The sequence below is a fragment of the Benincasa hispida genome, chromosome 8 (assembly GCF_009727055.1).
Source record: "Benincasa hispida cultivar B227 chromosome 8, ASM972705v1, whole genome shotgun sequence".
Taxonomy (NCBI): Eukaryota; Viridiplantae; Streptophyta; class Magnoliopsida; order Cucurbitales; family Cucurbitaceae; genus Benincasa; species Benincasa hispida.
Genome location: NC_052356.1, coordinates 26,242,441 through 26,366,040, shown reverse-complemented (window position 1 = coordinate 26,366,040; position 123,600 = coordinate 26,242,441). Strand labels below are relative to the sequence as shown.

At 34.6% G+C, this 123,600-nt stretch overlaps 4 protein-coding genes and 1 long non-coding RNA gene across 15 annotated transcripts in view; 3 read left to right on the top strand and 2 right to left on the bottom strand.

Moving 5' to 3' along the window:
* Positions 1–2,602: 2,602 nt before the first annotated feature.
* Positions 2,603–12,003, top strand: LOC120083994 (zinc finger BED domain-containing protein RICESLEEPER 2-like). Its single transcript, XM_039039899.1, has 5 exons — positions 2,603–2,768; positions 6,502–6,641; positions 8,222–9,916; positions 10,916–11,198; positions 11,624–12,003. Exons 1-5 carry the CDS (start codon positions 2,603–2,605, stop codon positions 12,001–12,003), a joined length of 2,664 nt encoding a protein of 887 aa, XP_038895827.1.
* Positions 12,004–19,683: 7,680 nt separating this feature from the next.
* LOC120083109 (mitochondrial pyruvate carrier 4) lies at positions 19,684–32,384 on the top strand. 2 transcript variants are annotated; one of them, XM_039038667.1, is made up of 5 exons: positions 19,684–19,885; positions 22,364–22,462; positions 22,698–22,750; positions 31,075–31,148; positions 32,106–32,370. In XM_039038667.1, the coding sequence occupies exons 1-5, from the start codon at positions 19,831–19,833 to the stop codon at positions 32,149–32,151; spliced, it is 327 nt and encodes a 108-aa protein (XP_038894595.1). In that variant the 5' UTR covers positions 19,684–19,830; the 3' UTR covers positions 32,152–32,370. The 2 variants fall into 2 exon arrangements, with proteins under 2 accessions (XP_038894595.1, XP_038894594.1); XM_039038666.1 differs by lacking the exon at positions 19,684–19,885 and adding an exon at positions 19,988–20,231 and having other exon boundaries at positions 32,106–32,384.
* A 3,174-nt stretch (positions 32,385–35,558) lies between these two features.
* Positions 35,559–56,264, bottom strand: LOC120083076. Its single transcript, XM_039038610.1, has 3 exons — positions 55,814–56,264; positions 43,703–43,864; positions 35,559–36,070 (listed from the first exon to the last, which is right to left on the bottom strand). The coding sequence occupies exons 1-3, from the start codon at positions 56,156–56,158 to the stop codon at positions 35,936–35,938; spliced, it is 642 nt and encodes a 213-aa protein (XP_038894538.1). The 5' UTR covers positions 56,159–56,264; the 3' UTR covers positions 35,559–35,935.
* A 54,329-nt stretch (positions 56,265–110,593) lies between these two features.
* On the bottom strand, positions 110,594–122,860 carry LOC120083078 (sialyltransferase-like protein 2). 7 transcript variants are annotated; one of them, XR_005483367.1, is made up of 14 exons: positions 120,604–121,183; positions 120,440–120,513; positions 120,039–120,128; positions 119,812–119,889; positions 119,513–119,613; positions 118,923–119,115; positions 117,578–117,668; positions 117,422–117,486; positions 116,222–116,376; positions 116,055–116,136; positions 115,123–115,232; positions 114,150–114,562; positions 114,014–114,072; positions 110,594–111,149 (listed from the first exon to the last, which is right to left on the bottom strand). XR_005483367.1 is itself a non-coding variant. In XM_039038616.1 (13 exons), exons 2-13 carry the CDS (start codon positions 120,689–120,691, stop codon positions 114,367–114,369), a joined length of 1,323 nt encoding a protein of 440 aa, XP_038894544.1. In that variant the 5' UTR covers positions 120,692–120,811; positions 122,506–122,860; the 3' UTR covers positions 113,823–114,366. The 7 variants fall into 7 exon arrangements, 4 of the variants coding, with proteins under 4 accessions (XP_038894544.1, XP_038894543.1, XP_038894542.1 ...); XR_005483365.1 differs by having other exon boundaries at positions 110,597–111,149; positions 114,014–114,562; XR_005483366.1 differs by lacking the exon at positions 110,594–111,149 and having other exon boundaries at positions 113,823–114,072.
* Positions 121,295–123,600, top strand: part of LOC120083079 — a 9,248-nt gene continuing 6,942 nt past the window's right edge. For all 4 annotated transcript variants that reach the window (XR_005483369.1, XR_005483371.1, XR_005483370.1 and 1 more), the window contains exon 1: positions 121,295–122,085. This is a non-coding gene — a long non-coding RNA (uncharacterized LOC120083079). The remainder of the gene's footprint in view (positions 122,086–123,600) is intronic.

Sequence of the window (123,600 nt, the reverse complement as noted above, 5' to 3'; positions counted from 1 at the left end):
CATTACCATAAGGCTTTGCGGTGATGTGTGTTTGCAAACATCTGCTCGAGAAGGATTGCCGCATAGAACCGGCGCAACTTGGTGGGTGCATCTGGGTGAAAGGCATAATTAATCATGATGGGACAAAAAGCTAATGACGGTCAAATCTAAATTAAGTTGACAAACCACTAACGATAACAAGTATACTTAGCTTTTCAGTGACAAATATTCGGCGCATCAGTCAGAGAATTAAAGCCATCTCATCTGTGCAATCATAAGAGAGAAGCCGCTTTTCACCCCGAAGCTCTATAAATACCAAAGGCATCCTTCAAAAAAGGGGTTCAGAAAGTTCAAATACTGAGATAATTATCTCCATAGTTAGAATAGCCTTGTTCTTAGATTTTCTTTTATTTTAAGGCGGAAGCGAGAGAAGGAGGTTGTGCCGATAGATCGTTCCGGTAAACTTGGGAAAGTGCCAGAAGCTTCAAGATCAGAGAGAGGGCCAATTCCTGTGAAAGCAAGAATATCTTTTGAACCGAATAGAGTCGCCAGTGTAAAAGTCTTGGGCAGCAAGGGATTTCTACTAGGCTCTCTACCTTTATCTTCCATTGTTATTTTGTACTCAAACTCATTTATAGAAATGGAATTTACTTCTCTATATTTGTTCACTCTCTATTTAATATGCATGAGTAGCTAAATTTGTTGAATGGGTTGAGAAGCACTTAGCTAGCATAACTGGGGATCTTCATTCTATGCGATTATCTTGTATTATGTATGCTTCATTCGTCCATTAGAGATACTCGGGAGGGTAGTCTAAGGATAGAATCTAGGCTTGGAAAAGTCAGGTTAGAATCTAGGCTCGGGAGAGTCAGATTAGAATGCATAATAAAGAGATATGAGCTTAAGAATAAGCACTGTTTGCTATCAACGCATCGCAGGCATCTTAGCGATAGGATATGATTGTGTGCTGGCACCTTGTCTTTGTATGCATTTTGCATCATCGCATAGGAAAAGAGTAGAGACTTAGGAATAAGCTCTATGGACACTTTTGCATTCAACACATGCGTCCTAGACTTAAGAGCACCGCATTTTCATTGGAAAATGATTTGCTATGCATGAGTGTAGCATGATCGCATAGTCTGACGCATTCCCAGGTAACGCTAGCTAAAGACCTTCTCAACCCGTTCATCCGCATACTCAGTGCATGTATCGCATAATCAAACTTTTCTCAAATCTACCGCATTTATTTATTTCATTACCACAACCAACAACACCAAACAACTATTTGAGTTAACGGTTACCGCAAAGTCTTCGTGAAAAATTATCATCGCATACTATTTTCCCAAGTCCTTGAGTTCGACCCTGGACTTACCAGAAAACTCAATGGGGTTTATACTTGGATTCCACTGAGAAAACATGTTGCTCAACGCAATTCCATCACTGCATTTCATTCCATATTTTCACCTCATAAAATAACGCATCAAGTTTTTGGCACCGTTGTCGGGGACTTTGGCAAATCTATGTGCTAACAGTAATTTTTCTTTTTTTTTCAGACTCTCAATCTCTGGCGAGTTACGACCTGGAGATCGAGAGGACGTTTAGACGGAGACTAGGAAACAGCCACCAACCACAACAGTCAGATAAAGAAGATATGGCAAAGCAGCCTGAAAACGGAGCACCAAACGAAAACAACGTCATGGTGAATCCAATCCAACTAGCAAACGGTCGTAATAGACCCATTAGAGACTATGTATCGCCAAACCTCTATGATTTCTCTCTAGGAATCATGAGGCCTGTCCTCGATGGAAGTTGATTCAAAATGAAACTGGTGATGCTACAGATGATCTAGACTGCAGGACAATTCGGAGGACGGCGTCGCGAGGACTTGCACGCCCACCTCCGAAGTTTTATAGAAATCTACAACACTTTTGTGTTCCTGAATATCTCTACTGAAGAAGTCCGACTAACTCTGTTTCCATTTTCTTTGTGTGATCAGGCAAGAAAATGGGCATATTCTCTCGAACAAGGAGAGATAACTTCGTGGGAACAAGTGGTAGAAAAGTTTATGAAGAAGTATTTCCCACCAACCGAAAATGCCAGGAGAAGGAAACTAATAACAAATTTTGAACAAGAAAATGACGAATGCCAGAAAAGTTTCATCTGTGGAGATGCTCATTCGATGGCAGAATGCCCAGAAAATCTGCAGTCAATCTGCTTCATAAAGAATAATCCCTATTCTGATACATACAACCCCTAGTGGAGAAACCATCCAAATTTTGCATGGAAAAATCAACAACAAAACTTCTAACCAGTGGCACAAGGAGAAGGGCCACCCGTATTTTTCTCGTAAACAAGTGGTCTAACGCATAACCAAGCTAGCAGCTCGCAAACACCACAATCTTCGTCCTTAAAGAGCTTGTTGAAGCAGTACATTGAGAAGAACGAATCAGTGCTGCAGAATCAAGCAACATCCATTCAAAATCTCGAAATTTAGCTTGGACAAATTGTGGGCGAGCTGAAAAATAGACCGCAAGGAGCATTGCCAAGCTCAACTGAGCTTCCTCGCAACGGTGAGGCTACCAGGAAGGAACAATGCTTAGCAATCTCCTTGCTAAGTGACAAAATGACTGCGAAAGTAAGGGAGGAACCCATCATGACCAACTTGAATGCGGTGACAATCGAGGACCCGTTGACATATAATGCGGAGAAGCCCGAGGAGATGAACCCTGAAGAAGGGTCCACCCCTGAGCCTTTAAAACATGAAGCAGAAGAAGTCCAGCTACCACAAGGCTCACAAAGATTGAAAGAAAAACAAAATGATGAAGACAAGATCGCAACAGCGGCAACAACGCAAAATGTCATGATCCCACCAAAAATGTCTATAGTGGCCAAGCACTATGCAATCTTGGGGCGAGTATAAACATAATGTCGCTATCAATCTTCAAACGATTGAATATTGGCACACTCACACCCACAAAGGAAACTCTCCTGCTCGCAGACAGATCTCGAATACACCCTAAAGGAGAGTTGAAAAATGTCGTAATCTCAATTGACAAATTCATCTTGCCGGTAGACTTCCTCATTTTGGATTATAAAGCGAACGAATATGCGCCCATCATATTGGGATGACCATTCCTTTCGACTGGTTGCGCTCAAACTGATGTGCCCAAGGGGCAGATTGTGATGAACATTAACGAGAAAAAGCTCCGGATTAAAGCAGTCAAAATTCCAGAGGACAAAGGAAAAGAAGAAAAAGCCGCAGTGGACGTAAAAATCCCAGCTTAGAATAAGCGGTCCCTGAGTTGATATATGACTCAACTTCATTAGGGACGCAACCCTTTTGAATATCCTTTTTCCTTCATCATTACTTCATGAACTTTCATCATCTTGTTATTATCTATTATCGCATATCTACTTCTTTATACAAAAAAAAAAACGATCGTGCTGAACGATTGCGGTAAAAGAGTTTATTTTGTTTAATATTATTTGACCCTCTTTCTGTTTTTCTTGCAACGATCGAGGCAAACGATTGCAGAGGCGCTACGCAAAGAAGCAACTACTCTATTTCGTCACCGCAATCCAAAAGAAGAAGATCGCCGCAAAGCAGGATGCGTCAACAAACAATACGGACGACACGTAAATTTGGGGGTTGTATTCTTCCTTGACTTTATTCCAAATTCTACACTATCGCATCGCATTTTAATTTTGAAAGTTTTATCACCGCATCCTCTTTGATTACTGCAATCATTTAACATTGATAAATTTAGTAAGTCACTGCATACTTTCTCTTTGCCAATTATGATTTCAATGATGAAACACATGCTTCTATTCTTTTTCATATACACTAGAGTCAATTTACTCTTAGAAAAGTTACCTCATGAAATATTTCTAGAAGTTAGTGGTCTGCTAGCTTTCTTTCAAACTGACCCTTTACCAAACTTCCTACGAACATCGCATGACTTCCTTCAATCTTTTGGCAATGAGGACATTGTCGCATTTTAAATTTGGGGGTCAAGTATTTTATTTTCGACCTTGCTATTTTTAGTTCTAAAAAAAATTGAGAATAATAACTCCACTGTCAACGTAATAGGGAAACCCATGTTGATAAGAGTTAAGTTATGAAAGACACTTACCCGTAGTTGGATGTTCGCATGACACACATGGGAGCAAGCCAAAACGAAAGTAAATTGCCAAGATCAACACATGAATAAATGATTGCAACTCCGCTGCCAAGTAGACGTGAGTTTAGTCTTAGAAAGAGCGCCTTGCTCGTAGTTGAATGTCCGCATGACACACGTGAGGGCAAGCCAAAACAAAGGTGAGGCACTTGGATCAGCGCAAGGTCAGAAAAAATAAATAAATAAAATAATAACAGTGTCAAAAATATACAAGGATAAAAATCCTTTTATACCCCAGTGAAAAAGCTTTTTTGAAATAAATCATGCAATGTCCTAAAATCTAGTAAAGTCCTTGTAAAGGTTAAGCTTGCAGTCCCTAGGTCTTAGAAATATTTTAAGAGGAGACTTGAATAAGAATTGAGGAAATTTTGGTGTATAGGATTTTCATGAAGTATCCTTGAGAAATCAAGGAAAAGAGATTTGCGGTCGACTTTCTAAAGGAAATCTTTAGCTTATGCATGAGGACAAGCATTGTTTAAATTTGGGGGTATGATAACGGGCAGAAATGCACGTTATTACAGTGCTAAGTTATTAAACAATGAAAGTTTGCATTGATAAAATATGTTAGATCGCGTCCAAAAATCATTAAGTTCATATCATTGTGGTCGCATGCGTTCATCGCATAAGAACAGTTAACTTTGGTATTTTTATGCAGAATATGCGTTAACGCATGACGGAAAGTGCGATCATCAAAAATCAACGGTCGAGCGTAGCATTACCGCAAGGCTTTGCGGTGATGTGTGTTTGCAAACATCTGCTCAAGGAGGATTGCCGCATAGAGCCGGCGCAACTTGGTGGGCGCATCTGGGTGAAAAGCATAATTAATCACGATGCTGTCTCTTATACACATCTAGATGTGTATAAGAGACAGTGCTCAAGGAGGATTGCCGCATAGAGCCGGCGCAACTTGGTGGGCGCATCTGGGTGAAAGGCATAATTAATCACGATGGGACAGAAAGCTGATGACGGTCGAATCCGAATTAAGTTGACAAGCCACTAACGATGACAAGTACACTTAGCTTTTCGGTGACAAATATTCGGCGCATCAGTCAGAGAACTAAAGCCATCCCATCTGTGCAATCATAAGAGAGAAGCCGCTTTTCACCTCCAAGCTCTATAAATACCGAAGGCATTCTTCAGAAAAGGGGTTTAGAAAGCTCGGATACTTAGATAATTTTCTCCATAGTTAGAATAGCCTTGTTCTTAGATTTTCTTTTATTTTAAGGCGGAAGCGAGAGAAGGAGGTTGTACCGATAGATCGTTCCAGTGAACTTGGGAAAGTGCCGAAAGCTTCAAGATTAGAGAGAGGGCCAGCTCCTACGAAAGTAGGAATATCTTTTGAACCGAATAGAGTCACCAGTGTAAAAGCCTTAGGCAGCAAGGGATTGCTACCAAGCTCTCTACCTTTATCATCCATTGTTATTTTGTACTCAAACTCATTTATAGAATTGGAATTTATTTCTCTATATCTGTTCACTCTCTATTTAATATGCATGAGTAGCTAAATCTGTTGAATGGGTTGAGAAGCAGGCTAGCATAACTGGGAATCTTCATTCTATGCAATTATCTTGTATTATGTATGCTTCATTCGTCCATTAGAGATACTCGGGAGGGTAGTCTAAGAACAGAATCTAGGCTTGGAAAAGTCAGGTTAGAATCTAGGCTCGGGAGAGTCAGATTAAAATGCATAATAAAGAAATAGGAGCTTAGGAATAAGCACTGTTTGCTATCAACGCATCGCATGCATCCTAGCGATAAGATATGATTGTGTGCTATCACCTTGTCTTTGTGTGCATTTTACATCATCGCATAGGAAAAGAGTAGAGACTTAGGAATAAGCTCTATGGACACTTTTGCATTCAACACATGCGTCCTAGACTTAGGAGCAACACATTTGCATTGGAAAATTATTTGTTGTGCATGAGTGTAGCATGATCGCATAATCTGACACGTTCCCAGGTAACGCTAGCTAAAGACCTTCTCACCCGTTCATCCGCATACTCAGTGCATCTATCGCATAATCAAAATTTTCTCAAACCCGTCGCATTTATTTATTTCATTACCACAACCAACAACACCAAACAACTATTTAAGTTACCGGTTACCGCAAAGTCTTCGTGAAAAATTATCACCGCATACTATTTTCTCAAGTCCTTGAGTTCAACCCTGGACTTACCAGGAAACTCAGTAGGGTTATACTTGGATTCTACTGAGAAAACTTATTGCTCAACGCATTTTATTCCATATTTTCACCTCATAAAATAACACATCAAGTTTTTGGCGTCATTGTCGGGGACTTCGGCAAATCAGTGTGTTAACGGTAATTTTTCTGATTTCTTTGCAGACTCCCAATCTCTGGCGTATTATGACCCAGAGATTGAGAGGACGTTCAGACAGAGACTAAGAAACTGCAGCCAACCACAACAGTCAGATAAAGAAGATATGGCGGAGCAGCCTAGAAACAGAGAACCAAACGAAAACAACGTCATGGCGAATCCAATCCTACTGGCAAACGATCGTAATAGGCCCTTTAGGGACTATGCATCCCCAAACCTCTACGATTTCTCTCCAGGAATCATAAGGCGTGCCCTCGATGGAAATCGATTCGAAATGAAACCGGTGATGCAGCAGATGATCCAGACTGCAGGACAATTCAGAGGATGGCATGGCGAGGACCTGCACGCCCACCTCCGAGTTTTATAGAAATTCTGCAGCACTTTTGTGTTCCCGAATATCTCTACTGAAGAAGTTCGACTAACTCTGTTTTCCATTTTCTTTGTGTGATCAGGCAAGAAAATGGGCATATTCTCTCGAACCGGAGAGATAACTTCGTGGGAACAAGTGGTGGAAAAGTTTATGAAGAAGTATTTCCCACGAACCAAAAATGCCAGGAGAAGGAAATTAATACAAAATTTAAACAAGAAAATGACTAGGGGTGGACAAAAAAACTGCTCAAACCGAACCAAACTGATTTATAAGCAAAACCGATTTTTTCAGTTTGGTGTGGTTCATTAGGCTAGTGAAACTGAATTTAAAGGTTTGGTTCAGTTCAAAGCTTGAAAACCGATTTCTAAACCGAACCAACCGTTTATATAAATATATATATATAATATTAATATTTATTTAATAATAAATAAATAACCTAATTTAAACTCACTTTACCTTCTTCACTTCAGCACTGTCGAGACTCGAGCGCCGCCCTCCACCTTCAGCATTTCACTTCGCATTTCCATTTCGCAACTAGGGTTTCTGCCACGTCGTCGTTCAGTTCTTCATCGTCGCCGTTCTTCTTTCATCAGCACTGCATGGGCACTGTCTGGGCATTCTTCCTCTTTGTCAGTACTGTCTGGGCGTTCTTCCTCTTTCATTTCACTTTACCTTCTTCAGCACTGTCTGGGTGTTCTTCCTCTTCGTCGACGACTCGACCATGACCAGACCGTCTGGGCGTCTGGTTCTTCTTCGTCTGGCCGTCTTCCATTTGGGCGTCTAATGTTCTTCTTCGTCGATGTTCGAAATTCACTTCTTCTTTCATAGAACCAGTCACTAGAGTTTACTTCTACCACCGTTCTTCTTCATCGAACAAAGGTAAATAACTAAAATAAAATTATTGAAATGTAGATGGTTTTATTTGTTGAAATTTTGAAATTTTAGATAAATAATTTGTTGTTGTTGTGTTTGAATTTTTAGTTTAAGTAAAATGTAAATGATTTTGTTTGATGGTAATAAGTTCTCTCTATTTTCTCCTTTATATGTACCATCTGTCTATCACAATGAGCTTGACACAAGAGCAATGATTCCAATGATGATGTTGTTGTGATGCCATCACTACCACCACCACAAAAAAACGAAAGTGAGGAAACAGTTGCAAAGCATACAAGTGGACGAAAGAGGAAAAAATCATCTATGATATGGGATCACTTTACTAAATGTTCTGAATATAGTGATGATGTCCGCATGCTAAATGTAACTATTGTGGTATGGTGTATGCATGTCATCCTAGAAGGAATGGAAATTCAACTATGAGAATGCATATTGAACACTACTGTAAAAAAAATCCTTATCAGATTAACAAGTCTAAGTTAGATGTAACACAAACTAAGTTGGTTTTTAAGAACAAAGAGGGATTTGGAGATAATTCACAATCATATTCATCCCTTAGTTACAAGATGTTTACTATTGAGAGTGCTCATAGACTACTTGCTGAGATGATTATTATAGATGAGTTGCCATTTAAATTCGTGGATAACCAAGGGTTTAGGAGGTTTGTGGATGGGACTTTGACGTTAGTAGAACCTAATTTTGTTCTTCCTTCTCGAAAAACAATTGCTAAGGATATTTTAGGAATTTATGATATTACAAAAGAGATGTTGAAGGGCATTTTTGTGAAAAAAGGATATAGAGTGTCACTTACAACTGACACATGGCCATCAATCCAAAATATGAACTATTTGGTTTTGACTGCACACTTTATTGATAAAGATTGGAAATTACATAAGAGAATTCTTAATTTCACCCAAATTGAGAATCATAGAGGGGAGACGATAGGAAAAGAGGTTGAGAAATGTCTAAAACAGTGGGGTATTGAAAATGTTATGACATTGACAGTTGATAATGCTTCGTCAAATGATACTGTCATTGCTTATTTGAAAAAACGTTTTAAGCATGGGTTGGTGTTAGATGGTGAGTTCTTGCATGTTAGATGTTGTGCACATATATTGAACTTAATTGTATGCGATAGCCTAAAATATATTAATGATTCATTGGATCGAATTCGAGATGCTGTGAGGTTTGTTAGATATTCTCCTACTAGACTTGTCACATTTAAGAAGTGTATCACAGAGGAGAATATAGATAGTAAAAGTATGTTGTGTCTTGATGTTCCAACTAGATGGAATTCTACCTATTTGATGCTTAAAGCCGCCGTAAAATTTGAAAAGGCATTTGAGAGGTTAGAAGACTACGACACAGTCTACATGAATGAGGAAGAAAAACCAACCACTAGGGATTGGGAAATGGTGAGAATATTTACCAAATTCTTGTCAGTGTTCTATGAAGTAACTGTTAGGCTTTCAGAGTCTTTGTATGTTACTTCCAATACAATCTTCCATGAGATTAGTATTTTTCAGAATTGCATCAAAAAATATTCAAGTGCAACTATCCCTAATGATGTGCTTTTGCAAGAAATGGCAATGAAAATGCAAGAAAAGTTTGATAAGTATTGGGAAAAAAGAGATAGAACAAATTTATTCTTGTATATTGCCTTCGTTCTGGACCCTCATTATAAGATGAAATTTCTTTTGAATTGCCTAAATCAATTATTTGATGTTTATGTGGCAAAAGGCTTAAGAAGTAAGATAGAGGGTGTTTTGAGAGCATTGTTCAATGAATACAATTTGTCATTATCAGTTGCTAATAAGGGTCAATCTTCATGTACCATTAAAAGTTCTCTATTTAGAACTTTAAGTGCAAGTGCTTCAGAGATTTTCCGTTTTGATTTTGAAGATTTAGATGAAGATGATTCGCAAAGTGTGGATTCAGAAGTTTATATTTACTTACTGGAGCCTCGTGTTAAACGTGAAGATGACTTTGATATCTTAGATTGGTGGAAGGGGAATTCTTCTAGATATAAGATTCTTAGCAAAATTGCACGAGATCTTTTAGCAGTTCCGGTATCCACAGTTGCTTCTGAGTCCGCATTCAGCACTAGTGGGAAAGTAATTGATCCTTTTCGTACCTCATTATCTCCAACCACTGTTGAGGCACTTATATGTGCACAAAATTGGTTACGTTCTTAACAAATTAGCACTGGTTTACGACAATACTTGGAGGAAATTGAAGATGAAGAGGAAGGTTCGTATATTCTAAACATATATATATATATATATTAACATATTTATTCATATATTTATTATAGTAACTACTAACAAGTTTATGATTTGTTTCTTAGTTTTCATAACGGGATGGAATGGAGCGGCAAAAAACAAGGACAAGGAGAATCATGATTGACAAGCGAATAAATTTGTTTGTATTGATTGAACTTTTGGAATTCAGCACTAGTGTTTTAGCTTGTTATTTGCTTTTATGTGACTTGTGTATTGTGTACTTCTACTTTGGAGAACTTTTTAGTTTTTAACTTTTTATTGTAGTCATTTGGATTGAAATATTTTTATGAGTTATTGTGGATTGATTTGATATGTTTTTATGAGTTATTGTGGATTGATATGTTTTTATGAGTTATTGTGGATTGATATGTTTTTATGAGTTATTGTGTATGTGGATTGATATTTAAGAAATTTGTGCTATGTGTACTTTGGAGAACTTTTAGTTTTTAACTTTTTTATTGTAGTCATTTCGATTGTGCTAGAGATTTGTGCTATGTGGCATGCTCTTATTGTGGATTACTGGATTGATATTTAAATTATGTTTAGAGTATAAAAAAAAGAGAGTGGAACTTGGAAGGAAAAAGGAAAATAAAAGGAAGAAGAAAAAAAGGCAAAAAAAAAAAACAAAAGGTTTTTAAAAAAGGCAAAAAAAAAGTTTTAAAAAATGCAAAAAAAGGCAAAAAAAAAGTTTTAAAAAAAGGGTCAAACCAATTCTTGAAACCGAACCGAACCGAATTGAACTGGTTCGATTCGATTCGAACCGCACAAACGGTGCGGTTCGGTTTCATGTATATACAAAAGTGGTTCGGTTCGATTTGGTCATCAAACCGAATCGAACCGAATCGATTCCACCCCTAAAAATGACGAATCGCTCAGCGATACTTGGGCGAGGTTCAAGCGGCTACCAGACTGCCTGCAGATGGAGATCTTTACCAAGGACTAAACCCTGCTTCACAAACCGCTGCCAATGCAGCAGCAGCTGGTGGCCTGCTTGACAAAACATATGAGGAGGCCAAAAGTATACTTTATCGCATTTCCAAAAATCATGAGGATTGGCAAGAAAGTGATCAAAGATTAAGAATTAAAGACAATGACTCAAATGACGGGGCCATCGCATCCTTTCAGAATCAAATGGCTGCGATGATGAGTTTGATACAAGGTATCGCAATTAACAGCACGGGAGCTTAGAAAGGGCAGGTCAATGTAATTGCTCAAACAACCACAAGTTGTTTCATCTGTGGAGATGCTCATTCGATGGCAGAATGCCCAGAAAATCTGCAGTCAATCTGCTTCATAAAGAATAATCCCTATTCCGATACATACAACCCCGGTAGAGAAACCACCCAAATTTTGCATGAAAAAATCAACAACAAAACTTCCAACCAGTGGCGCAAGGAGAAGGGCCACCCGGATTTTTCCCGCAAACAAATGGTCCAACGCATAACCAAGCTAGCAGCTCGTAAACACCGCAATCTTCGTCCTTAGAGAGCTTGTTGAAGCAATACATTGAGAAGAACGAATCAGTGCTGTAGAATCAAGCAACATCCATTCGAAATCTTCAAATTCAACTAGGACAAATTGCAGGCGAGCTAAAAAATCGACCACAAGAAGCGTTGTCGAGCTCAACTGAGCTTCCTCGCAATGCTGGAGCTATCGGGAACGAACAATGCTTAGCAGTCTCCTTGCTAAGCGAAAAAATGACTGTGGAAGTAAGGGAGGAACCCATCACGACCAACTTGAATGCGGTGACAACCGAGGACCCATTGACTTACAATGTAGAGAAGCCCGAGGAGATGAACCCTGAAGTTGCGTCTACCCCTGATCCTTTAAAACACGAGGCAGAAGAAGTCCAGCTACCATCAGGCCCGCAAGGATTAAAAGAAAAACAAAATGATGAAGATAAGATCGCAATAGCGGCAGCAACGAAAAATGTCATGATCCCACCAAAAATGTGCGACTCATGAATCTTCACGATACCATGTTCAATTGGAGGAGTCTACAGTGGCCAAGCACTATGCGATCTTGTGGCGAGTATAAACATAATGTCGCTATCAATCTTCAAACGATTGAATATTGCTACACTCATGCCCACAAAGGAAACTCTCCTGCTCGCGGACAAATCTCAAATACACCCTGAAGGAGAGTTGAAAAATTCTGCAATCTCAATTGATAAATTCATCTTGCCGGTAGACTTCTTCATTTTGGATTATAAAGCGGACGAAGATACGCCCATCATATTGGGACGACCATTCCTTTCGACCAGTCGCGCTCAAACTGATGTACGCAAGGAGAGATTGTGATGAACATTAATGGGGAAAAGCTCCGGATTAAAGCAGTCAAAATTCTAGAGGACAAAGGAAAAGAAGAAAAAGTCGCAGTGGATGTAAAAAGCCCAGCTTGGAATAAGCGGTCCCTGAGTTGATATATGACTCAACCTCATCAGGGACACGACCCTTTTGAATATCCTTTTTCCTGCATCATTACTTCATGAACTTTCATCATTTTATTATTATCTATTATCGCATATCTACTTCTTTATACAAAAAAAAAAGCATTGGATAGACGGATTAAAACACTTTGATCGAATCGAGAAGGAGAGTTTTTGGACTCGAGATTCCAGGACTATTTGATAGAACATGGAATCGTTTCCCAACTCTCAGCGCCGGGTACACCTCAGCAGAATGGTGTAGTAGAGAAGAGAAATAGAACCTTGTTGAACATGGTTCGTTCGATGATGAGTTATGCTTCCTTACCGGACTCATTTTGGAATTTCGGAGTGGAGACTACGGTATACATACTCAATTGTCTTCCCTTCAAGAGTGTTGCGAGAACATCTTTGGAGTTGTGGAACGGGCGTAAAGCTAGTTTACGTCACTTCTGCATTTGGGGTTGCCCTGCACACGTGCTTGAGGCTAATCCCAAGAAGTTAAAACCACGGTCGAGGTTATGCCTCTTTATAGGGAACCCCAAAGGTACACGAGGGGGTTATTTTTATGATCCATCGAAAAATAGGGTGTTTGTTTCAACAAATGCTACTTTCCTAGAGGAGGATCATATAAGGGAGAACAATCCATAAAGTAAAGTCATGTTGCTGTCTCTTATACACATCTAGATGTGTATAAGAGACAGGAGGATCCATTGTCTTATCAGAAGGTAATGGAGGATGTTGACCAGGATGAATGGTCAAAGACATAGATCTTGAGATGGAGTCGATGTACTTCAACTCAGTATGGGATCTTATAGATCAGCCTGATGGGGTAAGACCTATAGGTTGTAAATGGATCTACAAGCACAAACGGGGTGCTGATGGGAAGGTACAGACCTTCAAGGCTCGACTTGTGGCAAAGGGTTATACCCAGGTAGAGGAGTCAACTATGAAGAGACTTTCTCGCTTATTGCCATGTTAAAGTTGATCCACATCCTCCTGTCCATTGCAGCTTATTATAATTATTAGATCTGGAAAATGGACGTCAAGATAGCCTTTCTGAATGGAAATCTTGAGGAGACCATTTATATGGTGCAACCCGAGGGATTCATAGCCCAAGGTCAAGAGCAAAAGGTTTGCAAGCTGAATTGGTCCATTTACGGGTTGAAACAGGCGTCTCGATCTTGGAACATACGGTTTGATACTGCGATCAAGTCGTATGGTTTTTACCAAAACGTTGATGAACCTTGTGTCCACAAGAAGATCATCAACGCTTCAATAGTCTTCTTAATGTTGTATGTGGACGATATACTACTTATTGGGAATGATGTAGGTTTACTGACTGCAGTTAAGAACTGGTTAGCGACCCAAATCCAAATGAAAGATTTGGGAGAGGCTCAGTTTTTTCTAAGTCTACAGATCTTTCGGGATCGTAAGAACAAAATGCTAACACTGTCTCAGGCATCGTACATTGACAAGATGTTGCTCAAGTACTCGATGCAGGACTCCAAGAGGGGCCTACTGTCGTTCAGGCATGGAGACACTTTGTCTAAGGACATGTGTCCTAAGACACCTCAGAAGGTTGAGGAGGTGAGACGAGTCCCATATGCGTCTGTCATTGGTAGTTTGATGATGTACACGAGTCTTTGTACTCGTTCAGACATCTGCTATGTTGTGGGCATAGTCAGTAGGTATCAATCTAACCCAGGCCAGGGTCACTGGACCACAGTGAAAAACATCCTCAAGTATCTTCGGAGGATGAGGGACTACATGCTCGTGTATGGATCTAGGGATTTGATCCTTACTGGATACACGGATTCTGACTTTCACACTGATAAGAACTCTCGCAAGTCCACATTAGGGTCAGTCTTTACTCTTAATGGATGAGCTATAGTGTGGCGGAGCACTAAGCAGGGGTGCAATACCGACTCCAATATGGAGGTGGAGTACATGTAGCTAGCGAAGCTGTTAAGAATGTCGTCTGGCTCAAGAAGTTCTTGACAGAACTGAAAGTTATTCCAGATATGTCTAGGCTCATTATCCTCTATTGTGATAATAGTGGGGTAGTGACAAACTCCAAAGAACCTAAAAGTCACAGGCGCGACAAACACATAGAGTGGAAGTATCATCTGATCCGCGAGATAGTGCATCGAGGGGATGTGATCGTCACGAAGATTGGTTCGGAGCACAATGTTGTTGAACTATTTATGGAAGCTCTCATGATTATAGTGTTTGAGAGTCACCTACAGAGCATGGGTCTACAAGATTGCCTACGGCTATACTAGAGAAAGTGGAAGATTTTCTTGTACTGGTCTTTTATGCCCTAGTTGATTATTTTGTACTAGTTTTATGTACACCCCACTTCGCTTTAGGACAAGTGGGAGATTGTTGGGTTTGATGCCCTAAAGTCTCATGTCTCGTAGTTTGTAAACAGTTTGTACGAACGCTTGTGTTGTATAATATATGATATTTACTTCACATTTTATTTGCTTTACTACAAACCAATAAACATAAAATCTCTGGTTATCTGTATGTAACTTAAGCATGTATGTGGTGATATACAAGTGGATCATGTCTTGAGTGATAACTAAAATGGTCTGTAGTATATGGATATAGGAGGGAAACCTTATCCTGGTAACGCTACAGATACGGTCCGCTTTGTGGAATGTTCACAAGAGTTGTGACTTGTCACAGATGGTCTGATCCTGATCATTCGTATAGGGACATGCAAGCGGGAGCGTCCTATACAAAGAGTTTGTATAAGACCTGACCATGAAGTGTTAACATCTCATTATATAACACCGTTCATGATAGAGACTTCACTTCACTAGGATGACCATAGGTAACATGACCTCAATCCTGAGTGAGTTGGGAACTCCTACCATTGAGGGTGGTCCTTTGATTTGTATGGTGCGAGTGGCCAGGTCGCCGATTCAAACCTACCATTTTGAGGATTCGTCTGATTTGGGAATTGAGAACTTAGCTACACAAGATGAAATTCACTCCTTCCCCAAAGCAGGGGCAAGTAGATAGATAGCTCCCTTAAGGCCGATTCCAAGGCTTGAACAATGTGGCGCCACACACCTTCTCTTGGCCTGAGAGGTGTTCACACATAGTTGAACTATATTGTATTGTTCATTAGAGAAATCAGTGGTACTTAAGAAATGAGATTAACTACAAGGGCAAAATGGTAAATTGGCCCAACTGTACTTATGAGCATATGTGAAAGGTCATCGTACTCATGATTGGTTATATCCGATGGACACAGAAATATATCTGTGGTAAGAAGAGTTCAGCTATTGGTCTTTAGTGGAATGTCTGGCAATTAACGGATGGTGGATCTCGTGGCTAAAGAGTTTAGTCAACTATTCACGTACCATTGGAGCTTCGAGCCACAGGTTCATAAGGTCCACTAGGTAGCTTGGATAAAGTCGAGAATCAGTGTTTGGATCAGTTTGAAATGTTCAAATTGACAAGAGGGAGTTCGATTATATATGATATAATTGAACTAGTTAATTATATATGATATAATTGGATAAATGTATGAGATACATTATTTTTGGAGGAAATTAGATATAAATATGATTTATATCAAATGGAGGAGAAATTACTATAGTAGATATGTGATATCAAACTATAGGGTAAGAATATAATATGATTATATTCATTTATTATTAAATTGGTTAATTATGAGATAATTGGCCAAAATATTCTCCTCAATTGTGCATTAATGGGAGAAGTCGTATTCGGTTATGGTAACCGAAAAATAAAATGAAATTTTGTTTCATTTGGCAAAATGTTAGTAAAAATTCACAATCAACGTGAAAAAGCATCGGTCGCCTAGCTGAGAGCCTATATGATAGAGTCTCATCGTCTAAACGATCGCACACCTGTGTCTAAATGATCGCACACGTTTCTCTAAACGATCGCTTAGCTTTCTTAAACAATCGCCTAGCATGCCGCATTTTCTAAACAATCATTTACCTATTACTAGACAATCGCTTAGTAAAACCTACACGATCATGTAGCTTTGTCTAAACGATAAGCACTATGTTATACGATAGCTTTCTCTCCCACTTGTTTATCGTGTACACAATCAGCTTTTCCTCCGACCTCTACCAAATTCACCAAAGACTTGGATTCTTACTCCGAGAATACCAAGGGTTCCAACTGGTGGTGTCGTCCCCACTTCTTACTTGTTTGTGCTTGTTCGTGTTGCTATCATTCGTGTAGACGATCATGCTGCGTAGCCGACTATTTTGCTGGACGATAGAGTTCATAGAGGTTCTTCTGCTGCGTTGAGTTCGAGTTTGAGGAGAGTCTTCAACTGGTATGTGAACTCAATCCTTTGTATTTTATTTATCAAAGCATGTCGTTAATTAGTGTTAAATTGCATAACTATCTGTTAGAATGTATGTGTTGTATTTTGGTCACAATAAAATCGGAAAGATCCGAACGCGCTCATGGATGCTCTTCGTTAAGTGTTCCTTCACAAATTGCCCTTAGTATGGTCACATAACAACTTTAAAAATTACTATGTAATTGTTATACCGTGTATCAATTCTCAATAGAAATACAGTGTAAATGTAATCTTCTATTATGAGACCCTATATCAATTTTCAATAGAAATACAATACAATGGGAATCGTTCTGAGATTTCAACCTAACGGATTTAGGAGATAAAAGTGTCAGGTTTTTCTCCCATTTGAAATTTGAATGAGCATTTTCATATCAAATTTTATTTGATTTAACCACTTTTCAAAAAATATTCCGAATTAATCCATCTTTAACTTGTTTATCACCATTTTGATTTTAATTTATAATATATCTTTAGATTTGGTGGGAAATCAAATCCACTAATATTAATAACCAAGATAAAAATACAGTGTAAGTGGAGAGGTTGATTAACAACCGAGATAAAAATACAGTGTAATTGGTCCAGCGTAAATTAACATATTATAACCTAATAGATTTGCCAAAACTTAAAATGAGCACCATTTTGAATTTTTTGCTCCTTTTGAAATTTGAATTTATATTTTATTATCAAACTAGATTTTGATAACTACTTCTCAAATTGATTCAAAATAAACCAATATCTTCCTTATTTTCTCTCCCAAATTTAAATTTGAATTTATCTTTTATTATCAAATTTGATTTTATCTTACTAATCAACAATTATTTTAAATATTTGTCACCACATTTAATTGTATTTTAAGGTGTGTTTGGAAAACATTTTCAAGTATTTAATTTAAAAATAAATCATTTTGGAAGAAATTTGAGTGTTTGGCAATTACTTAAAAAGTTTTTTTAAGTGTATTTTGATCAATTTTTATCAAAAGTGTTTAAATAAAAATGAATTTTTTTTAAACACTTTTTCTCATATCAATCCAAAAAGACATTATTCTATACATATTGTTATCAAATTAATTATAAATTATTTCAAATTTCCAAAATTTTCACGTTTATCTCATGATATATTATTATTATTATTTTAGTGTGTGTCTATATATGTAAAAACTTTTTTTATTGACTTAAATTCTATTAAAATTTATTAGATTTTAAAAGGAAATCTAGAATTTAAAATTCTATTTAAATTTATTCTGACGCATGGGTTTCAAAAAAAAAAAAAAAAGAAATTAATTGTTTAATTCTCTTATATATATATATTTATATATACTTTATTCCTTTTCTATCTCAAATTCAAAATTTACAAATTCCAAACTTTTATTGATTAAAAAATTTCAAATCCAAAAATTTAGAAAATTTATAAAAAAATTGAAAAGAATTACATGAAACTGAATCAAATCAAAAGAAGGTTACAACGTGATAAGAAAATGTATAAGCAAATCGAAAAATAAAATAAATCTAATTAACAAAAGATATATTTGAATATATATTGGTAGAGAAAAATCAGGAAGATATTAAATTCTGTTATAATTCAAAATCACAAAAATGATGACTTATAACTTCACATTACAATTACGTTGTATGTGTCAATGTGTATTATAACCTATAATTTTATATTACAATTACAATATATGTTGGTAAAAATCTCATAACTATGCATTACAATTATATTATTTGTGTAAATATAAATTAGTTAAATCTCTTTTTTTTAACTAGGCATATGTATTTTTTTTTAAGAAAAAATAAAACTGAATCTAATAATATATAGATCAAAATATTGGTTGTTTTCAATTTCTTACAATAATATATACAATACCTGTCTCTTATACACATCTAGATGTGTATAAGAGACAGGATTTTTATCAAATTAATTTGATCTTTATTATATTATTATTATTCAACAATCTAAATAAAATAAAATAACAAAAACCCATAAATCTCATCTCTTTTTTTTTCTCTCTTTTAGTTAGTCGTTGTCCCTTTCATCAAATCTTTCTCTTCTCCTCAATTTCATGTCTATCATCGTTGGTTCATCAATCCTCCCTTGAATTTCATCATCTCGGTTAGTTTCTAACGACCATTCCCATCAGGTTACTGTTGGTCTCTCGCAAGCATGTTTCTTACTTTTGTTTATGCTTTGAACATCGTTTTCAATAATAACATTCTGGGATTGATGTCAAACATAATCTTGAATCTAATAGGGTTTCTAAGCTTGTCTTCTCTTTGTTTAGTCAAGTTGGCCAAAGGTTGCAATTTCTTCAAATATTCCCTTGACAACAACTTACACCTCTCCTCTCACCTTGGAGGAAGTCCATCGTTGTCGATATTCATAAGCTTTTGACAACCATTATCGCCTGGTCGTAGGCTTCCCTTGCATGCACGCATCCTATTGACAGCTAGAAGCATGAAGAATCATATGAGGTGATTTTTAATACATGTTTCTAGAATGTTTAGATACAATGTATTTGTGGTATTCGAATTGTTTTTGAAGCATTGCTTTGAATTCTTGTTTACACTTAATTTAGTTGTTTTTAGGGTAGTTTGTCATTTACTAATTATTATTTTTTATTATTTAAATTAGTTTTGCTATTTTTATGATTTTAAAACATTTTTGTTATTTTTTCAAATGAAACATTAAATTTTGCCTCAACCCTACCAACATTTAAAGTTGATCGGTCAAACACTTTCAGGTTAGGAGCCAAACATCCTTTAACAAGTTTAGAAATATTCTTAACCAAGGCATTCTCATTCTTTCATTAATTTAGCATATATTAAAACAAAAAGAAAGGTAAAAAAGTCAATAGATGAATATCAAAACCCCGCCCAGCCGTTGACCAACTGGGCCGCCTCGAGAATCCAGTTCTATAAAACGACTATTCTTTTGATTGAACAGATTCAGACGTAAATTCAAGCTGGTGGCAAGGGCCTTTGAGCACGAGGATAAAGCAGAAGAGCATTTATGGCGGCTTCGAAGCTCCAAGCATTGTGGAACCACCCTGCTGGCCCTAAAACCAGTTAGTTTGCTCGACCTTTCACAATCGATGTTGTAATTGTTGTTCTTTTCGGATCAAATTGGAGTATGGTATCTCCTTTTTCCTCATAGTCTTAGATTTTCCTCATACCATCTCATTTTCTAAAAAGAATTTGGGTCGCCATAGATCCATTTTCAATATGATTGATTGATTAAATTAATCTGGAAGTGTAACGCTGCGATGTTAATTTTATTATGTATTCTTTGGTCGGATAGCCGATGTTCATTTATTTTCAGGTGGTTTGAAATGCTGATGAAGCCCAGAGAATTTAATAGAATTATTAGTGCCAAATCCGAAACGAGTTTCTGGCAACTATTAGTCAGTCAAGGTGAAATTATTACGTGGATGTAACTGGATTCCCTATTAGTCCTATTACCTTTGTATTTAGAATCCATAGCATAGCCCAAATGTTTCTCGTGAATGATCTCGAGGAGAGGAAAATGTTACCTTTGATTAGATATGAACGTATTACCTTTGCGCAGATTTAAAGCATAATGACATCTCAGGGAGAGGCAAATATTTAAATCAAGAGATATGAAAGTCTCAAAAAATCGTTTTGTGGATGAGGATGTGTTTTATAGGGAATTGTGGTTTTGCTTTAAGAAGCACGGATATAGATATGAGACACATATACAACATGGACACAACAACATGCCATTTTCTTTCAAATCTAGGCATGGACATGACAGTGACACATTTATTAAAATATATATGTTTGAAAAATATGTATCATTTTTATACAAGAAGGAAATTCAAAATCAATGAACTTATACATGTGTATACTTAAAAATTTAGTTGGATGTATTTTACTTTAAAAAATCATTATTTTTGTCATATATGTGTTTACTTAATATACTTAGCAAGTGTTCAATGCATGTCTAATAAATGTTGAACTTACTTTGACTTTGTATAACTAGTATCTAACACATCTATTGCACTAACTAACAAGTGTGTGTTGTACGTCCAACAAGTTTTGGAGCAAAACTAAAGTGTCTGTGTTTCTTAGCTTCTACTTCTTGATGAGGATAAAGTTACTAAGTGCTCTTGGTTGTAGCAATGATAAATGAAACTCATCGTAATGCCCACTGGCCATCATTCTTCATGTTCTTTACCTGTAGGCATCAATGCATCATCACGAAGGCTGTAATTCTCAAGTTAGGAAATTGCTTTCAAGAAATTTACTCAAAAATTTACCCGTGAGAGTGGAACTTGCTTGTAATATTGTTGTGCCTCATCCTTTACCTTCATATTTTTCTACTTGGTCATTTTTTGTAAGAGATTTTCATTGAGAATGGTGAAAGAATACAAGGGGATACAAAAGGCAAGCCCATAAATAGGGTCATCAGCTAAGGACTCCAATCCAAAAGATAATACCAAACTGATAATTACAAGAAGTCTAATTAACGAATGCCCATAAAGATGCATTAAATCTCACAACCTCCCACACCTCTTCCAAAGTCTCCCTCCACTCCTTTAAAAATGCTAATTTCCTCCCGAGCCACACTCCCCAAAAGATAGCAAAAAAAAAAAAAAAGGAAAAGGAAAAAAAGGCCTACCATAGGAGTCCCTTTATCCCAAAGAGGAAAGATCATCAGTATCTCCAAAGATCATAGAACGATAGCGGACAATCCCTAGTACGTACCACAACTTCAAACACACTGAAGCGTGGACTCCAAAGGGAGTAACAAGCAACCCCACAAAATATAATCAAGATCTTCCTTCTATTTTGTGATTTTCAATGAAGTAGTATTAAAATGTTTCAAGTGGTTACCTAATCTGAAGTTTGAATCATGAATTTTTATTTATAATATGGATCAAAAGAAACTTTATTCTTCTCATCGCAGTATAATGACATCCTTTGTACTTTTTTCAGTTGATAACATTGTTTCTTACTCATAAATAAATAACAAAAGTTAAGACTTCTTCCTTGTTTCGATTGATGTCTCATGGTATGTTTCCTTATTGGGAGATTTACCTACTGGATTTGATAATAGGATGTGGTTCAATACCTACATTAATCTAAAAAGGTTATTGTGACATACCTAGAAATTTTATTGCATGATCTCTAGTAGGAATGCGTGGTATTAGAATGAAATTAACTTCTGTGGCCATGTAGTGATGCTCCCGTCGCTAAAAGTTCATTTTTAATTACAATATATTTTACTAATCTCAATCGGAAGGCTTTCTTTTGTAATATCTCTTTTGAGAAGGGTTGCTTCTTTTCGCAGCCCCAGTCCTTTTGCTTTTTTGTTCTTTGTTAATAATATTATCTATTATTAAAAAGAAAAACCAATCATCTTTTGTGGTCTTGTAATATTATTGTTGCTGTAGCTCCTCTGGAATTTTTATATGTAATAATTTAGATCTTCTTATCGATATGCAATTTTTTCAGTCTATTCTTTAAACTAAATATGCCATCTGTACACGATTGCTACGAGCTAAATCATGTTTGTAACACAGTTCACTTCTGGGCACCAACCTTTAAGTGGGGTATCAGTATAGCCAATATTGCTGACTTCTCTAAGCCACCAGAAAAAATTTCTTATCCTCAGCAAATAGGTATGTGCGTTCTCTGTGGCATTGGATATTCAAAGGGATAAAAAAGGTCATTCAAACCATGCAAAGTTCGTACCTCCTTAGTTTTTCTATCACCTATATCTTTTCTCACATGCACTCGTATTGCAATTTTGAAGGAACATTAATAATTTAACATATTTTCCTTTCTGTTGTAGTTTGATTTTGAGTTAGAAGAATTCCTTTATTGACTTTGGTTCTTCATATCATATGCATCCAGCTGTTACCGCCACTGGAGTTATCTGGTCACGTTACAGTACTGTGATCACACCGGTAAGTTGAAGAAATGATTTGATGAATGAACGCATAAATGTATAGTGATAATAATATGACCATATGAATGACCCATATTTTGTTTAATATAGTTATTACAGAGATTGTTAGGCTCTCAACTCATGTTGGTTCAATATTTTTTAATTTATTATTAATAATAATAATAATAATTATTATTATTATTATTATTATTATTATTATTATTATTTTCTTTTTAAGGATTAGAAACTATGATTTTATCATTGTGAATGATATTTGAACTTCCAAGGAATTCAAATTATTAAAAGGATCCCAATTGGAAGAAATGAGGAGGGGGTAGAGTCACAACTCCAGATAAAGAACTCCTTGGGGAAGAATCCGAAACGATACCATCCTCGGTGTAAGCTAAATGTTCTTAGAAGTGGCTTTCATACCATTGAGACATATGACCTTGTCTTTGTCTTTTAACAAGGAGCCACATAAGAAAGGGTGCGATCCTTGCTGCTCTAAGTAGAGGAGGGATAGGTTCATGTGGAAACATTGAAGAATTTTCCACCATACATGGTGAATGAAAGGATAGCTAGAAAAAAGTGGCCATCACTTTCACATCTGTAATTCAAAGGACACTCTTCGTAATTAGTTACCAGTTGAGGTGGATATTTTTGAGGTTTACTTTGGGATAAGGTTTGGTTGGTTTTCTATTGATTGTTGGTGTGAACATGTGGCTGTAATAGTATTTATCACTAATTTTTATGTCATATTTTAGGAAAAATATATAGTACCTTTGAGGATTCATGTGGAACTCTGAATCAACCCTTTTATGGATGATAAAGCGTTGCTTCAAATGGAAGATGGGAGGATTTTTAGGGATATTGGACACTGGAAAATATTGGCTCTTTTCATATGAAAGTTGAAAGATGGGCAGTAGAGAAACATAGTAGATCTACATCATTATGGGGGCTGGGCTAAGTTGAAAGTTGAAGTTAGAGGAAATTTTTGTGGTTTCGTTCTAACTTCAATTGAAATTACGAAGGGACTTTTCGGAAGTGTTTTCATTCAAACTAAGGTCTATGATGTGCCTTCACTTCAGCCCTTATCTTCCAACTTCTCTGATCTTTGATTAAACAATGTTTGATTAATGATCATGAACATTCTCTCTCAATTGTCAATGGGCATATATTCAAAGTTTTATTGTTATTGTTCAGAATTTGGTTGAACAATTGTGAGAAGAATAAGGATGTTTGGTTAAACAATTTTGAGAAGGATAAGGTGGCTTCCGTGGCCCAAGAAGAAAGTCCTCCATGTGTTTGGAGATTAAGAATTCATTCAATAAAGCTTATCCTTTTGTCTACAATCGTAAAAGGGTGTTGCCAACTTAAGGATTTCAGTTTCTGAGGGCTTGCAAACTCCACATTCTGCTTTACTTCAAGAAACATGCATGGGTCCTTTGAGTTCTTTCCAAAGAAAAAAGGAGTCTTCAACACTTATGGAAAATCCAAAAAAAGATTATAATCTTTGTACTTCAAATCTGTTAGTTTTAGGGAAAGATACTTCTCTTTTTTGTCTCCTATCTTATCCTTTGGTGTCATTAATTTGACTAAAGAAATTGGAACAAATTCTAGCGTGACTGGAGTAGAGGATTCAATTTTAGAGTCTATTATTAGTATGACTAGTGTTTTAAAATGCCCAAGGCGCACTAAGGCGCAATGGTCCTCTAGAGCCTAAGTGCAAGGCGCACAAAAAGGTGCTGGCTTTTTTTCGTGAGGCGCACTATATATAAAAAAATATAAATATATATATATATATATATACTACATACATGTTTATTTACACAAAGAAGAAGGAGAAGAAGAGAGTCTAGATTTTTTTTTTCCTTTTTTTTTTTTTTTTTAAGAAATCGTGAATGAAGAAGAGGAGAGAAGTTCTGATTTTTTTTCTTTTGAAGAAACCACCATGAATGAAGGATCAAAGAAGAAGGAGGAGAAGAGAAGAAAAGTTCTGCTTTTTTTTTTTAAGAAATTGTGAATGGAGGAGGCAGAAGAAGAAGAAGATTTGGTGAAGAAAGAAGAAGAGGATGAGGAAGAAGAAGAAGAAAAGACTTACTGAATTCTTGGAGATGGAACCATGAAGGAGAAGCAACAAGCAAGCCGTCCAATAAGATTTGATTTTTTGTGTAGCCGTCATTCATACATAGGTAGTATAATGATGTCAATTAGGTTTAAAAAAATTATATATATATATTATATTAAAATGCTATTTAAGTTATATTAAAAAAAAAAAAAAAGTCATAGGCATGCACCCGGCCGCGCCTTTTAAAACACTGAGTATGAGTAGTTTGAAATTGGAGTATCCAATTAATCAAAATGTTATTGAGAATGTAAATCATAAAGAAGATGTGTATCTAGAGGATGTGGGCGGATTTTGTGAACAACTTATTCCTTGTTATGTGCAATATTTCAAACAACATTGGTATCTCTCACGTAGATGATAAATAGGGGACTGGAAAGGATAATTCTCCTTCTAACCTATCTTTGGGCACTATTCTGATCTTAGGAAATCCTCTCCCTCCATCCTTAGTAACTGGAAAATTCTCAGCTCTTATAGAAACAAGTGGTTTGCAGTTTCGTGAAATTTTCCCATTAACATCGGAGAAAAACTGTGCATGAAATCAGTGGTGTTGTAATTTTTAGAAGACAAGTGATCTTGTTATGTCGTACGTGATCTTGCATGTATGGAGTTTTTGGATTTAGCATTGTTGATGTAGTTGGTTTGTTTGGCTTGTGTTACATGGAAGTTGTCTTTGTGTTGTTTGCCACATTTCTCATCTTTGGATAAGAAGAATTCATTTGATCGAGTTGGGTTAATTAGTCTATCTGAGTTCGCAGTTGTTTTATTAGTTGGTTTTGATAGAACTAGTGGAGGTTTCTTAGGAGGAATTTGTTAATTTGGCTATTAGCGCATTGCTAGAAGCGTTCAGTGGCACCTGGTTTCCTTATGATCCGTTTGAAGTATATTTTGTTGGATAGTTTTCTGCTTGTTGGTTGTTCTCTCAGAAGTTGAGATGCTTTTTTCATATGAAAGCTACCTTCTTCGATCTCTCCAATTCTCAAAGGGATCTCTTTTTCATGTAGGAACGAAAGATGGGGTATAGTTTACACCAAGAGAGGGCTGTGTAAGATAAATGATAAAAAAATGTAGTCATCAAAAGTGGTAGCTTTATCCTCGAATATGTGATGATTTTTCTCCAAGCATGCCAAAGAAATGCTTCAATGAAGCAATTCCATAGGACTTCCTTTCCCTTGCTAAATGGGTGACTGATTAGGACTGCTTCAAGAAGAGTGATCATGTCAACAGTGCAAAGGCATTCATGGCTGAATTCCCAATTGAAGAATTTAAATTTCTTAGGGAAAGAACCGAGATTAGATTGCTTTATGATGGTATGTTGCCGAAGATGTGAATTTTAGCAAGGGATTTTGCCAGGAAGGGTTTGCTTTTATCTATGCACCATCTCCAATAGTCAGCATACTTTCTTACTGTGAGGCGTGGGAGGTAAGATGATAGCACAACCCATTCCTCAGTTTCCTACTCTGTTAGGTTTCTTCTTTCCTCTTTTTTTCTTTTTTTCCTTTTTTTTTTCCGTGCAACAACAGGCAGATGCAATTATACTGGAAAAAATGGCAAACCCTTCAAACATTAACATCACATTTGCTTTGAGGATGCAAGTTTTTATCATCAAATATGAAAATGAAAGAAGATATCGTCACTCATTCAGACGATGGCACATTGCAATTCAAATGAAAAGTCTAAACAGAGGTACAGACTCTAAAAGAAAATGGAAGAAGGCCAGTCGTTTTGTTATCACTCCTAGTCCCAGAGACTTCATTTTGTCACTTTGGTACCTATATTAACAAGTTGATAAAGTATGATGAGTGTATGAACCAATGAATCAAACTGCTTCAAAGAATCAAGAGGGTGGAGACCACGGCACGATAACAAATCAAAAGCATGCATCATATACAAATCTGTTAAGTTTCTTTTGAGACCCAAGTCCCACAAGGTACTAACAACACTCCATAGAGTAGAACTTCTATCACCAACAAGAATTGGTATATTGTCAGAGGTTTGTTGTTTTATGATATATCTCCAAGATCCAATAGAATAATCAAGCTGACTGGATCCTGATCTGTATCCAAAGTGTATGGTGCCATATTTAACAGCTCTAACAATCCTCCATAGCCTGCATTTTTCTTGTAAAAATGCTTAATCCATTTTACCAGTAGAACTTGATTCTTCAGCTTTAGGTCAACCAAACTAAGCCCCCCCTTCCTTCAAAGGCAGCTTCACAATGTGTTAATTTTTGAAATGTACCCTTTTCTTGTCTTGGCACCCATACCATAACTCATAAGGAATGACAAAAATATCTTTCAAGAATGTTTGCTGCCTTGGAAAGGAGGGGGAACAAAAATAGGTAAATAGGCAAATTGGATAGAGAGTTATGTGGTTCATTCCAACCCATGAGTCTTCTTTCATCCTTTTCAATAATAGGCCCCCAAAAAGAATTGGAATGAAGCTTACTTACTATTCAGAGGCAAACCAAGGTAGACAGTTGGTCATGATGTTACTCTACCCCCAATCTGCAGTAAGGGAGGATAAAAAGATTGATGGAATGTTGATGCCAAGAAATTATGTCTTTTGGTGACTTATAGTGAGACCAGAATCTTCTTCAAAAGCGTGAATGGTAGATAAAAGGGATGTACGCTTTTCATGGTCACACAAAGAGAATAAGATGGTGTCATCTACAAGTTGAATATGGTTGATTGATAAATTATCTTCATCTAATTCAAAACCTTTGATGTCTTAAATTCCTCCCCTTGTGATAACATTCTATTAAGACAGTCTACCATTAAAATAAAAAGAGATGGTGACAAGGGATCACCTTGGTGAAGGCCCCATGTAGCTATTATCTTCCCATTTATTTAAATAGAGTAATTTGCCAAAGATAAACAACCTTGAATCCATTTCTTCCATTTATGGCCAAACCCTTGTCTCTCAAAATATTATCAAAGAATTGTCAACGAACCATTTTTTCTATATCAAGCTTGATAATCACTCCCTTCTTCTTTTGCTCTTGTATTCTTCAATGAGCTCATTAGATAATAAAGAAGCATCAATGATTTTGCGATTGGATACAAATTTCACTATTTGTTACCAAACTGTCTAGAAAGAATCTCCATCACAGTGTTTTTCTCCTTGATTATCAATCTATGAAAGAAGCTATTTCTCATCCCCTGCGATAGCAAAGATCAATGCTCTCATTTTCTGCTTGAATAGCAATAGCCTTTAACACATTTGCCAATTCTGTCATTTGTGCTTTGATGCAGCCAAAGTTTGATCCGTTCCATTCCTTTAACACTCCCTTTAGAGCCTTTACTTTTGCATAAAAGCATGAATGAGCCATCCATTCATTTGATTGCTATCCCACCAATTTCTAAGAACATGGTCGAAAGAGTGGTGCACCATCCACATAACTTGAAGTATCTTGGACCCGATTTCTGTGAGCCAGGAGTCAAAAGAATGGGCTAATGGTGTGAAGTAATCATTTTTTACTTCATAGTAAATTCTTCTTGCATCGTTCTTAAAATATTTTAAGAAAAATATTTAGGGGATCTGTAGACGGCATCTGTTGACATTTTTTATTATTAGGTACACCTTAATCATGTGTCTATCTTACAATTCGTGGATGATACCTTGATTTTTTGCAAATATGATGTACAAATGCTTGATAATATGAGGAAAATCATAGAATTGTTTGAATGGTGCTCGGGACAAAAAGTAAATTGGAAAAAATCAGCGTTAATTGGAGTTAATTTAGACAATCAAACAGTTATCACAACAGCTGCAAGACCGAATTGCAAAGTAGGCAAATTGCCTTCCACATACTTCAAAACTCAAAGACACAACTGTACAACCTATTAAACAAAGTTTTTCAAAGTCGTCGTCATAGTGGATTTTAACCGACTTCATTGAGGTAACTCTTTATCTACAAATGACCCTCAATTGGAGATGATAACATCCTTCTTTTCAACCTCTTTTCTCTGAACTTTCAGCATGTCCAGTGCTTGTCACAGAGACGTCGGTGCTATGATCGAGGAACTCCTCAATCCGCCTTTTGGGGAGAAAGGCCAATTTCTTCGGAGTACTGGTGTTATAAAGTATATGCTCTTAATGTTCGATTTACCCTTCGAATTTTCAGAAGCCCATCCACTCATATTGAAGTCTTCCTTTGAAATCCAATGATGAGTTCAAAGATGAGAAGAGGTCATATAATTCAATCCAAAGAGATGCTCTATTGACTAACTTATTCAAGCTATAGATACCAATAAGCCAGAAATCAAAAAACCATCTAAAGGGAGAGATGAAGGGTAGGGGAGTAAGACCTTCAATAACTTTAATAACCTCAGTAGAAGGATTATTTCACATAATAAAAATACCCCAACCAAACAAGCATTCAAAGCAGCTCATCCAATGCGACGTGAACTCCAAAGTGATTTAACATAATGCGTACCAACCGCATCTTCTAGTTTCTTGGAGGAGGACAAAAGTAGGAATAGGATTAATTCTGAGGAGAGAGTCTTGGATGAGGGCTCTCTTATGCCAAGAGCTGAGGCCATGAGCATTCCAGGAAAGGATAATCATCGTGGACTGGGCACGCTTCTACTGCAAGGTGAGATGGGCCTTGTAGTTAACAGAAAATGTAAGGTTCCTTAGCTCTCTAATGAGCATGCTGGCCTTGACAGCTATTTTGCTTAGACTTAGTTGGAATAGACATTATACAAAGGCCCTGCTTCCAAAGCTTTATCTTGCAAAGGCTTTGTCAAGACTGGTCTTTGTCCTCTATCTCATCAACAAAATTGGATTGTCCTCAATGGTTGGGGGATTGAATCAGTTTGTAACCTATTTCAATACGGATGGAAATCAGCTATGAAAACCCATATCCTCACCAAAAATGTTTGGAGGAATGGTGGATTGAGGAGATGGGCAATAAGGAGATTAATGCGAAGAGACAGTGCCTGAATGTGGGTCAAAGGGCTGATTGTTAGGGTGTAATTGATATGTTTCCTTCGAAGTGGTGTGCTTTGTCCCCAGTAACAAATAGGCATTCTTCCACTCAATGAAGATAGTTTCTTTCTTTTCCTATTTATTTATTTATTTAAGGTTCAAAAGCAGTATCGAGTGGGTCTGGTAAGGTTAAGTGATTAGTAACTAGGCTCGATTGAGTAAAGCAGGTAAACGGTTATTCTATGAAATGAGATGGGCCAGGGTATGAGTTTGAAAAGACAAATTGGGTGGAGGGTAGAGAGGTATGGTTAGTTCAGTGGGATTGAGAGGTCTATTGTGGGTTTTTAAAGGCAGTTGGGCGAAGTATATTTAGTGGAATGGGTATCGGTTTATGAGCTTGGCTAATGGCCAGTGAGATATTGTTGGCCACAAGCCTAAAAGGGTGGGACCCATAGCAATGGCGGGAGTATCCTTCATTTGATTGTGGGAGCTCTCAGTCGAGGATGAAATATCAAGATCAGAAGGAAAAAGAATATTAGTGGTGCACAGGTCTCAAAAGTGCATGGTGGTAGGTAATCAGTCGGTAGGATAGATTTGTAGAAAGTTTTGTGGGAAGGGGCATTAATGGAGGTGAGTGTAGTGGTTGGGGGGGAAATCTATAAAAAAAAACTCCAACCTCCCTGTTTTCACTGCCAGAAAAATCAACTTCGTGCATCACCCATTTCCTTCCAGCTTAGCAATCTCTGCACAGTGCCCTCTTCTGTTCGATAACTTCTCAACCCACATGATATCCTTTGTTTAAAGATTTTTTGGTTGAATGGGGATTCCATGAGGCTATTGAGGGTAGATAAAAGCCAGGCTAGAAACTCCACTGAATAGAGGAGAAAGACCGGTATCTTTGGTGTCTAACTCTGCTTCTTTGTAAGCTTGGTCGGTTTCAATGGAAAATTTCTTCCTTTCAAAGGACAAAGACTTTGGTAGGGGCCACCAGCCATTGAAGAGCAACCATCAGAGGTTATTTCCTGGTCGGAGGGTTGGCCAGATTGGGTTCTTGGTTAGGTAGAGATCGTAGATTTAGAGAAAGAAGTCTTCAAATACTATGTGTTTGACTTTGACAGTAGTTAAAAAACATATGTAAACAATAAATGATTAAATTAAAAGTCAATTGATGCATAATTCCTATTATCCTTGTACGTATGTTGATCGACTAGTAGGATTAAATTTTATCTTAGCTAATGGCTACAATTTCTAGCTCTGAACATCTTTTTTGTTTCTAAAAAATGCAGAAGAACTGGAATCTTTTTAGTGTCAACATTGCAATGGCAGGGACTGGTATCTACCAATTGACGAGAAAAATACAGTAAGTCATCACTTCTTTAGGCTCATAAAGAAAAACATCTCTCAGCATGGTCCTGGTGGGGTGTGTGGATTTTGTTGTGATCTAAAATTAGGATAGATACAAGCTTTTCGTTTAAGTTATCAACGTTTTTCAACTTGGAGCCTAATTTTCAAGTAAATATGCTATTTGCATTTTTCAACTTCTTTATTTGATCTTTTGCACCAATCATGTGCATCTTTGCAAATAGTTATAGAATATAATTTTGAATATTAAAGTCCTCGAAACCTTTTAAAACTAAGGAAGAACCCTCCTTAAGGACATGTTGGTCTGCAATGCGATTATGTTTCATGGCAACCAATCACTTTCAACTTCATCGAGGCCAACTTCATGCTTGCTGCAAAATACATTGCATTGCATTCACAGTCTCTTGAATGTGAACCTAATATATTCACACAAAATAATGGTATAAAAAGTAAACATCATACTGAGAGACCCCTAGTTAGGATTGTTATTATGTTTATGAGAAAGGGCATATTTTAGTAATTAGATAGGGAGTTTGTTAGAGTTTTTGTTATAAATAAAAGGAGTAAGTTGGGAGCAAAGTAGGAAAGGTTTTAGGAGTTTTCATGGTGGGATTTTGGAATAGAGAGATAGTCCTCAAGAGGCTATTGTTATGTTATAATTTCCTTATATTGCAATATATTTCTATCTTCGAATGTTCTTGTGTTTCTTTGTGTCCGTGGAGCTTTCTTGTTAGGTGGTGTCCTAACCCCTACAACAATTATTACAAAAGGCTGCCCTCATTAGCATAATTAAAAGAATTACTTGTTAGAAAAATGAGTTTTGAAAGCTATAACCACTATATTTTACCTTGAAACTTTGCTGAGTTCTTTTTTGGATTTTTTGGGAGGGTAGATTGTGATTGTTCCCTTTTCTCTTTACTAATTCTACATATCATTCGCATATGTTTTGTATCAGGCACGACTATTTCTCCAAGGAGGAAGTAGCTGCTGCCAAAGAATGATGACGAAATATTCTTTAATTACCTCTTTGATGAGCAGAACTTCCCTTGCTTTTCCATGCTCCTCCCTCCTAATCTGACCTTATACCAAAGGATCCATGACTTTCCCTTTATTTTGAATCAATTTATCTTCTTTATTTTACTTTTGTAGCTATGCAACTATGCTTGAAACTGTTCTTACAAAATAAATAAGATCTTGATTTAGGCAACATCACCCTCTAATGAAACGCTTCTTAATGAATGAGTTATGGAAATTGTGCATTAGTAACATTCATGTTGAAGATGCAGGTTCAAATTTCAATGGCCATCTGAACTTGATGGAGAATATAAGCAATCTAATTCAAGAAAATGGGAATAAAAAATGTTAATAAAAAGTTTATTCCCACTTGATTGGATTTCTAAAATGCAGGAATGAAATCGATTGGTGGGATTTTATAAAGGCTTTTATTTGTTTCACAAGTTTTTGAGATTTTATAGATGTTTACATTTTGAAATCTAGGTAGTTATTATCTAAGATAAAATATCCAATGAACCAAGAAATTTTATTATTCTACTTGCATATGTGACCTTTTTGGAAATGAATAAAAAGAGAGGAAATAGATTACTCAGTTACTAGATTATTCCTAGTTATTTACTTTTTAATTAACTAGTTAAAATACACGCCAAATATTCATGAAATCTTGTTTTAATTATAAATTTTAGAATATATTAGTTTTTGAGCATGTAATAAATAAATAATATATAGATTTGTTTTACATTTTAATTCTATAACTTTTAAAAGTTAGATAATGATATAACTTTAATTGCTTTTGAATGGATCATCAAGTTATGGTAATGGAATTTCAGTGTTTTATGGACTTCTTGCGTGATTTAAATCGTAAAGATTCTTTAAGCAATTGTAATTTCGTTGTGCACTAGTTTGTCACAAATCTTGAAATTTTAATTTTAATATTTATGTTAATATTTTTTAGTTTGAGAAAAGTATAATTTGGATAGATAATTTTTTTATTTCAAATGTTTTGTTTGATCTATAAAATTATAAAAAGAAATTAAATGGGAAAAATCATTATTATTGAATCACAGTGATATAACTTTTAAATTTGAGATGAAATTAAAATTAAAAAGTCGATTTTTACCTAATATCTCACTAATATTCTTCTCATATCTCCCTCTCTTAATTTTCTCAAATTGATCTTCCTCTTCCCAATTTTTTCATCATCATTATGCATTTTTCTATCAAAATAAAGCTCTTACCTTAAATTACTTCAAAAAAGTAAAAACTCCCGATGTGAATTTAGAAAAAATAAAGTATGCTAAAGGACTTACATTTTTTTTCTTTTCTGGAGAATGGTTTTTGGTAGATGCTATTGAATAGAAAAAAGGTAGAAAAGAAACACACATAAAATAACACATAATATTCTCAATCCCTCCTCCATATCTCCTTATTCCCTATTTTTTGCAAGTTGATTTTTCTTTTGATTTTCTCACTATTATCACGTGTTTCTCGATCAAAATAGAGACTATATTTTATCTATTTTTTTCTTGATAATGCTTTTATCTTGAGCTGATAAAAAAATTCACAATATTCTCAACTCCTCTTCCTTTCTCAAGTTAATCTCCTCTCTCTAATTTCCTCATCATTCTCATGTTTTTCTCCATCTCTTATTTGAAACCAAAATTCTAAGAATAAACTTCTAACATGAATTTAAAGAAAAATTTTGAAGTATACTTTTTTTTTTTTGTGCTTGATAATGTTTTTCTTAGACTGTAAGAAAAATGCAGGGAACAAAACCCATACAACGCTATACCAAAAGTTGCGAAACAAAAAACAAAACAAAATAAAGAAAAAGAAGAGGAATAAAAAAAAAATATAAATCAAAATAAAATAAATTCAAAATTTCCTAAAAATAAATTAGTTAATACAGTTTACCCTTTTGTAGAAGTGCTGAATTGTCTAGAAGAAAAAGATTAATTACCTCTTTGTATATACGAAACAAAAAGCAAAACAAAAGAAAGAAGAAGAGATAAATTGTTCATAAACAAATATAAATCAAAACAAAAGAAATTCAAAATTTCCTAAAAAATGTAAACAAAATAAATGTAGGATTACTGTCTTGTTTTGCATGTTTTGTAGAAATCGTGAATTGCATGGAAGAAAAAAAAAATTAATTATTTTGTATAGAATGATATTTGACTTGAGAGGTGGATTGGCAAATGGTCGTCTCCTATGGAGAGTGGCCTTTAAATAGAATTATTAATAACTAACTATTAAAGTGAGGGTTTAATATAAATATATTAAAAAATTAAGGGCAAAACAAGAAGGTAAAAATTTTCCTCCTTAACCCCTTTTAATGTAATATAGATGTGTACGTTTTTTTTTAATTTATTTATTAATTAATTAATAACATCTATAAATTATCTAACTAAGATTTAATGATTTAAATTATTGTCATAAGCAAAAGTATCAAATACAAATATTTAACTTTTAAATTTAATTATCATATGCATATTCAAGTACAAAATTTATCATCTTAGGCATAATACAACATTTATCATCTTAGACATGTATATCTTAAGTTATTAACTTGTACTTAATATCCAAACGACCTAAATAAATTAATTATTTTACATACCTATCCTTCCATCTATAAATTGAGACCAATTGATTAGATTACAATCTTTTTTGTTTCTTATTCACTTTTTATTTTAAAAAACATCTTTATCTATTCTTTCTTAGAATCAAATTTTCTATTTAATTTGTTAAATATTTATTTTATGAAAATGAAGCTTTCACAATAAATAACATATGCAAATGCAAATAACATTAGTATATATAATTAATACCCATATCAACTCCCAACGGTTTAGTGTAGTAAACATCTATAAAGCACAGATACTTCATGTGAGGCAAAGAATCAGTATCAGACATTTATCAAATACCGATACTTCTAGATACTTCCCAAATACGTATTTGACACACGATTTAACGTATCTATTCAGATAAATTAGGCAACCTATTTAAAAAACTCAATATTCGAGTCCAAAACTAAACGAAAAATAAATAAATAACGGACCAAACCTTAGACTAGAATAATCTCCATCTTCACATTTCAGTCCCCACAAAGTAAACATCATCAATAAACTTCTTATTCCAATATAGACAACTAGTAAAAACGAAAGAATAACATTCTCATTTTGATTCGAAACACATTCTCATTCCTACATAAACAAGACCTTATATTAGATGGTTTTCTCATCTAATTTGTTATGAAGTAGTTGATGCTTCCTCAATTTTGCAACAAAGGGCATACGTGTTCATTTCTTCCCATGGATGGAACAGAAAGAAACAATTGCTAGCCAAAATTGAAAATAAAAACTAGACTTGGTAAGAACAGAGCATGGAGTAGAGATGGGAGTAAAAAAATGTCATTATAATAGCAGGGATTGTGAGTCCATTAGACAATCATTTTGACAGTGGAAATCAAATAAAACTAAAATCTCAACATGTGGATAATTGGTACACAATTCCTCGGGCTCTCGTTACAGTTTCTTACATTGATATCGAATTTTAAGGATAAAAGAATTGATACTGTATATTTTCTGTGAACAAATCAAATTAGCTCAAATAAGCAATCATACTAGAGAGAACCATATACTTCCGGGATTAGCAGAGATGTGGGATGTCAAGTAACTCAGTTCCAATAAGAGAATTGAATTGGTAAGGACGAAACTGCAGCTGCTTCTCAAATGTAGAATGACAGGTCCAAGCAATCCACACACTCTAAGGTTAGCCCTTCCTCTTGCCATCTCTAACGTGATCAGCTTTTGAACTAGCTTCGCCACCATCGTCGAGAGCATTCAAGTTCAGACTTAAATCCAAAGTGCTTTCGTTCAAATCTTGACGCACTGGATGATCGTTGTCCTGAGACCAATGAAATCAAAAGCCCAACCATTATACATGTTTAACATAAGATAAAGATGAAGTTTAGTGTCAAAGGTTATGATAGACCCGGTTATTAAAAGATATATGAGAAAAAGAAAGAGGGGGAGAATTAAATGTATTAATGAAGATTGAAAATTAGTTAGTTATGGGATGGAGGAGTGGTGAATTTGTCGTGGGGTTGAGAGGAAAGATTCGGGTTGTGAAGAAAATGGAGGCTCGAATGTCTACGATTGAAGAACATCTCACCTTGCTACAGGTGGGTATGGAAGCTCGGATGGAGCAACAGCTTGCAGAGATGCAACAACTGACAGAAAACACCATGTCAGCTCGATTTGAAGCGATGGGAGAGATCATGGAACAGGGAATGCTGGCAGCACTTGAGGCGTGTCAAGGAGAGGAGGTACGATAGATGACGGTGTGAAATCAGCTTCATCCGAGTGAATAGTGACAGAAAAAGGCAAACAACCGGCAGTCGAGGAGGCAGAACGGAAGTACGTCAGAAAAAGAAAAGAGAGGTACCTTTATTCGATATGCTTTTAAGATTACTTGAGATACCAATTTTCAAAGGAAAAATAGGAGATGATCCACTAGGATCGTTCCATCGAGTGGAACGATACTTTGTCGTCAATTGATTGTCAGAGAAGGATAAGATCGAGGCGGCTGTATTCTGTTTAGAAGGGGTGTCGGAGAAGGATAAGATTGAGGCAGCTGTATTCTGTTTAGAAGGGGAGGCATTGGAATGGCAACAATGGGAGAAGGAATGAATGCCGATGGACACCTGGGTAGAGTTGAAAGAGCAGATGTTGCTTTGTTTTTTTACCAACAAAAGAGGAAGATCGATGAGCTCAATTCCTCACCCTGAAACAAGAGGGAACAGTGAGGGCATATCGATGCCGATTTGAACATTTGGGCCGTTGAAGGATCTGTCTGATGAAACGCTGGAGAGCAAGTTCATGAGTGGGCTGAAGGAGGATATCCAAGTGGAGATGAGGATGTTCAAATTGGTAGGCATCAAGGAGAAGATGCAGATGACCCAATTGATTAAGGATATTGAAGAAGCCCGTAGAACGAAATGGAGTGAAGGAAGCCCAAGCCCATCGACTAAGGCAAGCGAATCTGTTACATCATCAGGCACCAATTCGACTTCAGTCAGACAAACTCGAGTATCCCAACAACCAGAACTATCTCCCTTAACCCTAGTCAAAGTACGGCTGGTTCATCGACTTTGATGACCCTAAGCGATGTGAATGGAAAAATCGTTCACCGTCGGTTCATTTAAGTGGTTATCGAACAATGAGATGCAGAGCCAACGAGACAAGGAGTTATGCTACCGTTGCGACAAAAAGTATACTCCAGGTCATCGCTATAAAAAAGGGTTGAATCTATTGCTTTATAATGACGAGGACGAGGACCTCACCATGGAAGGAAACCTCAAAGTTGAGAAAGTCGATGAAATTCCCCCTATACGTTGGATATTCTGCTTATGGATCCAATGGAAGTTGCTGAATTATCTCTCAACTCCCTGGCAGAGATTGACACACCCAAAACGGTGAAGCTTATGGGCAAAGTGGGAGATAAAGACATGGTGGTGTTAATCGATAGTAGAGCCTCACACAACTTCATCAACAAATAACTGATAAATACACTGTCTGTCGCGATCTCCAACCTCAAGCTACGAAATTATGCTAGGAACAGGGAATTCTATTAAAGAAAAAGGGCATTTGCTAGGGGTGTACATCGATCAGTCAGTGTCGGTAAAACCAACACCGAAAACCGACCAAAAAAAAAAAAGTGAAATTCACTCGACCATCAGTCAGGTCAATCGGTTGGTCAGTTTGGTCTCTTTTTTTTAAGAAAAGCCAGATGAATTGATAAAGTGTTATTGTTAAGTTAATAAAATTAACAACTTTTTTAATTTTAAATCAATCATTTTTTTATGAAAAAATTTAAATAAATCATGTAATGGATTTGAGAAATTAGGCAACATAAAAAATAATAATAAATCAATACTAAAATAGTAGGTTTGGACTTAGGTTGGTGGTAATGAGCTTGCTAAAATTATATGTATATATATATACGTCGGTCGATTTTCAAATTTTTTTTTTCAGAAAAACCGAAAACCAAACAACCGACCCCTAGCCCCGACTGACCGTCCTTAATTCGGTCGGTTTTGATCGGTCAGATCGGTTTTCGATGCTTTTATGTACACCCCTAGCATTTGCAAACGTGTGGTTCTTAACCTTCCAAATTTAACTATTATTAATGATTTTCCCCCCTTGTCGTTGGGTAGTGTAGATGTTATTTTAGGTGTTCTCTAGCTTAAGACATTGGGTCGTGTTGAATGTGATTGGGGCACATCTAAAATGGACTTCCAAATTGGTGAATGGAAGGTGCAACTCAAAGGGGACAGAAGCTTAATGAAATCCTAAGTCTCCCTGAAATCCATAATGAAGTTCGTGAGGGAGGAAGGCCAATGGATCCTACCAGAGTTGAATGCAATAGTGGCTCAAATAAATGATGCTCACCTCAATCATGATCAAACCACCCTAAGTCCGAAAATATAGGTGGTCCTACAGAAATATCAAGAAGTTTTTAAACCGATTGAGGGTCTACCACTTATGCGACATCACAATCACTCCATTGAGCTGAGACCTAGGGAAGGTCTAGTAATCGTGCGTCCGTATCGCTACCCACAGTTCTAGAAGGATGAGATTGAACGTCTTGGTGGAAGAGATGCTGAATGCAAGGGTTATACAGCCAAGCACCAGTCCCTTTTCCAGCCTGGTGCTATTAGTAAAGAAAAAAGGCGGTAGATGGAGGTTTTGTGTCAATTATCGTGCTCTCAATCAAGCAAGATCCCATGTCACTTTCCTATTCTGATCATTGATGAACTGACGGGGACAACCGTATTCCCTAAGATTGATCTCAAATCCAGGTACCATCAAATCAGGGTAACAGCAAAGGATGTCTACAAAACGACTTTTAGAACCCATGAAAGACATTACGAGTTTCTAGTGATGCCCTTCAAGCTGCACAATGCTCCATCAACCTTTCAATCGATAATGAATGACATCCTACGCCACTATTTGCATAAATTTGTTATGATTTTCTTTGATGACATTGGTTTATAGCTCCTCTGCTCATGATCACATAAACCACTTGTCCTTGGTACTGCAAGCATTAACGAATTCCTAATTTCAATTAGAGGATCCTTTTTACTTGATTCTTTTATGACATTATAATCTTATAAAAAGATACGCTAGTGGAAAATTTTAAAAAATGTACGTTTGCGGCATCAACAATTGAATACCTCGATTATTTGATATCAACAGATGGGGTACCAGCTGACCCTTCGAAAATTGAATCTATGAAACAGTGGCCAGTACCAACCACCATTAAACATCTATGGAGCTTCCTTGGGTTGACGGGTTATTACTGCAAATTAATGGCTATTATGGCTCGATTGCTTTTCTACTCACACAACAGCTCAAGAAGGACAAGTTCCAATGGAACAATGAGGCTCAAACCACCTTCGAGACATTAAAGCAAGCAATGACAGAAGTTCTTGTTTTGGAGTTGTCATACTTCAAGCAACCATTCATGGTAGAAACAAATGCCTCGAGAGTGGGAGTAGGGGCTGTGTTGATGCAACCAGGTCGCCCCCTTGCATTTTTCAGTCATGCTTTACCCTTCACTCACCATTTGAAGGCGATATATGAGCGAGAATTAATCGCAATAGTTTTGGCGGTGCAAAAGTGGAGGCCGTATTTATTGGGGCGAAAATTCACAGTGCAAACAAATCGGAAAAGTCTCAAGTTTTGTTTGGAACAACGGATTATCGCTGGTGAATACTAAAAATGGGTGGCTAAGTTGGTTGGGTATGGTTTTGTGATTGAATATAAGAAAGGTTTGGAAAACTCGACAACTGATGGCCTTTCTTGGAACTAGGCACTTTGAGCTGCGTGGACAGACTAAATTCAGCAATATTCAGTGATCAAATTGATCAAGATGAAAAATCGAAGCAAATCCGACAAGCTATACAAGCTGGAGACTCAACTAGGAAAGGATATTCCGTGAAGGGAGATTTGTTGCTCTATAAACAGAGAGTGGTTCTACCTTCAATATCACCCACGATCGATCCCTCTCTTGCTTCAAGAATTTCATAATCACCCAGTCGAAGGTCATAATGGAACCCTCAAAATGTATCAACGCCTTAAGGAGTTCTTCTAGAAAGGTATGAAATCTAGTGTACGATCGTTTGTGGGTGACTGCTTTATATGCCAGCAGTCCAAGTATCTGTCATTAGCACTGATAGGATTATTACAACTACTCCCTGTAATGGAAATAATTTGGGATGACATCACTATGAACTTCGTTGATGAGCTACCGAAATCCGAAGTATACAATGCAATTTTGGTGGTGGTGGATCGATTATCTAAGTATGCCCATGTAGTAGGATTAGAATAAGTTAGGGTATTATGGTCAAATCCTTAATTGATTAGAATTGGGATTAGTTTCCAAGATTGATTAGAATTAGGATTAGTTTCCTTGGTTTCTTAGTATTAGGATTAGTTTCTTTGACTAATTTGGATTAGGATTAGTTTCTTTGATTAATTAGGATTAGGATTAGTTTTACTTTCCAGTTCTATATAAATAGAGAGATTGTCTTCTTGTATTGGCAACTTTTGATTCATAATAAAGACTTTGATTTTATTATTGGAAATTTCTCTCCTTTTATCGCCTAGGTTACATCAATTTGGTCTCAGAGCAGCCGTCTGGACCAACATTGACTGCCACCGGTGGAAGATCGGAAAACTCTTGGCGATGCCGATTGCAAAAGGGAGCTTCGTGAGTTGTGCTCGTTGTTGAACAGTCCACGCCTATACAGGGGGAATCCTTTAAATTTTAGAAAAGAAAGAAGATACCGAGATTTTTTTTTTTTTTTTCAAGATTTTACTAGAATGGACCATTACCGATCAAGGAAGATGACGAAAAAAAAAATATAGCAATTGGTATAGGCAAGAAAGTCAAATTTCCTCCCCAAAGCAGTGTTGAAATTTTTATTCAAGTGATTCAGAAGAAGAATTCCAACATAATAACTCCGCTCATGCTCGATTTTCTCAAAGAACCTATCATTACCCACATTTGAAATTTGATTATAGTGATTCTAGCAATTCCGATGAAAATTCTAATGCAATTTGGAATGAATAACCAGGCGATATTATCAACAAAGAGCACAACGATCCAATCAAACTGGTTTATCAAGAGATCGACGTAAGAATTGGGAGTTAGATGATTCAGAGTGTGAAAGAAATTATTATCACCAACATCAAAGAACACTCATGAATCAATACAACACAAATTTAGAGGTCGAAACATTTTTAAGAAAACAAAAATATTCAAATAAAAACATCTATCAAGAGGACTTTCGGAAGAGAATGCATGAAATTTGGGTTCTTTTGGAAAAAATTCAAGAAAGGCATAATTATAATCTTCAAGATTTTTCAAGAAACCATCAAGAATAACATTTATTCACTAAAGAAGATCAAGAACTCATCCAAATGGGTTGTGAAATTGCGCAAAAAATGAACGGAGTAGAAGAAAAAAAAATCAATTGAAGAAGAGCTTGCGTTAGAAGAAGAAAAAATCGATGGAACTAACGCGGAGGTTGCTCAATTCGAACCAAGTGATGAGGAACTATTAATTGATGAAATCAACGATGGAGATGTTCAAGAAGATGAAACCGAATGTGTCCAATTGGTCAGATCAATTAACTGAGCCACACAACCAACCACAATTACCACCACAACAAGAGAATAGAGTGGAAATTAGTCTTGAACACCAAGAAAGACAACAAGAGAATCGACAACACCTATGGTATGGAAAAAATGTCCAAGATTTATCCAGAATCGTTCAAGAACAACCAAGATCAAGGTTATATCAGAGGACGTACTGGGAGGATGTGAATTCTAAGTATGGAAGAAAAAGATACTCATGGGTAGCCTAATTTGAATAAAATTGAAAAAAAATTTCCACCATTCCTTAAGGAGTCTGCATATATTTTAACAAATGATTTTTTTAACTTAATTCTTGGGTTCATTGATGATAGTATTGATGGAAATAATTTTCCCTTTCAAGAATCAAATATTTGATATATTGGTGTGGCTTGTGAAAATTGGTTGTTGTTATTGACGCCGATGTTCAGAGATGTGTCCGTTCAAGTGGCTTACTTTTTTATTTTTATCTTCATTTTCGTTTTAAAACTCGAGGACAATTTTTTTTTTTTTTTTAGGGATAGAATGTTGTAGTAGGATTAGGATAAGTTAGGGTATTATGGTCAAATCCATAATTGATTAGGAATGGGACTAGTTTCCATGATTGATTAGAATTAGGATTAGTTTCCTTGATTTATTAGGATTGGGATTAGTTTCTTTCACTAATTAGGATTAGGATTAGTTTCTTTCATTAATTAGAATTAGAATTAGTTTACTTTCCAATTCTCCATAATAGAGAGATTGTCTTCTTGTATTGGCAACTTTTGATTCATAATAAAGACTTTGATTTTATTATTGGAGATTTCTCTCCTTTTATCTCCTAGGCTACATCAATTTTATTGCTCTAAATCATTCGTTCACACCAGCCACTGTGGCAACAGTGTCCCTCCGAGAAATGGTAAGACTACACGGTGTGCCACGAAGTATTGTGTTGGACAGAGATAAGGTATTTACAAGCTTATTTTGGGAAGAATTATGTAAGCTAATGGGTAGTCAACTGAAACGGAGTACTTCATATCATCTTCAAACTGATGGTCAAACGGAAGTGGTCAATTGAGGACTAGAAGCTTACTTACGATGTTTTACTATGGAGACACCAACTAAGTGGTCAAATTGGCTTGCATAGGCAGAATATAACTACAACACCTCTTATCACACATCATTAAAGAAATCTCCGTACGAGGTGGTATATGGTTGACCAATTCCACCACTTATATCTTATGAAAACGAAGCTGTTGTGGTAGGTGCGGTCAATACTCTTTGAAAGAGAGAGATGATATGTTGAGGAATTTAAAGGCTACACTAGAGAACACAACAATGCATGACGGCTTTCGTGTATACCAAACAAAGGGAAGTAGAATTTGCAATCTTGGATTGGGTATATGTTAAACTCCAACCTTATCCGACAAAGCACTCTATTTATCCATAAACACCCAAAAACACCCAAAACAGATTACATATTGCTGAGCAATTTCCTGATTTTCACCTTGAGGACAAGGTGGTTTTTTGGGGACGAGTAGTGATAGACCCCTGGTTATTAAAAGATATATGAGAAAAAGAAAGAGAGGAGAAGAACTAAATGTAAATAATGGAGAAGGGAAATTAGTTATGGGAGAGTGGTGAATTTCTTGTGGGGCCGAGAGGAAAGATTCAAGTTGTTACGAGGGGTTACTAATAATAAGTTAGTGTTGTATAGCTCATCCTTTTTACATTGAGCACATGAAGCATAGCGTGCAACTAATTTTGAAAGGTTCACTACTCTCAAGTTGCTAAAGAGCCCAAACAAGTATACAGTGGCGGATTGAAATACTTGGTACGACTACAAAAAGTAAGTTACCTGACTTTCTTCCATTGGCACATCATTAATATCTGGTTTCTCGTCTTGAACCTCCCCCTTGGTTGCTACTGCAACATCATTTGATTTGATAGCTTCATCTTCAACATTATCAGCAGCTTCATTTTCTGCAGCCTCGTTTTTCTGCTCCTCTAACACAGCAATCTGCACATGAAGACAAATAAATAAACTTTCCAGCCTCCAAACATTCCACTTATTTATAATTTAGATTGGGGCGGACGTAAATCATAATTATGAAGCTTCTTATATAACAGATCTTCCCTGTGGAAAACCATCTTCCATTAAGATAAATGGTACCAATGAAATACAAAAGGGGCACACTGCACAAACACCAAAGCAACAGAAATACCTTCAAGAAAACCCAGCTGTTGGTGATCAATATTAGGGGGGTAATTGCAAAAAAAAAATAATAATAAAAAACAAAAAAACAAACAAACAAAAGTGAAAAGTATCCTAAAAAGAGAGATGGTATAATGTGCAAAACTCCACACCTCCCAGGACCTACCTAAATTAAAGAAAAGTCGTCTTTCTTAACTATGAAAACCAACAAAACATCAACAGATCACTTGCTACAGTCTTTATACCAAAACAACCTTCCTTTAATCATCTCAGATTCATCCTCTAATCCAAAGATATACAAAAATGTCTGGCCACAGATGACCCCACACCTTGGAAGCAAAGCAAGGCAAAACGAAAACTTGTAACAAAGTGATTCAAATCTTCAGCAAGATGTGTACGCTAGATACACTTATAGGGGCCAACGAGTCTCTTTGAACAAAGTCTAAACGAATGATCCTCCCAAGGACAACAAGGCAAGAACAAAATCTGAATCTTCTTTAGAGTTCAACTTCTGGAGTTCGGAGGAACAAAGAGAAGTCGAGGAGAGAGGGGAGGAAATCAACCAAAGATCGTTTTCCATGTGAAGATATCGATCAGATAAATAGCCCCCCTACACAAAATGATAATAACTGTGAAAAGAAACGGTCAAGTCTTGGGATTAAAATAGCGGAGTAATCAGTAACACTCTAATATATATGCCCTACCAAAAAAAGGATATTAAAAAAAAGTTTTTTTTGGGATAAGATGAAAAGAGGCATCCTATCTTTCTAGAAGAGGGGGAAAAACAGAGTTTATAACTGCATTACAAAGCTTTAAATGTTGCAAGTGTCAACGAAGTATCTATTTGTTAACAGTGTTCATTAAAACAATATAAAGTTCATAGACAGCCAACGTACTTTCTAATGTTTTGTATTCATCAGGCAGCTAAAAGATTCTACGTTTACCAACGAAGACTGCCGCTTTTCCCTTGACCAGGCAATCTTGTCCAATTCTCCAACCTACTTTTCCCTCTTTAAGGTCCTTGATGAGGTGCCCAATTATTTGGAGAAAAAGTTATAAGAGAAGCTTGATATGGTGCTCATAGCCAAGGGGGAAATCATGTTGTCCATTGCTCCAAATTTCATCATGTCTATAGACTATTGAAAGTTTTTTCCCCCCTAAAGAACACATGTCGAGACTAGCCTTCCATTGTCCTTTTTTTTTTTTAATTAAGAAACAACTTCAATGAAAGAATACATGGACAACAAAAAAACAACACACAGAAAAGGAAAACCATTAAAGAAAAGACCCCCAATCCTATAAAACAACACCCATCAATTAATTACCAAAAAAAAAAAAAGAACAAAAGAGGAAAAAAAAACCTTTGTAATTGAAGCCCAAAGAGAAACACATTCTAACAAGGGATCACACACCATCCAAGTCCCTTTCCAAGTCTCTAAATATTATCGTTCCTCTTACCCAAAGATTCCACTTCCACAAGAGTGCACACCCCCTGAAAGCCACAAGAACGATCCTTCTCCCTAAAGGAAAATGGAGAAGGAATTCCTCTATCATCTCAATCAGTCTCTATAGCGGGCCAACGGAAAGTCATACACCTCAAAAAATAACTCCACACGGAATGAGCAAAGTTGCACCTCTTCAAAAATTGGCCAACCAAGCAGCACCATCTCCACTACTAGGTTTTCTCAAAAAGAATTTCTTAAAAAATGACTGTCCATCCATTAATCAATGAGTCCACCACCTTAAGTCTCAATTGTGAGACCTCCAAAAATTACCAATTTTGTTGACAAGTTACCCATCAGAATCCTAGCCTTATGCTAGTGGTGCTAGTAGAATATAATTAGGCGTGTTATTGGAGTATAGTAATTAGCTAAGGAGTATTTCAGGAGATTTTGTTATAAACCCTAGGCTTCAGCTAGTTTAAGCTTGATTATCTTGAGAGAAAGAGGGCCTAAGTAAATCATATTACTGGGGGCTTTATCAAAAGAGTATCAACTTCATTTGATAAATTTCATAACCATTTATAAGGAAGCACTCCTGAGTCCTGAATGACCAAATGGCTACAAGTATCCATATTCACATCCCCAAAAGAAGTCTCTAGACAACAGTGTAACCATTTTAGGGATTGTTTGGCCCATGGGTTGGGAATGAGGGGGCTATCTAAGCTCACCCAAGCTTCAAGAGTAGCATACATTCAATTTAAAACTAATCATATTAGAATAACATACTTTATCTTTTACATGGTCATTTTAAACAACTTAATGTGTTTTCTTTTGAAGTCAGTCAATTTTTTTACATCATTAAGGTTGTCAATTTGAACTAATAACTAAAATGACAAACTTAAACTAATCTAAAATCTAACAATTGGTCTAATATAATTAAATATTACAAAAACTCAGGATTTCTATACCTACACTCCAAATCCAAGCTTTTTAAACTTACACCCCAAATACAGACTTCTTGAACCTGCACTCTAAACAAAAATTTTCTAAACCAGCTTAACCACATGCTTAACATCCCAAGCTTAATTGTTGGACCTGCACACCAAATGCCCACCCTCATGAGTTATATCTAATCTCTCTCGAACTAGGTTCTTCTTTCTGGCTAGGTGGTATCTTAATGATGCCCATCTCATGTCTATTCTACATTTCTTTCCCAAAGTTATAAAGCTCCAATCATGTACTTTAATAGAAAAAGATATGGAATAAGACTCCATTGCGGAGCCATGAAGCTTTTCTTCACAGTGCCAGCAAGAAGATAACAATCTGGCTAGAAAGGATTTCCTTATTACGATGAAAGAACCACCCCCACCCACCAAAAGTTATTCCAAGACTATAGTGTAGGTATTTTTTTTATATCCGTGAGTGTACGGGACAACTTGCCTGACCCTACAACATTTTGGTGTCAAGGAAACTCGTAGAATATTAAATCCCAAGTAGGTAGCCACCATGGATTGAACCCATGACCTCTTAGCCCTTTATCAAGGGGATGTTCTCTTATTTACCACTAGGTCAACACCATGTTGGTTAATGTTGGTAATTATATTAAGAACAAACAAATCTTTTCCCCACCATCAGGGAGGAAAATTCCCCATACCTCTTCATCGATCTATCTTAAAATCTTTAGTAGGAGGCTATTTTAGAGTGAGATTAAATTACAAGTTTACCTCTCTCGTTAGTAAGTTTGTCTTTGGTGCCTTGTGGAGGATTAAGATTCCAAAGAAAGTTAAGTTTTTCTTGGTGAGTTCTATTGTGTCATGTGAACTAGATGAGTCGGCTTATGAGGAAGTTACCTTCGTTAGTTGGTCACTAAACCCTATGATACCTTCCTTACCTTCGTTAGTTGGTCCCTAAACCCTGTGATACCTTCCTTACCTTTGTTACCGACTTATGAGGAAGTTACCTTCATTTTTTTTACCTCTCCCATTAGTAAGTCCATCTTTGATGCCTTGTGGAGGGTTGAGATTCCAAAGAAAGTTAAGTTTTTTTCTTATTAAGTTCTACTAGGTTGTGTGAACTCGATATATCAGCTTACGAGGAAGTTACTTTCGTTAGTTTGTCCCTTTCGTTGTATTCTTTGTCAGAAGGACGAGGAAGACTTGAATCATCTTCTCTAGAGTTGTGAGTTCGTGAGGTCGACGTGGAATTTCTTTTGCCAAGAGTTTGGTTTCACATTGGCTCTATAGAGAAGTGTTAGTGGCTCGATCGGGAAGTTCCTCTTCTATCCACCTTCTAGGGAGAAGGGCCACTTTCTTTGGGAAGCAAGGGTGTGTGCACCTTCACCTTGTTATGGATTTTATGGGGAGAGAGAAATAACATAGTGTTTAGAGGGTTGGAGAGAAACCCTAGTGACATGTGACTAGGTTAAGTTTTATGTCTCTCTTTGGACTTTGATTTCGAAGACCTTTTGCAACTACTCTTTATGTAACATTTTAGTTGGTTGGACCCCTTTCCATTGATTGGATTTTTGTGGGCCTAGTTTTTTCACCCTTGTATTCTTTCATGTGTTCTCAATGAAAGTTGTAATATCAAAATTTAAAAAAAAAAAACAAAAAACAAAAAACAAAAAAAGTTTAGTCTATGATGCACGAATTCTTCATTTGGGGTAGAAAATTTTATCAGATACATGTCAAATAAGAATTCGTCCAAATACACTCTAGACACGTGTCCAATAAGTGAACTTGTGTAACCCAATTTTTTTAAAAAAATAAAACCAAATGCGTGTCCTCACGAGATATGTGAAGGGGACACATGGAGCTCTTTTTCCCCCCTTTAAAGCCCACATCCCAATCCTATTTAGAAGCCCACAGTTGCGCTAGCCCAAGAGAAACAAAAATAAGAAGAGAAAACATATAAAATTAAAAATTAAAAACCCTGAGTCCCTAACTATTGCAGACAACAGACCTAGCAGACTTTCATTTTCTTCATTGTTGCATCTGCGATTCACAACCAAGCACCATCCTCACTACACCGCCACCAACACCACTGTCATCATTCTTTGTTCCCTTTAGCTTTGCCACCACCATTGTTCACGATTTTTCCCCTGTTTCCTCTCTTCTTTTTTTAAATCTCCTTTAATTAACTTATTAGTTACATCTTCCCTTTCTAAATCTCTTTCTTTTATCATCTTTCTTTTTCTTTCTGAAAAGAAAACACGTCCTTTCATTGATATAATGAAAGAGTCTCATGCTCAAAATACAACAAAGCAAAAACTGAAAATAAAAGTTCAAATAAAAGATACAAACTAATTTAAATAGAGAAAATGAATGCATTCCAATTCAAACAAATGTCTTGAATGGAATAATTAGAGAAAGCCTAAGAACAAGAACATCATGAGGAGGCAAGATGAGTTGAATCCAATCGAAAAGTTAAATTTAAATTATATGCACAACTAAATTAGTACCTTTTGTCGAATTTACATATATCCCCAAAAAAGTTTTAAAAAAATAGCGTATCTACAACATATCTGTATCCTTTTTTTTTTTTTTTAGAAATTGGCACATCATTGTGTCCTATCGTATCCGCTTCCTAGAGTAGTTCATGAAACTTTCAAGTTTTATGTCTAAAAGATCCCTGAACTTTCAACTTTGTGTCTAATAGGTCCCCAAACATTCAATTTTGTGTCCATGCATTCCTTATATGTTTGGAAGTTTTAAAATCAACTTACTTATCGAATATAAAAATCTAATTTTATGTTTAATAGGCCCCTAAACTTTAATTTTGTGTGTAGTAGGATTGTGAATTAAAATAATAAATCAAAATAAAAATTGAATAAATCAAAACCTATTAGACACAAAATTGAAAATTTAAGAATCTATTTCATAAAAAATTAAAAATTCAAAAACCTATTAGATACTTTTTAAAGTTCAAGAATCAAATAACACAAACCTAAAGTTTAAAAACTTATTAAACACTTTTGTGAAATTGTTTCTTATCCAAAAAAAGGGTTCAATGAACAAATAGACATAAACCTAAAAATTCATTGAACTTGTAATTTGACCACAGAGAAATGTGGCTTTTAGGAGAATAATTTCAAGTTCTTAATTAAAATAATGTGAGGCTCCAAGGCACGCGCTCACTAAGGGGGCCTCACTTCATTTAAGAGGCACTTTTGGCATGTGCTAACTCAATCAAAACCACCAAAGTTTAACGAATCAAGGTGAAGTACCATCAACAACAATGTAATTATCGGAAATGAAAGTATCAAGCATTTATCAAGCACAAGTAAATGCATTAGATCGAAAAACAAAGCCAACTCACAATCTTACAAACAAGAAGAATAAAGAGGTCCTGTAAACAGTCAGGGCCATTCTGCGGAGCTTTTTGGATGGAAAGGAACAATAGGACTTGCAATATCAAATTTTTGCTGATAGTGTTCTTGTTCTAGCTCTTGGTTGGTGTAAATGTTCTTCTCTTCCTTTAAAAATCATAGCTCAAATGACCTTTTAATGAGCTGGAAGGTTTTCTTATGGTCCCTTCTTGTTTGGGGTTGCCCCCTCATTGTTTTGTTTTCTCTTTTAATCAAACAATTAAACTGTCATTACTTTCATGGAGAAAATTGAAAGAAAACAGAAGGGCCAAAAGATGCTGACCAACATCAAAAAAAGAAGGCCTACTAAAATCGGAAAAGGATCCACACATGGTCTTAACCAAATAAATCAAGAAAGCTCTCCAAACCAAAAATACAAGACCTGGTCGTCCCTTTTGTATATATCATCTTATCAATGAAACATTTAAACAGTTCAAAAAATGAAAAGAAACAAAAAGGAACACTCATGACCTTACAAGGTTGACTAAATTAAATAATGAAAATAGTGATACTGTACTTGATGTCTATTGACAATTGACAACAATATATATGGTGTCTTAGACAATGACGCTTTTGCTTGACATGTCCTACTTAGATTTCATGTAAATTTAATAAACAATTAATTCATGAAGGAAGAAAACAATACAAGGTTGATTGGACATTCAAAGAAATAGCTGTATTATCCAGCAAGAGAACAAGACCAACTGCCCATACACCTTCGCTATTTTCAATTACTACTGAAGATTTTCTTGATGGATGTTAAAGATGGGTATTGGCAGACGCAGAAGTGACCAAAGGAAATTCTCAGACTATAAAAGCTTAAACTGAGGACATAAATTTACAAACTCTTCCAAAGAAATTGACCGATCTTGAACCCAACTAGCTTCGTAGCAACTACCACAGATATACAGCACTAAATTGACCTTAGATCCAGAGTACCATACCAGTTTAAGGCACTGCAAGATAAGTCCCAAGGAACGTCTATGGGCAGTGCCCCTCCAAACCCAAACACACACAACAATAAAGAACTAGAACTCCCTTCTTTTTAAGAAAGAACTAGAGAAAGAATGAAAGAATACAATGGCATACAAAAATACCAGCCCACAAAAGACCCCTTTAAAGAAAGGGGCTCCAGCTAAATATTGTTGCCTAGCGAATAATTACAATCAGAACTCGTGTATGAAAGCCCCATTTGGCCCATATAAGCAGGAGATGTACACACGTTTGTCCCTTTGAGCAATGAAGATGTTACTTCATTGGTAAGAAAAAAAATCATATTGTATATGAATTGTACTTTAAATTCAAAAGACATCAACAAAATGCATGTCCATACAATTTCTTAATCAAGAAATCCCATTTTCAAGTAAGGCATAAATGAGGGACCAAATGCTAAGCAGACATGTCACTCTACTAGAAACTTTTCCAATCAAAATAACAGCTCCTGACAACCTCCATAACTCTTATGAGGAAGATGACAATTCAATCCAAATATGAAAGAAATACATCTGACATGAGAATCCATGATTTTGCTATGTCCGTTAGCTCCCCGCCAAACGAAAATCATCTCATACCTCCAACGTCATTGAGGCAGTAGATTATACAAGACTGTATTATGAAACAATTTGAAAGAGAATTAATTCTCTTTGCGAAGGGGAACTCTCTTCCTCAGTGTACACTGTCCTTGGCTTTTGAGTTATACATTTTACAAGTTTCTGATAAAAATAAATAAAAAGACGTTTTAGTCTCCCAGAATTTGGCAAAAAGGAAAATCGACCAATCTAACAAGCATAAAAGATTTTCAATACGAAAGTCACCAGGATTTGGAGACATTGGGCACCAAATGCAGCAACAAGGGCAGTGAATATAAGTTTGCAAATTCAAACTCAAGGTCAAAAAGTTCTTTCATATGCAAGTTATAAAATAAAGCAAGGAAAGTTTTCAATCCACAAATAGACAGAATTAACATAGGCATCTTTTTGCAATGAATGGCATTAAAGTCAAGGGAAAAGGTTATAGAGTTTCATTATGGCCCTTGGTGTAGTATCCTTTGTCGAACGGCGGAAGAAAACCTTGATCACCTTCTCTGAGAGGGTCAATTTGCTAGATCTGTGTGTAATGACTTCTTTCAAGAAGTTGATTTTGTGCTCGCTCATCAGAGGGATGTTCATTTGATGATCGGGGAGTTCCTCCTCCATCCACCTTTCAAAGAGAAAGGTCATTTTCTTTGGGATGCAGGGTATGTGTGATTTTGTGGGATCTTTGGGGTGGGAGAAACAATAGAGCATTTCGTGGCATGGAAAGGGATCCCAATGAGGTTTCATCCCTTGTGAGGTTTCACGTCCCCCTTTGGACTTCGGTTTCAAAGGTCTTTTGTAATTATTCGTTAGGAAATATTTTTCTTAGTTGGAAGCCATTTTTTCTAAGGGTTTTGTGGGCTCGGATCTTTTTGTATGCCCTAGTATTCTTTCATTTTTTTTCCTCAATGAACGCAGTTGTTTCTATTAAAAAAAATTACGATTCCAATGGTTTTTCCAAAATTGGAAGTGAAGCTCGTGGAGGACTTGACAAAATTGTTAAAATGAGGAAGACAATGTCTTACTGTATGTTACCAAAAATAATAAAACAAAATATATGTATATGCCACAAAGTGTCAACATCAACTTCTAGAGGTAAGCACAAAACCTAGCTAAGAATGTGACATTTCTTTTCTCCAAGTTCCCAAAGCCTAACCCACCCTTGTCGCAGCTGACAGGACACTAATCTCCCAACTAACTAGTTGGACCTCCTTCCCCTCACTAAAAAAAATGCATCAATAACCTCTAAAACGTTGAGACCAGCAATAACAAGTTGAGACCAGCAAGCTGAATACTACGAAGATTTCTCGGTGGAAGAAGATTTAAGAATTTCTTTGAAGGCAGATTTGATGAATCTTTATCAGTCAGAGGAAAGAAATCTCATGCAAAAAAGCAAGTTAAATTGGCTAAACTTGGGAGATGAAAATATGGCATTCTTTCCTCGTTTCCTAGCAGCAAAAAGGAGAAAAAGCTTAATCTCAGAGCTGACTAATGATTAAGGCATTCCAACTAATCGTTTAGAGAAATTGAAGATATTATTTTGGGTTATTATTCCACTCTTTACTCAAAATGTTTGGGTACTCGATCTATCCCCATAAATTTGGATTGGCCAAGAGTATCTATTGAGCAAAATAGTCAGTTGGTGACTAGATTTAGTCCATCAGAAATTAAAAGTGCAATCAAGGCATTGGGAAAGAATAAAGCATCTGGACCGGATGGCTATACCATAGAATTCATCCTTAAGTTCTGGAATTTACTAAAGGGCAGTCTTATGGACATATTTGAGGAGTTTTACAGTAATGGGAAGCTTAACTCGTGTTAAGGAAAACTTTATTTGTTTAATTCAAAAGGAGGATGCAGTCTTAGTGAAGGATTATAGACCAGCTTAACCACTCTTGTCTATAAGATAATAGCCAAAGTTCTTGCGGAGAGACTTACAAAGATCACGCCAAGTATAATAGCCCCTACACAAAGTGCATTCATTGAAGGGAGACAAATTCTAGATCCAATTCTTATTGCAAATGAGACCGTGAAGGATTATAGATCCAAGAAGAAAAAAGATTAGATATTAAAACTTGATCGAGAAAAAGCCTTCGATAGAGTAAATTGGGAGTTTCTTGAAAAAGTTCTTCATGGAAAAAAACTTTCATTCCCAATGGATTACATGGATTATGGGTTGTATTTCTAACCCAAGATTCTTCATATTCATTAACGGAAGACCAAGGGAGAGAGCAAGGGGAATTAAGCAAGGGGATCCCCTCTCCCCCTTCCTATTTCTCTTAGTTAGTGAAGTTCTAAGTACTTTAATTGCTAGAATTCATGAAAAGTGGAAATATGAAGGGGTTTTGGTGGGAAAAGATAAAGTTCACATTTCCATTCTTCAGTTTGTGGATGATACATTGTTGTTTTGCAAATATGAGGATGAAATGATTGATAAGCTTAGGAAAATTCTTGCGATTTTTTAGTGGTGCTCTGGACAGAAAATTAATTGGGAAAAGTTTGCCCTTTGTGGAATCAATGTTGAAGAAGACAAGCTGCTGGCAGTAGCTTCAAGGTTAAACTGCAAAATAGAACACCCTCCCTATTTTATATCTTGGTCTTCCATTGGGTGGCTACCCTAAAAAGGTGGAGTTTTGGCAGCCGGTAATAGATAAACTGCAGAACAAATTGGATAAATGGAGAAGATATAATCTGTCAAGAGGAGGAAGAACAACGCTTTTGAAAGCTTTGCTCGTTGAACTTTGGTTTGAAAGAAACCAAAGAGTGTTCCATGACAAGGAAACTCCTTGGTTTGCTCGTTTCGAGGCTGCTAGGCTTAATGCTTCATTGTGGTGCTCTCTTTCTACAACCTTTGCAGCTTACTCATTACAAGAAATAAGCTTAAATTGCCAGGCCTTCATACATGAGGATTGACAAAAGTTTGAAGACTTCAGATTCAGATTTACAGCATAGTGTGCTCTTGCTTTTGGATGTTTGTTCTTCTTTTTTATATTTTGTTGTAGAAGTTTTGATCGAAAGCTATCTTTTTGTTTCTTTACTGGTTCATTGCAAGGACTATTTTTAGCATCGAGCACTTTTTCGTTGAGATTAATTTGTACGATATGATGAGGACACTAAGGGGGTGTCACTAGTTGAGATGTCCGAGTGCGCCTATTAATCCTTAGGTTTTATGCTTTATGCTCTTTGTAGATATCTTTTGTACTTTGAGCATTCGTCTCATTTAATTATATTAATAAAGAGACTTGTTTCCTTTTAAAAAAATAACCAAGCAAACACAAAATCATGAGAGCTTAATCCAAAAGCAATAATATAATACAATTATAGAGATATGGAAAGATCCATTATTCTAACACGTCTTATCAAAGTCATGCCACAAATTTGATCCTATCAATAAAATCCTCATATGTCAAACAACATGTCGAGGCTTAGACATGATTATGTGGAATTATAAATAAATTCTAAGGTGCCTAACAAAAAATAGGGGGCCATAGTTTATCTTAACAATTGGGATCTGTACAGTAAAGGCAACATGCTCGAAAACAAAGATCGTTGGAAGGAGACTCAATAGAACTTTGTTTGGAGGGAGGATTATTAAGAGTGCTATGCCACAATGAGCGATAGGTGTCGACTATCTCGCAATTTGATATGTAGGTGAGCCCTATCGAACAGATTGTGTTTTGAAAAAAAAAAATAACTAACTTGGATAAGATTAAACTCTTGATGTGGTAAAGATTGGACAGAGGAGGGAGGGCTCAAGGGTTTTTTCAGGATGGAACCATAGTCCAAGTAGAGAAAAGAAAACCTATGGTATCATTGGTATGTAAGAATTTGACAAGCTTTTTCATGAAAGTAGTTGTTTCTATCCAAAAGAAATGGTACTACAAGGCCTACAGGTGAAACTAAGAGTTAAGTTATGGAGCTTAGATACGAATGGACAATATCATAATCAAACCATCATAAATGGTAAAAAATTTGGAAAAGTCCATTGTCCTAATAGAGAAAATAAACGCGTGGCATTAATCCACCACACTTCTTAAAAAAATCTTTATTCCACGATGGACACTTTAGAAATTTCACAAGCACAGGATCCGAACATAAGCAAGCCCTAGGGTTATGCCCCAACTGGAAGCCTAAATAGGATATATGCACCTTACTACGTGGCTAAGGTAGGAAGTGCGGCGCTTCCAAATTCTCACGACATTACAAAGGTCCACATTCGTACCTACACATTTGCCAATCGCCTACAAGTATATTCAGACACTCACGTAAATCTACAAAACCAAAAGCCCAGTAAATTAAATCCAACAAAGCTACCGTTTTGCATTCAAAACTTTAAAATTCAACAAACCCAGATGAAGAAAAAGGCGGGTACCGGTATGTATTTAAATTTCCGGCGAGGAGGCTCCTCTGTGACCGTCGGGGTCTCTTCTTTGCCGGCGTTCTTTTCATCGGCGTTGCCATTGTTGAGACTCTGTGTAATAGGCGTCCACTTGTAAAGCAAAAGATGCGAAGCGTTGGTAGTAGAGTTGGCAGTGGCATTGGCGGTAACGTTGTTGGGGTTAGTGTGGCGCTGAGAGTGGGAATGGTTGTTGGAAGCGGTGGTCGACGGTGCAACGTGGATCCATTTCTTCTTCCACTTCCTGACCGGGCCAGTGAAGACGGTGGCGGGTCCGTAGCGAGTTGAAGACCGGCCGAGTCGGGCACCAACGCCCTCCATGAATCAAATCAGTCGGATCGGTGGCGCTGGCGTCACGGTGGGGCGTCCGATCCGTTTCGGGGGAAAAATTAAAATTGGGAAATTCTTATCTCCTTCCCTCTAAAATGCTTTTTGGCTTCGTCTTATTAACAGAGATGGCTTTTTCTGAACACGTGTCTCCATCCAGGACCTTCCTTCTCGTTCCGTTAAATCCTGGCCCTTCAAAATCGATATCTGATTAATATATATACACATAATAATAAGATTAAAGTAAAAATAATAAATGTACCGTATGTAATTTTAGTGATTACGCTGGCTTCTTCTTTCTACTTTAGAAAAAATAATAATAATAATAATAACATTATGACGTGCTTAAGAAGTTGGAAAATTTCACAAAATATTAAAAAACCAAAAACTTTTCCATCAACGACTTCTTTCTCAAAACTTTTCGACTACTGACCTTTAGTCCGTGCGAAATTCTAAATTTACTCCCACTTTTAAAAAACCTTCAGACTAAAGCATATCATTGTAAAGTATTCGTAGAGGTGTGCGGATACCAAACGGTCTAAAGGCTTTTTAAAATTTGGGGTAATTTTGGAATTTTGCATGGACAAAAGGTCAATGGTAGAAAAACTTTTAGGAAGAGGTCATTGGTAGAAAAGTTTTTGGTTTTTGGGTCAATTTGTGAAACTTTTCCTAAGAAGTTGGTACTTGAAAAGAGCATATTTTGCATGTGTCCGATGTTTGCAATTCCTGAGTTAACTAACGAACGACATAGATTAGTTTGGAAATTTGACTCTTAATTTCACTAAGCTTATTAACCCTCTCGTCCCGATAAGCAGCTTTCCTTGCACACAAACCATAGTATTGACGATTGATCTCATTGTCATGTTTGAACAAATAGACGCATGATAGGCTCTGGATCAAACATCTCTAGGTGTAAATTGTAAGTATACACTACAAACAAGTAATATAAAGTGGACAAGTCCAAGTATCAAATTCTTAAGGAATGAAATATGATAAATCAATTTCAACGAAAGAAAGATCTCCTCTAAGTTTGCAGTGGCAACCAAGAAAATGATTTGAGTTGTAGTGTGCTTATAAAGTAAAGAAAATAAATGGTGGAAAACAACTGAGAAAGATATGGTGTGAAAAGATATAAGATAAAGATGGAATTCAAAAGTAGTTTCTACCTTCATATGAATATTGTGTCCAACATGCACTCATATTTACTTTGCTCAACTAAACTCAGAGTCTCAAACACAATCTGACATGCGACGCAAATTGCTCTTTCAAGTCAATAGTGGGTTAAGTTGTATGCAATCGAATTGTTCTCGCAATCTACCTAACCGATACTTAGTAACATGAATCGAATTCAACTCTTATTCATCTTTCTCAGAGAACCACCGTTACGAGAGTAAGCAATTAAACACATATCTCTGTAGCTAATTTAAAACTTAGATAAAACTTGCAAATCTAATGATTCCATAGGCATTATAAAACATGAAACTATAAATGTGTAGGCTTTTCTAAGGTAAAGTGAAATCATATGTCAAAGGTTTTTTTTTTCTATATTACTTTTATGAAAGGGTTTATTATCTAATTCTTTCTATATCATACTCAACATTATCTACTAACTTATGTGATCAAGCTAAGTTAACAATATGCAAAAAATTAGTAAAAGCAAACGTAAACCAAGTGGTGGGCAAAAGTAACAGAACACATATGGAACTTTTAGTCCATCCTCAAGATATCCACATCTTTGAATCCCAAGAAGATGCTTAGTTCGTAATGAAAAATAAAGAACAAAAGAAGTAAATAATGAAAGAACTCATATTGCTAATGAATGGAAAATAATACAAATTTTTTTTCCAACATAAATAAGTGAAAAGTAATTACTAGAACCATAAACTAAACTATTCTAAAAATAAAAAGTACAAGAAAGAGAAGGAAAAGTTATTATCCAACTTGCTTCTCAATCTAGCTAAGTCAAATCTCTTTCGAGTTGAACAATAGCACTTACACTTATTCTTTTGAATCAAGTACTCGAAAGAGATTTACAATTTAAGAGAGGATCAAGCAACAACTCCCTAGAAACGTTCTTACATAAAACTAAAAAGAAAAAGTCCAGAAAAATGAAAGAGTTTTTAAGTGGCTTGAAGCTTGATGTCCTTAGGGATGAAATCTTTGCATTTTATAGACTTCCAAGGGCTAAGCTTCCCATAAAAACTCCTTGCAGCTCTAATCGATCTAGATGAAAATAATGGAGATCTGATTTGATTTAGGCTGATTTTGTGACGAATCTGTGACATGCCAAAAAATACTTGTCAAAAGTCTTTTAACCAACCAAATAAATTTTATAATACTGATATTGAATTATCATTAAAACTTAACAATATTAATAGCAAAATAAAGATGTCCACAGGACGGAGTGGGGTAGGGCGGGGATGGATGTGGACAGGTACAAGTTCAACCAACCTCTAAGTTGGCATCTCGAGCCTAGCTGACCATCAAAAAACTCGATCCCCAACTCTATAATATCAATTATAAAGCAAGAAAAGGTAAAAGACAAGGGATTTGGCCAAAATCGGGCAAATCTAAAATTATTTTGATCCTCAACACTCCACACTTGATCTAAAAGGAAAATAACACTTTGTACATCATGAGAGTGTTGCAAAGCTGCAGCACTGCCCCCAATGCACCATAATGTTGCATTATGTTTCATCCTGAAGAGAGTTGCGACACTTGGTTTGTTGTCTTCATGCACTATTGAGTGTCATCTTGTGCGTTACAATGCTCTAAGCAGGGGCAATTTGGTCTTTCTACCTCCTTCAATTCCACTTCTAATTACTCTTATTTGACCTTGATTTCCCTCCACGCCTTTGAAATACTCCTTATTATCTATTCCCTACAAATAAACTATTTAAGCTCATAAAAAACTTAAACTGAACACGATTTATTTGGTCTAAATTAACACTTTTATGGAGCTATTAGTCCGCAAATATCAGCTCACAGTAATTGAAGAATTTGTGAAGCTCTCCAAGTGCTCCTTTTTTTAAAATGAATCCCTATGTCATTTTCCTATTAAGCAATTTTTGCATATTCTGAAAGGAATTTTAAGTTGTAGTACATCGTTCACTATTTCATTTTCTTGAAGAGTTTTGAGACATAGAAAAGCTTAATGACCATATATACAATGTGAATCTTATACCATATCCTCAGTAATTGTGTTAAAATAGACATATGTTATAGGTTGAGAAACAACTTCTATCATGTACCATGTTGAAACATAAAATAGCAAGCCTTTTCTCTTACAATTGGCCAATAATCCATAGGTTATTTTTCAATTTATGCACACAAGAAACTCAAGTGATAATTTAATAGTTCCATTCACTTTCAATCTAATGTTCCTCTTTTTCAAAAAACCATGTTGGACTTGTTGTCCAATTTTAGAGAAATACTCTTTCATACCACACATATGGTTGTTGCAACTTGTGTCAAGATACCCACATCTTATTTGTTGTCTTTATTCATATTCGTGCTAGCCATCAACAATAATTCATATTTGATATCAGCAAAGTTTGCACATTTCTACAAATTTGGACATTTTTTAACATTCCTACTTGAAATGTCCAAATTTGTGATGGAGATAACATTCAATTGTGAATTTGTTAAAAGATTAGGAACCTCGTCCTCGTCTTCATGATCCTCTTCCACACCCTCAATCTCATGACTTGTCATCATGAGTGATCTTCAAGAGATGTTTTTCTTCAACTTGAACATTCATACACTACTCATGCATCAACAAATTGCATTGCAGCTCATAAATGATTAAAGTGTTTATTTCTTTGGACTCTTCAATAGAATATACTACATAATTAAATTTAGGAATCATCAATCTCAAAGAAAATTTTAATAAAATCAGCATCGCCCTTGTTTACAACAACTTTCATCTTGTTGGCATTAGTAAGAGTTCAAGCAAAATATTCATTAACAAAGTCTCTGCCTTCATTTATAGGATTTTAAATTCCTTCTTAGGGTGATTGTAAATGTGCATGTTTGAACCTATTCGTCCCTTGATACTTCTACTTTGGAATCGCATATACTCTTGGATATATCTTTATTTAGAATTGTCTCTAAAATTGAGTGATCCAAAGCTTGAAATAAATAATTTTTGGTTTTCAAATCTTTGGACCATTGATCATCAATGTTCTTATATTGTGCATGTGTGAGAACCACACCTTCTATTGTGATAGGAGGTCCATTTTCTATCAATCTCCAATACTCATTTAAACGTTAAAAAATTCCCATGAGTATTGCCTAATGATCATAATGCTCATCAAATTTGTAAATTCTAGGTGCATGAAAGTGTTGGGATTGATGTCCTAATTCTCCCGGAGTCTTGTTACTTGTAGTTATACATATTGTTTTATGAATAAAATAACTGTTAGTTCATTCTGGTATTTACTCATATCCAATAAATAAAGCTTCATGGTTATCTTATGTAAACTTAAGCATGTATATGAGATATACAAGTGGATCATGCCTTAAGTGATAACCTAAATAGATCTGTAGTATAAGGATTAAGGTGGGATCCCTGATCCTGGTGACCGGATACGGCCCTCTTTGTAGAGGTTTGCAAAACTACTAAAGATGGTAGATCCTGACCATTCATGTGGAGACATGCGAGCGGAGGTGTCCTATACAAAGAGTTTGTATAATACCAGACCATAAGATGACTAGACTCTGTATATAACGCCATTGATACTAGAGACTTATATCTAACCTAAACGACCATAGGTGACACGACCTCAATCATGAGTGTTTTGGGAACTCCTGCCTTTGAGAGCGGTCCTTTGATTAGTATGGGTGAGAGTGGCCAGATTGTCAACTCAACATGCCTACCTTTTTGGAGACTTATCTGATTTGGGAGTTGGGAACTCAATTACACAAGATGAAATTTACTCCTTCCCCGAAGTAGGGGTAAGTAGATATATTGCTCCCTTAAAGGCTGATTTCGAGTCTTGAACATAGTGGCCACAACTTCTCTTTTGGAAGAAAGAACTTAGTCATAGTAGGACTATGACTTATGTTCATTAGAGAGATTAGTGGTACTTAAGGAGTTAGATGTAACTATAGGAGCATAACGATTATTGGCCCAGCTATACTTACGAGCGATTTGTGAAGGGTTATCGCATTGTTGATTGGTTGATATGGACACAAAATATATCTGTAGTAAGGAGAGTGCAGTTAAGGATGGTGGATCCCATGACTAAAGGGTTTAGCCAGTTATTCACGTACCATTGGAGCTTCAAGCTACAGGTTCATAAGGTCCCCTTGGTATTGTGGTGGTAGCCATTGTGGTGGTGTTTTATATAAAAGTTATATATAGTAATGAATGAATATTGCATGAAGTATGACACATAGGTTAATTTGTAAAAGTTATAAATACCTAGTCTAGCTTAGCAATATGAATGATTTTGGTTGTTTCTTTTATAAGAATTATATTAGAAATTAGAACTAAAATTAATAAGAAAGGTATGCAACAATAATCACAACCTATAAATCTTTTAGAGGAATGTGCTAAACCATCGGCAACAATAATCACTAGTAAGAGAAAACCAACTAGACCATCATCTTTAGTATGTGATCACTTTACAAAGATGGAAAAGTTTAACAACGAAGGTAATTAGTGCAAATGTAACTTCATGATAATATTATGCTTGTGACACTTCTTCGTGTGAAACTTGTACCTTATGGAAGCAATTGAGAAAACAATACAAAAAATATTTATTTAGATAGCAAACTAAAGGGCAAACCATTCTCAAGTTTTGGCCTCATGAAAATGATGCTAATATGAATTAATTAGTCAACAAAGAGTTAGGGATGCACGTGCTAATATATTAGTATTGTTTGAGATACCATTTAGATTTGTGGAGATGAAAGGGTTTAAATAATTTTGTAATACTGCATGTCCTAAGTTTGATATTCCTTCAGAAACCACAATTGCTTGAGATTTTTATCAGATGAATGTGAATGAAAAAAAGTTGTTGAAATCAACTTTAATGAAAAGCAGTCAAAGATGAGCCTTATCACAAATATTTGGACTTCCTTACAAAACATCAATTACATGGTTATCACGACATATTTTGTTGATTCCGAATGGAATATACAAAAAAGAATACTGAATTTTTGTCCAGTTCCTAATCACAAGAGAAAGAATCGGTAAAGTAATTGAAGGTTTTTTATTGGATTGAGGTATTGATAAAGTTTTTTCAATTACTGTTGATAATCCAACTTCAAATTATTTGAACATCTCATATATGAAGTAAAAACTAAAGATTTAGAAGCCTATTATTTTAGATGGTAAATTATTACATATGAAATGTTGTACTTACATAATGAACTTGATTAACAATGATTAACTGAAAGAATTGTATGATTCGATGCTAGTGTACGAACTGTCGTAAGTGTTGGGGTTGATGCCTTAAATCTCGTTGGGTCATGTAGTTTATAATTTTAATGTACGAATAATTCATTTATTTAATAAAATATGAGAAGTTTTATTTGACATTTAGTAGCATTAAACCCACAAACTAATAAACTAACATCCAAGGTTATCATATGTAGCTTAACACATGTATGTAAAGACATACAGGTGGATCATGTTTAAGTGATAACCGAAATGGTCTGTAGTAGATGGATAAGGTTGGGTACCTTATCCTGGTGACACTATGAATATGATTCGCTTTATAAATGTTACAATTGTTGTAAAGTGCTACAAACAATCTGATCCTGATCATTCATGTAAAGACATATGAGCGGGGGTCTTCTATACAAAGAAGTTTGTATAAAACTGGACCACGAAATAACTAGTTTCATTATATAACACCGTTCATAATAGAGACTTACATTTCACCAGGATGACCATAGGTAACATGACCTAAATCCTTAGTGAGTTGTGAACTCTTTCCTATGAAGGCAATTCTTTGATTTGTATGGGTGAGAGTGGCCAGATCATCGACTCAATAAGCCTACCATTTTGAGGATTTGTGTGATTGGAGCTGGGAATACAACTACACAAGATAGAATTCACTCTTTCCCTAATATCGGGGTAAGTAGATAAATTGTTCTCTTAAGGGATGATTCCGAGGCCTGAATAATGTGGCGCCACACCCTCTCTTGGCCCGAGAGGGGTTTGGTCATAGTTGGACTATGCTTATTGTTCAGTAGAGGGATGAGTGGTACTTAAGGAGTTAAATGTAACTACATGGGTAAAATGGTAATTTTGGCCTACCTATACTTATGAGCAATTTGTGAAGGATCATCGCGCTATTGATTGGTTATATCCAATGGACACGAAAATATATCTATAGTGCGAAGAGTGCAGCTGTGGGTCTTTAGTGCAGTGACTGACAGTTAATGAAGGTTGAATAATTAAAGAGTTTAATTAATTATTCAAGTACAATTAGAGCTTCAATCCACAAGTCCATGAGATCTCCTCTTTAGCTCAACAGAATTAAATGAGAATCAATTTTGGATTAATTTAAATTGTTCAAATTAATTGAGGGAATTAATTATATATGATATAATTAGTTTTTCATAATTATATACGATATAATTCTATAATGTATATGATACATTATAATATAAAGTTTATTTGAGAGGAAATAAATATTTGAATATGATTCAAATATTAATTATGTGAATTGGGTTTATATAACTGAATTTAATATAAATGAGATTTATATTAAATACCATTAATGAGAGGATTAAAACTATAGGTTATATTATATATGATACAATATAAAACCATATGTTATATGTTATATATATATAATTAGTTTATAAATTATAATTTTGAATTTTAAGGACCCTAATCTCTCTCTCTCAACTCACTATGTGTGAGGGTGCTAATTTTGAATTTTAGGGACCCTATTTCAACTCACTACGTGTGAGGGTGGTTGGTTTTTCCAGTGGGGTGGGGTAAGGGGGGCTTCTTCTACATACAAAAAGAAAAAAAAATCTCAGGAGTGTGTGGGCTTTTTTTTTTTTTTTTTTTTCAGAACTCAATCTCCTCTCAATCTTTCCCTTTCTTCCAATTTTCCTAAGAGCCCACAACTCCTTGGATTCTCATCTCAGAGACTACAAAAGGTCATTTTCGTGGTGGTGGCCATTTGGAGATCAAATTGGATCGTGATCAATTTGCAAAAGGAGGCATTCCACGTGAAGAAGATTATTCTTCAAAGGTAAGGTTTCTAATCCCCAGTTTGACCGGGGACGGAGGTCAAATCGAAAATTTAAATCGGGTCCCGATTGGGGATGGGGATCTGAAGGAATGAAATATAATGCAACGGAAGACTTCAGATCATAAGCACTTAAAACTACATTTAGTTTGAGTTTTAAGCATCCTGTTCATATGTTTATTCAAAAGAGGGTTTGAAACACATATTACCTTTGAAGATATCCTTCACAAATTCAGCTGAAACCCACTAAGATAGAGCTTGAAACTTCAAAAGGACTACCATTGAGATCTTCTTTGCCATGCTTAAGCTGGAACGTATGGTGGAAACACTAAATCAAGTTGAATTGATGAAAAACAGTGAGGGGTATGCAGGGGTTTTCAAGTTATCATAACATAGGAACGCTCTAGCTTTCTTCATGCATGAAGTCTTCTTATATAGGTAGAATTCATGCAAATGTATAGAGTTGCATAGTGGCCAGCTCCAGCTTGAAGATCATCACCAACACGCAATTGGAATTTGATGATATTCCATCAAACATGTTAGTGGGGTTTTCCAAAAAAAAAAACCCATTAACCTAAAATGATTTCAAAAATAATTTTATTTAACTTAATTTTATAAAATTATTTAAATAAATTTAATTTTAATTGATTTTTTAATTAAACTTTCTAATAAAATAATATTTAACTTAATATCTAAATATTAAATTAATAAAATATCAATATCACAAATAAATCAATTTTATATTTAAATCATAATTTAAATATTAATTGATTTTCTAATTTCGTTTAATTTCAATTAAATTAAACGTTTTTAATTGTATCATATATAATCAATCGAAAACCCTAAAAATGATTTTGAACATTTCAAATTCATAACCCTAATTTCATACATCAATACTCAATTTGTTATTCCAAATTAATGAGCTAGTAGAGGGACCTAATGGATCTACAGATCACGAGCTCAAACGATCGGTAACTAGTTTGTTAAAACTCTTTAATCGAATTAATTACTATTCGTTAACTATCAAGACACACCACTATATCTCGATAGTTGTACTCTCCTCATTGTAGATATATTTCTGTCCATATAAACCATAATCAATAAGTCGATCCTTCACATAATCAGTAAGTCAATCCTTCACAAATCATTCGTAATTACAATTGAGTCAAAATTACCGTTTTACCCCTGTAAATACATCTTGTTCCTTAAGTACCCACTGACCCTCTAATGAACAATTCGATTCATAATACTATTTATGAATCATGTTCTTCTCTACCATGAGAAGGTGGGGCCCCGATTGTTCAATACCTGGAATCAGCACTTAAGAGAACAACCTATCTACTAACCCTAAAATGGGTAGGAGTGAATTCCATCTTGCAAGGCTATGTCCCCAACTATCCATCCAGTCTTATCCCCAAAATGGAAGGCTTATTGAACAATGTTGTTAGACTACTTTCACCCATGCAGATCAAAGGATAATCCCGAATAAATAGGAGTTCATAGCTAATTCAGGATTAAGATCGAGTTATCCTAGGTTTCTTAAGTATGAAATAGTAAGTTTTAAAAGTAAACGGTCATTATAAAAAAAAGTGACTATTTTGTGGTCCAGTCTATATGCAAACTCATTGCATAGGATGCCCCCACTCACATGTCTCTATATGAATGATCTGTGGATCACGCCATTTGTATTACCTATACAAAATGGGCCACATCCAATAGTGTTACCAGGATGAGATACCCAATTTCATTCATATACTTATAGACCATTTAAGCTATATAATATTAACTTGATCCTGTTTATGTCACCACATAAAGTTAAAGTATTCATACTAAAGTCATGGATATGTTTATTGGATTTTCATAATAGAATGCAAAATCAACAACTTTATTGAATAAAATACTCAATAGCATTCTATTGATAAATAGAATGTTTAACACAAATTTACGAACTGTGAGTTCTAGGACATTCTCAACAATCTCCCACTTGGACTAAAACTCCAGTGAGAACAAATATATACAATACAATGTTGAGAAACATAAAGGGAAAATACAATAAACTAGGACATCTCTAATACCATAGATATTCTCCCACTTGCCCTAGATTATGTTGCTCGGCATCCTAGTCCAACCAGGTGGCCCTTGAACACTTTAGCCGAGAGGCCCTTTGTAAATGGATAGCAAGGTTGTCTTCAGAGGCTATCTTCGTGACGATCACGTCTCCTCGGTGTACTATCTCTCTAATGAGATGGTACTTTCTCTCAATATGTTTTCCATGTTTGTGACTCCTTGGTTCTTTGGAGTTGGCAACAACACCACTATTGTCACAATACAGTGTGATAGGTAGGTGCATATCTAGAACTACTTCTAAATCAGTCAAGAATTTACGTAGCCATATTAATTCTTTAGCGGTTTCACATGCGGCTACGTATTCTGCTTCCATTATGAAGTCAGCGATACAACTTTGCTTAATGCTTCTCCAAACTATAGCTCCTCCATTGAGAGTGAAAACTGATCTTGTAGTAGATTTCCTTAAGTCTACATCAGTCTGAAAATCAGAATCATTGTATCCTGTAAGGATCAAATCCTTAGATCCATACACAAGCATATAGTCCCTCATTCTTCTTAGATACTTAAGGATGTTTTTTACAGCAGTCCAATGACTGTGTCCTAGATTGGATTGGAACCTGCTGACATTCCAACTGCAAAGCATATGTTAGGGCATGTACATAACATTGCATATATCAAACTCCCAACTGCAGATGCGTATGAAATTCTTGTCATTTCCTCAACATTTTGAGGTGTCTTAGGACACTGTTCCATTGACAAATGAATTCCATGTCTAAAAGGCAACATACCTCCTTTGGAATTTTGCATATTATATCTTGACAACATTTTATCAATATAAGATGCCTGAGATAGTGCTAGGGTTCTATTCTTTCGATTCCAAAAGATCTGTATTTCTAGAACATATTGAGCATCACCCAAATCTTTCATTTGGAATTGTGTTGCTAACCATCTCTTTATGTCAGCAAGCAAGCTTGTCTCATTCCCAGTGAGCAAGATATCATCAACATAAAGAACTAAGAATGCTACAGTCTTGTTGACTATTTTCTTGTATACACAAGGTTCGTTAACATTCTATTCAAAGTCATAAGATTTGATTGCAGTATCAAATCTTATATTCCAGGATTTTGAAGCTTATTTTAACCCATAAATGGATCGTTTAAGCTTACAGACTTTTTGCTCTTGTCCTTGTTCGTGAACCCTTCTAATTGAGACATAAAAATACTTTATCAAGACGGTTGTTCAGAAAAGCTATCTTGACATCTATTTGCCATATTTCATGGTCATAATATGTGGCAATGGATAGAAGTATTCTAATCAATTTTATCATAGCAACAGGAGAAAAAGGTTTCTTCATAATCAACCCCTTCTCTTTGAGTAAAACCTTTTGCCACGAGTCTGGCTTTATAGGTTTGCACCTTGCCACTTTGGTCTCGTTTTCTTTTGTAGATCCATTTTCAACCTATAGGTTTAACCCCATGTGGTTGATCTACAAGTTCCCAGACAGAGTTGAAGTACATATACTCCATTTCAACGCCCATGACTTTTATCCATTATTCCCTGTCAACATCTTCCATTGCCTTTTTAAAGGCTTAATGGATTCTCTAATCCATCATCATGTATGATGTTTTGAGTTTCTGTTGAACCCATATAGCGTTCAGGTTGCTAAATAACCCTTCTACTATATCGAGGCATACTCAACTCTTGAGACGGATGTGAGGGGACAACAACAGTTGTTGATGGACCAATTTGATCAACAACTCTTGTTAATGTTTCTGTAGCATCTTTGGTTAGTTCTAGTAATATTAGTTTACTGTGAGGTAGATGATTTTTAGTATGATCTTCTTTTAATAATGTAGCATTTGTCGATACAAACACTTTGTCTTCTTGGGTCATAGAATAATCCTCCTTTTGTTTCTTTAGGGTATCCTACAAAGAGGCATAACTTTGAACGTGTTTCCAGTTTCTTATGATTTTGTACCAACACATGTGCTGGACAACCCTAGATGCGGAAATGACGTAAACTAGTTTTGGGTCCTTTCCATAATTCATACGGTGTTTCTGAAACACTTTTTGAAGGAACAACGTTTAAAATATATACAGCAGTCTACACTGCAAACCCCCAAAAGGATTGAGGTAACTGAGCATAACTCATCATTGATTAGACCATGTCTGACAAGGTTCAATTTCTCCTTTCTGCAACACTGTTTTATTGTGGTGTTCTAGGTGTTGTAAGTTGGGATTGAATTCCATGATCTACTAGATAGTTCTGGAATTGTAAATCCATATACTCACCACCTCGATCAGATCGAAGTGTTTTTATTTTACTTAACAAATTTTTTTTCTCGGTCTTAAATTCTTTGAACTTTTCAAGAGTTTCAAACTTGTGTCTGATTATGTAAATGTAGCCATATCTCGAGTAATCATCAATAAAATTGACAAAATACTGATAGCCTCCTTGTGCTTTTACACGTATCAGACCACATAGGTCTGAATGTATAAGTTCGAGAGGCTCTTTGGCATGAAGACTTTGTCACAAAAAAATCTTTTTGTCATTTTTCCCTTAAGACATGATTCACATGGAGGTAAAGAATTATCTTCTAATTGATTTAGATGACCATTTTTTACTAATCTCTCAATCTTGTTGAGATTAATGTGACGAAGTCTGAGGTGCCAAAGATAGGCATTAGAAGAAATTTTCCATTTTTTATTTTGAGTCTCAGTCGTTTTAAACATCTCTATATTTAGAATGACCTTTGTTTCAGTTGGTTTTAATATGTACAAGTTATTTTCAAGTCTTGCAGAACAAATATGAACACCTTTTGAAAAAACAAACACTTCATTAGATTCAAAAGTTATTATGTACATTTTCTAGCAGACAGGAAATGGAGATTAAATTTCTTTTCATCTTAGGTACATAATACACATTCCTAAGTAAGATGAAAGACTCCAAAAAATAGCTTGACATCTCCCACTACATGAGATGACTTCATCCGTTCCCACCTTGAAAGTCATTTCCTGTTCAGAAAGTTCTCTTCAAGAACTAATTTCCTATAGAAAAGTGCAAACATGATTAGTGGCGCCTGAATCTAATATCCAGGTTAAGTGAGTATTCTCTACTAGACATGTTTCAACTAATAGTAAATCTGATTTACCTTGTTTCACCTTTTCCGCTTTTTTTTTTTTCAGCCAAACACTTTGGCCAATTATGCTTCCAATGCTTATCCTCTCTGCAATGGAAACACTTTCATTTTCAGCCAAACATGTATGGAATAAAACCTCACACTTTGTTTCATTTGGGAGTCTTGATTTTTTTTTCTTAGCAGTGGTTTTCGTATTCTTTTTACCCTTCTTCTTCATTTGTACAGATTTATCTTTTGAAGAAGAAGGTGCAGACTTCTTGTTATCAGCGGGTCTTATTCCATACGTCGACCCCTTAAAAAACTTCTTAAGTCGAGAAATAACATTTACTTCTTTTTCCTTAAGTTTCATCATAGACTGATATGCCTGTCACTCGTTCAACAACGTGGTCAAATTATAAGTAATTTTGTTTATAACAACATTGGTTCTGAAAGACAGATAACTCTCCGGGAGAGGTTCCAATATCATACTTACTTGACTTATCTCATTTATCATCGCTCCATGAGCCTCAACAATATCAAAATGAACCATCATATCGAGAACATGTTCTCTAACGTTGGAACCATCTTTCATGCGAGAACTGTAGACTTACCTAATGGCTTCATGTCGAACAGAGGATGACGGTTGCCTAAACATCTCTTAAAGCGACGCCATATAATTTTTATCCAAGTATAACATTTATATTTGGATATAACCCTACGATGTCTAAGTGTTTAAACTAGTTTTAAACCTCACACTACTCACGCAAGCTCATAAAATCAGTTAACAACGCTCAATCTTTCGGTCATAATCCCTAGGTAGGAGGTGTTACGTAAACCATCAACTTAAGTTTCTCCAGCTTTAGATAGGTTTATGAACCAATTTGAGTTTGTAACAAAATTTTATAAGGTAATAATTTATTTTAACAATCTAAAACTAGTTGTTAACTTAAGTGAGCATGCTGTATATCTTCGTTATGGATTTTAAAATCTAATTACATTTTATAACAACTTACAAAAATTAGACATACTAAACATCCACAACAATCATCAAAGGTATTTGATATAACATTTATATTAAAAGAAACCCTATACATGCATACTATATATACAATTTATAACATACTTTCGGTGCATGTAACATGCTTCCTACTGTGGGATTTTAAATCTATATGACATACTGTATGTACATACAAGATTTATTTAATTATAACATACATCACATGCATAAAAAATTAAACATATACTGATGCGGTTTTAGTTATGGCATTTTTAAGTAAACAAAGACATATGTATTACAAAAAATAGTTGACGGCTCTAAATTGCTTCTTAACCGCTCGAATAGCTCCAAACCGGACCCAAAAATGCTTGAACCGGATGTGAACCACCTAAACCGGGTCAATCAAAACAATTTTGAAAATGAACCGGGTCAAGTTTGAAGAAAATGGTCAAACCAGTCAATCTTTTTAAACCGATTCAAGAATCTCGCTTGGATAAGCCGGATCTCACTGATGGACTAAGATCTCGCTTGGTTTGAACATGATCTCGCTCCATGTTGAAATCTGGCTCAAACTTGATCTCTTGATGGCTCATTGAAATCTCGCTCAAACCATCAGAATCTCGCTTCTAGCTTGAAATCTCGTTTAAACCATCAGAATCTCGCTTCTGGCTTGAAATCTCATTCGAACTTGATTCAAAATCTCGCTCGAACTTGAAATCTTGCTAGGACTTCCATCAAAATCTCACTCAAACTTGATTCAAAATCTCGTTTGAACTTGAAATCTCACTCGAAATTCTAACAGAATCTCGCTCAAACTAGAAAATCATGGTACTATATATGGATGATATTCTACTCATTAGTAATGATGTAGATTTTCTGACTGAATTAAGAAATGACTAGTCGTCCAATTCTAAATGAAAGATTTGGGTGAGGCGCAGTTTGTTCTAGGGATCCAGATCATTCGGGATCGTAAGAACAAAGGGTTGGCCTTGTCTCAGACATCATACATTGACAAGATGTTGATCAAGTACTTGATGCAGAATTCCAAGAGGGGTTTATTACCCTTCGGGCATGGAATTATTTTGTTTAAAGTGCAATATCCTAAGACACCTTAAGAGATTTAGAAAATGAGACAGATTTCTTATGCATCAGCTGTTGGAAGAATCATGTATGCAATTTATGTACTAGACCTGACATTTGCTATGCAGTAGGAGTTGTCAGTTGATACCAGTCCAATCTAGGATTAGATCACTAGACGGTGGTTAAAACGATTCTCAAGTATCTTCAGAGAACGATGGACTATATGCTCGTATATGGAGATAAGGATTTGATCCTTATAGGATACATAGACTCTGACTTTCAGACTGATAGAGATTCTCGAAAATCGACATCAGGATCAGTGTTCACTCTGAATGGAGGGACTATAGTTTGGCGAAGCATCAAGCAAGGAAGCATCGTAGACTCCACTATGGAAGCCAAATATGTAGCTGCTTGTGAAGTTGCTAAAGAGGCTTTTTGGCTTAGGAAGTTCCTTACCAATTTGGAAGTTGTTCCAAATATGTCTTTGCTGACCACACTCTATTTTGATAACAAACAGAGCTGTGGCAAATTCTTAGGAACCTCGGAGTCACCGAAGAGCAAGCATATTAAATGGAAGTATCACTTGATCAGGGAGATTGTGCATCGCAGTGATGTGATAGTCACAAAGATCGTGTCAGAGCACAATGTTGCTGACCCGTTTACAAAGGCTCTCATGGCTAAAGTGTTCGAAGGTTGTCTAGAGAGTCTGGGTCTATAGAACATGCGACACCTTGTCTAGGGTAAGTGGGAGATGATACTGGGGTATAGAGTATGTCCTAGTTTATTGTATATTGTAATGTTTTATGTATTGTACATTAGCCTCCCGAGGCATTAGGATAAATGGGAGATTGTTAGGATTGGTGTCTTAATTCTCTTGATGGTCTCATAGTTTGTAAACACCTCTATAAACATATTGTTCATTAATAAAATAAATGTTATTTATAAGCATTTACTAAAATCCAATAAACTAAGATCTGTGGTTATTTTATGTAACTTAAGCATGTATGTGAGACATAAAAGTGGATCATGCCTTAAGTAATAACCTAAATGGTCTGTAGTAGATGGATAAAAGAGGGATATCTTATCCTGGTGATACTACAGATACACCCACTTTGTAGATGTTACAAGTGTTGTAAAGTGCTACAAATGGTCTGATCCTAACCATTCACGTGGAGACATGCGAGCGGGGTTATCCTATACAAAGAGTTTGTATAAGACCGGACCATGAGATGATTAGTCTCTTTATATAACGTCGTTGATAATTGAGGATGACCACAGGTGACATGACCTTAATCCTGAGTGAGTTGGGAACTCTTACTCATGAGGGCGGTCCTTTGATTAGTACGAGTGAGAGTGGCCAGATTGTCAACTCAACAAGCCTACCTTTTTGGGGATTTGTTTGATTAGGGAGCTAGAAACTTAGCTACACAAGACATAATTCACTCCTTCCCTGAAGCAGGGGTAAGTAGATAAATTGCTCCCTTAAGGGCTGATTCTGGGTTTTAAACATAATGGCCGCACTCTCTTTTTGGAAGAGAGGACTCAGTCATAGTAGGGCTACGACTTATTGTTCATTAGAGGAATCAGTGGTACTTAAGGAGTTAGATGTAACTACAGAGGTAAAATGGTAAATTGGCTCAGCTGTACTTACGAGCGATTTATGAAGGGTCATCGCACTGTTGATTGGTCATATGGACACAGAAATATATCTGTAGTGCAAACAGTGCAGCTGTCGGTCTTTAGTGGAGTGACCAACAATTAACGGATGATGGATCTCATGATTAAAAAGTTTAGTCAGTTATTCACGTATCGTTGGAGCTTCAAGCTACAGGTCCATAAGGTCCCCTTGGTAGCTCAATGGTTCAAGTTGAGAATCAGATTTTGGGTTAGTTTGAAGTGTTCAAATTAACAAGAGGAAATCCAATTATATGTGATATAATTGATATGATGTATTAGATACATTAATTAGGAGAAATTAATATAAATATGATTTATATTGAATACCATAAAATAGAAAAACAACTATGGTTTATATGTTTCATATGATGAAATATTAAAACTATAGGTTATAAATATAATATGACAAATTGGTTATCATATTTATTTATAATATATTAATTATATGATAATTAATTATTCTTTTTCTCTAATAATCGAATTGAGTGGGAGGTTATTGGAAGTTATGATAACTGTGAGATAAAAGGAAAATGGTTTTTCAAAATTAGAAAGATGATTCATTCGGAATATCTCACAAAAAGGCTATCAGTAAAAAGTGTTTTTACTAAGCGATAATATTGAGAACATACACGATTGAGCTACGAGTTTACTATATGATAGTTACTCGCTTGATCGTTGCTACACGATGGAGTAGCAAAGTCTATACGATAGGCTTCATCTTCTAAACGATCAAGTACATCGTCTATACGATAGACAGTATTCATCTCCCACTTACTCGATTGTCTACTTCCTGTCTTCCTCAATCCAAGATCATACAGAGCCCACAACTTCTAGATTCTCACACCGATAATACCAAGGCAACACTTGTGATGGTGTTTCTGTTCTGTTCAAGGATCGTGTTGGACTCAGTTGGACTCGAGGTGCATTCAAATGTTTGTTGAGATCATGTTCTGTTCATTGCGTTCGAGTGCTTTGTTGGACGCATTGGAGAACGGTGGATGGATACTTGAAGAATAATTCTTCAAAGGTTTGCATACTCTATCCCTTTGTTATTTATTAAGAAGAATGCTGTAATTTTCTAATTATGCATAATCTGTTCGTTTCTGTTTAAGACTGTAATTGTTTGTGTTCATTCTAATAGAATTTGGAACGATCCACTTCTGCTACTCAAAGGATCTCGAATCAGAGTTCTTTCAAAAAGTACCTTTCTCTAATCAGAAAAACATCTCATAGTTTAAGAGTTTCATAAGTCATGTATGCATAGCAATAAAATATCAAAAACGGTGAAAACATGGTAAAACTTTCTATATGCATTCAGAATCCAGTACGTTTCCATTAAACATACCTAAACTTGAGTTGAGGTAAAGCAAGCTCAATATACTTAATGTCAATAGCCTTAGTTGATGTAGATTAAACTCGATACATTCAACATCGATATTATCATATATGCATGCAGATTCACCTCAAAAGGCTTAGCACCCCAACACATAGCCCAAAGTCTTTGTGTGTGCTAAGGTGTGTTTTCAAGACTTGTAATAATCTCAATATTGGACTCCCCAAGTACCTTATTTTGTGCTTCAGTACTGGGAATCCTTTCAGATTAAACACAAATAGGGTACAAAGTACAATGGGTTGAACTACAATTTTTCACAACATTAAAATAGTATATACATAATCATTTTTTGCTTTAGGTAAATCATAAACATGATTTCATAATCATAGATTAGAGATCAATACACTTTTTAACCATTTCAAACATATCTTATAATTATAAAACATATATGAACATGCTATAAAAGCTTAATAAAGCTTATCGTGCTTAAAACATGGCATACTTATTCATAATAGCTAAAAATCATTAAAATCCCATTGTTTGAAGATACTTATGTTGAAAGACAAAGTCACTAACAGTCACTGACTTATTCCTTTGTGCTTATATGCCTCACCTATCTTTGTTTGGCTTGAAAATCATATCACAAGTTCAGGCATACTCCCTAAACAATTATTTAACTCAAATAATTCCTAATCAACTCATAACCTCAACTATAACCATCTTGAATTCTATTGAACCCTAAAATATTTAAGAGTTTTAGCACCTTTATCCATAAATTATCCAAATATATCCTAAAATTAGCTTAAGACCCAAACTAATGCATTTTAAGGAAATTATTTATTTAATAAAATAAGAAGTATTTTATTTGACATTTAGATAATATTAACTCAAACCAATAAACTAAGATTCGAGATTGTTTAATGAAATTTGAACATTATGTGGTTGACGTACAGATGGATCATGTTCAAGAGATAACCTAAAAGGTCTACAGTATATGGTTAAGGTTGGGTGCCTTATCTTGGTGATACTGTAGATACGATCCACTCTGTAATTGTTAAATGAGTTGTAAGTATTACAGACAATATGATACAAATTGTCCATGTGGAGACATATGAGTTAAGGTATCCTGTATAAAGAGTTTATATAATTCCAGACCAAGAAACGATTAGTTTCTTAGTATAACACCGTTGCTTGAAGAAACTAACTTTTCACTAGGATGGCCATAGGTAACTTGACCTTAATCCTGAGTGAGTTGTGAACTTCTGTCTATGAGGGCAATCCTTTGATCTGTATAAGTGAAAGTGGCCAATTTCGTCGACTTAAAATATCTACCATTTTGGGGATTGTCCAAGTAGGGAGTTGGGAACACATCTACACAAGATGGAATTCACTCATTCTCGTAGTTAGGAAAAGTAGATAAATTGCTCCCTTAATAGTTGATTCTGTATCTTGAACAATGAGACATCACCTTCTCATTGGCCTAAGAGGGATTAGTTTATAGTTGGGCTAACTGTTTTTCATTAGTAAAATCAATGGCATTTAAGGAGTTAGATGTAACTACAGGGCTAAAACGGTAATTTTGACCCGTTGTAGTTATGAGCAATTTGTGAATGATCAACTTATTATTGATTGGTTATATCCAATGGACATAAAAATATTATTATAGCAAAGAGTGCAGTTGTTGGTCTTTAGAGGAGTGACCAACAGTTAATGAATGTTGATTAATCCAATTAAAGAGTTTACTTGGTTAATCTCCTATCATTAGAGCTTCTAATCTGTAGGTCCAAAAGGCAAAGAATGCAGTTGTTGGTCTTTAGAGGAGTGACCAACAGTTAATGAATGTTGATTAATCTAATTAAAGAGTTTACTTGGTTAATCTCCTATCATCAGAGCTTCTAATCTGTAGGTCCAAAAGGTCCCCTTGTTAACTCGGATAAAAACAAGGAATAATTGTTTTTTTGAATAATTTGAATTATTCAAATTATTTATGGAAATTTAAGTAATTAATTATATTAATATGATTAATATAATGTATAATGTATAATGTATATTGATGCATTATAATATACAGTTAATTATAAATATGATTTATATTTAAAACTATATGAAATGTGCGAGAAATATTTGNTATTAATATGATTAATATAATGTATAATGTATAATGTATATTGATGCATTATAATATATAGTTTATTATAAATATGATTCATAATTAAAACTATATAATACGTGAGAGAAAAATATTTGAATGAGATTTAAATATTATAAATAGGATTTATACTATAGATTAAAATTTAAAATGAATCTCATTCATATTAAAGCTATAGGTTATAAGAGGAAGTTGCATTATAATATGATTATAAATGTATATAGGATGGTTATTATTGGTTAGTTAACCATATTATAAATATTATATTAATATTATTTGTATTAATATAATATTAAAAATAACTCCACATTAAGGGACTTATTTTAGCAAAACTTTAACGTAACTCCCTGTTTGATCCAAAAATGATGTCGTTAGTTTCAAGTTTAGCCTTAAACAAATAAAATTTGTAAAATACGTACAACTACTAAAACTAACACGTAATAATAGTGGAAGCACGACGTCAATCCTTATGGAACCTCTTTTAACTAGCAAACTTGACTCTTGAATTCTAATTTGGGGGAGGCGGTTGAATTTTTAGAAACAAAGTAAAACTAAGACTATGATTTATATGAATTTTGTAAGAGACTATAGTAGAAAGCATAAAGGAATTCTTGTTAAGATTTCAATTTAAAAGATCTTGAGGAATTATGTTGGTTAGTCTAATTCAATCATTGACTTAATTGTACTTATGTAATTTAATTGTTCCATAACCCATTAGAGACATGCTCTAATGTCCCAGTTAGTTAATTAACCTAAAATTGTCAATTAACTCTAATTTAGTTCTAAAATGCTTCTTAAAGAAATTCTACATCAAATTCCTAAATTGCATTAATTCTAGGGGTTTCTAGGCTATGACATGCTTGAAATACTAAAGAGTCAATTCAAGAATGATTTGTTTGAATGTTCTAAACTAGTCATGCTTTCAAGAAAATAGGAAAAAGTCTAAATTTTCATTCAAGATTTCTAGTTCTTGCAACTTATTACAATTATTTATAGAGCCATGTAATTTTGTATACAAAAATATAACAAATTTGAGGTGTCAACTCATTTCTATCAAATTTTATTGAAATTAAAATCAAGAACATTCAAGAACAAACAATTACACAAGATGAAAATACAAGAAAAGGCCTCAAGAATTTACTAACCTAACAATTTTCCCAAGAAAGAAGATTATCTAGCCATGAAGTGGTAGATTCTTGAAGGCATCTATTGAATCAAACAAGAAAATGATTCAAGAATGAAGAAATTACATAAATTTCTCTTCATAATTGTGAAAATTGATATATCTTTCTTTTAAAAAAATGATCTCTCTCCTATGAAAAATTCTGGAAAAACTGATTTTTAATGTCTACAGGTGGCAGCATTGTGATCCTGGAGTGACGTTGGCTCGATGCTCTCTTGTGCAAAGGCGAGCATGCGTTTGTTTTTATTTTTCCATAAATTTCTGTAGCGTTGCGATGCTGTTCGGTAGCATTGTGATGCTACTCTGTATGGGGGAATTAAGCATGCTACTGCCTTTTAGCGTTGCTCAATGCTGGTTGGGGGGTTGCGATGTTGCTTCCAGTGGCATTTTGGTAAACATTTTGACTTTCTTCAATTATGTTGACTTTTTGGTCCTTTTTAATCCCTTTTAATCCAAATTTCTTATAATTATTGGGTTATATGTCTTAAAACTCATAGTTTGTAGACAGTAAACATATATGAAGTTTATTAAGACAAATGTTGTTGAATGAAAATGAATTGATAACTCTAAATCCAATAAATTACGAACCCTTGGCTATTATAATGAATACTTGAAATTTATGTGGAGACATAGATCAAGTTCGAGTAAAATAACCTAAATAGTCTATAGTACTTGAATTAGGTTGGGTACCTCTGGAGATATTATTGAATACGACCCGCTTTATGATTGTTACAAATGTTGTAAAATGTCATAAATGAATTGTTCAGTTTGTTCATGTAGAGACAAGTGAACGGGGGTATTCTACACGATGAGATTCTGTAAGATTGACCATGAAATAATCACTGTTATGTATTAACATCGTTTACTGTTAACACCGATTAATTTCACTTCTTGAGACCTAGATAATTTGATATGAATCCTGAGCTGTTTATGAACTCTTGTTTATTCGGGATTGTCCCTTGATCCGTATAAGTGAGGGTAAGCTCAACGACGCTACTCAATATGCCTCCCATTTCAGGGATAAGACAGGATAGATAGCTGGAAAAATAGAATTTGCAAGATGGAATTCACTCCTACCCATTTTAGAGTTAGTAGAAAGGTTGTTCCTTTAAGGGCTGATCCCGAGTCTTAAACAAAGGGTCCCATCCTCTCGATGGCCTGAGAGAGAATTGATTTAGTGATTAAGATCCTAAATCAATTGTTCATTAGAGGGACAATGGTACTTAAGAAGAAAAGATGTAACTCAGGGGTAAAACGGTAATTGACCTAGCTGAGGTTACGAACAATCTGTGAAGGATCAACTTATCGATGACGGTTATATCAAATGAACACATAATATATCTACAATGAGGGGAATGCAACTATAGGCTATAGTGGACAGTCTTAGTTAACAAATATTGATTAACTAGGTTAAAGAGTTTGACTGGTTAGTCTCTGATCATTGGAGCCCATGATCTGTAGATCCATCAGGTTTCCTTGCTAGCTCACTACGGAAAAAATTGAAGAACTAGGTGAAGTGAGAATTTGAAATGTTCAAATTCAGTCTTTAGGGAAAATTGTATTTTACATAAGATATAATTTACAATTATTTTTGGAGAGTATGTTTTAAATAAAATATTAGCATGAAAGTGTTTTAAAAATTGATTAATGTGATTGATCAAAGCTAGGTATCAAAGAAAATTTAATATTTGATATTAAATTTATTTGTTTTATTTAATTAAAATTGTTTTAGTTAAATAATTTCTAAATATGAAAATAGTATTTCATATTTTGTCAAAAATTTATTTCATTATAATTTTTTTTAATAATAAAAAAATAGTTAGTGGAAAAATCTAATTGTTGGATTTTCCCACTAATTAAGTGGTCTTTGAAGTGACTCTTCTAAAGTTTGACACCTAGAGATTTCATGCTAGTGGAGTTTGAGATGGAAGACATACAAGATGAGATTTTGTAAGTATTTTGTCTTTAAATAGATTTCAATTTTCAAAAATTAGAACTTAATGCTTCCTTGAATATTGAAATTACCTCTTCCACAAAATCTCCTTTACTCTCATTTTTACTAGAGTGAATTTCCCTAGTTTTCACCAACAAAACGGTTCCACAATCATGTTCTTCAACCCGAGAATAGCGAAGATTTTCCGTTCGTGGTGTCGATCGAGCACGGAGAGGAAGATTACGGTGGATTCTACAAAGGTTGTAATTTCTAACCTTTTTTTTTTGCATGCTTATACTTAGTTTTAATGTAATTAGAACGTTATCGATCTTTGCTTCCGCTGTGCATGTTGTCTTTATATTCTATCAATTGGTTTCAGAGCATGCTTATAACGTTCTATTGCATTTGGTGGGTGTTATTCATATGATGAATGTTTGGTTGACTAAAGTGGATACATTACTGTTTTGGCATTTGTTTTCTCATTAATTTGTTGATGAAATTGTAATTACTCACATGTATATGAGCTTTAACATGTTACAGATGGTTTGTAATTTTTATGGAGTCACTAGAGTCCTTTTAGGCCTTCTTTTGTTCAAAAGAAGTGAAATAACTCAAGTTGGCCGAGAGAAAAGGTAAAGAATTTCCTCCCAGACCCGACCCGACAGCAGCGTCCGACCCAGTTTGATGAGTTCCACGCATGCGCGCCTGCCTTCCGCGTCCATGCCTGCGCGTGTCCGACCCGATTTTTCGCACCTGACCCGCTCCGTTGACTCGAATACCCGCCCGCGCACCCGGCTGCTTCACCAATTGACCATGCCTGCGCGCGTTAACTCAGCCGGTCCAGATGGTTTGGACCGGTTCGGTTGACTTATTTGAGCCAGTTTGACCGGTTCAAACTGTTTTTTTTTTTTTGGAGTTTTTTAGCCGGTTTGAGTAATTTTTGGCCGTTTCGGGTTGGTTCAAGAAGTTTGAGGCCGGTTTGGGTGTGCTGCTTGCTCAATTATGTAATAATTTAGTTAGTTAGTTTGTTTTAATGCCAAAATCGATCTACTTTAGTGTTGTTTAAGTTGCAAGTGATATATGATATTATTTTTAGTATGTGTGCATAAAGTATATCATATAGTTTTAAAAATCCCACTATAGGATAAACATGTGACATGCATTTATTATATGTTATAAGTGTTATAATGTATATAGTATGCATGCTTAGATTTTCATTATTTAATATAAGTGTTATATTAAAGTATGATTTTCTTTAAGGAAGCATGTTATATATGAATGTTCTAGGGTTATAATTGTTATAATTGTTATAAAATAACCTAGACTTTTAAAATCTATAACAAAGATAAATTGCATGCTCACCTACGATTAACCGATGCAACTCAATCGATTTCTTTTTAAGAGTTAAAATAGGTTGATTACTTATAAAACAAGAGTTGTTTACTTACCCGGGGAGATCTTGTCTAAGGTTGGGGGTACTTAAGTTGACGGTTTATGAAATACCTCCTACCTGGAGATCAAACTGGCATCTAAGTCAATAACCCTAGTTTTATGAGCATGCGTGATTGGTGTAAGATAATAAAATTGGTTTATCACCTAGACATCATAGGTTAATTCCCGGTATAAGAGTTATACAAGAAAAAATTACCTAGACTTAGGTTGTATAAAATTAGTCGATTAATAACCAAGTCAGTATAAAATTTTATAAAATAGAACACTTCAGTGGGAGATTAATAATATATGAGATATATTATTTTTGGCTCTCACGTCTCTAAGAGTTCACATCGTGAGATCCATGCTCAATCTCCTTTCAAAACCATCTGCAACACGTTCACACCTAACATCCATGTTCCAACCCTACCTGCTCTCATTCCACCAGTTGTAATGAAGTCAGTTCTAATGCATTTCACCGTTCCAACTGAACCATTTGTTGATATACCCAGACCATCAGAGGGCCCATCATATGACGACCTCATTACAATATCTTATAACTATCTGAATGACAAGGATATAAAAGCCGGTCAAATTTTCTTTTCGAAATATGATTTGTCAGTTAAATTATCGATGTTTGCAATAAGAAAGAACTTTGACTATCATGTAAAAAAGTCAACAAAGAGCTTGCTATGCGCGATCGTTTAGATAGTATTAAACGATTGTATAGATTTTCTAAATGATCGGTTAGAATTTTCTAAACAATCATTTAGATTTTCTAGACGATCGTTTACATATTCTTAAAAGATCTTGCACATAATCTTAAATGATCTTTTACTTACTTTTCGGTGATTGCTTAGTTATTTATTTGCTTAGTTAAATGTACAACACCAATTATATTCTACAAATTTAGCACAAATATATCACAAAAAATATTACCATAAATATTTATTTGCCCATAACTGGGCAACATATTGTTTCCTATACAATCCCATAGTCACCTGTGTTAAGTCAGCCCTATTAGCTCCAGTTACACAATATTCTATAAATTTAGCACAAAATATTCCACAATCCAGAGATTTTCCCTCTTGAAGAGTTGCATTTGATCTCCTAACTCCCATTGCCCGTACTTGAACTTCTTATGTTGTTTGTCGAATCCGACAGAAATCAACATGGACGATATTGCTCTGGCCACGAGCGTCAGATAACCCCCAACTATGTCGCCATCGATGTAGTTCAACATGGAGTCGAATACAAGGATTTGAACTGTTTACTGTAAATGTATGTTTTCAATGGAAATGGAATTTGGATGATCCGCTTCCGCTCATAGGTTCTCTGTAAATCAAGTTCCTTCATTCACATCTTGCCTTTCCCAGGATGCTTTGATGGAGCCAGAGGGTGTTGCTTCTAAGATCCGACCAGACAGTATTGAAATAGAGGATGGCAAAGTGGCAGACTTGTTGGATCAAGAAGCACACATGAAGTTTTGGGCGGACTCTTCCTTCTTCCTTGACTACGTGCTTGGATAGTATAAAGAATACAAACCAGCATGGACGGACGTTGACTACATATTTGGGCCAATCAACATCAAACAACACTGGCTTATGCTTGATCGATCTACAGGGGTGCACAATCTTTGTATTCTACTCCATGTCGAACTATATCGGTGGCGACATAGTTGAGGGTCATCTGATGCTTGTGGCTAGAGCAATACCGGTCATGTTAATTTCTGTCGGATTCGACAAACAACATAAGAAGTTCAAGTACGGGCAATGGGAAGTTAGGAGATCGAATGTGACTTTCCAAGAGGGCAAGTCTCTGGATTGTGGAATATTTTGTACTAAATTTATAGAATCTTGTGTAACTAGGGCTGATAGGGGTAACTTAACACAGGTGAATATGGGATTGTATAGGAAACAATATGTTGTCTAGTTGTGGGCAAATAAATATTTATGGTAATTTTTTTGTGATAAATTTGTGCTAAATTTCTAGAATATAATTGGTGTTGTATATTTAATTAAGCAAATAAATAGCTAAGCAAATAAATAACTAAGAAATCGCCCAAAACTAAGTAAAAGATCATTTAAGATTATGTGCAAGATCGTTTAAGAATATGTAAACGATCATCTAGAAAATCTAAACGATCGTTTAGAAAATTATAATCGGTCGTTTAGAAAATCTACACGATCGTTCAATACTATCTAAACTATCGTGCATTATTAGCTAAGCGATCGTACATAATTAACTGAGCGATCACGCACAAATAACTAAGCGGTTGCGTACAAATAACTAAGTGATATCGTACATTTAACTAAGCAAATAAATAACTAAACAATCGCCTAAAACTAAGTAAAAGATCATTTAAGATTATGTGCAAGATTGTTTAAGAATATGTAAGCGATCGTCTAGAAATAACTAAGCGATCGCCCAAAAAAATAACTAAGCGATCACGTACAAATAACTAAGCGATCGTACAGTAAAAACTAAGTGATCGTCCAAAAAAATTACATATCGTTCAGTCTAGATGGGCCAGTGCTAGGTGTTATCAATGTTTGTCTACACGTTTTCTTGTTATGTCCTCTCTGACCACATCGTGTACACCTATGTATTTATCATGGCTCCTCTCCAATTGAAGGTATCCTGACAGTTTGACATCGACCTACACTTGCTACCTTTCACGGTGGTAGAATTGGTTCAAAATCTCCAAAATCTGGTATTCGACGTCATTCTTGTCTGTGTCCAATAGGGAAGATTGGTTCGGCGTAAGCAACAAGCACACACTCAACTGTAAACCATTTTGCACATTAATGTTTCTCAGGGTCGCTGCAGATATTGCATGGAAACATGGGATCTCGAGGTAATTAAACTCCTACACATACATGTAAGAGTGTATTAACATGCAGCGGAAGTAACAAGGATCAATAAGCATTCAAATTCACTAATTTTGGCAGAAACTAAAGCATGCTCATCTAAAATAAGAGGGTTTGTAGTCATACCTTTGAAGAACTCTTCAAGATCTCGATCAAACAGCAACAATCTTCTTCAAAGAACACCGTGAACCACCTCAAGATCTTCCCCACTATCCTCTTGGAGCTTTAGACTGAGTTGTTGGACTTAAGAACAGCTTAAAGCAATGTAAACACAAGGAGAAGCTCACAACAGCACACGCTTGAACTCTTTCTTCCAGCCGAAATTTTCTTTAAAATTTCTGTAGAATGCATGCCTCAAAATCACTCCATTCTTCTTTATTTATTGTAGGTGAACATGCAAAGAAGAATGATGCATGACTTGCAGCTCATGCTTGGAGTTAATGAAGATGAGGAAATGGTTTTTGTGTGAGCATAATGAAGATGGTTAATGGAAAAATATGATTTTCCATTTTTGCATGTTTTTCAATTTTCCAATTTTTCTCAAAATCATAATTTGATTTCAAAAACCATTTTGATTTTAAAACTGAAAATTTAATTTTATAAAATTAATTTTTAAATAATACTAATTAATTTAATATAAAATATTAGATTAATTTTTGCACAAAACCATCTTCATTTATTTAAATCATATTTAAATATATATTCTCCTATTTCATTTAATTCTAATTTGAATGTTTCAAATTAATTTATCAAGCTACTCTAAAGCTTAACCATTTACGAGCTAGTAGGGGGACTTCCCGGACCTACAGATCATAGGCTCCAATGATCCGAGATTAATCGACTAAACTCTTTAGACCGATCTAACCCCATTTGTTAACTAATGGGTCACTCTACTATAGCCCATAGTTGAACTCCCCTCACTGTAGATATATTATGTCCACTTTATATAACCATAATTAGTAAGTCGATCCTTCACAAGTTGTTCATAATCACAGCTGAGTTAATATAACCGTTTTACCCCTATGAATGCATCTTGTTCCTTAAGTTCCCACTGACCCTTTAATGAACAATTCTGATTCATAATCCCTATGAATCAAGTCCTTTCTCTATCATGAGAAGGCGGAGCCCCGATTGTTCAAGACCTGAAATCAGTACTTAAGAGAACAACCTATCTACTAACCCTAAATTGGGTAGGAGTGAATTCCATCTTGCAAGGCTATATCCCCAGCTATTCATTTGGTCTTATCCTCAAAATGGGAAGCTTATTGAACAGTATTGTTGGACTACTCTCACCGTTTGCAGATAAAAGGATAATCCCGAACAAATAGAAGTTCATAGCTAGCTTAAGATTAAGATCAAGTTAACCTAGGTTATGCAATAAATGAAATAGTCAGTTTTAACAATAAACAATCGTTATAAAGAAAAGTGACTATTTTCGTGGTCCAGTCTATATGCAAACTCATTGCATAGGATGCCCTTCATTCACATGTCTCAACATGAACGATATGTAGATCACATCGTTTGTAGCACTTTACAACTTTTGTAACAACTACAGAGTGGGTCGCATCCAATAGTGTCACTAGGATGAGATACCCAGTTTCATCCCTATACTCATTAGACCATTTAGGCTATATATTGTTAACTTGATCCTGTTTACGCCACTAAATAAAATTACAGTATTCAAACTATAGCCATGGATATGTTTATTGGATTTTCATAATAAGATGCAAAATCAACAATTTATTAATATCGATAAATAGAATGTTTAACACGAACTGCAAGTCTAGAACAATCCCAACAATCTCCTATTTGGATTAAAACTCCAATGAGAACAAATATATATAATATAATGTTGAGAAACATAATGGAAAAAATACAATAAACTAGGACATCTCTATACCATAGATAGTACGGGTCCGTGAACGAAGATCAATCAACCTCCCCCCCTAGTATCCATCGTCCACATTAATTATATGCATATCCACCAGGGAAACACGATATGTTCTAGACATCAATTCCGATTCCTTAAGAATACTCATTGCGTTATCCGTCATTCAGACAGTCATGAATATTGTGATGAGGTCGTCATATGATAGGCCCTCTGATGGTCTGGGTATATCAACAAATGGTTCGATTGGAACGATGGAATGCATTATAACAGAAGGCATCATAACTGGTGGGACGAGAGCAGGTGGGGTTGGCACATGGATGTTAGGTGTTGGAGAAGTTTGTTATCCTGAAGTTTGTCCATATCCATGTTCAGTATCGAATTGTGAAGTACATCTTGGTTCACTGTTCTGACCAAACCAAGCTTCACTTTGGTCATCCCTCAAGTTATATGGCTCAATATGATCATCAAGTGAAGACATGGTATGAATATTGCATGTCGGAATGGTTGCAAACCCACAATTTTGATTGGTTGAAATGGGTTGATTGGTTGGATTGCAATGCTGGTACATATTGTTTGTGTATACTCCATGACTTTCGCAAGGTGTAACTGATATAAATAACGACATCTGGGATGAATCACTGCCTTCTAAAAAGAAGCTAAGATCTTCATCGTCGACTATGTCAATTGGAGGGTCGGGATCAATAGATTGTAGCAACATTTGATGTATATATCAAACATATCTGGATTGATATTCAGTCGTTGGTGCATTATACTCACTAATTCACTGACTGTTATATCATTTCTGACTTTTAGACCTTTTATAGGACCACCAACATAATTTCTTTTGGGCTCATCCCAATCCTCACCAAATCGTACAAAGATGCGAAGTAACGTCATTGATCTACAATGGGATGAATAAATCATTGATAAGTGAACGATCGTTTATATATTACTATGCGATCATTTATAAATGTTTACACAATCATTTATAATTTACTATACGATTATTGATAAATTAATACACGATCATTTATAATTTACTAAACGATCGTGTATAAATTACTACAAGTTCATTTATAATTTACTATACGATCATATTGTAATTTATGAACGATCGTCTATATTGTAACAAACGATCGTCTAATAATTTATGAACGATCGTTTAATTGTACTGAACGATTGTGTATATATTACTATACGACCGTTCATTTAGTGCTAAACGACACTTATTATGAAAGTGATCTGGGACAAGAAATCATAGAATATCACTTACATTGTCTCTGTTTTTGAATCTGACGATGAAAGCGATCAACGAAGATGTTGGACTGAAACTCTGAGGGCAAGCTACGAGATAACAATTAGAGAATTTCATGGGGAGTTCGACAGAAAGTGAATACTGAGAGTGACCTTCCATTCTCTTCATCTCAATGTTATTCAATTCTATTAGTAGAATATTAGTTAGGAATAAATGTTTTGGTGGAATGTTGGTGTTGTATTGAATGCACATTGAATGAAAAGTTAAAGAAATCGTTGAAATTAGAAGAAATGTGGTGCGGTTTGAGGAGTTTTAAAATCTAGGGATAATTTTGAAATTTTGCATAGACAAAAGGCTAGTGTTGAAAAGTTTTTAGGAAGAGGCAAAAAGTTTTTAGGTTTTGGGTCCTTTTGTGAAATTTTCTAAAAAAAATAGTGGTATAAAAGTTTTTAGGAAAAGATTATTGTTAAAAAAGTTGGTGGGGTTTGGATATTTTGTGAAGTTTTTCGATAATTCTTACCTGTCGGATCGATTCGGTGCAATGGTGTAATCGTAAAGGGAAGTTGGAAGTACAGCTCGATCAGGTGTCAAGGAAAATCACGAAAAATCAACGAAGAAGAGAAGCAATTCCAGAACAAGAACAAGAATCGTGTCTAGTTCCGATCCGGACAAGCTAATGATCAAAGCCAATAAATTGTTAGTTTTCTTTTTTCCACCGCTCCCTTGACCATTTTCTTCACTTTCTCATCTGATTTCTTTGAACTTCGTTTTGCTTCTTATCGACTCTATTAATTGTGACGAGCTTCCGTGGCTCCTTTGGGATTTGATTTTTTCTTATATAGTTCTGGTTATGGATTCTGTAACTGCTAGTTTGAAGTATCTTTCAGAAATAGGAATGAAAATGGAAAAATGGAGTCAATAAACCTATGCGAATGTGGGTTTTAAGCAATGCTTAATGTTGATTTGTAATTCGAGTATCACATTCGGGGTGGATCAGATGGGTAGTTCATTTGTCAGGATTCATGTTTGAACTTAGCGATTAAGTTTTCTTTGATTTGTATTCATTTTCTTTATTTCATGTAAAATCTATAGAACAAAACTCAGTATGACAAGATGGAGTGCTGATTGGAAAGGTGCTACTGTCCTCTATGAGCAGGCTGGTATGTTATTTTCTATTCATATGGTTAGTTAAGCTCTCTAATGTGTGTTAACACGTCTTACGGTCTCTTCCATTAGGTCACACCGTGAGATTTCTATGTTGCACTTGTTGTTGTTCAGAGGCGGCACTAGCTAGTCATTAACCGTGGCGATCCCTTTGAAGGGTTGTAACATAGGATTCAGAATACCGTGAACTCCAAAAATGGATAGAGTTACTTGGGTCTATTTTCAAACAATTATTTCTCCTTTGAGGGCTTGTTTGATTCCGATCTTTGTAATTCGAAAATGGCGGGTATACATTTACAAGACTTACTAAGTGTTAGTAAAGTTCTTCACCAAATAAATAGTAACTAAGTACTATAAGGATAAGAGTTATTCTGGTATTAGTATTTAGTCAAGAATGTCTTAATTCAGTGAAGGAGTAGTCGACAGCCCTTCGGTGGGGGCTCTTTTGATTCACTGAAGTATTGTAGCAAAAGAATAATGAGTATGGATACATTATTATTTGCTTAATAAATTGGATGAAAATTTAGAATTAATCAATTCACTAATAATTTTTTTTTTTACTTTTTAGCAATAACAACATCTATTATACAATTGCTAGCTTCAGAAAATCTTAACTACGATGATTATGGAACTTGGAAATCAAATATCAACACGATACTAGTAATAGATGATCTCCGATTTGCTTTAACGGAGGAGTGTCCTCCCACCCCTAGTCCCAATGCAAACCGAACAGTTCGGAATGTGTATGACAGATGGGTTAAAGCTAATGAGAAGGGTTGGGTTTATGTTTTAGCCAGTATATCTGATGTACTGTCTAAGAAACACGAGAAGTTAACTACTGCAAAAGAGATCATGGACTCTTTGCAGGGCCTGTTTAGACAACCATCCATATCTGCCATGCATGACGCAATTAAATTCGTTTACAACTGCAGAATGAAGAAAGGAACCTCTGTAAGGGAACATGTTTTGAACATGATGGTTCACTTCAATATTGCAGAAGTGAACGAAGCTGTCATGAATGTGAAGAGTCAAATTGGATTCATTATGCAGTCTCTTCCAAAGAGCTTTTTTCAATTCAAAACGAATGCTATGATGAATAAAATAGAGTACAACCTGACGAATCTTCTCAACAAACTCCAGATTTACGAATCTTTCTTTAAAAATAAAGGTTATGAGGCAGAAGCAAATGCTGCTTCCACCTCAAAGAGGAAACCCCAAAAAGAATCGTCTTCTGGGAGTAAATCTGGCCCTTCTTTCTCCAAGAATAAATGTATTCAAAAGAAGAAGAAGGAAACTAAGAAAGGGAAGGCTCCAACTGCACAAAAAGAGAAGAAGGTAGTTGTTAAAGGAAAATGTTTCCATTGCAATGAAAATGAGCATTGGAAAAGAAATTGCCCTAAATATCTTGCCGAGAAGAGAGCTGAAAAAGAAAAACAAGGTAAATTAGATTTACTAGTTATTTAGACATGTATAATGGAGAATGAAGATTCTACCTGGATATTGGATTCAAGGGCCACTAATCATGTTTGTTTTTCTTCTCATAAAACTAGTTCCTGGAGGCAGTTTGAAGAAGATGAAATTACTCTTCGGGTTGGATCAAGGGAGTGTATCTCAGCAAAAGTAGTGGGAGCAGTTAAGTTAACTTTTGGGAATAGATATCTGTATTTAGAAAATGTTCTCTATGTACCTTCTTGTAAAAGAAAATTGATATCTATCTTCTTTTTGTTGGAATGTTTGTACAATGTAAATTTTGGTCATATTGAAGCATTCATTCAAAAAGAGGAGTACAAATCTATTCTGCAAACTAAAGTAACTTATACAAGTGAAAACCATCTAAAGTTGAAGTTGTATATAACATAGAAATGTTTAAAATGACTGAAACTCAAAGAAAAAGGCAACGTATTTCTCAAAGTACTTATCTTTGGCACTTAAGACTTGATCACATTAATCTCAATAAGATTAAGAGATTGGCTAAAAGTGGACTTCTAAACAAGTTAGAAGATAACTCTTTGCCGCCGTGTGAGTCATGTCCCGAAGGAAAAATGACAAAAAGATCTTTTTCTGGAAAAGGTCTTCAAGCCAAAGAAACCTTAGAACTCGTGCATTCAAACCTCTGTGGACCGATGAGTGTCAAAGCACAGGGAGGTTATGAATATTTTATTAGTTTTATTGATGATTATTCAAGGTATAGTTACATTTACCTAATTCATTATAAGTCTAAAGCTTTTGAAAAGTTCAAGGAATTTAAGACCGAGGCTGAGAACCAATTAGGTAAATCTATTAAGACACTTTGATCAGATCGAGGTGGGGAGTATTTGGACTTGAAATTCCAGACTATATGATAGAACACGAGATTCAGTCACAACCCTCTACATCAGGAACGCCTCAGCAAAATGGTGTATCTGAACGGAGAAATAGAACCTTGTTAGACATGGTTCGATTCATGATGAGTTATGCTTGGTTGCCTAACTCGTTCTGGGGTTATGCAGTAAAGACTGCAACTTACATTTTGAATAATATTCTCTCTAAGAGTGTTTTAAAAACACCTTTGAGTTATGGACATGCCGTAAAGCTAGTTTACGTCATTTCCGGATCTGAGGTTGCCCGACACACGTGTTAGTGCAAAATCCTACGAAATTGGAACATCGTTCAAAATTATACCTGTTTGTGGGTTACCCTAAAGGAACAAAAGGTGGTCAGTTTTATGATTCTTAAGATGATAAGACAATTGTATCAACAAACGTCACATTCCTAGAGGAATACCATGTACGAGATCATAAACCCTGCCATAAACTGGTATTGGAAGAGATTTCAAAAAATGCTATAGATGGATCAACAAAATTTGTTGACCAGGCTTGCTTATTAACAAGAGTTGTTGATAGATCAAGGACATATGGTCCATCATATCCTACCCAAGAGTTCGATGTAGTGGGAGGGTTATGAGACAGCTTGACCGCTATATAGGTTTAACTGAAACCGAAGTCACCATACCTGATAATGGCTTAGAGGATCCATTAACTTATAAACAAAAAATGGATGATGTTGATCGGGATCAATGGATCAAAGCCATGGACCTTGAAATAGAGTCTATGTACTTTAATTCATTCTGGGAACTTGTAGATAAACCTGATGAGGTAAGACCTATTGGTTGTAAATGGATCTACAAGCGTAAAAGAGACCATACGGGGAAGGTACATATTTATAAAGCCCGATTATAGAAAAGGGTGTTATCTAGGTTAAGGAGGTGGACTATGAAGAAATCTTCTCACCTTTTGCTATGATCAAATCAATAAGGATACTATTGTTCATTGCCATTTTTTATAATTATGAAATTTGGCAAATGGATGTCAAGACTGCCTTCCTAAATGGCAATCTTGAAGAGAGTATTTATATAGTCCAACCAGAAGGGCTCATTGAACAGGGTTAGAAGCAAAAGGCTTGCAAATTGAATAGATCTATTTATGGATTGAAATATGCGTCCAGATTCTGGAATATCAGATTTGATACTGCAGTCAAATCTTATGACTTTGAACAGAACGTTGATGAATCGTGTGTATACAAAAAGATCATCAACTCCACTGTAGCATTTCTAGTTTTGTATTTAGATAATTTCCTACTTATTGGAAATAATGTAGGACACCTAACTGACATAAAAAATGGCTAGCAACCTAATTTCAGATGAAAGATCTGAAAGAGGCGCACTATGTTCTTGCGATTCAAATAGTTCGAAACCGAAAGAACAGAACGCTAGCTATGTCTCAAATATCTTATATAGACAAGGTGTTGTTTAGGTTTAAAATGTAGGATTCCAAAAGAGGTATTTTACCTTTTAGGAATGGAATACATTTGTCAAAGAAACAATGTCCTAAGACACTTCAAGAAGTTGAGATATAAGACAGGTTCCCTATGCATTAGCCGTCGGAAGTCTGATGTATGCAATGCTATGTACTCATTCAGACATATGCTTTGCAATAGAGATTGTCAGTAGGTATCAGTCCAATCCTGGTTATGCACATTGGACTGTTGTTAAGAATATCCTCAAGTATCTTAGGAGAACGAGGAACTACATGGTCGTATATGGAAATAAGGATTTGATCTTTACAGGATATACTGACTCTGATTTTCAGACCAATATAGACTCTAGGAGATCTACTTTGGGATCAGTGTTCACTCTAAATGGAGGAGAAATGGTGTAGAGAAGTATTAAGTAGAGCTGCATTGCACACTCCATAATGGAAGCATAATATGTTGTTGCATGTGATGTAACGAAGTAAGCAATATGGCTTAGGAAGTTTCTAGCTAATCTGGAAGTTGCTCCAAACATGCAACTGCCAATCACTTTGCATTTTGATAACAATGGGGCACTAACAAACTTCAAAGAACCTAAAAGCCATAAGCGTGAAAAACATATTGAGCAAGAGGAGACGTTATTATGAGTTAAAAAGCATCTGAGCACAATATTGCCGTTCCATTTACAAAGTCCCTCTTGACTAAGATTTTCGAGGATCACCTAAAGAGTTTAGAACTACGATAGAATAAATAGGGCAAGTGGGAGAAATTGTGGGTATGAGATGCCCTAGTTTATTGTATTTAGATTTCTCTCACAGTACTTAACTTTGTTGTAACCCACTAAGAGTTTTAGTCGAAGTGGGAGTTTGTTGGGTTGTATGTCCTTAAACTCATAATTTGTAAACAATAAATATATATGAAGTTTATTCAAACAAATGTTGTTGATGAAAATGAATTGATAACTCTAAATCCAATAAACTACGAACCCTTACCTATTGAAATGAATACTTGGACTTTATATGGAGACATAAATTGGATCAAGTTCGAGTAAAATAACCTAAATAGTCTACAATATTTAGATTAGGTTGGGTATCTATTTCTGGAGATACTATTGAATACAACTTGCTTTATGATTGTTACAAATGTTGTAAAGTGCCATAAACAATGTCATCAGTTTGTCCATGTAGAGACATGTGAGCGGGGGTGTTCTACACGATGAGATTGTGTAAGACTGACCATGAAATAATCACTGTTACGTATTAACATCGTTTACTATTAACACTGATTAATTTCACTTCTTGATGACCTAGATAACTTGATATGAATCCTGAGCTGTCTATGAACTCCTGTTTATTCGGGATTGTACTTTGATCTGCATAGGTGAAGGTAAGCTCAACAGCGCTACTCAATATGCCTCCGTTTCAGGGATAAGACAGGGTAGATAGCTGGAGACATAGAATTTGCAAGATGAAATTCGCTTCTACCCATTTTAGAATTAGTAGAAAGGTTGTTTCCTTAAGGGCTGATCTTAGGTCTTGAACTAGGGGCCCCATCCTCTCGTTGGCCTGAGAAGGAATTGATTTAGTGATTAAGATCCTAAATCAATTGTTCATTAGAGGGACAGTGGTACTTAAGGAAAAAAGATGTAACTCAGGGGTAAAACGGTAATTGACCTAGCTGAGGTTATGAACAATCTGGGAAGGATCAACTTATCCATGACGGTTATATCAAATGGACACATAATATATCTACAGTGAGGGGAGTGCAACTACAGGCTATAGTGGACAGTCCTGTTAGTTAACAGATGTTGATTAACTAGGTTAAAGAGTTTGACCAGTTAGTCTTCGATTGTTAGAGCCCATGATCTGTAGGTCCATCGGGTCTCTTTGCTAGCTCACTACAGACAAAATTGAAGAACTAGGTGAAGTGAGATTTTGAAATGTTCAAATTTGGTCTTTAGGGAAAATTGTATTTTATACAAGATATAATTTATAATTATTTTTTGGAGAGTGTTTTAAATGAAATATTAACATGAAAGTGTTTTAAAAATTGGCTAATGTGATTAATCAAAGTTAGATGTCAAAGAAAATTTAATATTTGATATTAAATTTGTTTGTTTTATTTAATTAAAATTGTTTCAATTAATTAATTTCTAAATATGAAAATAGTATTTCATATTTTGTCAAAAATTTGTTTCATTATCAACTTTTTTAATAATAAAAAAATTTAGTTAATTAAGTGGTCTTTGAAGTGGCTCTTGCAAAGTTTGACACCTAGAGATTTCGTGCTAGTGGAGTTTGAGGTGAAAGACATATAAGATGAGATTTTTCAAGTATTTTGTCTTTAAATAAGTTTTGATTTTCAAAATTAAAACTTAATGCTTCCTTGAATATTGAAATTACCTCTTCCACAAAATCTCCTTTAGTCTCCTTTTTACTAGAGTGAAATTCCCTAGCTTTTACCAACAAAACGGTCCCATAATCATGTTCTTCAACCAGAGAATAGCGAGGATTTTCCGTTGGTAGTGTCGATCGAGCATGGAGAGGAATATTTCGGTGGATTCTACAAAGCTTGTAATTTCTAACCTTTTTTTTGCATGCTTATACTTAGTTTTAATGTAATTAGAACGTTGTCGATCTTTGCTTCGCTGTGTATGTTGTCTTTATATTCCAACAGTAATGACTCCAAAATGCTCCTGGGACTATTTTACCTATAAAATTAATATATTAAAGCAAATGAATAGAGTAAAATCGAGGGATTTAATATATATATATATATAAATAGCTCTTTTCAAGACCTATCAAATACCCCTAACTTAGCTCTTGATCATCCCCAACAAGTAAAATTAGAAACATTCATTCAATCAAGAAAAATATGAATCACTTATTTGTTTATTCAATTTGTTTATTTGTTCACTTGACCTATACAAAAATTTGATTTTCATCTCCTTTCTTAACAATCTAAGAAGTAATAATACAAGCAAGCATTTAGAAATTTAAAATTTTACCAACAAAGAATTGAAACTTATTTTTTAAAAGAAAACTCTTTTTCTAGCAAAATCATAAAAGAAAGGATTGCAAAGCTTTAGTTTATTTAAGAGTCGAAGGATAGTGGAAAGGTGATATCTAACTCTCAATTCTCTTTGCCCTACATTGGCCTGATTATCAGTCTAAGATATACCTAACTTGCATTGGAGAGAGGTAATTCTAAGATAAAGGTTCCTTTATAAATTCACGCACACAAATCTTAATTGGCAGTTTTTTACCTAGAGGGATAGCTTTCACACTCCGACTGTCGAAAACCTATCACTCTTTTCTCGCGGGCCCTAACTAGATACGATGGAGGTAGCTCTTTTCAACTCTATCCATGCACATACACATTAATAAAAGTTATGCTATTTTGCAAGCTTGCTTAATTTTTTTTTTTTTTAATATATGCTAGCAACTTTTTTTTTTTTTTTTTTTTTTTAGTAGACCCTATTTTATTCTCTTTGTCTAGACTTGCTTCTAAAACAAGTTGATTGTTCTCAAAACCAAAAGTTGTCCTATCAGGGTGACAAAGAAAATCAAGTAGAAATTATATTTCTAAAAGGCTAAGATTCTAAATAAACATAAAAACAAAGCATTCGATTTTTTTTATGAAATTAAAAGGGAAAGAATTTTTATTTTGAAAAATGGTTTGAAAATTTTAAAATGTCTAAGATTTTGCTTGTATCTTACTAAAAAGAGTATGTCATCAAAATTCCATTAATAAGAAAGAAATTATTGTGTAAAATCAATTGAGAATATAAAACAAATTGAATCTGATTCTTTTATTTTGTGTTTTCATGCGTTCAATCAATCATGCATTTATTCATTTATAGTAAAATGAGTAAAGAGTAATTTTATACATCTAGAAGTCATGGAGTATCTAAAAGAAATCCACGAAGAATCATTTTTAATATGAAAGACATATTTCATCAAGAAGCAAAAAATTCACAATATCAAAATAACAAAGTCATCATCAAGATATTGGAACCACAAACATATAGTTGAATTTTTAGAAACAAAGTAAAACTAAAACTAGATTGGTATGAATTTTGTAAGAGACTAATAGTAGAGAGCATAAAAGAATTCTTGCTAAGATTTCAATGTAAAAGATCTTGGAGAATTATGTTGGTTAGTCTAATTCAATCATTGGCTTAGTTGTACTCATGTAATTTAATTGTTCCATAACCCATTAGAGACATGTCCTAATGTCCCAGTTAGTCAATTAACCTAAATTGTAAATTAACCCTAATTTAGTTCTAATATGGTTCATAAAGAAATACCATAGCAAATTCCTAAATTGCATTAGTTCTAGGGTTTTCTAGGCTATGACATGCTTGAAATACTATAGAGTCAATTCAAGAATGATTTGTTTAAATGTTCTAAACTAGTCATACTTTCAAGAAAATAGGAAAAAGTCCAAATTTTCATTCAAGATTTCTAGTTCTTGCAACTTCATTACAATTATGCTATAGAGCCATGTAATTTTGCATACAAAAATCTAAAAAATTTGAGGTGTCAACTCATTTCTATCACATTTTATTGAAATTAAAATCAAGAACATTAAAAACAATCAATTATACAAGATGAGAATACAAGAAAAAGCTTCAAGAATTTACTAACCTAACAATTTTTCCAAGAAAGAAGATTACCTAGCCATGAAGTGGTAGATTCTTGAAGAAATTCATTGAATCAAACAAGAAAATGATTCAAGAATGAAAAAATTACATAAATTTCTCTTCAGAATCGTGAAAATTGATCTCTCTTTCGTAAAAAATGGTCTCTCTCCTATGAAAAATTCTGGAAAAACTGAGTTTTAATAGCTGCAGGTCGTAATGTTGCGACCCTGAAGTGACGCTGGCTTGACGCTCTCTTTCGCAAAGACATGCGTGCGTTTTTTTTCTTTTTTTTTTTTGTCAATGTCTATAGTGTTGTGATGCTATTAGGTAGCGTTGTGACACTACCTCGTATTAAGCATGCTACTGCCTTTCAACGTTGCTCAACACTAGTTGGAGGGTCGTGACGCTGCTTCCACCACCTTTAAGACTAATTATTTCAAAGCAATGACCTCGATAACTTGACCTTAATCCTGAGCTAACTATGAATTCCTATTTCTTTGGGATTATTCTTAGATTTGCATAGGTGAGGGTTGGCTCAGCAGCGCCAGCTCAATAAGCCCCTTATTTCAGGGGTAAGACCAGGTAGATAGTTGGGGACATAAGGTGTAGGATGGAATTCACTCCTACTCACTTTTAGGGATAGTAAAAAGGTTGCTCCCTTAAGTGTTGACTCTGGCTCTTGAAACAAGGGGCCCCACCCTCTCATTGGCCTGAGCGGGACTCTATTTGGTAATTGGATCACAAATCAATTGTTCATTAGAGGATCAGTGAAACTTAAGGAGCAAGTTGTAATCTCGGGAGTAAAACAACTTTTGACCCCGCCGTTATTACGAACAACATGTGAATGGTCGACTTACTGATTATGGTTATATCAAGTGGACAAAAATATATATATAGTGAAGGGAGTGCAACTACTGAGCTTTAGTGACTCGGTAGTTAATGAATGTTGATTAATTAGGTTAAAGAGTTTAGTCGGTTGATCTCGGATCGTTGGAGCCCATGATCCATAGGTTCATTAGGTCCCCCTACTAGCTCACAAATGGATTAAACCTTAGAATAGTGTGATGAGTAAATTTGAAGTGTTCAAATTCAAATTAAGAAAATAAGTAATTATATACGATATAATTACACGTTTAATTATCTAATTAAATGAAATTGGAGAATTGAATAATATTTAAATTTGACTTAAATATTAATTACACGAATAGAGATTTATGATGAGAAAATTGGTATTTAGTTAATTTAATATTTGTTATTAAATTATGTTTTAATTAATTAAATTGTTTAATTAACTATTAAAAAATTAATTTTACTTAAAATTAATTATAGAATTAATTTTAAGTAAAATTAAAGAATATTAATTATTAAATTAATATTATATAAAACTATTTTCCTTTTTTTGAAAATTTGATTTCAAATTCTCATTAAAAATGAAAAAATACACTTAGTGGTATTTTTCCACCTTAGACACCAAAATCCCATTATTAGACACCAAATTTCCCACTTTCTTAATTGGGATTTGGTGTCAATTTCCCATTAAATGAAGATGCATGCTGGTATTGAACAAAATGGAGCTCATTTTGCTGAGAAGATTAAAAAACTTCGATCAGATTGAGGTGGTGAGTACGTGGACTTAAAATTTCAGGACTATTTGATAGAACACAAAATTCAGTCACAACTCACAGCACCTAGCACATCTCAACAAAATGGTTTTGCAGAAAGGAGAAATAGAACCCTGTTGGACATGGTTCATTCTATGATGAGTTATGCTCAGTTGCCAAGTTCTTTTTGGGGTCATGCAGTAGAGACTGCGGTGTATATATTGAACATGGTTCCTTCAAAAAGTTTTCCAGAAACACTTTACGAGTTATGGAGATGACGTAAAGGAAGTTTATGTCACTTTAAGATTTGAGGATGCTCAACACATATGTTGGTGCAAAATTCGAAGAAGCTGGAACGTCATTCAAAGATATGCCTATTTGTAGGCTATCCCAAAGAGACAAAAGGTGGTTATTTTTATGATTCTCAGGAGGATAAAGTATTTGTGTCGACAAATGAAACATTCTTAGAGGAAGATCACATTAGAAATCATCAACCTAGCAATAAGCTAGTATTAAGTGAGATAACCAGAGAAACTATAGATAAATCAACAAGAGTTGTTGATCAAGCAAGTCCTTCAACAAGAGTTGTTGATGGAACTGATACTTCACATCCTTTTCAAGAGTTGAGAATGCCTCGACGTAGTGGGAGGGTTGTGCAACAGCCTGACCAATACATGGGTTTAACCAAAACTCAGGTCGTCATACCTGATGATGCCTTAGATGATCCATCAACTTTTAAACAAGTAATGGATGATGTGGATAAAGACCAATGGATAAAAGTTATGGACCTCGAAATGGAGTCAATGTATTTCAATTTAGTATGAGATCTTGTAGATCAACTAGAAGGGGTAAAACTCATTGATTGCAAATGGATCTACAAGAGAAAACGAGACCAAGTTGGTGAGGTATAGACCTACAAAGCTAGACTCGTGGCAAAAGAATTTACCCAAAAAGAGGGGATGGACTATGAAGAAACCTTCTCTCCGATTGTCATGATCAATTCGATTAGGATGCTCTTGTTCATTGCCACTTTTTATGATTATGAAATCTGGCAAATGGATGTCAAGACAGCTTTTTTGAATGGCTATCTTGAAGAGAGTATCTATATGTCTCAACTAGAGGGGTTAAATGCACAGGGTCAAGAGTAAAGGATTTTCAAGCTTAATAGGTCCATTTATGAGCCAAAACAAGCGTCTCGATCCTGGAACATGAGATTTGATACTACGATCAAATCTTATGGCTTTGAACAAAATGTTGACGAACCTTATGTTTACAAGAAGATTATCAACAAAATTGTAGCTTTTCTGGTTCTATATGTTGATGATATTCTACTCATTGGGAATGCAGTAGAATTTCTAGCTGACATTAAGACATGGCTAGCCATGTAATTTCAAATGAAGGATTTGGGAGAAACACAGTATGTTCTTGGGATCCGAATCATTCGAAATCACAAGAACAGAACGATAGCCTTGTCTCAGGCATCTTATGTAGACAAGATATTGTCTCGATATAAAATGCAAGATTCCAAGAAAGGTATGTTGCCTTTCAAGCATGAAATTCATCTATTTAAGGAATAATGTCCTAAGACACCTCAAGAGGGTGAGGTTATGAAACAAAGTCCATATGCATCAGCAATAAGGAGTTTAATGTATGCCATGTTGTGTACTCGTCCTGACATATGCTATGCAATTGGAATTGTCAGCAGATATTAGTCCAATTCTGGATATGATCATTGGACTGCCGTTAAAAATATCCTTAAGTATCTCCAGAGAACGAGGGACTATATGCTCATGTATGGTACTGAGGATCTGATCCTTATTGGATACAATGATTCTGATTTTCAGACCGATAAAGGTTATAGAAAATCTACTTAAGGTTCAGTATTCACTCTGAACGGAGGAGCTATAGTGTGAGGAGTATCAAACAAATTTGTATTATTGACTCCACTATTAAAGCTGAGTATGTAGTTGCTAGTGAAACAACTAAAGAAGCAATATGGCTAAAAAAGTTCTTGACTGATTTAGAAGTTGTTCCAAATATGAATCTGCCTACCGCTCTGTATTGTGATAATAGTGGTGCAGTTGCTAATTCAAAGGAACCTAGAAACCATAAGCACGAAAAACACATAAAGCGTAAGTACCACCTCATTAGGGAGATCGTACACTGAGGAGATGTGATTGTCACGCAGATTACCTCTAAAGACAACTTGGCTGATCCATTTACAAAGGCCCTTTCAGCTAAAGTGTTCGAGGGTTTCCTAGTGGGACTAAGACTGCGAAATAGATAGAACTAGGGAAAGTGAGAGAAGTACTGGGTATTTGATGCCCTAGTTTATTGTACTTATTCTCTCATTACTCAATATTGCATATATATTTGTATATATATGTGTGTAAAATTCGTTGAGTTTTAGTCCAAGTGGGAGTTTGTTGGGTTGCATGTTCTAAAACTCGCAGATGTTTTTGACGTTTATTCAATAAAACTATTATTGAATATGTGAATTGCACTTATAAAGACTAAATCTAATGAACTAAAGTTCCATGGCTATTATTTGAATACGTGAACTTTATGTGGAGACATAAGAGTAGATCAAGATCAGTAAATGGCCAAAATGATCTATAGTATACGATAAGGTTATGTATCTTATTCTGGTAACACTATCGGATGCGGCCCACTTTGCAGTTGTTACAATTTGTTGTAAAATGCTACAAACGAAGTGATCTTCATGTATTGACATGAGGAGCAGGGCATCCTATTCAATTAGTTTTCATAAGATCAAACCAAGAATTAAGTCACTCTTACTTTATAACGTTGTTTACTATTTAAGACTGACTATTTCAAAGCGATGACCTAGGTAACTTGACCTTAATCTTAAGCTAACTATGACCTCTTGTTTATTCGGGATTATCCTTAGATTTGCATGGGTGATGGTTGGCTTGACAGCGACGACTCAATAAGTCTTCCATTTCAGGGTAAGATCGGGTAAATAGTTGGGAACATAGGGTGCAAGATGGAATTCACTCCTACCCGCTTTTAGAGATAGTAGAGAGGTTGTTCCCTTAAGTGCTGACTCTGGGTCTTGAACAAGGAGCCCCACCCTCTCATTGGCCCAAGAGGGACTCAGTTTAGTGTTTGGATCACAAACCAATTGTTCATTAGAGGATCAATGGGACTTAAGCAGCAAGATGTAATCTAGGGGGTAAAACAACTTTTGACCCAACCGTTATTCCAAACAACCTGTAAAAGGTTAATTTACTAATCATGGTTATATCTAGTGGATGTAATATATCTACAGTGAAGGGAGTGCAATTATTGGGCTTTAGTAGAGTGACCCGGTAGTTTATGAATGATGGTTAATTAGGTTAAAGAGTTTAGCCAATTAATCGCAGATCGTTGGAGCCCATGAGCTGTAGGTCCATAAGGTTCCCCTACTAGCTCATATCGGACTAAACCTTAGAATAGTGTGACAAACGAATTTGAAGTGTTCAAATTCGATTTTTGGAGCAAAATATTAAATATATATGATATATTTAACCTTATGCTTCATTGTGAATTAAAAACATAAAGAGAGAGAAAATACGAGATATTTAAATAAATATCAAGATTATGAATAGGAATTCATATTCATTGAGATTATTGTTGGATTTAATATTAAACTAAATTAATTAAATTGCCAAGTTAATTATTTAATATTAATTTAATTATAAAATTGATTATTAGAATTAATTTTGAAATTAAATGGAATTGGTCAAAATTGCATTGAAAGTCAAATTTGTTGACTAGGTCAAAATTGCAAAAGTCAATATGTTGACTTTTGACTTTGAAAGTCAAAAAATCAAGTTTGCTGACTTTTGACTTTGAGAGTCAAACTTTGACCAAGTTAGTGGAAAGATCCAATATTTGTGAGTGGGAAAGTCCAACTTTTGTATGGTTAAGTGTTATCTTCATTTTAAGACACTTGTCCCACTAAATCCCACTTTGAGTTAGTGGACTTTTTAGTGTCAAATTCTTATGAAACTCAAAGTTGCGTGTTTTGCATATAATGGCCTCTAAAAGGAAGAGTTTATTGTTTTTTTTTTCTTGACCAAAGTGAAAAATTTATGAGAATTATTTGATAATCTCATAAATGTTTTCTCTCAAATACTTAGCTTTTTCCTCTCCAAATTTGTCACTCACAGGATCCCACCATCCTGGTCTAAGGCCGGAGAATAGTCGGGAAGACTCTCGTGGTGGTCTACGAACCGTTCGTGAGGAGATTGGGGTTGATTTGGAGAAGACTAGAGACTACAAAGGTTGCCTTTCTACTTTGCCTTTATTCTTATTTCAATAACATACTTATCCTTTGTGATTAACCTAATTAGAGTACTTTAGATCCGTCTTTCTTCCGTTGCGCATGTGTTCGTTCCATCAGTTTTGGTGATTTCGGACAAAAACCACTGAAGGGTAGTCAGTTGTCCCTTCACTAAACTGAGACACTCTCAACCAATTATTATACTAGAATAACTCTTATTCCTATAACAATCAGTCATCATTTATTTGGTCAAGAAACCATTAACTAGTTTAACAATTTCTCGTAAGTGTGACTCTTCATTTTAGACCCTAGAGTTCCGCCCCAATGAGCCAATCAAACGGAAAAACCGATTGGGACAAAAACTAAAGCGATCCTATTCATTTCTAGAGTTTGCCTTAATATTGACCTACTGCACAAACCACCCAAAGAGGGACACTCCCAGGGCGCCTCGAGGCCGTGCAAGAAGATCTCACGGTGCAAACTAATGAAGGAGATGTGTTGACACACATCTCTCCCGCACTTACTATAAATACTCTCTCCATTCACCTTGGTATTGACCTACTGCAAATACCATCCAAAGGGGGACAATCCCAAGGCACCTCAAGGCTAAGCATTAGTCTCATAGTGTGAACATAAAGGGAGAAATGTGAGTGAAAATTGATGTATCATATACATCTTTTTCCTCCCACTAAATATTTTAATAACCTAGGACTTAATTTACTTAGGAAAAATACGGCTAATTATTTTTACTAAGTGATTCTTTAAGTTTGCCCAAAAGTAACATCTACTTTTGATAGTTAAACAATTTTTATTAATGTTTAAATACTTTAACAAATCTTAATCAACAATTGCATGCTTGTAGAAAATCTATCTAAAATACTTTTCTAAGTTAGTTCCTAGGTAGGGGTGTTACGTTTCTATCAACTTAAATACCCCAGCCTAGACAGAGCTAGCCTGAGACAAAAGGACCCTTATAGATACGTTTACTACAAATTTAATCTTTTATTAGAATCAATTTAATCCTATTAAACTGATTAAAAAGATTAATCTAATTTCTAATCTCATTAGAAATTAATGATCTTAGGTCTATGTGAATCAAATTTTAAAACTATTTAAAAAAATGATTTTACCTAAGTTTGCCTGCAATTCTGAATTATTGATTTTTAATTTCTAATTTCATTTAGTTATAACTCTTATAAAAAATATGAAACAAATTAAAACCATACATTGCATCGAATGACATACTTTATAAAATTATAACATTTACAAAATTATCTAAAGTAATGTCGTGCATCATGCAATTTCCATTTCATTACAAACCATATATAACACTTATATAATAAGGTAATGAAATAAATAACATAAATTGCATCCATACATCCAAACTAAATATTATAACTATTATAATATAAATTATGCATGACTATGTTATTAATGCATGCAAGCATATAGTATAACACTTATATTATATGATGCATGAGCATGCTATAAAATTAAATCATGCAACTATATATTATAACATTTATAATATAAATGATGCATGAATGATGCATAACCTATAGTGGGATTTTACTATATATATACTTTATGACATATATAAAACAATTAAACCATATATCATATGTATAATTTAAATAGTAATTATAGACTAGGATTGGACTTCTAAGGCATTAATTAAATTAATATAATGTTTATATTAATTTCATTTATCAAAACTACCTATTACATTAATAAAAGATCCAACCAGTTCTAAACAGGTGAACCGGGTCTTGAAATAGCACGAACCGAACCTTTATCAATTGAACCGCCCTTGAACCGCTCAAACTGATCAAATCGCTCGAACTGGACCCGAACGAACTCAAATCGAATCAAACTGGCACTGAAGTGCGCTTCTTCTCTGTCTCAGAGTGTCGTGGCACTATGGAGAAGGACTCCGTCCGCCACATCGTAGTGTCGCGGCACTAGGGCATAGCGTCACGATGCTACTGTACAGTTGTCTACTGTATAGATTCGATCTTCTTCGAATCTTGTCCAATTTGATCCCATCTTCTCCAAAAAGTTGTCGAAAACAGCATGATCGACGCAAGACAATAAAAATATAGACTTTATAGCATTTAACCCTCAAAACAACGGGCCCTTACAAATCGAATTTGTAAAAACAAAGCAGTAAACACAAAAAGCCTAATCCCGAAACATCCAAAATTGCAAAGCATTCATCAATAATTCATCATATGAAATATCACATAATGCACCCATCAAAACTATAGTTAAATTTTGGAATTAAAAAAAAATTGGGATCGAAACCTTCCCCTCTGATATCAATTGAAGGGAAACTAATGAAGGTCCTTGTGTGGAAGCAGGATCATTCCCAATTTTAATTTATATCACAGAATTCATAAATTACAGAGTATATAGAATAAGTAGATTATGCATTAATTAACTCTAATTTACAACATGCTTATACCATAAGAAATTGGGAAGAAAGTATCTGCATACCTTTGAAGCCAAATTTCTTCACATAATCCTTCTTGATCCAGATCACGAATGATCTCCAAATAAAATCCCAATTGGGCACAACCACTTGTGAACCCTTTGTATTCTCTTTAGGGATTAAAAATTCAAGTAAGAGTTGTGAGCTTTGTTTGAATTCTTGGAAGAGGAAAGATGAGAGATTGGGAGGGAGGAGAAGGATTTTCCAAGAGAACTTTTCTCTGTCATTCGGTGAAAGAAGATGATCAATGAATTGTTCAACCCAATGCACGTTTTTTGGCGGAGAGAAAAAAATAGGCAACTCCCTCCCTTTAATTAAATTAAATATAAATTTAATTTAATTTAGTTAAGATTAATATATATAATAACTAAGATTAATATATATAATAGCTACCTTATTATATATATACTATATGTTATATCAAATATGACACATAACCTATAGTTTTATATTGTATCAAATACAATATAACCTATAGTTTTATTTTATCTCAACAGTGAATGACATTTAATATAAATCATATTTATATTAAATTCAATTATATGAATCTCATTCATATAATTAATATTCGAATCATATTCAAATATTTTAATTCCTCTAAACTATTTATGGTATTTAACATAAATCATATTTATATTAAATTTAATTATATGGATCTCATTCATATAATTAGTATTTGAATCATATTCAAATTCCTCTCAAAATATTTTATATTATAATGTATCAAATACATTATATTAATTAATCATATATAATTAATTAATTAATTTAATTATATCATATATAATTAACTCCCTCCATTAATTTGAACAATTCAAATTAATCCAAAATTAAATCCCTGTTGAGCTACAAAGGGGACCATATGGAACTGTAGATTGAAGCTCCGATGTTACCTAGATAATTAATTAAACTCTTTAATTAAATTACCCAACATCCATTAGCTATCGGTCACTCCACTAAAGACTGAAAGCTGCACTCTTTGCACTACAGATATATTTCTATGTCCATTGGATATAACCAGTCAAAAATGCGATGATCTTTCACAAGTTGCTCATAAGTACAGCTGGGCCAAAATTACCATTTTGCCCCTGTAGTTATATCTAACTCCTTAAGTACCACTGATTCCTTTAATGAAGAATAAATCATAGTCCAACTATGACCAAGTCCCTCTCGGGTCAAGAGAGGGTGTGGCCACATTGTTCAAGCCCCGGAATCAGCCCTCAAGGGAGCAATTTATATACTTACCTCGACATTAGGGAAGGAATGAATTCCGTCTTGTGTAGTTGTCTTCTAGCTCCCTAATCAGACGAATCCCCAAAATGGTAAGCATATTGAGTTGGAAATCTGGCCACTCTAACCCATATAAATCAAAGGACCGCCTTCATAGGCAAGAGTTCACAACTCACTCAGGATTTAGATCATGTCACTTATGGTCATCCTGGTGAATTGTAAGTCTCTACTATTAACGGTGTTATATAATAAGACTGATCATTTTGTGGTCTAGTCTTATACAAACTCTTTGTATATGATACCCCGCTCACATATCTCCACATGAATGATCAGGATCAGATCATTTGTAGTATTTTACAATATTTGTAACATCTACAAAATGTGTCGTATCCATAGTGTCACCAAGATAAGGTACCCATTCTTATCCATCTACTACAGACTATTTAGGTTATTATTTAAACAAGATCCACCTCTATGTCTTTACATACTTGTTTAAATTACATAAAATAACCTAATAACCTAGAATCTTAGTTTATTGGATTGAGTATATGCTCATAAAATAACAGTTATTTTATTAAGAACAATTTGTTTATACGATGTTTACAAACTACGATAATACAAGAGGTTTAGGACACCAACCCCAACAACACTATGGATACACTCACTTTGTAATTATTACAAACGTATTGATCCAAATTGTTCATATAGAGACATGTGAGTGAGGGGTATGCTATGCAAAAAGTTTGTATGATACTGGATAGTAAAATAGTTAATCTCTCTTTGTAAATCCGTTAACTGAAAAGATTAATATTTCACAAGAGGATCATATGTGACACAATCTTAATCCTGGGTGAGTTACGAACTTCGCTAATGAGGGCTCATCCTTTGATTTACATGAATGAAAGTGGTCTGAGTCACTGACTCAATATGTCGGCCACTTTGGAGACTGATCGAATAGGGAGCTAGAAACGTAATTTCACAAAATAAAATCCATATCTTCCTGCATAAGGTAAATAGATGAGTAGTTATCAAAAGTGCTGACTCTAGGACTTCAATAATAGAGTCCTACCCTCTCACTGGCCCAAGAAAGACTCGGATTATGGTTAGACTATAAACAATTTGTTTATTAGAGGATCGATGATACTTAAGGACATAAAAGTGTTTACAAGATTAAAACAGATATTTGACCTAATTGTAATTATGAACAACTCGTGAAGGATCGATTTGCATGTAGTAATTATATCTATGGACACAACTTGTCTTACAGTACATAAGAGTACAATTATGAGTCTATAGTGGTTTGCCCCATAGTTAATTAATGGAGATTCCTTAATTAAGGAGTTTAATTAGTTAATCTTCGATCGTTGGAGCTTATAGCATGTATTAGGTCTATAAGGTCCTCTTGCTAGCTCATAACGCATCAACAAGGATCAAAGTTTTAAAAGAATAATTTGAAATATTCAAATTAATTTAGGAAAAATATATTTATTGTATGTAGACACGTTACAATTAATATAAGATGTAATGTTATATATATACATATATGTATGTATCTTGTACTTTTGTTTCAAGGAGCATCGTATAATTCCTTTACTTCTCATTTCTTTACTCAAACAATTGGTACATTACTTGTGCTTCAATCAACTGCTTTGGAGTGAATGAAAAAGGTTAATCTATTTATCGATTATATTATTTTGGTGGTCATCGATGGCATATTAATTGCATATCATAAAATTTGACAATGAATGTTGCGTAGTTTAATTTTATATCCTAATTTAAAACATCTACTTTGCTTTTCTTTTGCTCTGATATGTTTTGTTTGTTAAAAAAAAAAAATAATAAAATAAATATACCATTAATCATAGGGATTTAGCACGAGAAAGAATATTTGAAGAAGAAACAAAACATTCAAAGAATATTTGAAGAAGAACAAAACATTCAAGAGAAAAAAAAACATCTAGAATAATCTCTATGCTACTTTTTGGATCTATTGATTGCTGTCGAATCCAAATAACGATAGATAGGTATTAATTTATTTCATTGTACGAAAGTTTAGACATGACCATTCCATGCTTAACATGGCATTTCTTGAATTTAGAAGAACGTCTGAATAGAAAGATGTCTTTGCTCCTTGAGTGATATAATAGAACAGCAAAACTATTTTATTTTCTTCTCGTAAATATTTATCATTATAGTCTTGAACTAGATCCCCTTATTTCATGAGAATTTTCATGTTGATATACAAATCTGGAGGCCAATCAAATTATTCTTCAAGTCTTGTTTTAATTTCATTACTTTATAAAATAAATTATCAAATTTTTGACCCATCATTATTTGGCCTATATATAAGGTAATTATTTTAAATATTAAAACTACTTAAAGTATTTTCAAGTATAGCAAAATGTCAATGTCTATCAGTGATAGATAGCAATAGACATCTATTAGTGGGCGATATATCATGATAGACATCTATAAGAATCGCCCATGATAAACATCTATCAGACGCAGTCTATCACCAATAAATAGTGACATTTTGCTATAATTGTAAGTAAGTTTATTCGCTTTTCTTTATTTGAAAACAATCCATTGTCATGACTCTTCTTTGATATTCTTCTTTTCTCACGACAAATGGAATTTAAATTCAAAAGAATAAAACATTTAATGTGCTTTCTAATATCCAATTTTAATTCACCTTAATTTTATTAACTATCATGCTATTTTTTATTTAAAATACAATCTTATTCATCTTTAAAGAAAAATAATGGATGACCTCTAACAATGGTGGATCCAAGAATTTTATATAGGGGCACTATATATACAAATGTAATTGACAAATTTTTATAAACAAATGTAAGACAATATTCATTGGTTCATATCTAACTGAATTGATCCACTACAATTGTCTTCTACGAGTTTTCATGTTTCGAAATTGATCCATGATAACTTTATTATCTAACTTATCCAATAAATCTTTCTCAATATATGCTATAATACAATTATTCATCCGTTGATCTCTCATTCGATTGTGCAATCGATTTCACAATATTCATAGCAGAAAATGTCCTCTTTAGTAGTTGTTGCAACAGGTAAAATCAACACTGAGGTGAGCAATCGATAAATTAATGAATATACCTTATCTCTATTTGTCACGACCATTTTTACTTCAAGACCACATATGTTTTTTAGTTCAACAAAATCAATAGCTGAATGCATATCAATAATATAATTTTGAAGTTGATACTCAAGCACAGAGAGTTCAATAGCTGAAAAGTCTCTTGGATAAAATTGTGCAAGTCGACATAGTTTTTGCCTATCAAAAACAATAAATGAATTACTCAAATTCAAACAAGCCACACGAAGAAGCAATTCAGTACTTATTTTAGTAATGTGACTATTCAACTCTTGAAGTTGCATATCAATGGCTACACAGAAAGCTTCAACATGATAATGATACAAATTTGTGATTGATTGAGCTTTTCGCTTTTTCATCCTCGAATCATAAACATGTCATCCATTCAAAAACTTCAATATCACGACTATTGTAGAAATTAGAAACTGCATTCAACAATGAACCCCAACCAGACTCTCTTTATCTTGCAATCTTACTTTACAAATTTTGACCAAATTCATTACATTCACAATATCTTAATTTTTTTTTCTTTGTAATGCTTGAGACAGGTTATTGTGATTCCCAAATATTTTTCATGAAATGTATATGGAAAACAAAGTCAAATGATAGGATTGAACTCATTAATATCTTCGCTTCATATTTTTGTTCTAAATTTGATCAAACTTTGCACAATTGTCTCGAGTACATCAGCTACTGAAGAGAACATTATAATAAAACTTGTTAAAGTGTTGTAATCTGATCTTCATCGAGAACCTCCTGGTCGTTTAACCATTGTATCTTGATTTAGTCCTCAACCACTTGATATTTCACCATTATAAGACTAAAAAATTGTTGTGCTATATTTCTCTCATAGAATATCTCAACGTTTTGTTGATGTCCCAATAAGATTCACCCCATTTATAACAATAAAAAAAAGATCCGCAATTACTACATGATTTTAACACAGTAGCTATAAGAGCTAATTAGAGTTGATGAGAGAAACAATGAATGTAAAAAGCACATTCATTTTCTTTCAAAATAAGTGCTTTCAATCCATTGAATTCACCTTGCATATTACTTGCTTCGTCATATCCTCATCCTCGCAAACTAGTAATGCTTAACCCATGTCGAGAAAAGAAATCATCAATTGCTATCTTAAGTGATAGAGCACTTGTACTATTAACAGTTCAATAAAATTATCTTCATTCTTCGAATCATTGTCTCATCATGTCCACAGTATGCAAGCCCTTGTCTTAATAAAACTCGAATACAATCAGTTGATGCACCTAATCGAGTTTGATACTCAACTCGTACTTGATCAGACATCCTATTCATAAAAGTCTCAATATGTTGCTTTTGTTTCAAGAGAACCTCACATTTACTCCAAGCTTGACTGTGTGCACTATTGGAACCACCAACATGTGTTTGCAATTTTTCTTTTTTCTTCCAATTTAAAAATCCTACCTACAAAACAGTCACCTCGTGATTCTTTACACATCTGGTTTGAAAAAGTAGGAACATAAACAAAATCCATCATCATTTGAAATGTTGTATTCTAACCAATTTGAATATTCCTTAAACCACAATAGATTAAGTCGTCTTGGCTTTACTCTAAATCTCTTGAATGAAAAAATATGGTCTCGAGGTTGACAAGGACCTTTTTGTAAATATGCTCTACAAACTTGATCTTAAATATATAATTCTAAACAGAATTTTAGTTCTTAGACAAAGATCTGCACGTAATTCTCCTAAATTGATTTTTGTATACGATCTATGAGAATCTATCTCTATTATTGTTTTTCTTTTAAAATATCTCTCCATATTGAATTAGAGTTAACTCTATAAAAGTATTCACAATAAAAAATATTAAAATTTATTACATAGATCTAAAAGTATCAGAACAAAAAAGTCTAAGAAGATTTTGAAATTTACTTATCGATGATATGATACGAATGACAAATAAATTGTTTTGTAGCTTTTAACTCTAATACTAATATATATATTATGTAAATATGAAATTAAGTAAAAGAGAAAAAAAAGTAAATATTACGAATTCAATAGAATGTTGTTGAAAACTGAGAATGAAAACTTCTCTAGATTTTGAAGGAAAAAACATCTACATAAGATAGAGAAACTGCACTATTTTTATGAATTTTTCTGTAACTAGCGACGTTGTATTGCATTTGCAACCTAAAACATAGGTTATATTTTTATTTATTTTATTTCATAATTAGAATATAATAAACTTTATTTCAAGCAGTGGCGCAATAAGACCTGCGTAGACAGACACAAGATAATTTATTTTTAAAACATCGAGATTTTGTTTCTAAATTAAATTCCCCTTCAAAACAACTCTTTCTTTTATTGAGTTTTTATATGCAAAATTTGTCTTTTCATATTACGTCTAGAAGTTGTACGCTTCTATTTGATAAATTTAATCTTTTATTTTTAATGCATTGGGAAGTTTCGTTAACTAGTTTGAGGGTGATCCTATGATTTATATAGGTGAGAGTAGTCAGATCGTCAACTCAATAAATTTATCATTTTGGAGATTCCGAGGCATTTACTAATAAATATCATTAACTATTACTTAAAAGTTTATATTAAAAATACAAAACCGATAACTTGAAAAGAGGTACGTGCCCCTTGGCCCTTACGTAAATCTGCCACTGACCTCTAGACAGCAATGAAAATGACTTTTAATGAATAATATACGACAATGAACAGATACTAGAAAGAGACGTATGTTTTTTCTATTCATATTAGCTTTTGGGACGTTTTATTTATGGATCAAAATATTACTAATAAATTCAACTTAATATGTATACAATTAACTGATTTATAAATCTGTGTAGTGTGTGTGTATATATATATATATATATATATATAATTACAACGTACTAAAAAATAAATGAAAGCCTAAAATAACAATTCATGAATCTCATCCTATTCCCACATTTCCATTACCACGTACCAAAAATCCCTTTTAATTATCATGACTGATGACACACTTATCAACATTGACTAAAATCATCGGGTCTAAACAGTCCAAATAACCATTTTTAAGAGGTGAAAATAACCATTTAGATGCTTATATGATGTATCTTGAAGGGTGTTATAGTATCCTAAAAAATTGTTTATTTTAAATTTTGAATGAATAATGTGAATTAGAACTTTTGAAATACCCAATTGTTAAAGGTGGCTTTATATGAAAGGACATGTTTGTACAAACCCATCTCAATTGTTGGATCATGATATTTCACATCTACAATCAATTGCCCATATGCAAATAGACACCACTTCTCAACTCAAATAGTTGTTTTCCATTTGCATCAACCAATTCATGTGACCCAATAAGTTTGAAGGACAAACTATAAATTTATATTTTTAAAAAAATAATAAGAGCAAAACAATGAAATAAATGAAAATTATTAAAACTTTTCAAATACCCAACCATGAGGTGTCGTCACATAAAAAGGTTGTGCGCATACAAACACATTGTGACGTTTCACATATACAATCGAGATTGCACTCGTAGCAAACATACACATTAACCTGAACGGTCACATCCTTAGACATTCGAAAGGTAAAATAGGCAATATAGTAAGAAATAAATAACAAAATAACTAAAAAATTTCTCTTTATAGATATAGATTTAAATATATGTATATAATTTTTTTAAGAAAAACCACTTGTGTCCTCATTTCATTGGCACTCTCAAGCTCAGTTTTTGAGTTCTTAAACAACATTCGGTTATAGCCTAACAGGAAACAGACATTGTTTTGACTAATGAAGAATTAAATAAAGTTAATCTCTATATTTTCTTTAACAGGCATGAGTTCGATCTCCCCACCTTACATATTCTCAAACAGACATTTGAATCTCCTTTTCCCATTTTGGATCCCAGCCACATTGACATTTTTTCTATTTGCAATGTGCCTATTTTGATTTCTAATAAAAATTGTCTAACCAATTCTTATTTATGGATCTCTCTTTACATTCTATTGAAAAACTCTTTAGACTTTGAAAGTTATAAACAAAGTCAATAAATTCACCTGTAAAATCATTCTAAAGACGGAACATTAACTCTCAACCTATGGTAACTAACCAGAACAGCAAATATGGAAACAAGTGAACTACTACTAAACGGATGGCTAAAAGCTAGAGCTGGTACATGAGGAACGTTCTAAACACCCTAAGTTTTAGGTCTAACATATCAAAAGCTTCACAAAAATTTTTGAAGAGAGAATAAACCACTCTACTCAATAATCAATATGTGCAGTCAAAATTAATTCATAATATCAATATCTATACCAAAATCCACTTACCTCACCAGTCCAGACTTCACAGGAGAAAAAATTTGTTTCTCCGATGAGCAGGAACAAGCCTGAATGACAAAGGGCATTTGCAATTACTCTTCGAACTAAATTGCACGAACAGTGTGTGAAAAATAACCATTAAGACCTTTTAAATGCAGTCCCCGGTGATGAATGATCGTGCTATTGCTAGAAAGAGAATGATTGAAGAATGCACAGATTTCAGGACTTCCAAGTTTCAAGACTCCAAGATGTGCACGCGGAAGTTTTGTACTTTGAAAAAATGGACAATGCCTTCTTGTCTTTCAATCCTCTTGCTGCACAACGTCTCATTAGAAATGAACTTCAACAATTAATCCATGGATTCAACTTGGCGGCACTGTGCAAAGAAGACCACGACCCGGATTATGCTCCAAAGGATACATGGTTGTGCCACTCACATATTTTTTATGGTCAGCGGCAGGCTTGCGCAGGCTTGAAATTGATATAGGCTTGCTTCTGCTTTGCTTTTTTATGATAGAACATGGAGCCAACGGGTCTCTAGAACCTGCTCCAACCTTCCTATACATTTAAGGATAAGCACCAAGAGTTCAGAAAAATCAAATACATCGATCAAGTGAACAAACATATGAGTTTAGGAATTATTTAGTTTGTTAGTAAAGCAAATACGATAGAACACCAAAATATTTGCAGCATAGTTGATAATTGCTAAAGAGTTGCGGATCCAGCATGGGAATCCTGCAATCATTAATGCACGTTTTGTGTTGAAATTCTAGACTAAGAATATAGACTAGCACACAGCATAAATTTGTATGCCCAGGCACCAAAAATTCATTTATGAACATGAGCATCGACATAATTTAAAAAAGGTATGACTGAGATGGAGGGTATAGAAGCAACTAATTAAAGGAGGTAGACCCACAAATACATTGAATAGCTGATACGCAGAGTCTTACCATGCTGTACAGATTCATCAAATGAGAATGAAATGGCATTCAACATTCATAGAATGATTCGTAGTTTAGTAGAAACAAATACATCACCCACGAAGTTCTTTTTTTTTTCTTTGGTGGGGTGGGGTGAGGAGTGCAGATGTTGATAATGATCAATGATTCAACTACCTCAATCGTTTCTCAGATGCAACTCTAGCAACATTAATCATCTTTTGGCTTGGTACCCACTTCACCACCCGGCTAGGGTTAGGTCGCATTGGAGAATGGATTTTGACAAGCTACACAGTTTATAAAGTACAATTACTTCCCAACTAATCAAGCATAGATGAAAAGTTAAAGGTTAATACATAACTTGTCATAATAATTAACAATTTAACAAGAAAATGAATATCCACCAAGCAAGGATTAAAATATCAATGTCGATATCAATATGATATATCAACAGATATATCGAAAAAATATAAATTATAACGGCTATTTTTGTAAGTCAATTTTTTTTTTTTTAAAAAAGTATTTAGATTAATAGTTAAGTTGTTTTTACCCCTAACTAAGTTAAGAATATTGTTATTAGTATTTCTTTTCATATTAGACTAAATAGATGTCTCTTTTATGTTTTATATGAGCATTTCATTTGTAAAAGATATTGAAGATGTCAATTAATCTCCAAATATCAATATCGAACCCTTCGATTTATGGATATATCAACATGTCGACGAATATTTTAATTCTTACCACTTGGTGCATGTCTTCAATCCTTGAGGATAGATATTCGTTGATAAAATATCAAGTAATTTCCATTTATCAATTTTGAATTCTCTTCAAATTTCGTCAGATCGTAATACAGAAGATTCGATTCACAAAACTTAACTCATTTAATAAAATCAACAATGAAATTTCAATGACAGATTTAACACTTGGATATTCTAATATTTTCTCATTTTAACTTTTGGCAAGGTTTATAATCTATAATCAAAGCTTTGATACTTCAAAAATTTAGTTTAGTTTTGCCACCTACAGAAGGGAACTTCTCCGTTGCACATTGCACTAAGTATATAAAGCACATAAATTTCAGTACATGACATAAATATTAGCAGACTTACGCCCAAACATTCCATCATCTGGTAATATGCCCTACCATGCAGAGGTGTATGACCTTGCCGAGATTCTGAAAAATATCTTGTCCTGAGAACATTCAGTTTCATTCATCAATTAAGAATAATTTTTATCTCAGATCTTAAGAAATTAATTGTAACACCAAATCTCATACCATTCTTTATAACCAGGATCAACAGTAAAGCCATACATATCCACGGAATCACATATAGAGAGAGCAAACTCAAGAGCCTTGAGCCCAGTTCCTTTTGCAGCAGAACCAAATGAAGCACCAAGCATGAGATAAACAGGATTTTTTATTGGAACCTCCTGCACAAAGTATGAGGAAAACAATAAGTAGGGTGGAAAGCATCAACTAAATAAGATATTTGATGGTGAAATTTTAAGTGCAAAGCAAATTCAACATTCAAGAAGTTAGGAATAAAGTTTTAAGTAGAAATGGTATGTAAAACATGATCTATCATTAGTCGTATGACATCTAACTCTGTATTTGACAAGCAAGAAAATTAATGAATACATTAAAAATATATTAATTTCAATGCAATAGCCATTTACACACAAGTTGGCCTAAACACTCACTATAAACGTGTGCAAATTAACCTGAAGGGGAAAAAAAAGGAGCAGAGTGAGATGAATTCATAATGCTTCATATTCAAGGGTAATGAAGGCTCTTCTTCTGAGCTCCTGAATTTATTGATTCACATTCTTTTTTTAATGGAAACAACTGATTTCATTGGAAAAAAAAAATGAATGAGTACAAGAATATACAAAAAATCAAGCCCACAAAAATCCCACTAAGAAAAGGGAGTCCAACAAAGTAAAACGTTACCTAAAGAGTAATTACAAAAAACTTTACAAAAAGAATTACAATTTAGGCAAATGAAAGAATTCGTTGATTCACATTCTAGAGGATCTTCTATTACACTCGGTGTCAGGATTGAAAAATCCTACCAGCATTTTTCCTCCTCTCTCTTTCTAGTTTCAACCCAAAAAGAATGAATGAAAATTTCCTCTTTTAGTTTGTTAGAAGGATATGGAATTGTCCTTAGTCTCATTTGGTTTAATATTCCCTTATTCTCCCTTCAAGACATGAAAATCGGTGAGTAAAAGGGAAACAAAATCTCCATAGAAGGAACTATTAGAAAAAAAAAAAAAAAAAAAAAAAAAAAGCCATTTATTTTTTGCTTGAACTTGGTTGATGGAAAAAAGGAACTAAAGAAACTTCAAGGTAACAAATCACGGAGTTTGGTCCAAACCAGTATCAATTCTAGAAAGCTACAAAGCACAGAAATTAAAATCATGTATTTTTATTAAAGGTAGTTAAAAGAGAAGCCACTATAAACAGTAAGGGAACCTTAATCATCTTGTTCATGATGTCATGAATTGTTGTTTTGATCAACAAAACCTCCCTTCTTGTTTCTGCAGAATATGCAATTCGTACTTAGTATACATATAAATTCTAATATTATGTCATTAGTAAAACAAATAACAAGTGAAAAGATATTGATACCATCTAACTCCACAACTTTATCCAGAGCTTTTGCAGATCCTCTATTAAGAAGACGAAAGGTGCTTTTTTTACCCACATGGTCTGTATAGTTCTGTGAAAATCAGAATGTCAAACATATTAAGTAAATTGTTTTTCTATGAATAACTGAGCTTTTATTGAAAAGAATAAAGGAATGCATGCCATACGAAAAGAGAGTCCACAAAAGGAAAAAAAACAAACGAACTATAAGAGCCTTCAATAAAGTAAAATAAGACAGGGGGACCAAGCATCGCTTGGAAACCTCTCAAGCCCTCTAAAAATTCTATTGTTCCTCCTATCTCAAAGCCTCAACAAGATGGCACCCCACAAGATAGCACCCACAAGATAGCACATACTCCACTTAAAACTTTTCTCTCTCACAAAAAGAAGGATGAAGAAAGAACTCCTCTAGCATCTCTCTACTGTCCCTTTGCCGAGCCTAGCTAAGATCGAACTCCTCAAAGACACAACTCCAAACTACATAAGCAAAATCACAACTCCAAAATATACAATTAAGATCCTCAACTATCCTCCTACAAAGAATGCAACACCCAAGGCCCAATCACATTGGGCACCTTCCTCGACACTTTATCTAAGGAGTTAACTCTTCCATAGAGGACCTGCCAAAAAGAAAACTTAACCTTCTTGGAAATTTGTACCTTCTCCAACGAGGCGAAGACAAATATCACTCAAAGGAGGGGGGTTAACTAGACAAAGAAAGAAGTAATTACAAGAGAACCAGCAGACGAACTGGGATCCCAACAACTAGCATCCCTTCTCCCTGAAGAACAGTGAATTTCATGCAGTAAAGAAAGAAGGTCGACAATACCCAGTGTTTCTACAAAGAATGCAACACCAAGGCCCGGTCAAATTGGGCACCTTCCTCGACACTTTATCTAAGGAGTTAACTCTTCCACAGAGGACCTGCCAAACAAACAGCTTACCTCTTGGAAATTTTCACCTTCTCCAACGAGGCAAAGACAAATATCACTCAAAGGGGAGGGTTTAACTAGACAAAGAAAGAAGTAATTGCAAGAAAAACCGGCAGAAACTGGGATCCCATCAACTAACATCCCTTCTCCTTGAAGAACAATGAAGTTCACACGGTAAAGAAAGAAGGTCGAAAATATCCAGTATTTCTCTATTAGACAAAGAATGTGGAACCCCAAAAGAGGAGGAGGGATCTTAGGCTGAGACAGAACGTTAGCCAATGAACAATTCCTTGTTGAGGATAAATGGTGTAAACGAGGAAATGCAAGACAAAGGGGGGATTAAGAAAAATTATTAAAAGGAGTGGAGCATCTAAAATGATTAGAAGAAGCGGAACCTGGATAGGAGCCCCATTTTCCCTGATAACAACATCAAAACCATCTATCTCCTCCCCAAATTTGGTTTTCAAGAGATCTCCAGAATTTCCCACAACGGCACAACGACCATACTGTTTTGGTACATATGGTGGTGTTTCAGGAAGTACTAGGGAAAGTTTCTCCATGCACAAAGTTCTATTCTCGCAACGATTACTGCAAAAGGAAAAAAAAGGTCATAGTGAGCCTGGCTACGGGAAACTTTCCATGGTCTTCTGATAAGAATGTTCATTCTGGAGCTCAAAACGCAGCAACGTCAACGTGTACTTTGTGAATTCATGTGCACTTTGCAGTAAACTATACCGCTACAAAAGGAGTTCTTTCCTTATGATTATTAGAAACGGAATTTCTAAAAACCTAATATGAAGTCCAAAACTAAGAAAACGTATGTTCAAACTAGGTTGTTTTTTGCAGTAGAATACAAGTCTTCAGCAAGTGATTGGTGTTAAACAATATATTATTAATCATTTCAAGGAGAAATTTTTGGTGTCTATAGACCCATATATATCATCAATCATTTCAAGGATAAACTTTTGTAACTGTAACTACTTACAGAAGTACTCCCTTGTTTATCCTACGCCAAGCATACTCTTCCCATCCATTTGGCAAGCTATCAATGTACTCCCTGGTCAATATGGTGGTACTGTTCCGCACCTAAGCAGTCAACTCATTAAATAATAATTAATTTACAAACATGCATATGAACACTTATAAGAGAAATAATAAAAGGAGACCTCATTTAATTTCAAGGTGCATCTTTTGAGATAAAAGTAGACATTAGAATGGGTGATGTTCGATTACTCCTAAAAAACGATGCATAAAATCTTTTATCAGACATGGAAAGCAGCTTACCTGTTCCCATATAGCCACAGCTTCGCAGAGATTAAATTCATATGATAAACCTTCAAGATCACCAGTTTTAGGGTCTTTCTGTCCACATGTAAATTTTGAAGATCTAAGTACTAGTTTGCGTATTAGCTAAATTTGGCTCATAAGAACACAGTCTGGCAGGACTTAATCGAACTTCGTCTACTCAACAAATATATGAACAGTCTGTCAGAATGACCAAGAGAACCTACCCATTTGGGAATGGTATCTTGAGGAAACCTCATTGTAACTAGGCAATAATCTTGACCACCTTCAGCTTGTAAACCTAATCCATTCGCACTCTGCAACAAGATTGAACAATTAACATGCAACTACAAAAGAGATTGAAGTTTTTGTTTTAAATGAGCAAAATGTTAAACTACTTTGCACTGGATCGAGATAAACACACAATCATCTATGTCATATAAAACAAAGTAACATCCCAAATTAACTAAATGGTCTTAATCATCCCATTCGAAAAGCTCTTCCTATACAGAGAATGTGAAGTCACAAGCTTATGCCTCACATTACCCACAAGGAAAAACTTTTATCAACATGTTCTTTCCAGTTCGGAAATAGCAAATATTCAAAACAATTGGTTTTCAGAACTCACCACACATTTCTGGAAATTGCTCTGAAGAGATTGCAGAGCTTCAAAATCCTCGTCGGAGAGTTGATAATTCCCATCTATTAATACATAAAAGCACAAGTAGATGATCATAAACATACAACGAATGCAAATGAAAAGGAATTAAACAGAAACATAAAGGTTCTTACATAGGTTAGAGACACCGTTAATGTAGATGAGTATAGCGGCAAATCCAGAAGCTAAAGCAAGCACAAAAGCGAAATGCAACAGCCTCATCTATGTAGAAACAAGGTTGATCGGATCTGAAAGCTCGATATGTATCAGTCCCTTCACTCAATGGATCTCGACAAGAATCAACCTTGATCTGTAATTTCCTGTATCTTGTTTCCGCACTCACTGGAAAACGGTGCTATTCGAAATTTCAACCAGAAATTTTTCACCCAAAGAGAAAAGGGAAGCCAGTATTTATTTGAATTGAATGCTGTCGTTGAATGTCTCGTTATGAACAAACCCGAATTCCTCTATTATGCGCACATCTTGGCCTTTCATCAATTTTCATTCTATCGGGTTATTTTTCTTTACCAGCATCTCATTTGCATGGAAAATTGTGAAAAATAATTGAGAAATTTCACCATTCAAAACTAGCTTTTTAAAAATTTATTAAACTAATTTTTCTCAATGCATCTAAATTGAGATCAATTACCAAAATTTGTATAAAAAATTAAAGGTCTATTTAATAGAAAATTTAAAAACAGAAATTTAAAAATATTAGATTTAAATAAAAATATAGTTATATTTCTTATTTTCAGATATGTGTTAAATAGAATTTAATAATTGAATTCTAATTTAAATAATTTTAAACTAGTTGTAATTACCTGTTAAATATTAATTGACAATAAATGATTATTAATTTATTTATGAGCATGTTTTATGTTTAAAAAAAATTGTATACTTATTATTTTGTATATATATATTTTTTTAGGAAAATTTGAAATTTTGACCCTATAATTTGGAGTAAGTTAAAATTTAGGTCTTATGGTTTATAATTAGAATTTAGCTTTGTGGTTTGATAAAAGCATCATAATAAATAGTCCCTATGGTATGGATTATTTAAGAGAATTTAAAAAACCATACGGACTATATATGAAGTTATATCGAACTATAAGAACTAAATTTTAAAATCATATGGTATAGTTTTTAACTTTATCCAAATCATAGAGACTAAACTTGGAATTTGACCTAATTTAATTTATAATACATTACATAATATATATTTGAATTTAAAAAAAAAAAAAAAAAGTTAGGTTTATAATATAGCATATTATATTTCTAAATATTTTTAACTTCATTTAATATATTTATGCATTTTAAATTGGGAAATTCTTATAAATAGGAAAAAAAAAAAAAAACTATTTACATGCATAGCAAAGAAAAAGGGGGTAATCGACAAGCAACCTTTCCCTTTTCTGAAATTTTCGAAAATACCCTTTTTACATTTCAATTTCGCGCACTCGCGTAATCGACGATTTCTTCTCTTTCGACTTCGGCGTCTTCTTCTTCCTCGATCGATGACTTCTTCGGTGACTTCTTCTTCTTTGAGTGTGGCAACTTCTTCTTGCCTTCTTCTTCATCATCGTTTTTCTTCTTCATCATCAGCAATTGAGTGAGAGGTATCTCCTCTAGGTTTTCATAATTGTTTTAGGTTTTGGTTATTTAGTTATACTTAGCGATGTTCTTTTTTTTTTTTCTTCTTCTTCTTTAATTGAATTCAACACCTCAAATTCAACTGATAGGTATTTGAAATTTAAGTGATTTCAATTAGAATGTATCAAAATGTGGCTAACTGGATTTCAAATCAGATAGACTGCAATAGAGTTCTATCACTAATAGATTGTGATAGAACTCTATCCCTTTTCCAATGTTTGCTTGATGTGTTTGTATTGTTTTCTAAAGTGAAAGCGTGCCGTGTGATCCAATTTCAATCTGAAATTAAAACTGAAAATACAGAGAAGAACAAGAATTGTACAGGATAATCTTTCATAATTAATAAGCATGCTTAAAGAGGAGAAAAGAAAGAGAATTCTACTCACCCATGAAGAATTCACGTCTTCACGATTTCCTCTCCCGATCTACTGCACGATCATGAACTCGATCCTTTCCCGGTCTCACCAACACGAAAATTCAGCAAACACAAAATGGGCACCACCATGAAGGCTTCCTTGTTATTCTTAGAATGAGAATCGTAATGGAATTGTGGGCTCGCTCTTAATTAATTTTGGGAAAGGAGAAGAGTTTTATGATGAGAAAAAATTTTCAGTCTAAATCACAAAGAGCAAATGTGGTTGATGAAATGAAGAAGACTCTCTCTGTCAAAGTGAGAAGCCTTCTCCATGTATTTTTGGGGTTGAGAGATTAAAGGAAAGAGAGAGGCGGGGATATGAAACTAACTCTCCTTGTCATAATTCATTTAAAATTTTAAAAACAATTTAAATAAAATTAATTTAAATTTTAAGTAACTAACTTTATTATATATAAAAAACCAACCAACCATATGTGATATCATACATAACATACAACATATAGTTTATATTATATCACGTATAATATAATCTATATTTTATTGATCTTCATATTAACTTATAGTATTAATATGATTCACATTGATATTAATTTTAACCTATAGTTTTTAATACTTGAATCATATTCAAATATTTATTTATCTCATAAAATTTTATGTTATGATGTATCATATACATTATATTAATTATATCTTATATAATTAATTCTCATTCAATTAATTTGAACAATTCAAATTAATCCAAAGTTAACTTGATTCTCATTTAATTAAGCTAACTAGGGACTTTATGGACCTATACATTGAAGCTCCAATGATACTTAATTAATTAATTAAACTCTTTAATTAAATTAATCGACTTTCATATAATTTAGCCTAGAAAATATTTTATGTAATTCAACCGGTTGTGTCAACAAGAATCATTTGTTCACCAACAAGGTGTTTCTAATAGAACAATCTATTCACCAACAAGGTGTTTCTAACATTCTACGTTATTCCTACGACTTGGTGCTTGCATATGTCCTCAAACTTAACCCTTGCACCACATTATCTCCTAAAGTGGATAGATTAAGTTATATCTGAAATAGCTTTCAAATATCTTAGGACATAC

What these genes read in the sequence shown, in the direction of transcription:
- LOC120083994 (XM_039039899.1), top strand. Translation starts at nt 2,603, where the DNA reads ATGACTGCGAAAGTAAGGGAGGAACCCATCATGACCAACTTGAATGCG. An exon ending in GAGAACCAAACGAAAACAAC is followed by an intron (nt 6,642 to 8,221) that starts GTCATGGCGAAT and finishes AATCCTTATCAG; the next exon opens with ATTAACAAGTCTAAGTTAGA. An exon ending in GATGATGAGTTTGATACAAG is followed by an intron (nt 11,199 to 11,623) that starts GTATCGCAATTA and finishes GACAAATTGCAG; the next exon opens with GCGAGCTAAAAAATCGACCA.
- LOC120083076 (XM_039038610.1), bottom strand. Translation starts at nt 56,158, where the DNA reads ATGGAGGGCGTTGGTGCCCGACTCGGCCGGTCTTCAACTCGCTACGGA. An exon ending in GGAAATTTAAATACATACCG is followed by an intron (nt 43,865 to 55,813) that starts GTACCCGCCTTT and finishes CTTCATGTGCAG; the next exon opens with ATTGCTGTGTTAGAGGAGCA. An exon ending in TGCCAATGGAAGAAAGTCAG is followed by an intron (nt 36,071 to 43,702) that starts GTAACTTACTTT and finishes CATTGGTCTCAG; the next exon opens with GACAACGATCATCCAGTGCG.
- LOC120083078 (XM_039038616.1), bottom strand. Translation starts at nt 120,691, where the DNA reads ATGAGGCTGTTGCATTTCGCTTTTGTGCTTGCTTTAGCTTCTGGATTT. An exon ending in TAACGGTGTCTCTAACCTAT is followed by an intron (nt 120,514 to 120,603) that starts GTAAGAACCTTT and finishes ATGTATTAATAG; the next exon opens with ATGGGAATTATCAACTCTCC. An exon ending in AAAATGGGGCTCCTATCCAG is followed by an intron (nt 117,669 to 118,922) that starts GTTCCGCTTCTT and finishes TGATTTTCACAG; the next exon opens with AACTATACAGACCATGTGGG.
- LOC120083109 (XM_039038666.1), top strand. Translation starts at nt 20,084, where the DNA reads ATGTTAATTTTATTATGTATTCTTTGGTCGGATAGCCGATGTTCATTT. An exon ending in TTCTTATCCTCAGCAAATAG is followed by an intron (nt 22,463 to 22,697) that starts GTATGTGCGTTC and finishes ATATGCATCCAG; the next exon opens with CTGTTACCGCCACTGGAGTT. An exon ending in ACAGTACTGTGATCACACCG is followed by an intron (nt 22,751 to 31,074) that starts GTAAGTTGAAGA and finishes TAAAAAATGCAG; the next exon opens with AAGAACTGGAATCTTTTTAG.